The sequence below is a fragment of the Phocoena phocoena genome, chromosome 14 (assembly GCF_963924675.1).
Source record: "Phocoena phocoena chromosome 14, mPhoPho1.1, whole genome shotgun sequence".
Classification (NCBI taxonomy): domain Eukaryota; kingdom Metazoa; phylum Chordata; class Mammalia; order Artiodactyla; family Phocoenidae; genus Phocoena; species Phocoena phocoena.
Window position 1 is genome coordinate 13,430,443 of NC_089232.1, and position 122,226 is coordinate 13,552,668.

The 122,226-nt window shown below is 39.2% G+C and overlaps 2 protein-coding genes, 1 non-coding gene and 1 pseudogene across 3 annotated transcripts in view; 3 read left to right on the forward strand and 1 right to left on the reverse strand.

Moving 5' to 3' along the window:
- Positions 1–1,040, forward strand: part of RNF103 (ring finger protein 103) — a 19,622-nt gene extending 18,582 nt beyond the window's left edge. The window contains exon 4 of the mRNA XM_065891060.1: positions 1–1,040. This exon is cut by the window's left edge and continues 977 nt beyond it. Within this exon, the coding sequence (XP_065747132.1) occupies positions 1–599 (599 nt within the window). The 3' untranslated portion in view covers positions 600–1,040.
- A 25,905-nt stretch (positions 1,041–26,945) lies between these two features.
- CHMP3 (charged multivesicular body protein 3) lies at positions 26,946–109,332 on the forward strand. Its single transcript, XM_065891061.1, has 6 exons — positions 26,946–27,044; positions 51,148–51,208; positions 73,492–73,671; positions 105,044–105,165; positions 108,334–108,448; positions 108,801–109,332. The coding sequence occupies exons 1-6, from the start codon at positions 27,000–27,002 to the stop codon at positions 108,941–108,943; spliced, it is 666 nt and encodes a 221-aa protein (XP_065747133.1). The 5' UTR covers positions 26,946–26,999; the 3' UTR covers positions 108,944–109,332.
- LOC136134090 (UPF0729 protein C18orf32 homolog pseudogene) lies at positions 74,746–76,534 on the reverse strand (annotated as a pseudogene).
- On the forward strand, positions 101,091–101,197 carry LOC136134295 (U6 spliceosomal RNA). Its single transcript, XR_010656571.1, has one exon. It is a non-coding gene; the product is annotated as a U6 spliceosomal RNA (small nuclear RNA).
- Positions 109,333–122,226: the final 12,894 nt, after the last annotated feature.

Consider the following 122,226-nt stretch of genomic DNA (forward strand, 5'->3'; position numbering starts at 1 on the left):
ACTTGTTCTTGGAGCGATTAGCTTTCCCTGACCTTTGGCTTCACCCTCTGATACCAACTGATTATATTAAAAACTTGCCAGTGTGGCGATTTAAATGCCTTGGAGTCCAGTCTGAAGAGGAAATGTTGGAAGGTCCTCAAGATACTGAAAATGACTCAGACAGTGAGAGCATAGACACTTTTAGCAGCGAGAAGGAAGTATTTGAAGATAAACAAAACGTGGTTCACAATTCTCCAGGAAGAGCAAGTCACTGTGATCCTGAGGCTTGTTCATGTGCCAATAAATATTGTCAGACCAGCCCTTATGCAAGGAAGGGGCGGTCACATGGATCATATAGCACTAATGAAGACATGGAACCTGATTGGTTAACTTGGCCTACTGATATGCTGCATTGTACTGAATGTGTTGTTTGCCTAGAGAATTTTGAAAATGGATGTTTGCTAATGGGGTTGCCCTGTGGTCACGTGTTCCATCAGAATTGCATCGTGATGTGGTTGGCTGGGGGCCGACACTGTTGTCCTGTTTGCCGGTGGCCTTCTTACAAAAAAAAGCAGCCATATGCACACCACCAGCCCTTGTCAAATGATGTCCCATCTTAACACGTGCAATTTGTCCTTTATAAGCTTTGCGTATCCTACAGCTTGCCTTTTTAATGTTAGTCACCAAGTTTTTGTGGTTTGACGTTTAATTTAATGTTAGTGCAGTGACAGGAAATACACATTTTGCTAACGTTGATGACAATTATTTGGTTGCCTCGTGTGTCAATATGAATGCATACTTAAATGTAAAAATTTTTATTTACAACATTGGAAATTCGGAAGTTAATGTCTTTTTGTAAGCACAAAAGAAGTATGATAGAAATTTATCCTAGCAAGACTTTACAAGGTAGGGCCAAATTCTAACGGAATTGAGGGAGTTTCTTATCCTAAGTGTTTCCTCCCTTTTTACAATCTGTGTCCAGCACCTCTTGGTTAAATAATGTATGCTCTGAGACATGAAATTAAAACAGACCTATGAAATAAATTATTTTAAAACCAGAAGATTACAGCTTTTTTAAAATTGTTTTTGATAAGGTGGCTGAGTGCTAAAAGTGTTTTGCTGGTTTGTTAATTTCACAGGTAAGTCAAATATGATTCTTGACTCGTGGGGGTAAAAACAAGACAAATTACGTTGCTGACCCTAGCCAGAGGTGATGTTAGCTTTGGTTAGCTTTGATGGGAAGGAATTTCATGAGGGGCTTTTTTTTAAGTATTAAATCATTTACGAGTATATTCATGTACATAAAATCAACTACAGCATATTGGCCACACATAGATTACTTTATATATTTTTCCTGACTTTTTATCTTGAAAAAATTTTTCACTATAGAAAGGTGGAAACATAGTACAATGAACATTCATTTCTCTAATTCACCAGGTGTTTACATTTTGTTATATTTGCTTTATCTCCTCTATGTCTGTAATCTTTTTTTCCTTTCTCTCTCTTTTTTTCTTTTTTGCTGATCCCTTTGAAAGTAAATTTCAGTCATCATGATGCTTCTTTGCCACTAAAGTGTGTCACCATGTAGCTCCTCAGAACAAGTACATTTTTATATAACCACCACACTCAGGAAGTTTAACATTGATTTACTAATATCTAGTATACAATCTGTACTCCCCAGTTGCTCCCAAAATATTCTATATCTTTATATGTTTCTGTTTTGTTTTTATTGGGAACTCAGGCAAAGTTTATGATTGGGTTTAGTCTCCTTTGTTCCATTCTTTTCTCTAGAGCAGTTCCCCTGCCCCCCCCCCCTTTTTTTAAAGTCTTTTCTGACATTTTTGAAGAGTACAGGGCTAGTTGGCTTATGGAATGTTCCACATTTCTGGATTTGTCTGAGTGTTTCTTCATGATTAGATTTAAAGTAAACAGTATTGCCTGGATGATGCGTATTTCCCTTTTGGATGACATCAGAAGGCACGGTGATGTCAGTTCATCCCATTGTTGGTGATGCTGAATTTGGCTAAGATAGTATCTGTCTTATCTTTGCAATGTAAGGTACTTTCCACTTGATAATTAAGAAGGAACCTGTGAGGCCACATGAGTATCCTGTTCTTCAGTAAACTAACCCAATGGTTTTAACATCTGTTGATGATTATTAGCCTGAATCAGTTATTAAATAGGAGTCGTGACTTGGAGATTTTTAAATTCTATCCTTCATTCTACATTTATTAAGTGGCATTTTTTGTGTGTGAAAGAAGAGCTTTCCATTTTTTCATCTTGTGCTTTGAAATATCACTATAGACCCAGATTCTTTTTATATTCAGTGTGTTAAAATTCATTATTCTGTTTGATGCTCAAATCATCCCAAATTTGGTAAGTGGGAGCCCCTCTATGCCAGCTCTTACATCCTATTTACATCCCTTTGTGATCTTGAAACACTTCTTTGCCTTTTGACGCAAGGCATTCCAGGCTCACTTTGTATTTTTCCTGGCCCAACCCTGTAATCAGTCATTTCTTCAAAGGGTCCAGGTTTCATGGGGGACTTTAAAACCCTTTATTGACTGCCCCTCAAAATGGTAAGAAAATTAAATTGTCTCATTCTGAATTGCTGCTGGATTACTAGCAGAAACATTTTTTCCCCTTCACGATACACTGAGCCTCATTTTCACAGTAATGGGAATAGTAAGGACTAGCAGTTACTTACTTTGTATTAATATTTGAGAGCTTTTAAAAATTTTAAATGAGTACAAACACTACTCCTTGTGCTCTAATTTTCCTTTCAAAAAAAAAGTAATCATGTTATCGTAAATGTTTGTGTTTCTCAGAGTTCTGCCACTGTTCCACAGCTCTTTTCTCTCGTATTTTTGGCAGATGTCCCAAATAGACATGTCCAGGCAAAGGCCCCTCCCCAGATCTTCAGTTTCATGTACAGCTGTCTGTTGAACAGCTCCTCCGAGATGCTCTTAAGTAACTAGTCTCAAAACAGCTTTTCCTTCTCTCTTCCTAACCCCCAGTCCTCCTCTTAGGGTCCTGATTTCAATTCATACATATAATATTGTCCATTCTGAAATGTATACCAAGTATAGATATTTTAAAAGGTAATTAGGGGGCTTCCCTGGTGGCGCAGTGGTTGAGAGTCCGCCTGCCGATGCAGGGGACGCGGGTTCGTGCCCCGGTCCGGGAAGATCCCACATGCCGCGGAGCGGCTGGGCCCATGAGCCATGGCCGCTGAGCTTGTGTGTCCGGAGTCTGTGCTCCACAACGGGAGAGGCCACAACAGTGAGAGGCCCGCGTACAGCAAATAAATAAATAAATAAATGGTAATTAAAATTTCTCCTCCAGTGTCCCGGGGCACAGCGCACTTTGGAGACTACAGGTGTACCTTGGAAATATTGCAGGTTTGGTACCAGTCCACCGCAATAAAGCAAATACCGCAATGAAGCCAGTCACAGGAATAATTTGTTTTCCCAGTACACATAAAACTTATGTTTACACTGTACTGTAGTCTATTCAGTGTGCAGTAGCGTGTCTAAGAAAACCATGTACATACCTTAATTTAAATGATACTTTCTTGCTAAAAAATACGTTATCATCAGAACCTTTAGCAAGTTGTAATCTTTTTGCACTATAGTACTAGCCCCGAAGATAAACCAGGCTCCCTAACGCTGAATTACAAGGCCCCTCATAATCTGTTCCTGGCCCACCTCTTGGACCCATCGTGACACTCTGTACTGCCTGTCTCTTCAGGCCCGTGCTCTAGTTTTTCTCAGTTTGGTGCTTTGCTGTCCCATCTGCCTAGTGTTTTCACCCCTCTTCTCCGCTTTGTCTGGCTAGATCCCACTTTCTCTAGAAATTCTACACCTCCTACCCATCTTTTCTTTCTCCACCAAGCTTATAAAGAGACGCAGATATCTTTACAGTGAAAGCTTAGGTGGTAGTCACCCTACCCAAGTGATCAAACCTAGCATCACCAATAATGGAGCAACCCCGTCGCTCCTTGACCTTTCTTGATATGTGTCCTCCTTATATCCACCTTGTACAAGCCTGTCCTACATAGCTGCATTGTATTAAAACTATGCATGTGTCTTTTTCAGGTGAATTCCTTTAAGGTAGGGACTGTGCTTTATTCATTAAATATATCAACATGCATGGCATAAAACAGAGATTATACCTTTTGAATGTTAGACATGCAATAAAAATATTACAGTGAGGTCAGGGAGGAAATAATTGCTAGAGGTTCAGGTCTCCAGGGAAGCTTGACTCATCCCTTAATTGTTAAGCATAGCAAACAATGCTTTTGTCAGATTTTCCTGGAGGCAGAGAATTGAAGGAAGTATTCAAGGTTGACAGACTCTAAACTTTAACTGTGTTTAAAAAGAACCTTTGAATTCTTAGAGCCACCGAGTGAATTTAATTAACTAAAGATTCCAGGGCTTCCCTGGTGGCGCAGTGGTTGAGAATCTGCCTGCCAAGGCACGGGACACGGGTTCGAGCCCTGGTCTGGGAGGATCCCACATGCCGCGGAGCAACTAGGCCCGTGAGCCACAACTACTGAGCCTGCGCTCCGCAACAAGAGAGGCCGCGATAGTGAGAGGCCCGCGCACTGCGATGAAGAGTGGTCCCCACTTGCCACAACTAGAGAAAGCCCTCGCACAGAAATGAAGACCCAACACAGCCATAAATAAATAAAATTGAAAAATAAAAGATTCCAAGTATGTGGGCTTTCTAGTTAACTGAACTCTGGTTAACTGTAATAGTGGGACACGTAATTGTGTTCTGCTCAAGTTTTTTCTTCTGTCTTCTCTAATTATTTCTTATGTAAGTCTTTTCTTTCTTTAAGGATGATAAGCTCCCTGAGGGCAGGAGTAATTGTAAGGTCGGATCTTAACAAACGGCACCACGAAACAGAGGAAAGCTTCTAGTGAGCTTTATTAGGGAGCGCTCCCGGGCGAGGTTCACTGGTCCGAGAGAAAGGGGGCCAGAGAAGTCGCGCCTGGGCGAGGGTTGGGCAAGATTTTATAGGGGAATAAGGGAAAGGGGTGTGGCGAATCTGGGAGGGCGCAGGGTATTTCTTATTTGGTGGTCTTTTCGGGTATCCTGGGGGACCGTTGGTCCCGCCCCTCGAAAGGCGGGAAGGCTGGGCTGGGTTCAAAGTCCCCAGGTCAGTTCCTGGAACTGGGTGGTCCGGAATGTCGCCAGGGCGGTTTCTGGAACTGGGTGGTCCGGAGAATTTCGTTCTGATGCAACCTGTGAATCTGATTGTGTTCCCCTGCCTCGGGCCAGTTGGCCTTAGAGTAATGTTATAATCTACTGTTATGTCTTTAACACATTAGACCCAGAGTAGATAATCAATAATTGTTTGCTTGAATTTAAAAAATATTTTCTAATTTTACCCTTTACCAAACATTTTACTCCCCATCTAGTATAGGTGGAAAAGATAAAACAGGAGATTATATTTTTAGTACCCATTAATAGTGACGAAGATATCAATATCTATGGCCTACTCCAAGAAAAAAAATCTTAACTTTTTTCCTGCAGTAACATACTTTTTAAAATTATCTCTTCTTTAGATTATGTGGGAGCCTGGAAGATTATTCATGTAATCTTTCTCCTTGCTCCCTCATTTTTCCCCCTTGGTCATTTTATTATTCCTTAAAACTCTACCAAAGGGCCAAAAGGTACGGAGAGAAGTGTTGAGTCCTTTTTGCTATCGAATCTGATTAAAAATTTAGAGAAGAAAAAAATGGATTTAACTGTTTAAATGTTACTTTTGAATCATCTGTGTTTTGAGCGTTCTGTTCTCTTTGTTGTCAGTGATATGAGTACATTGATGGATTTAGGCAACCTCTTTGTTTAATCTTTTGTACCATCTTCTCACCAAAGGTTTTCATTGTTTCGTATACAGTAGATCACTTTACTTTCTAATACTCTCTAATATCCCTATGCAACAGGTAGAACAGAAGGAATTCCCACTTAATAAATGATCAGAGCTCAGGACAACCACCGTAGTTAAAGAGATGACTATGTCAGGGCCCATGGAAACAGACTTTGAGTAGGGAGCGGTGGGGCAGCAGTGTATATACTCCACCTAAGGGTTGGGATTTTTTTTTAAAACAATGTATCAAGCAGTCAAAGCCCGTGGTGGTGGACTCTTTGTAACCTGTGGCTAAGAGTCTATCTACCTACCTTGTTCAGGATTCTCTCTACCATATTTTCATTTGAAAATAAGCGCATTTGTAGAAAGTATAACTATAGGAAACTGACTTTTGTCAAAATTATATTCGCCTTTCCTCTGGTGCGAAATTGCTTACTTGTTTTTCACATTCTCTTGGTGGTTTATGCTCATGACGGGATAATAGGCTCTTCACATTGTATGTTAAACAAATGGTGCTTGAGTATTTATTCACAGTCTGTTTTAAAACTCATTCTTAGTATTGACACACAGGATATCTAACTGTATTTGTAGCATATTTAATAAGAAAAGAGCTTAAGAATACAGAGGCACCCAAAAAGATGGGTGCACTATGTGTTTCCTTTTTGTTTTGTTTATTTATTTTCAACTTTACTGAGAGATAATTGACGTATAACATTATGTAAGTTTAAGGCGTAGGATGTGTTGACTCGATACATTTATACATCGCCAATTACCACAGCAGCATTAGCGAACACCATCATGTCATACCATTACGTGATTTTTTTTCTTGTGGTAAGAACATTTGAGAATCTACTCTTAGCAGCTTTCAAATATGTAATACAATATTGTTAACTATAGTCACAATGCCGTGCATAAGATCCCCCAAACTTATTCATTTTCTAACTGGAAGTTTGTACCCTGACTAACGTCTCCCCATTTCTCCCACCCCCAGCCCTTGGTAACCACCATTCTATTCTCTGTTTCTGTGAGTTTGGCTTTTTTGGATTCAACATGTAAGTGACACACGTATTTCTCTATCTGACTTATTTTACTTAGCATAATGCCCTCAAGATCCATGTTTTCACAATTGGCAGGATTTCATTTTTTCTCATGGCTAAATAATGTTCCATTGTGTGTGTGTGTAGGTGCGTGTATATGTGTGTGTGTATGTATATTCAATATACACCGCATCTTAATCCATTCAACCACTGATGAATACTTAGTGTTTTCTTATAAGCATCTACTAAATGAAGGAAGAGCCATCCAGATGCTTACTCAGAGAGAATTTATTCTTTACGTTACGTAGAATTTGAATGTAGCTTCCCAGTCAATAGAATAGAGGCTACAGGTAGAGAGACTATGGAGTAGGGGTAGGGGTGGAGCCTGCTAGAGGCAGGCCTGGCAAGTCATAGTTACAGTAGTATTATAGTAAGGGGTAGAATATTTAAGAAAAAAAGAAATAAAACAACAAAGCAAAAAACAGTCACTTGTGGTACAGTGGCAGATAATTTCCTGAGAGGATATCACTATCTGGCCGACAATGACTATGTCATCGAGAAAAACATTTACCAGTACTATTTGCACAAGGAGCCAGGAAAATTCATTTTATGATATTCAAAATAGTAAACTTTAAAATGTTTCAACAAAGGGAAACGTTTCCATTTCCTGGAAAACTCATTTAGGGGGATGGGGTAGGAAAGACAGAAATCTCATTCCTTGGCTCCCTTATAAAAGGTTAATGACTAACAGCCTTAACCAGTTTTTCCATAAACCATGCAATCAGTTGTATAATAGAAAAATGACCTTCATACGCAGTGTATATATATTTAGTCAATGTTGTTACTGTTAGTAAAATTCTACAAGCTATTTTCATTTGGGAATGTACTTTGAGAACATCATCTATTTGTTGATAAAGCATCTGGTGACGTGTTTCCGTAAGGGTAACTAATTTGGAGTTTTAGGAGGTCCTTTCACAAAGACAAAGTACTGGGGTTTCAGACACGGCAAAAGGGAAGTCAGAACTCTGATATTTTCAGGGCCCCTTTTGTTTTATTGTTTAAATGCTCTCCATTTAGTTTTACTAATTTCCTGAGCCATGTGGCTAAAACAATAGGTTTCTGGAACAAAATACCTCAAGCTGACTCCCAGCTTTGTTGCCAGAGGCTTGGATAGGAGACATCACTTAAAATGCCAAACACAGCAATATCTTGGACTTTTAAGACAGTATGATTCAAGTTATTTGTTAGTATTGAACGTGGTTGGACTGTGACCAATCTTAATGTGTAATGCTTTGCTTTAATAGCACTTAGTGGGGTTTTTTTTTTGATGAGAGAGGGTTCTTATAGTTTTACTGTTTCAAATAATAGAATCTGAGTGTCAGAAGCAAATGTGAAGGCCCTTTTGTCCACTCTTCTGCCTTAATTTAGATTGTTGATGTCCCTGTTGTGAATGGACTGGCACACTCACCATTTAACAAAAGACGCGCTACATTTGCAAGAGTCTGTAAACAGTCCACCTGTCAGGATCCACAGAAGAACATGCAGTTAACTGGCAATAGAGTGACAGCAGGTGCTGAAAGCCCAGATTTGGACAGGTGGTTGGACACTTCCCATGTCACCATCTCTGGGAAGGAAAATGAATCAGGAGTTCATCTGTTGAAAAAACTAGTCCTGATATAGCCTACTTGCTCTGAAATATGTCATGCTATTTACATTTATTCATCAAAATGGCATATATTTAACCAGCGTTTTTATTCGGAGAGAAACCTGGGTAAGGTATTAAAGACCATCCTCAAGAGTTTAGCACCAAACTCGTTCCCTTCCCCCAAATATCTCCAAAACAGGGATCAGGAGACATGAGAGCAGCTTTCAGCCAAGCATATTCTCTGCTGTTATTGACTGAGGGCAGACTTACAGACTCGGCTATATTTTCATGGCCATGGAGAGGATGAGAGGTAACATAACCAAAGCAAAAGACAGTTTATGGTATGATATGCACCAGACTGGGTTATACAGAGATTGGAGAAAGGCTCCTTTACAATTCCCAAAGCTTTCTAAGGGCTAACGAAAAGACTACAATAATTCATTCAGTTACATTCCTTTAACTCTAAGGAGGAATGTATCTAATTAACCCATCTGGGACAATATATGTGTTTTATTTAGAATCTGGTAATCAGAGACCTCGAGTTTCTTCAAGCAGCTTAGAGTTTTTAGTCTAGGAATATGTGGTGTTAACTACAAGTTGCTTATTTATCTGAGAATTATTCCATAGCCTGAGTGCAGTACTAGTGTTTTCTGAAATAATATTCCTATAGGGTGAACCATAGGTGGGAATTGGGAAAGGCTTTTGATGCCTCGTAACATGTATTAATCAGCTAAAAAGGAGAGGAGTAGGACAAGAAAAGGATGGAACAAATGGACAGTACCTTCCCCATCTGTTCCTTCTTTAACCATTTTCAGCCATCTAGGGAAAATACATTCTTTTTCCCCTTTAATTAAAGTTTTTACTGAAGGGCAATATATCTCCATAAAAGTATATAAATATTAAATGTGAAGATTATTAATTTATCACAAACTCAACACACGCTTGTAACCCATCACCCAGATCAAGAAACAGAGCAATTGCCACATCCCAGAGACCTCCCCTGGTTCCTTCTTTGTCACTACTTCCACCATCCTCCCCAAATGTAATCTCTATGATAACTTCTACAATCAGAGATTAGTTTTGCTTCTTTTTGAATGTTGTATAAGTGGAACCATATAGCATGTAGTATTTTGTGTATAGTTTCTCTCATTTAAAATTATGTTCATGAGGTTCATCTCTATTGTATGGAGCAGTCATCCGTTCATATTCATTACTGCATAGTATTGTATGAACATACCACAATTTATCCATTCTATTATGGTGGACATTTAGCTTATTTCCAGTCTTTGGCAATTACAAATAGTGCTGCTATGAACATTCTTGTATATGACTTTGGGTCGCATTTCTGTTGAGGGTGAAATATCTGGGTTATTGAGTATGCCTATGTTCGGTTTTGGTAAACACTAACCATTTTCTAAAGTGGTTATACCAATTTACACCCTGCTCAGCACTATATGAGACACACGGTTGTTCCACATTCTTGCTAAAGTTCGATGGTATAATTTTTTTTTTCATTCTTGTAATTCTGCTGGGCATATAGAGATATCTCTGTGGTTTTAGTTTGCATTTCTCCAATGACAAATGAGACTGAGACCCTTGACATATGTTTATTGGCCATTTGTATTACCTCTTTTGTGAAGTCCTTTTTCAAACCTTTTGCCTATTTTTCTATTGGGTTGCTGTCTTTTCTTGTTGAGTTATAGGAGTTCTTTACATATTCTGTCTTTTCTTGTTGAATTATAGGAGTTCTTTACATATTCTGTCTTTTCTTGTTGAATTATAGGAGTTCTTTACATATTCTGTCTTTTCTTGTTGAATTATAGGAGTTCTTTACATATTCTGTCTTGTTGAATTATAGGAGTTCTTCACATATTCTGTCTTTTCTTGTTGAATTATAGGAGTTCTTTACATATTCTGTCTTTTCTTGTTGAATTATAGGAGTTCTTTACATATTGTCTTTTCTTGTTGAATTACAGGAGTTCTTTACATATTCTGTCTTTTCTTGTTGAGTTATAGGAGTTCTTTACATATTGTCTTTTCTTGTTGAATTACAGGAGTTCTTTACATATTCTTTACATAGTATGTAAGTCCTTTGTCAAATATGTATATGTTGCAGATATTTTCTCCCTGTCTGTAGCTTTCCCTTTAGGGGAAAGGAGGGATTTTTTAAAACCATTTTTTTTCCCTTGGAAAATTTTAACCATACACAAAAGTAAAGAGGTTGATATAATAAGTTCCCATATACCCAACTTCAACAATTGTCCCCTCACAACCAATCATGTTTCAACCCTATCCCTACTGAAAATCACCCTTTTCTACTGCCCTAATCTGTCCTTTTGTTTCCATTATTAATCCTCTGGGGCTTTATTACCTCATTCAACATTCATTTGTTTATTCTTCATATATTGATTAGATTAATTCCAGTTGAATTGATAATAAAATCCAATGAATGTATTTTTGTACTTATATTACCTGTGTTCTCTGCATATGGTGACTCTATTGACCACTCCCTTCTTGAAATTCCTTTCCCTTAGGCTTCTCTGAAACTACATAGTTTTCCTCCTACTTCTCCGATCCTTCCTTCGTAATTTCCTTCCTGGGATCTCCTTCTTCCCTCCCTCCTTCAGAGTTATTGTTCTCCCAGAGTTCTGTTCCAGTTCTCAAGTCATTTGGGTGATTTCATCAATATTCATGTCCTTGACTCCCACTTATATGCTGATGGCTTCTGAGTCCATTTCCAGTTGAGAACACTGTCCAGTACCAGACCTCTATATAGAGCTATCTTCTGAGCATTTCACTTGGAGGGTCCACAACATCCATGGCACACTTGCTGATTGCTGGCCGCCTCACACCCTGTCACTAACCTATTCTCTCATTCTTCCATTATACTAGAATTTTAGCTGAACAAATATCCAGCTATAGACTATATTTCTCAGCTCACATTGTGGTTAGGTGTGACCATTGTGACTAATTCTTGTCAATACAATGTAAACAAAGTGATGCGTGCCGCTTCTGGATCTTGACTTAAAACACTGGGTATGTGTATTATCACTTTCTCTTCTGCATGCAGCTTGCCAGATATGGTGATGACTAATGCAGCCTTGAAAGTTAGGTGTGACCAGTGCATAGAGCTGCCTCACCAGCCTGGGTCCCTGCATGACCTCACAGAGCAGAGCTACCTGACTATGGAGAGTACTAGACCATTCCACAAACAAATACACTTAATATTTAAATCATTGCATTTTGGGGTCTCTCTGTTATAGCAGATTAGCCTTTAACTATTACAGCATCTCAGTCATACCATATCAAAAATTTACTAATCATCCTTTCACCTAAATACCCTGTGTCTGTGGTTCCAGTATGAGTAAAGGCTCCTACGGTTACCTAGTCATTTTTCCTCCATCCCTAAATCCAATTTTCCTGAGTGCAGTTCATACTATTTCTTTTTTTTTTAAATAGTCTAATTTTTACTTATTTAGGCTGTGCTGGGTCTTAGTTGTGGCATGCTGGATCTTTGTTGTGGCATGCGGGATCTTTAGTTGCGGCATGCGGGACTCTTAGTTGTGGCGTGTGGACTCTTAGTTGTGGCATGCATGCAGGATCTAGTTCCCTGACCACGGATTTAACCCGGGCCCCCTGCATTGGGAGTACGGAGTTTTATCTACTGGACCACCGGGGAAGTCCTGATACTATTGCTTAATAATGACTCAGGACTTCTACTTCTGGCCATGTTGGAGTAACTGGTACTAGACTGGTCTTCTTGCCATAACTGTAAAACCAGACAAAAATATATGAACAGTTGCTTTCAGGCAGTGGACAGTAGGCAGCACAAGACCGAGATCCCTGAGAGAAGGGCAAGTAACAGGGTAAGCCCCACAATTACCCAGCTCACTGCATAGAGCAATTTCCTGACTGCAATGCAGAGAGCTTGATCCCAGCAAAGCACAGTGAGATTTAACCATGATGTTGCATGTATATATAGTTCATTTTTTGTATTGCTAATTAATATGCTATTGTATAAATATACCATAATTTATGTATTCATTTGCTGATGGACATTTGTTTCCAGTTTTTGCTGTTATGAATAAATCTGCTTTGAATATTATTATACATGTCTTTTGATGGACATGAACACTTACGTTGAGTATGTAACAAGGGAAGGAATCGCTATAACGTAAGGTTTATATATGTTTAGCTTTAGTAGATCCTGGTAAAGAATTTTCCAAACTAGTTGTACTCTCTAATCAGCAGTGTATAAGAATTCTCATTGCTCCATATTATTTTCCAACACTTGATATTGTCAGTGTTTTTAATATTAACCATTCTTTTTCCTTCCACTTCAACTGAGATATAATTGACATACAGGGCTATAGAAGTCTAAGTGTACAGCATAATGATTTGACATTTATACGTCATGGAATGATTACCACAATAAATTTAGTGAACATCCATCATCACATAGAGATACAAAATTAGAGAAAAATGTTTTTCCTTGTGATAAGAACTCTTAACATTTACTCTCTTAACTACTTTCATATATAACATAGAACAGTGTCAATTGTGTTTATCATGTTGTACATTACATCCCTAGTATTTATTTTTAACTGGAAGTTTGTACCTTTTGAGTACCTACATCCAATTCCCTCTTCCCCTCACATCCTGCCTTTGGATCTCTTTTTCTATGAGTTTCTTTGTTTGTTTTTGAAGTATAATTATCCTATGAGAATTCATGGTGTACAACATAGTGATTTAATTTTTCTTTTCAAATTAAAAAAAATTGAAGTATATTTGATGTACAATATTATATAAGTTACAGGTGTACAATATAATGATTCACAATTTTATACTCCATTACTAGTTATTATAAAATCCTGGCTATATTCCTTGTGTTATATAATATATCCTTGTACATTATTTTATACATAATAGTTTGTACTTCTTAATCCTCTGCCCTTATAATGCCCCTCCTGCTTCCCTCTCCACACTGGTAACCACTAGTTCTCTATATCACTGAGTCTGCTTCTTTTTTGCTATATTCACTAGTTTGTTGTATTTTTTGGATTCCACATGTAAGTGATATCATACAGTGTTTGTCTTTCTCTGTCTGACTTCACTTAGCATAATACCCTCCAAGTCCATCCATGTTGTTGCAAATGGCAAATTTTCATTCTTTTTTGTGGTTGAGTAGTATTCTGTTGTAAATATAAACCAAATCCTCTTTATCCATTCATCTTTTGATGGACTCTTAGGTTGCTTCCATATCTGGGCCATTGTAAATAATGCTATTATAAACATCGGGGTGCCTATATCTTTTTGAGTTAGTGTTTTTGTTTTTTTTGGATATATACCCAGGAGTGGAATTGCTGAATTCTATGGTAGTTCTACTTTTAGTTTTTTGAGAACCTCCATACTGTTTTCCACAGTGGCTGCACCAATTTACATTCCCACCAACAGTGTAGGGGGTTCCCTTTTCTCCACATCTTCACCAACATTTGTTATTTGTTTTCTTTTTGATGATAGCCATTCTGATAGGTGTAAGGTGATATCTCATTATGGTTCTTATTTGCATTCCCTGATGATTAGCTATATTGAGCATCTTTTCATGTGCCTGTGGCCATGTTCATTTCCTCTTTGGAAAAATGTCTGTTCAGGTCTTCTGCCAAATTTTTAATCGAGTTGATTTTTGATCTTGAGTTGTATGAGCTGTTTATATATTTTGGATATTAACCCCTTATAGGACATACCATTTGCAAATATTTTCCCCCTTCAGTAGGTTGTCTTTTCATTATGTCAATGGTTTCCTTTGCTGTGCAAAAGCTTTTAAGTTTAATCAGGTCCCATTTGTTTATTTTTGCTTTCATTTCCTTTGCTTTAGGAAATGAATCCCCCAAAAAATATTATTACCATTTATGTCAAAGAGTGTTCTGCCTATGTTTTCCTCTAGGAGTTTTATGGTATCTGCTCTTACATTTAGGTCTTTAATCCATTTTGAGTTTATTTTTGTATATGGTGTTAGGGAATGTTGTAATTTCATTCTTTTACTTGTAGCCGTCCAGTTTTCTCAGCACCGCTTATTAAAGAAGCTGCCTTTTCTCCATTGTATATTCTTGCCTCCTTTGTCATAGACTAATTGACCATAAGTGTGTGGTTCATTTCTAGGCTCCCTATTCTTTTCCATTGATCTGTGTGTCTGGTTTTGTGACAGTACCATACTGTTTTGATTACAGTAGCTTTGTGGAATAGTGTAAAATCAGGGAGCATGATTCCTCCAGCTCTGTTCTTTCTCAAGATTGTTTTGGCTATTGAAGGTCTTTTAAAAATTATTTGCTCTTGTTCTGTGAAAAATGCCATTGGTATTTTGATAGGGATTGCACTGAATCCTTAGATTGCCTTGGGTAGTATGGACATTTTAACAATATTAATTCTTCCAACCCAAGGACACAGTATATCTTTCCATCTGTTTGTATCGTCTTCAATTTCTTTCATCAGTATCTTATAGTTTTCTGAGTACAGGTCTTTTACCTCCTTCGGTAGGTTTATTCCTAGGTATTTTTTTCTGTTTGATGAGATGGTATATGGAATTGTTTCCTTAATTTCTCTTTCCAATATTTCATTGTTCGTGTATAGAAATGCAACAGATTTCTGTATATTAATTTTGTTTCCTGCAACTTTACTGAATTCATTGATGAGCTCTGGTAGTTTTCTGATGGTGTCTTTAGGATTTCCTACGTATAGTATTATATCATCTGCAAACAGTGACAGTTTTACTTCTTCCTTTCCAAACTGGATTCCTTTTATTTCCCTCTCTTGTCTGATTGCTGTGGCTAGGACCTCCAATACTATGTTGAATAAAAGTGGTGAGAGTGGGCGTCCTTGTCTTATTCATGATCTTAGAGGAAATGCTTTCAGCTGATCCATTCCTTTGTATCATTTAGTCTACTGTTGATTCCTTCTAGTATATTTGTCACTTCAGTTATTGTATTTTTCATCTCTGGTTGTTCTTTATGTTTTCTAACTCTTTGTGAAAAACTTCTAACTTCTTACTCTGTGCATCCATTCTTCTGAGTTCTTTGATCACACTTAGGATTATTACCCTGAGCTCTTTCTCAGCTGGATTGACTATCTCCACTTCACTTAGTTCTTCTTCTGGGGTTTTATCTTGTTCCTTTGTCTGGAACATATTCCTCTGCTGCCTCATTTTGCCTATGTTGTTATTTGTATTTTTATGTATCTGGTAGGTTAGTTACATTTCCCAACCTTGGAGAAGTGCCCTTCTGTAGGAGACGTCCTATGTGTCTCAGCAGCACACTCCCCTCTCATTACCCTAGCTATATGCTCTAGGGGTTCCCCCTGTGAGGCCTGCATGGGTCCTTCTGTTGTGGGGGGCTGACTATGTGGGCAGTCCGGTAGGCTTGCTTGGCCCCTAGTCTGATTGGTTGCCAGACCCTGCCTTGTGTGGAGGCTTCTGACTGCTGGCTGGGGAGGTTTAGTCATGAAATGACTGACTGTAGAACCCCAGGGGGCCCCAGGGCTAGTGCTGACTCACTGGTGGGCAGAGTCACGGCCCAGAAGACTCTGGGTGGGTCAAGACACTGGTGGGTGAAGCCAGGTCCCGGGGTTAGTGGCAGACAACCGGCAGGCAGAATCAGGTCCTGGAGTCTGGCTGCAGGGCCCAGGGACCCCAGAACTGGTGTCAGATCACTGGGGCGGTGGCGGGGGCGGTGAGGAGGAGGTTGGTTCCTGATGCTATTGGGTACAGGATCCAGGGTGTCTTGAAGCTTGTCTTGACCTAATCATGGGCAGGGCTGAGGCCCTGCTGGTCCCAGGGCAGGGTCTGGCTTGCTGTGGGCAGACTGGATCCACAGGCTGCAGGACTGTGGTTTTCTTGCGTCTGGTGTCTGCCCCCTGGTGGGTAAGGCTGGTCCAGAGGCTAAAGTAGACTTCATGGAGGGCTGGGCCGGTGCCTGCCCACTGATTGGTGGAGCCGGGACCTGGCCCTCTGGTTGGCAGGGCCGTGTTTAGGAGCAGGTCTAGAGGCAGCTGTGGGCCCAGGATGTCTTTAGGCAGCCTGTCTGCTAATGGCTGGGGCTATGTCCCTGCGCAGTTAGTTGCTTGGCCTGAGGCGTCTCAGCCCTGGCACCTACAGGCTGTTGGTTGAGGCCAGGTCTTGGCTCTAATGAGCTAGAGAGAGGATCCCACAATAATGGCCTCCAGCAGCAGTGTCCACATGGTAGAAAGCTCCCGTATGTGGCTGCCGCCAGTGTTTGTGTCCTCAGGGTGATTCACCTGCCCCCTGCTTCTCCAAGAGACTCTCCAAGATCAGCAAGTAGGTCTGGCTCAGGCACCTATCAAATTACTGCTTTTGCCCTGGGTCCCAGTACATGTGAGATTTTGTGTGTGCCCTTTAAGGGTGAAGTCTCTATTTCCCAGACTCCTCAAATTAAGCCCCAATGGGCTTCAAAGCCAAAATTTCTGGGGGCTCATCTTCCCAGTGCAGGACCCCCAGGCTGGGGAGCCTGATGTGGGGCTCAGAACTCTCACTCCTGTGGGAGAACCTCTGCACTATGATTATTCTCCAGTTTGTGGGTCACCCACCCAGGGGTATGGGGCTTGATTATATCGGACTCTGCCCCCCTACCCATCTTGTTGTGGTTTCCTCTGTATGGCTTTAGTTGTAGAGCATCTTTTCCGGTAGGTTCCGATCTTTTTCATGGGTGATTGTTCTAGAGGAGGTGAGCTCAGGGTCTTTCTACTCTGCCATCTTGGCTGACTCCTCATTGTGTTTTTGATTTTCATTTTCCTGATGGCTAATCTATGGGGTTTTTTCTTGTATGTTTGTGTGGCTTAAAACAACAACTTATTATTTTTTTTAACTGAAGTATAGTTGATGTACAATATTATATGTTACAGGTGTACAATATAGTGATTTACAATTTTTAAAGGTTATACTCCATTTATAGTTATTATTAAATATTGGCTATATTCCCTGTGTTGTACAATATATCCTTGTAGCTTATTTTATAGATAATAATTTGTACTCTTTTTTTTTTTTTTTTTTTTGTAGTACGCGGGCCTCTCACTGTTGTGGCCTCTCCCATTGCGGGGCACAGGCTCCGGACGCGCAGGCTCAGCGGCCATGGCTCACGGGCCCAGCCGCTCCGCGGCATGTGGGATCTTCCCGGACCGGGGCACGAACCCGTGTCCCCTGAATTGGAAGGCGGACTCTCAACCACTGCGCCACCAGGGAAGCCCTTGTACTCTTAATTAAATGTATTTGTAGAGTTTTTAGTGGTTGCTCTAGGTATTACCATATATATATATATATATATATAATTCATCACAGTCAACTGATGTCATCATTTTACCAATTCAAGTATAGAAGTCTTACCTTACTTTAGGTCCTTTTTCCCTCACCTATTTATAATATAATTATTTTAAGTATTACCTCTATTTAGAACCACATTAGACAGGGTTGTAATTTTTGCTTCAACGATCAAACACATTTTGGAAGACAAAAGGGGAGCAAAAGCCTACTGTATTTTTCCATATTTTTGCCTACTCAGATTCTCCTAATGTTCCTAGATTCCTTCTTTTATTGTTACTTTTTTGTTTAGAGACATCCCTTTCTTTCAGGGTAGTTTTCTGGTGACAAATTTTCCTCCTCTCCTCTTCCTCCCCCTCTCCCTCCTCCTCCTTCTTTTTAACTATGATTCGCCTCCTGGTAAATTGAAATTTTTATCATTATATAACTTCTTTATCCCAAAAAAGTTATTTTGCCATAAAATCTACTTTGTCTGATAATATTATAGCTATGACATTTATACCGTTGTCTTTTGTGACTTCTACTTTTCCTGACTTTTCTGTGTCTTCTTTCCCATCTTATTTAGATTAGTATTTTTAATTCCATTTTTTCCTTTACTATTTTGGAAGCTTGCTTTTATTTCACAGCTTATCCTTACAGGTCTAACAAATTTATTTAAAAATCTAAAATTATTGGGACTTCCCTGGCAGTCCGGTGGTTAAGACTCTGTGCTTCCACTGTAGGGGGCATTAGTTCCATCTCTGGTCGGGGAACTAAGATCCCCGCATGCTGCATGGTGTGGGCAAAAAAAGAAAACAAAAACAAAACAAAACATAAAATTATTCAATATCTTTACTCCTTCCCAAAGAATGTTAGATCAAGTATGTCTTGTTTTCAGTATCTCATTGCTAATGGGAAATAAGGGAAGGCATGTGAATCCCCTTTGATCATTTTAACTCAAATGACTTCCCATTCATTTTTCATATTACTAATATAGAAAGTTTTAGTTTTATCTTTTTAACTCTCCAATTTCAGTATTATTGTTTACTCAATAAGCTTTTACATTAACCGTATGTTCACTAAATTATTTGTCATGATTTCTTCTTGTATCTAAGGCCTTCCTTCAAAGATCATTGTTATTATTTCTAAAACACATTCTTAAAAATTGTTTAGTGTTAATTTGGGGATTTCTTTGTTGGTTGTTAGTTAGTTTTCCCCTGAAGATGTCTTTATTTTGCCTCATTTGGGGATGATAATTTAGCAAGGTATACAGTTACAAGTTAGTAGTTTTTTGCTTGTTTTCTTTTCTAAGCACTCTGCAGATGTTCTTTCACTTTCTTTCATCTTCCATTGTGGCTATTAAGAAGGGTACTGTCAGTCTGACTGTTGTCTTCTTGTGTGTAACCTATTTTTTCTCTCTGGTTATGTTTACAGTATTCTCTGTGTCTTTGATATTTTGTACTGCCACTTTAATGCATAGTTTTAAAAATTTACCTTGCCTGCAGTTTATGTACTTCTTGAGTCTTAAGACTAATATCTTTGGTAAGTTGGGGAAATTCTCAGCTATTATCCTTTCAAAATCTTTTCTCTCCAATAATTTTATTTCAGTCTTTCTGAAACTTCAATTAAACATATAACGGATATCCACTTTCTAACATCCATGTTTCATCTTCTTTCCTGTCTACTCACGTCTTAGTTTATTTCCAAAGCATTTTGGATAATTCAGATCTATCTTCCTACTCACTTATTCTTTCTTTAGTAATGTGTGATCTGTTGCTTAATTCATTCACTGAGGTTTATTCAGTGACTAAGGTTTTTATTTGTTATTTTTTTTTATATCTAGTAATTCTTTGGTTCTTTTTCATTTTTATGGTCTCTTGTTCCCTTTAAGTCCCTCTTTTATTTCTGTGAACATTTTAAGTGTAACATTTTTATTCTGCATTTGAGAATTCTAATATCTGATGTGCTTTGGACTATAATTATGATTCCTTTTAAATTTACTCTTGGCCTTAGATGTTTGTTTCCTTGTGCATTTGGTAATTCTTGTTTATCTTAATCTGTAGGAATACTACAGTGCCCGGATTTGGGGTATGTTCCTTCAAAATGAGCTTACTATGCTTCTGCCAGGTACCCGTGATGTTATCAACCAAGGAACAGTTTAAATTAATATCTAGGCTTGGGATTTCCAACAGTATGTGAGTAGTATAAATTTAAACCCACATGAGGGCAGATTTATAATTATGATCTCTTTTTACTGGCTTTTTTTCTTATTAAAAATTATTTGTTTGTTTATTTAGCTGTACCACATGGCATATGGGATCTTAGTTCCCTAGCAGGGATCAAACCCATGCCCCCTGCAGTGGAAGCACTAAGTACTAACCACTGGACTGCCAGGGAATTCCCTAATTATGATTTCTTAAAGAAGTTGTCTACTTTTTTCATCAGAGCTGTGGCCTAAAACAAACATCTTCTTCTTGGTCCCCTTTGCTAGCAGATAGACTTTTTTTCTAGCCTGTTCTTTCACCAAGGATGAGGTCTTAATGGCTCCTGTCTTCAGGGGGTCTCAATTTTGCTTCACCATTTTACCCTGCCAAAAGCCTTGCCTCCTGTTCCTCTAACCAATCATTAAAACCAAGCAGACTATTTGATTCCATTTACGTGAAGTTCAAGAAAGGCAAAATGAATCTAATAGAAATCAGAATGATGGTTATCTTTTGGGGGTATTGATTAGAAATAGGCATGATGGAGCCTTCTAAGGTTTTGGAAATGTTTTAAATATTGATCTGCATAGTGGTTTTATAGGTTTATACATATGTAGAAATGCATCAGGTCATACACTTACTTGTGCACTTTACTGTCTACAAGCTATATCATATTCTTTTTACAGTACACAAACAGGGTTCTTGGCTTCTGTTATTGGCAGATATTACTGATTTCTCTTACTTTTTTGAGAGATCAACCATGCACATAAAATAGTGCTGACTGTATGTTATCAAGACTATGTGTTTGCAGTGAGTTTTTCAGAATATCCAGTCCACCGTAATGTTGACTGTGTGAGCTGGATGCTACTCTTCCATTTCTGATACGGTGATACTGATTTTTGGAGACTTTAATAAAGTACTCCTTAAAAATTCAGCTCGATTTTTTTTTTTTTTAAGTTCAGGCTTTGTCTCTGCTGTGCTGTGGAGAAATAAGAAAAGGCATGTAACCTCCCATGAGAGGAGCTTTGGTGGTGGAAATGGTGCTCTAGATGGCAGTGTGGGATGGTTGCAGTGATTACTGTGATTTTCCGGGAAAGGTACATCCTCCAAGCTAGAGTCAGTCCTCAGATATCTACTTACCCCTCCCAAGTGGAAACTGTCCCTACTTTGGGGCCACTCATGGAGGACAGAAGTTTTTTGTTGTTGTTGTTTTTTAAAGGATTCAGCTAACCAGTCTGCCTCCACCCTCTATCACCTTCTTCTTTAAAGTGGGGGACCCATGTGTATAAAGGAGGATTGTTATAGGTTGAAATGTACCCCTTCAAAAGATATGTTGAAGTTCTAACCCCAGGTACCTCGGAACGTGATCTTATTTGGAAATAGGGTCATTGCAGATGTAATTGGTTAAGATGAGGTCATGCTGGCTTAGGATGAGCCCTCAATACAACATGACCGGTGTGCTTATAAGAAGAGACACCGAGGGGAGAACATTGCTATGGCTGAATTGTGTCCTCCCCAAATTCATTATACGTTGGAGCCTAACCCCCAATGTGATGGTACTTGGAGATGGGTCCTCTGGGAGATGATTAGGTTTAGATGAGGTCATGAGGTGGGGACCTCATGAGGGGATTAGTACTCATAAGAGGAAGCAACACTAGAGTTCTCTCTCTCTACCATGTGAGGACACAGCAAGAAGGCCAAGCCAGGAAGAGAGCTGTCACCAGGCTGGCACTTATCTTGGACTTTCAGCTGCCAGAACTGCAAGAAAATTAATTTCTGTGGTTTAAGCCACCCAGTCTATGGTATTTTGTTTTGGCACCCCAAGCTGACTAATACAAATACCACATAACAACAGGGGCAGAGACTGGACTGATGCAGTGGCAAGTCAAGGGAAGCCAGTGATTGACGGCCGTCACCAGAACCTAGGAAAGGACAAGGAGCAATTCTACCCAGTCTCAGAGGGAGCATTGCCCTGCTGACACCTTGATTTTGGATTTCTAGTCTCCAGAGCTGTGAGAGAATAAATTGTTTTAAACCATCTAATGTGTCATACTTTGTTATAGCAGCACTAGGAATCTAATACAAGAGTCATCGTAAGGTTGGTGGAAGAAGGTTACAAGTGGGGAGGAGATGACCCAAGGTCTTTCTTTGCCTTATCTCAAGTCATAAACTGTGGTTAGGAGTCCCTCACACCTGAAGGTTGGTCAGAAATTAAGAAATCCACTCCAAAATTATTATATAAGGCAAGGGAGGGGATTCAATTTCCCAAAGGTCAGTTTATATCTAACATTTTCAGAGTCCATCTGTTGTATAAAACAAGGTGTATCTTGTTTTTATTAGGTCAAAATTCCTGCCAGGAATTGGGTTGTCACTTTCTTGCCCAAAGCATTTCATTTAACAGTCTACCTGGTGAATGGGGAACAGTTGTGAGCCAGGAAGCTCACTAAGGTAGGAAATCTTCCTGAAATGAGCAAGGACAATCTGGGGAATGAAGGGAAAACAGTCCTTTCTATTTCTCATTTCAAATTTAGGGAAATACTTAAAGCATCAGGCATTGAGGCAACTTTCACGTCAAGGATATGCATCTATATGTCATATTTTTCAGGGATCTGGAGGAGAATGCATATAAAACCTTTTAAAATGTGTGTGCATAAATGTCTATGTGAACATATGGCAAGGGAGTGTGATCCTGTTAAATACTTGCTGTGTTTGGCAGGAGCAAAGAGCTAGAATGCCTGCTCACTTAGTTCTTCCCACCCACTCAGATGTGAGTCTCAGCAGGTGGGAGGATCCGGTGCATGCTTCCTGAGGTCTATGTAGGAAGGACAAATCTCAGCCGCAGCCACAGCTTTGTCCAATGCCAAGGCAGTATCAGGACACGAATAGAAAGTATATGTTGCTCTAAGTGTGGAGCCTGGAAAATGCGTGGAAGATGCATAGTGCCCTTCCAGTCGCTGAGGAGCAAATGCATTGATGTGTTTTTAAGGCTCTGTCGGTAGCTTCGGGCTCCGTATTTCTGTGAGATGCCACATACCAAATCAAACTGTCCTCCGCACTCTCTTTGTCCTCGATGACCAACTTTAGAACAAATGCACCTTTAGGAAATGAAATGCCCGTGGCCCCAAACCTCCACCCGCTAGTAACTGGGAAGGCTCTTAGGCACATGGGGTTTCTTTTGCACTGGAAACTCTTCATCCCTCTGCTAGCTCATCCTTCAGGCCTCAGCTTATACAGGCATACCTCAGAGTTATTATGGGTTCGGTTCCAGACTGCCACAATAAAGCAAATAACGCAAGAAAGCTTGTCACACGAGTTTTTTGGTTTTCCAGTGCATATAAAAGTTATGTTTACACTATACTGTAGTTTATTAAGCGTGCGATAGCATTATGTCTAAACAAATGTACATACAAAAATACTTTATTGCTAAAAAATGCTACCATCAGAGCCTTCAGCAAGTTGTATTATTTTTGCAATAGTAACATCAAAGATCACTGATCACAGATCACCATAACAAATATACTAATAATGAAGAAGTTTGAAATATTGCTAGCATAACCAAAATGTGACGCAGAAACATAAAGCGAGCAAATGTCATTGGAAAAATGGTGCCGACAGACTTGCTTGATGCAAGGTTGCCACAAACCTACAATTTGCAAAAAAAAAATGCAGTATCTGTGAAGCACAATAAAGCAAAATATGCTCAGGGAAGAGTCACTGAGCACCATGTTCTTCCTATAGTCAGAATTTTACACATTTGTGGTAATTCACTCAATTTTATTTATCACCATTGTTTAGTACCTGTCCTTCTCATCGGATTGTATGAGGTTCTTTTTTGTCCATCGTGGTTTTCTTACAGCCTATAGAATGTCTGACACATAGCAAGCATTTAATAAATATTGTTGACTAATTGGAAGTCCAGTGACCTCCCACCTGAAAAATTTCTGCCTTAGAGTTCATTCTCAAAAAAAAGAAGAGGGATATGGTGGAGGAGACTTAGAAACATTTCTACAGGTTTCTCATCTTCAGAGAGCTCCATCACACTAAAAAAAAAAAAATAAAAGGAAGGGAGGAAGGAAGAAAGGGAGACAATTCAGTGGAAAATGGGCAAAGGATACGAAGAGGCAATTCACAGAAGAAATTCAAATAGCCAACAAATATACCGAAAGATGCTCATCTAGACTAGTAATCAGAGAAATGAAAATTTAAAACAATATTTTATACCCTCGAGTTGGCGAAAATGTAAAATATTGATTAAATTCGTCGTTAGCAAGGATTTAGGGAATAGGGTGCTCTCACACACTGTCGGTAGTTCAAACTGCGCAAACTGTATGGAGGATATTGGTAGTACCTTAAAAATTTAAGCTGTGTCTATATTTATTGCTAAAGGGGAAAACTGGAAACCACTTAATGTCATACAATAAGGAAATGGTTAAATAAATGTTAGTACATTCCTGCTTTGGAATCCCTTAGCTCTAGATATTAATATCAATGAAAATCTATGTAAAAAAATTTTTAAAAGAAGATTGCAAAACAATATGTACAATATGCTCTCAAATAAGTAAAAAAATATATAAAAAATTCTCCAAAGGAAAGATCACATTCACACCAACTATTTAATATTATAAGTAGTTTGAGACCTTTTTCCTTGAGGAAGTGAGTTGGAGGTTTTACTTTTTATGGTGAACATATACTGCTATTTTTTTTTTTTTTTTTTTTTTTTGGTACGCGGGCCTCTCACTGTTGTGGCCTCTCCCGTTGCGGAGCACAGGCTCTGGACGCGCAGGCTCAGTGGCCATGGCTCACGGGCCCAGCCGCTCTGCAGCATGTGGAATCTTCCCGGGCCGGGGCATGAACCCGTGTCCTTTGCATCGGCAGGCAGACTCTCAACCACTGTGCCACCAAGGAAGCCCCTATACTGCTATTTTTTTAAAAAAGAACTTTATTGAAGTATGTTGACATAAAGTGTACATATTTAAAGTGTCCATTTTATTGAAGTATAGTTGATTTACAATGTGTTAGTTTCAGGTGTACAGCAAAGTGATTCAATTTTGTGTGTATATATATATATATATATATATATATAATCTTTTTCAGATTCTTTTCCATTACTGGTTATTACAATATATTGAATACAGTTCCCTGTGCTATACAGTAGGTCCTTGCTTATCTATTTTATATTTAGTAGTTTGTTTCTGTTAATCCCAAACTCCTAATTTATCCCTCCTCCTCCTTTCCCCTTTGGGAACCAAGAGTTTGTTTTCTATGTCTGTGCGTGTTTTTGTTTTGTAAACAATTTCATTTGATCATTTTTTAGAGTCAACATATAAATGATATCATATGTAATTTGTCTTTGTCTGACTTACTTCACTTAGTACGATAATCTCTAGGTCCATCCATGTTGCTACAAATGGCATTATTTCATTCTTTTTTTATGGCTGAGTAATATTCCATTGTGTGTATGTGTGTACACTACATCTTCTTTATCCACTCATCTGCTGATGGACATTTAGGTTGCTTCCATGTTAAAGTGTCCAATTTTTAACACTGTAGGTATCTGTGAAAACATCACCAGAAACAAGATAATATCCATCACCCCCCCAAATATTCCTTATGTCCCTTGGCAATCCCTCCTTCCTGCCTCTTTCAAAACCAAGCCCTGTGCCCTAGCAACCACTGATCTACTTTCGTTACTATAGTTTGCATCTTCTAGAATGTTATAGAAATGAAATCATACAAAATGTACTTTTTTTTTTTCTGGCTTCTTTCACTCAGCATAATTGAGATTCATCCATGTTGTTGCACGTATCAAGTCTGTTCTTTTTTATTATCTACCACAATTGGTTTATCCACTCACCTGTTGATAGACATTTGGATTATTGCCAGTTCTTGGCAATTACAAATAAGGAGGCCTGTACAAGTCTTTGTAAGAACATACTCTTCTCCTCCTCTTGGATAAATAGCTAGCAGTGGAATGGCATGAGATAGATGTACGTTTATCATTTAAAGAACTTGCCAAAGTATTTTCAGAGTGTAGTACCATTTTACATTCCCACCAGAGATGGGAGTATGGGGTTGAGGCACTAAATGACTCTTCCATCATGAGAGGAGGTAATGACAGCAGCCATCAGGTCACCGTTGTAGGTTCAATCAGAGATTGCCCAGCTAAAATGCGACTAGTCCTTTTTAGTCACAGAGTCCTCTGAGAATTTGATGAAGGTTATGGTGTATGTGGACTGCAGGAACACACACACACACACACACACACACACACACACACACACACGGCAGGTAGGAATTATTCACGCTGGAAATGGCGAAGGCCCGAACAGAAGCTGTGACACTTGGGATGAAAGAGGAGGGCTGGAGTTTAAAAAAGAAAAAGGAAAGTTACAATTGTTGGGACTTGGTAAGAGGGGCAGGAAAGATAATGTCCAGGTTTTAGTGACTAGGTCACGGTAGTGACAACAGAGGAGAGGAGTAGGTCTGCCGGGAGGAAGAGGTCATTTCTGGCTCGCTGCATGTGAGGTGCCTACGGGACAGAAGGATAAAGATGTTAGGAAAGTGGTTGTAAAAGTATTGTACCTCGTTTGGGTAGAGATACAGACTTCCGGTGCCACAACATACAGGTTTAGGTGAGCAGGCACAGCTGTAATCACCAGGTGTAGTCAATAAACTCGCACCTTTCAGAGGAACCGCCTCTACGCCTCAGAAGAACACACCTGGGCCCACAAGTCCCCTCCCAGAAAGTGCGCAATCGCCTCAATCTTTCTGACAAAACTCCGCCGACCCAAGTCTGCGCATGAGTTCGGCGCATGCGCACCAAGGCTCCCCGCGGCCGCTCCCTGCTCCTGGCGCCCCGACTCCTCGCCTCTCAGCGGCCCCGCCCAGGCGGCTGCCCGTGACCTGCCTGGGTGCAGGGAACGGAAAGCCGGGAGGGGTGAGACGAGTTCAGTTCGCCATGGGGCTGTTTGGAAAAACCCCAGAGAAGCCGCCCAAAGAGCTGGTAAGGGCTACGGCGGCGGCACCGGAGTGGGTGGGTTTGCGTGGGGCGTGATAGAGTTGGTAAACGACTGGACAGTCTCCCCCCAGCGGCTGGCCAGGTGCCGCTCGGCCCCCATTTCCGGGGCCTCCCACTCGACTGAGGGGCCGGAGGAAGTCTCTTAGGAAACGGCTGTAGCGAAAGAGAACCCTAGTATTCCACTCCACAAGGGAGCCGAGGGTCGGGTTAAGACTTCCTCGGCTTCGGCTCCGGGCGCGGAGGCAGCAGCGCCGGCCTCGCCTCTGGAACCCCTTCCGCGGCGCGCGTTGGTACGTCCCGCCCGGAACCTTTCCCTGGCGCAGGCCCCGCCCCCTCACTCCCGCCCGAGGACAACTGGCGTACCTCCCCGGGTTCCGTGGTACCCCGAGGACACCGTCCCCGCCGCAGGACGGTCCGGGCGTTCTCTACCCACTGCGCCGTATTGAGAGGGAGGCTCTGGATCTCTTTCCCCTGCCCTCCAACGTTCTGTTGACACCAGATGCACAATTATAGCAGGGACCCCACTCGGAAGAGTGGTACAGGAGATAACAACTCTGCATCTGGCTTAGACTTCAGAATCTGCCTGTCAACTGCGATCACGTCGGGATACTGTGGAGCGGTTGAGTGCCCTGTGGAGTCCGTGTGCCTAAGTTTGTAATCTGGTTCCGCACACATCAGCTTTGTCATGTAGGCAAAATTAATTTCTCTGAGCCTTAGTCTTGGGTGTCAAGTAGGAATGATAATAGTATCACTTAAGAGTTATTGAAGGTGAAAGGACGTTAAGTTTTAGCTAGTAGTGCTAGTTAGGGTAAATTTGTGTTTTTGTTTTGGGCCGCCCCAGGCTGCTCATGGGATCTCAGTTCCCGACCAGGGATCAAACTCTGGCCTTGGCAGTGAAAGTCCGGAATCCTAACCGCTAGGCTATCAGGGAACTCCCAGGGTAAATTATATATTCTACACCCTTGCTCTCATTGGCAGGCAGATTCTTAACCACTGTGCTACCAGAGAAGTCCAACCTTGCTTTCAAAATGCAGACCAACAATATCAGCATCACCTGGCACCTTGTTAGAAATCTTGAGCCCTACCTGAGACCTATTGAATCATAATTTGAATTCTGACAAGATCTCCAGTGATAAGTATGCACATTAAAGTTTGAGAAGAATTACAGCACCCAGTACAGACTTACACATAATGGGAAACAAACCTAAAATCTTTCATTTAATAAACAGTCTTACATGTTCAGCTCTAGCAGGCCTGTTTTAAAAACCAATGTCATGCATCATGATGTTGTCGGCACGTAAAGTATGTGTTGATCGTATTTGTTAAGATGGGTACCAGAACAGTAGGCACTCAATAATTATTAGTTCCCTCAGGCAACTTATGCAGTTTTACTCCCTGGTAAAATAAAAATTGTGGAGCTTAAATGAGGTAAGAGTATGTGACATCACTTTTCAAACTGTCTAACATTATATAGATGCACATTTTGTGGCATGTATATATTCTGAGGTGCTTGTTATTATAGAAGTGTATTTTTGACATTAGGAAGGATTATTACCTTCAGTGTTTGGTCTTAGGTTTGCCATTCATAAAGTGAGAAGATTATGGGAAAACAGTCTCATTACTATTTAATCTGATCTCTAGTATAGCACTGAGATCTCTTGAATAGCACTGAGATCTCTTGAATAGCACTGAGACTGCTTTTAAATGATAAATGTAATTGCTAAGAGCTCGAAGATTGTATGCTCCTCCAATAGGGTAGCCTACCTGTGAAAGTAAGTTAAAACCTGAAAATCACAGGGTTGATAAACGAGATTTTTTTTTAAATATGCCTGCCAGAGGGATATTATAAAGATGAAATAAACAGCCAAAGAATGTATCGTCTAGCAAGTAAAGATATGCATTTCAAGAACAAGTCTGGATTGGGTATCACATATATAGTTACAGGAGTTCAGAGTTTGGAGTGATCACTCCCAGACTTGTGTGATTAGAAATGATTTGGGGGACTTCCCTGGTGGCACAGTGGTTAAGAATCTGCCTGCCAATGCAGGGGACACAGGTTCGAGCCCTGGTCCTGGAAGATCCCACATGCTGTGGAGCAACTAAGCCTGTGCACCACAACTACTGAGCCTGTGCTTTAGAACTGTGAGCCACAACTACTGAACCCACGTGCCACAACTACTGAAGCCCGCGTGCCTAGAGCCTATGTTCTGCAACAAGAGAAGCCACCGCAATGAGAAGCCTGTGCACCACAACAAAGAGTAGCCCCCACTCGCCACAACCAGAGACAGCCCACGCGCAGCAACGAAGACCCAACACAGCCAAAAATAAATAAAATGAATAAATTAAAAAGAATAAAAAATAAAAAGGGGCTTCCCTGGTGGCGCAGTGGTTGAGAGTCCGCCTGCCGATGAAGGGGACACGGGTTCGTGCCCCAATCCGGGAAGATCCCACATGCCACAGAGCGGCTGGGCCCGTGAGCCATGGCCGCTGAGCCTGTGCGTCCGGAGCCTGTGCTCCGCAACGGGAGAGGCCACAACAGCGAGAGGCCCGCATACCGCAAAAAAAAATTAAAAAAATAAAAAGAATCCGCCTGCCAACTCAGGGGACACGGGTTCAATCCTGGTCCAGGAAGATCCCCTGTGCCACAGAGCAACTAAGCCCCTGCGCCACAACTACTGAGCCTGCACTCTGGAGCCTGTGAGCTACAACTACTGAGCCCACGTGCCACAACTACTGAAGCCCGCGCGCCTAGAATCCATGTTCCGCAACAAGAGAAGCCACCACAATGAGAAGCCCGTGCACTGCAGTGAAGTGTAGCCCCTGCTTGATGCAACTAGAGAAAACCTGTGCACAGCAATGAAGACCCAACGCAACCAAAAATAAATAAATAAATAAATAAATAAATAATTTTTAAAAATGTTAGAGTGAAGCTGTACATTAAAAAAAAAAAAAAAGAAATGATTTAGCCCTCCACTATCATATTTTCCACACACCTCCTGCCTGTGAATTGTTTCTTGACTCTCGTTTTTTAAAAAAATATTTAATTTATTTGGTTGCACCGGGTCCTGGCTGCAGCACGAGGGATCTTTGTTGTGGCATGCAGGATCTTTAGTAGCAGCATGTGGGATCTTTTTTAGTTGCAGCACATGGGATCTTAGTTGCAGCATGCATGTGGGATCTAGTTCCCTGGCCAAGGATCAAACCCAGGCCCCCTGCATTGGGAGCATGGAGTCTTAGCCACTGGACCACCTGGGAAGTCCACGTTCTTGACTCTTTAGTAGGAATTTTAGTGTTAGATTATTTACTTTAACTGGTACTGGAGATACCCTGCCCAAGATTTTCTTCAAGTTCCTCTTCACGGTACTCCAAGCTATCCTTTGAGTTCTAATTATACCTTGTTCTAATTTGTCAGAAGAGTGTCTCTGTTTGCTTTACATTCAGCTTCTACCAAGCTCTTTATACCTTGTGATTTATGAGGAAATTGTTTTGTCACCTGCCACAATTATTTAGCATTGAATTTGTAATTCCAGAAAGTGCCAATAGAGCAGGAAGGAGAAGTACTTTTTTCTCCATAGAGCTGTGGAAGCACAGGTAAAGTATTGAGAACCAGTATAAGAATAAGAAGACAAATAATGTCTGACATTTTAGTTTTAGTTTGGCATTTTTTTGAGAGGGAGAAGGAGAAAAATTAAAAATTCAACTTTATAAAAGAAGCTAAATAATGGAAACTTAAAAAACAAACCAAAATCCAAGATAATGTTGGCAGAGAGAGAAGAGTTAGAGGAAAAAGAGAACCGACTAAATGCTGTAGAGTCAGCTGGACAACTCTTGAATTAGGATCAATTTATAGTATGCCTTTCACTGGGGACTGGAAGATGAGGTCCCAGCACAGAATAAGCAGGGGCCAGGTGCAGCCATGCCACACCACCATCATTGTCATTTAGGCCATGGTGACAAGTCAGGTCAGGCAAGTCGGGTCACGTCACATATACATATTTATGTTATGGGTGATGACCCCAGAGCTTTGGTAAAGTATCCAGCACAGAGTAGGTGCTAAATAAATATTGAGTGATGAATGAGTACCAGAATAAGATTAAGGTTTCAAGTCAAGTAGTTTTAAGATGAGCAGTGTTTCAAGGGATATTCCAGGGAAACATTAGCTGTATAAGGGGCTTTACAGACTAAAGTCTTTGCCCCCAGCTATCTCAGATACTTTGATGGAGACATCTTAGTGGTGAAACTTGTTCTATCTTAAAGTGTCCAACTTAAGACTGGATTGGGCCTGCTGAGGATGAGCCTTGTAATCCATTTAGAAACTGAGACCGTCTTAGGATGGGAATCAAGGGGACTTGAGATTATGCTTGAAAGAGATTCTTCTCTTGGACCCGAGGTTCTGCTGGAAAATTGTGCTGTCCTCACTTAGGGACTTTGCTAATTTAGCCTTTGGGTAGAACATGTAGTCACCTTTTATGGCATCAGAATTCTGAAATCATGTAAGTAACTTATATCCATAGACAGTCATGACACATGGTTGTGGGTTGCTATCCAAAGGGGGAAGAAAATGAGAAAGGGAGATAGAGGAAAAGAGAAGGCTTCATTCACTTAGTTCATACAACAAACGTTTATTGAGATATTTTAGTGTATATTGGGTTGACATCAGGTTTGCAAAAATAAGACACTGGAGGACAACTTCAAAGGATACCAAGTTTTGGGGGAACAAATGCTTATATTTTAGGGTAAATAAGAGCAGTAATATAAGTATGTACAAGATCTATGATGTCACAGTGTGTGGGGGGAGTAACTCACTGTTCAGAGTAGGGAAGAGGACCTGGTCAGGGAGGTTATCTGGGTCTTGTCACAAGAGGCATTAGCCAGGTGGATGGATTGGTATAGAACTGGGAAAGAAGGGGCATTCCAAACAAAATAGACTGCAGATGCAAGGTGTAGAAGTGTGGAATGTAGGTTGGAGGAACCAGAAAAAAGTTTAGAATGGTTGAAGGATGAAATAAGGTTATATCTGAGTGGGATGCAATGGTAAGATGTTAAATTGGAGAGGTAGGTAGAGGGCAGATTAATGAAGGCCTATGTATCATGCCTACTAAGGATGGGGAGCATTCAGAATAGTGGTTTGGAGCAAGAATTGGAGGGAAGAGACTTCGGTATGGAGCAATTAAGTGGCCCAGATGAGAGATGATGCTGGTCTTAACTGAGAGCAAAAACGGGGATAGAAAGGATAGGAGGAGTTTTAGAAATATTTAGGATATATAGTCAGAATTTGCTTATCTGCTGGGTGTGGGATGAAAGTGCAAAGATGATTCTTAGGTTTCTGTTTAACCTCACCGCCATCAAATCCATCATCCCACTCAGTGTTGGTATCATGAACTGAAATTGAGAGAATTCTGGAAAAGAGCAGATTTTTGACAGGATGGTGATGGAGAGGAAGGAACCGCAGAGCGTGGTTTTAGACAGGATTCAGGGGATCAGGGAAGACATTAGTAAAGTGTTATCCAGGAAGAATACTTTCTTTTTTACTTCGTGTCCTCAGCAAAACTGTAAGCTTCTTAAGAGCAAGGATCGCATTTTTCTTATCATCTACTTTTCAGCATAGTGCTGAACTCCCTTAATAAGAGTAAGGTGTCTATCAAATATTTGTTTCATGAAGTAGAGATGGTGAGAGAAAATGCTTACACATTTGAAGATACCCTAATTGACCATCTTCTCTATATCCATCTGACAGTGATCAGAGTAGGCAATTTTTGACCTAAGTTCACTTATATTTGTTGTTTTTGGCTAATTTCTAGTTTTATATATGTTTTAAATCTTGAAGGATACCCAAAGTCCTTTATACAGACATCACCTTCAGGGAGAGGAGCTAGGTAGCTGAGGGTCAAAAGTGGGAGAGGAATTTACTTTTAACTAGGTATCTGTTTTAGTCCATTTGGGCCGTTATAACAAAATGCCGCAGACTGGGTAGCTTATACACAGTAGAAATTTATTTCTCACAGTACTGGAGGCTGAGAAGTCCAAGATCAAGGAGCCCTCAGATTCAGTGTCTGATGACGACCTGATTCCTAGTTCATAGGTGACCATTTTTTCACTGTGCCCTCACATGGGCAGAAAGGGGGATCAAGCTTTCTGGAGTCTCTATTATAAGGCACTAAACTCATTTCATGAGGGCTCTGCCATCATGACCTAATCACTTCCCAAAGGCCCCACCTCCAGATACCATCACATTGAGGACTGTTTCAACATCCCAATTGGGAGGATACAAACATTATGTCTATAGCAGTGTGATTTGTATATCCCACCCTGATACATGGAATCAACAATTTCTCCAAGGAGTACAAATTTCTTTTAGTGGGAATGGTATTTAGAAACCAAAATTTAGGTGCTCCTGGTGCTTATTACTACCGGAGTGTTCTTGCTTCTAGGCCTTTTAATTAGAAGAAAGAAATATAGTCTTTAAAAAATTATGAAGGTGATTAGAGACTAGGTTTTTTGAGCCAGCCCTCCTGCTGAAAATAACTAGAAGAGCTAGATTAAAAGTATAACCATTTGAAATGACTGAAAACTACCAAGGTAGTGAAGAATTGCAAAATCAAGATCCGAGAGAAGTGGGAAGCTCAATTACATGAGCCCAGTCATTTGGGACCAGTTTTTCTCCCTAAAGAGATCCTCTAATTCCTCATGCAGTGTTGAGAAACTGAGAATTTGAGGAGAGATTTTGACATCCTGTGGTTAGGGCGTTCAAAAATTGGAGTTCAGGGAACACAAAGGATGAGGGACTCATTTAAGTCCCCAAGGCTTTTGATTAGAACTCTAAAAGGATACACCTTAGTGGTAATAGTGAGCTGGAAGTAAATCGGCCTTTACAAAGACTGCTGTCCAGTGTCAAATCATCCCTATCCCTGATTGGATTTATTAAGCTTAATTAATAACCAGTTGTCAGTGTTCTTAGGCTAGATGTTTGCCTGAAGCAAATTAGCTCTTCTCTGGAAGAAGATAACATCATGCAGAGACACGTTCATCCTGTGGGTTTTCACATACAAAGTTCAGAATTCAAAAAAAAAAGACATTGATTCATAGGAAATCTTTATGTATCCTGGATACAGGTCTTTATATATTCTGGATACCAAGGCTTTATAAATGCTTTTGTTCCCATTTATGTGGTTACAAATAGCTTCTCCAATTTTCTGAACTTTTTCCTTCCTTTAAATGGTATCTTATGATGAGTAAAAATTCTTAATTTCAGTATAGATAAGAATATCAGTCTGTTCCTTTATGCTTATTGATTTTTGTGTCTTTTTAAAGAAATCCTTTCCTAAAAAAAAAAAAGGAAGAAATCCTTTCCTAATCTGAAATCATAAAGGTATTCTCCTATACTGTCTTCTTAAAGTACCATAGTTTTACATTCTGTATTTAAGTCTTCAATCTACTTAATTAATTTCAATGAAGGTTGAGAACAGGGATTCAATCATCTTGTTTTCCATTTGGCTTACCATTTGTTTCCACACTGTTTATAGAAAACACACTTTTATTTGTTTTAGTTTCCTGTGCCTAGTTGGCTTGACATGTAGTAGACTCTATGAATGAATTTGAATAAAGTATATATCTTGATAGTGTGAAATTCTCTAGAATTCTTATGGTTTTCACAGCATACTGTCTGATTTACAATTTGATTTTTCTTTATACTGTACTCCTTGCTTATGTTCTACTTAACCTATCAATTATAAATGCTTTTTGTTTATTGCTAAAACCCTACTGGTATTAAATAAAGGTTTGCTATTTTCCATTTTATCAGTTTTCATTTTCTTGTTTATTGTAGTGATCTTTCCAGTTGTGAGACTTGTTTGAGACAGTTTCTTGAGCTTTTTGTACTGGACTGTATTTTACCCTAACAGAACATTAGATTCACCTGAAGAAATTTTAAGTACTACCTATCATTTGGGCTCTATTACTAGCCCAATTAAATTGGTATTGTTTAAATGTCCCAGGTAACTTCTGTGTGGAGTGAGGTTGAGAACTACTGATCTGGGTCATGGCTGGATAATTTTGGTTATTCCCATTTCTCTTAGGAATTTTTTCTTTCACAAAATCCCTTTCGATTTTGTAAGTTAAAGAAAAAATTTTGACCAGTTTTATGAACCTTTTTCTCTTTGACATTTAAAAACATAGATCTTTGGTGTTTCTGATGACTGAAATTTTATGCCTCTTCTTCACAACACATATTTTATGCAGTTAAATTCAACAGATAATTATTGAGCATTTGTTTTGTGCCAGGGGCACAAGGGGTTAGTGGATAAGAAAAGGTCTTTGACCTGCTGGAGCCATACAGTCTATAATGTGTATACACATTAATATCAGTATATTAGTTATATATAATTATGTTAGTTTAATATAATTAATGTAATGTTTACAAAAGAGAGGAGGTATAGGGTTCTGCCTAATTATACTGCAAGTGGGTTTAACTTATCCCAGGGGTCACAGAAGGCCTCCCAAAGTAACATTTAAGCTGAGACATGAAGACCAAGTTCAGAAAATATGTTCTTTATTTTTCTGACTATTGCTAACATTTGGGGAAAGCAAGATTTTCTGGTGGTCATGTGAAATTTTTCTATCAGCTAGTTGCCACCTTTTATGTAGTTATTAAATTGCTCCAATTCATGCCTCAGGGTTCCAATCGTAGATATAGTTCACCAAGTATAAACAGAAAGTAGAATTTAGCATTTTGGACATTAATAAAATGGAGATTGAGCTTAATCAACATTATTGGGAAGATTTGAATTTAGGGCATTTAAAAACTAGTTTCCTTCAATTGTGAGAAAAAATATCTATTTGTTATATCATCCGTTGGGCATATTTGTGTGGGTCTAATTATTCTGGTCTGTTGATCTATGTGTCTATTCTTTGGCCAACTACTCTGTCTTGAATACTGTAGCTTTATATTAAGTCTTAAAGTTGGGTAATGGGGAATCCTCCAGCATTGTTTTTCTTCACGGTTGTCTTGGTTACTCCAGGGCATTTTTGCCTTTCCATATAAACTTTAAAATCAGTTTGTTGATGTCTGCAGAATAGATTCTGGTGATTTTGATTGTGATTGCATTGAATCTACAGATGAAGTTGGGAAGAACTGATATATTAGTTTTTAGTCTTCCAATCCATGAACATGGAATATCTCTCCATTTATTTATATGTCTGTGATTTCTTTCATTAACGTTTTGTAGTTTTCTACATGTACATCCTATACGTATTGTTAGATTTTTACCCAAGTGTTTTATTGTTTTGTTTGGTGCTATGGTAAATGTTTTTAAAATTTCGGATTCCAATTGTTTATTACTGGTATACTGGAAAGCAGTTAACTTTTGTATATTAATCTTCTGTCCTATGACCTTGCTATATTTGCTTGTTAATTCTTGGAGTTCTTGGAGATTTTTTATATCCATTCCAAAGAATCAACAACAAATATATATAAATATAAATATAAATAAATAAATAAATATATATATACACACACACACACACACACACACACACACACACACACACATCAGTTTAATTGTTTTGTCCCAAATTTGTGTACCTCTTCTTTTCTTATTGTATTAGCTAGGACTTCATTACAGTGTTGAATAGGAGTAGAGAGAGATGATATCCTTGCCTTGTTCCTTATCTTAGGGGGAAAGCTTCTAATTTCTTGCCATTAATTATGATGTTAGCTATAGTTTGGGGTGAGGGTGGGGTTGCAGTTTTTTTTTTAAATTAAATTGAGGAATTTTTCTTTTATTCAGGTTTGTGGAAAGTTTTTATTGTGAGTATAGGAGAATGGTTTTCCTGTGTCAATTCATATGATTTTTCTTATTTAGCCTATTGATGTGTGGTGGATTACGGTGACTGATTTTTGAATGTGGAACCAGCTTTGCATACCTGGAATAAATCACACTTGGTTGTGGTTTATAATTCTTTTTATGTAATTTTACATTCAATTTGCTAACGTTTTGTTGAGGATTTTTGCATTCACGAGAGATACTGGTCTGTAGTTTTCCTTTCTTGTAATGTCTTTATCTGGTTTTGATATTAGGATAATGCTGGCCTCATAGAATGAGTTAAGAAATATTCACTCTTATATTTCCTTGAAGATTTTGTAGAGAATTGTTATCATTACTTCCTTAAATCTTTGGTAGAATTCACCAGTGAAACCATCTGGGCCTGATACTTTCTTTGTTGGGAAGTTATTAACTACCAATTCAATTGCTTTAATAATAATAGGCCTATTCAGATAATCTACTTCTCCTTGTGTGAGTTTTAGTAGGCTTTCAAGTAATCGGTCCCTTTCATCTAATTTACCAAGTTTGTGAGCATAGAATTTTTCATAATAGTCCTTTATTGTCTTTTTATTCTCCATGGAATCAATAGTGATGACCCCTTTTGCATTTCTGATATTGGTAAACTTGTCTTCTCTCTTTTTTTCTCTGTTCACCTGGCTAAAGGCTTATCTATTTTATTGATCTGTTTAAAGAGCCAGATTTTGGTTTCATTGATTTTCTATTATTATACTTTCCTCCTTTCAATTTCATTGATTCTGTAATTTTTATTGTTTCTTTTCTTTTGCTTGCTTGATGCCTAAATTGCTCTTCTTTCTTTAGTTTCCTGAGGTGGAATCCTAGATTATTGATGTTTAGCTCTCTCCTAATATATGCAGTTAATGCTGTAAATTAACTTCCCAATGCTTTTGCTGTACCCTACACATTTTCATAAGTTGTATTTATTTCCACTTTAATTTAATTCAAAATAATTTTAAATTTATCTTGAGACTTTTTCTTTGACCCATGTGTTACTTAGATGTGTGTTGTTTAATCTCCAAAATTTGGGGATTTTCCAGCTACTTTTCTGTTACTGATTTCTGACTTCATTCCATTGTGATCTCACAACACACTTTGTATGATTTCTATTTTTTAAAAATTTGTTAGAGTGTGTGTGTTATGGCCCAGAAAGTGGTCTGTCTTGAGGAGTGTTTCCACGTGAGCTTGAGAAGTCTGTGTGTTCTGTTGCTGGACAGAGTATTCTATAACTGTTAATTAGATCAAGTTGACGGATAGTTCCGTTCAGGTCAGCTCTATCCTTACTGATTTTCTCTCTGTTCCGTTTGTTGATTATCTCAAGGGAGGTTTTGAATTCTCCAGCTATAACGTGGATTTGTCCATTTCCCCTTTCAGGTCTATGAATTTTTGCCTCATATATTTTGATGCTCTGTTTTTTAGGTGCATGCACACTAAGGATTGTTTTGTTTTCTTATTGAATCCTTAGTTAATGCCTCTGTTGCTGTGATAAGTTTTTTTGTACTGAAGTCTGCTTTGTCTTAATACAGCTATCCTCCTTTTCTTCCTTCCTTTCTTTCTCCCACACTCCCTCTCTTTTTTCTTTCTTTACTTCATTTTCATTGATATGAAATTTACATAACATAAAATGAACCATTTTACCCTGAACAATTCAGTGGCATTTGGTACATTCATAACATGCAACCACCACCTCTATCTATTTCCAAAACATTTTCATCACTCTAAAATAAAGCCCCGTACCCTCTAAGCAGTTACTGCCTATTCTAATCTCCCTCCAGCATCTGGTGACTACCAATCTGTTTTCTATTCTAATTTCTTATAAGTGGAATCATACAATATATGGGCCTTTTATGTCTGGCTTCTTTCATTTACTACAGTGTTTTCAAGGTTCATCCATGATGTAGCTAGTACTTACTTCCTTTTTATGGCTGAATGATATTTCATTGCATACATATCTCACAACTCATGCATTCATCCAGTGATAGACATTTGAGTTGTTTCAACCTTTTGACTGTTGTGAATAGTGCTGTTATGAACATTCTCATATGAATATTTTTTGAGTACCTATTTTCAATTCTTTTGGGTATATACCTAGGAGTAGAATTTATTTACCTTTTTGAGGAACTCCGTAACTGTTTTTCACAGTGGCTTCACCATTTTACCTTCCCACCAGCAATGTACAAGTGTTCCTATTTCTCTCCTTGCTAACACTTATATTTTTGATTATAGCCAATTCTGTTATTATAGTCAGTATGCTCTATGTGAAGTGGTATCTTGTGGTTTTTATTTACATTCCCTTAATGACAAATGAGGTTGAATATCTTTTCATGTGCTTTTTGGCCATTTGTATATCTCCTTCAGAGAAATGTCTGTTTATGCCCTTTGCCTGTTTTTTAATTGGGTTGTCTTTTTGTTATTGAGTTGTATGAATTCTTTATATATTTTGTTAGAAGACCCTTATCAGGTATATAATTTGCAAATATTTTCTCCCATTCTATAGGTGATCTTATTATTTTTCTGATAATATTCTTTGATGCACAGTTTTTAATTTTGATGAAGTTCAATATACATTTTTTTTTGCCGTACATGGGCCTCTCACTGTTGTGGCCTCTCCCGTTGTGGAGCACAGGCTCCAGATGCACAGGCCCAGCAGCCATGGCTCACGGGCCCAGCCGGTCCGCGGCATGTGGGATCTTCCCAGACCGGGATACGAACCCATGTCCCCTGCATCGGCAGGTGGACTCAACCACTGCGCCACCAGGCAAGCCCTCTTTTTTTTTTTTTTTTTTTTTTTTTGCTCATGCTTTTGGGATGTTTCTAATACAAATCTAAAGTTATGATGATTTATCCCTGTATTTTCTTCTGAGTTTTATAGTTTTAGCTCCTATATCTAGGTCTTTGACTAATGTAGAGTTAATTTCTATATACTGTGTGAGATAGGAGAGAGCTTGCTTTTGATTAGTGTTTGCTCCTTCCTTTTACTTTTAATGTTAGTCTTTATATTTACTTTTAACCTTAGTCTTGTAGGCAATGTATAGTTGACTCTTTCTTTCTTTCTCTCTTTCTCTCTCTCTCACTTTCTTGCTTTCCCCTGTCCGGTTTTCACTGAACCTTTCATGTGATTTATTTAATCTCATCTATTAACGTATCAATTATGTGTTTTTAAAAAGTTTTTAGTGATTGTCCCAGATTTTGAAATATACCTTTGTAATTACATTAACTTCAAATGCCATTATACTGTTTCACATGTAATGCAGATACCTTTTAACAGTGTATTCTGTCCATTATGATATTGCTCTCATTCATTTCAGTTATCCATATTCTATCTTCACCCAATATACTGTCACTATTATTACTTTAAGAATAGGAAATTCCCTGGCGGTCCAGTGGTTAGGACTCAGTGCTTTCACTTCTGGGGCATGGGTTCAATCCCTGGTTGGGGAACTAATAACTGCAAGCCATGCCACACCGCCCCCCCCCAAAAAAGTTAAGAATAAGAAAAAAGATTTTTTCTTCATTTATTCTTTCCCTAATATTCTTTCTTTATATATGTCCCAGTTTCTGACCTGTATAATTTTGCTTCTCCCTGAAGAACTTTTAAAAAACATTTCTGGTAATCTAGATCTGCTGTGATGAATTCCTTCAATTTTTGTTTGTCTGATAAAATCTTTACTTCTCCTCTTTTGAAAGATAATTTTGCTGGATGTAGAATTCTAAGTTGGTGATTTTTTCTCCAACACTTTATCTCACTCCACTCTCTTCTTGCTTCCATAGTTTCTAACAAGGAGTCTTTTGTAATTCTTATCTTTGTTCCCCTGTAGGTGAGGTATGTTTTTTCTCTGTCTTTCAAAATTTTCTCTTTGCTCTCATGTTCCTCATTTTGAAATGAGATAACTAGTTGTCATTTTTTGGATTCTTATCCTACTTTGTCTTCTCTTTGCTTCCTTTATCCATGGTTTGGAGTCTGTCATTAATTTTGGAAAGTTCTCAGCCATTATTATTTCATATTTTTTCTGTACTGTTTTCTCTTTTTTTCTCCTTCTGGTATTCAATTATGTGTATGTTACATCTTTTGAAATTGTCCACTGTTCTTAGATATCCTCTTCTGTTTGTTTTCATTCTTTTTCCTATTGCATTTCAGTTTTGCAAGTTTCTATTCACTGGTTCAGATTCACTGATCTATTCTTTGTCTATGTCTTATGTACTGATGAACTCGTCAAATGCAGTCTTCATTTCTGTTATAATATTAACTTATTTTATAGTTCTAGCATTTCCTTTTGATCCTTAATGGTTCCATCTTTGTGCTTACATTACCTGTCTCTTCTTGGGTAATGTTTACTTTTCCCACAAGAGCCAGAAAATGTCAATATCTATGTCATAATTAAGTCTGGTTCTGATGCTTACTTTGTCTCTTCAGACTATGGTTTTTCTTGTCTTTTAGAATGCTTTGTAATTTTTTGTTGAAAACGACATGATGTGTGGGGTAATAGGAAATGAGGTAGATAGGTCTTCATTATGAGGTTTTATGGTGATCAGGCTAGGGGTTTGGCTATGTTAATGTTTGCTGTGGCTATAGGTGCCAGAGGCTTAAAGTTCCTCTACTGTCCTTGTTTTTATTTCTCTTGTTATCTTGGGCATCCACAAAAACTCCTCTTTAGATAGGGCATGCATCTTGCGTCTCTTTTATCTCTAATGCATTGTTATACTGGAGCCCTATTGGTGTGGTGGTAAGGTGTGGGGGACTGGGAGCATTCTGTAATCTTATTAAAACTCAGTGTTTTAGTGACCTGTGTCCCTGGATGTGGCGTTCACAAGTGTTTCTTAGCTTCCTGCCCACTCCCAGTGACATAGGAAGACTAGGAGAAAGCAGACAATGTCAGATAAATGCCCTTCTCCAGGGTGAGATAAGGCTCTAGTAAGGTTTGTTTTACTGGAGAATAGGCCTTTTTTTTATGAAGAACAACACTGTGTGAATATTTCAGAATGGTTACTTTTCTTTTCTCCCTGCCAGAGAAACAGGGGTATCTTTCTTGCTTTTTCACCATGAGAAACTTCTGTGGTTCTTGGAGGTAAAGCCCTTGAAAGTTTTGGGGGCCCTAGGAGTTTCATTCTCATGGTAGTCTACACTCATCTACCAGCAGTTAGTCGAAATTACCATTTAAATGTTCCTTCCAGTGGTCCAGTTAAGCATATCTCAACTGTCACTCTCTGTATTCACCTCTCTCTCCACATTGCCGGATGGCAGTTTGCCCTATAACCTTGGTTTTCTGTTGAATCAAAGAAAAGTTGTTGGTTTTTTCCCTTGTTTTATGGATGGGAGTGATGGCTTCCAATCTGTATATATCAGAGCTGAATCTGGAAGTTGTCTTCACTTTGAATGATATTTTCACCAATATAGAATTTTGGATTGAGAGGATTTTTAAAATTCTCTCAGCACTTTAAAGATGTCTCTCCGTTATCTCCTGATCATAGTTTCTTTTGAGAAGTCTGATGTACTTCTTATCTTCGTTCCTTTGTCATTAATGCATACTTTTTTCCTCTCTAGCTGGGTTTAAGATTTTATCTCTGATTTTCAGCATCTTGAATATAATGTGTTTAGGTGTGTTGTGTGGTGTTACATTGTATTTTTTGTTTGTTTTTGATATTTACCTTGTTTGGGATTCTCTGAGCTTTCTGCATCTGTGGTTTGATATTTTTCATTATTTTTGGAAAATTTTCAGCCATTGTTTCCTCAAATACTTATGCTCTCTTCTCTCATTTCCTGCTGGGTTACCAATTACACATGTGTTAGACCATTTGTTATTATCTCATAGCTCTTGGATACTTTGCTTTATTTTATTCTTTTTTTTAGTTTGGGTAACTTCTATTGACTTTTCTTCAAGTTCGTTGATTCTTTCTTCAGCTGTGTCAAGTTTTGTGAGCCAATGAAGGCATTCTTTGTGTACGTTTCAGCATTTTTATGCCATTTCCATTTGCAGAACCTGAAAGTTGATGTGAACTCCTGTTGTACTTGTGGCTCCTGAGGTTCTTTGCTGTCCACTAACCCACACTTGGACTTTATCAGTTTTTATTTAGAAATTTAACTGAATTTTCTTCAGTTGCTTTTAAGGTGCCTGCCGTCCAGGCTATGCCACAGATGATTCAGTGCTGGTGTTCCCTCTTTTCTTAGAAGTGCCTTTCTTTAGATTTCATGCTGCACTGTTGCCTTGTGACCTGAACTTTTCAACAGGTTCAGGAAAAGTTATTATGTAGTTCATTCAGCTTTGTCTTACCGTCTTGAGGGTCTTCTCAGCTTTCTATATCTAGGCAGAGATGGAACTCTCCAAATCTTTTTGAAATTATCCCCCCTTAGATTAAACCTTTCTTTAATGTCTTTGTTTGAATCTTTATTTTCTCACTAAGTGCGTATTATATTCTTCTCTGTGTTGTATCATTTGCACATTTCTCTTTCTTGCTCTCATTTTCTTGAGCTGCTACCCCATATATGATATACAGTGATCCTTCACAATGAAGTGTATTACTTGTAACATTGAAGTCTTTTTGCAGAGCTGAAAATACATTTTGCACTAAATCAGAAAACTTGTTATTCTGGTTTGGAAATAAAAGTAGGTAAATTAATTACTATTTTCCCATATAATGAAGACAGGTTGACTTTAGTCTTCAATTATCATCATTTGTCATACATTTTACTTTTTAAAACTTTTTAATTTTAGAAACTGCTGGTTTTCACTTATGAAAGTGAAGCAAAATTTGGGTTCACATTGAACTATTTTAAAGTTTTGGGTAGTTGTCTAACAGAGAAGACTGTGTGGCATCTAAAACAATTTTTTTTAAATAGCCTTAATGAATATTCTAATATTACAAGGTAGAATTTTAAAGTATTTATTCCAAACAGGGATGATTTAAAGCAGCTTCTGAGGGGCTTCCCTGGTGGCGCAGTGGTTGAGAGTCCGCCTGCCGATGCAGGGGACATGGGTTCGTGCCCCGGTCCGGGAGGATCCCACATGCCGTGGAGCAGCGCTGGGCCCGTGAGCCATGGCCGCTGAGCCTGCGCGTCCGGAGCCTGTGCTCTGCAACGGGAGAGGCCGCAACAGTGAGAGGCCCGCATACCGCAAAAAAAATAAATAAATAAATAAAGCAGCTTCTGAACCTGGACTTTTTTCATAATTCTTTTTTATGTTATTTTTTTAAGAAGTATTTCTTGAAATAGGTTATATTTGCACATATTATAAAATTCAAAAGGCAGCAAAGTGTATCCTAAATTACAGGAAAAAGTCAATCTCCCTTTCACTCCTGTTCACAAATTAATTCAGTTTCTATCTTTGAAGGCAGCCTAATTTCCTGTGGATTTTTCTGTCGATATTCCGTAATATATGAATGTATAGAGACATATTTTTATATCTCTCTCCCTTTTTTTCACCTCCCTCTCTTCCTCCCCTTTCCTGCTCCTTCCTTCTCTCCTTCAGCCTCTCCCTCTCTTTCCTCTTTCTCTCCCTTTAACATATGTAATGTTATACTGTACACATTCTTTACCTTGCTATTTTCATTTATATTTTGAGAATTAATTCCATGGGTAGTCCTCACTGAATTGCCTTTCTCTCTTTAATTAGAATATAATGTTCACTTATGGAAATTCTCTAATGTGTTTAACTAGTCTCCTGTTGATATACATTTAGGTAATTTCTAGACTTTCGCTACTGCAAGCAATGCAGCAGTGTGTTTTTACAAAAGTCATTTCACTGTTGCCATTTATTGTCTTAAATTGAATGTTCACCCCTTAATGAACATGAGCAGTTATATAATGTAACGATAAATTTTGAAACAACCATTTTTAAATGACTTTGCTTTCAGTCTTCTAGATTCGTTTAAACAATGGGCAGCCTTAAATTAAAAGGCAAATTGTTAAGTAACTGTAATGGTAAACAGATGTAATAAAATAGTTTCTTAATCTCTTTGAATTAGAATTTTTCAATACTAGACATGTAAAACAATACAGAAGACACTGGATGCTGAAGTTGGTATAACATCATAACTAATTTAGAGTTTTATCTTTCATCGGGACAGAGTATTCTCATTTATTTGCTTTATATTAGTAAAAGTTTTGAACCTGAACTTACGTGATAAATGTACATTATCATAATCTTTTTTGTATCTGTGGAGTTCCATGTTACATTTATTTGAAGGATTCTGCTACTAAAACCAAGCTTAAAAACCACTGCAGTTGTTCATTCTGCCTAATTTTCAGGTTTAAATTTGCATTGTGAAATTTATACTAGGCATTGTTCCTGGAATTCCAGTAACTGCTGGAAAAAAAAAATTAAACAGATTTAGTGTATCATATACAGGATTAGGAGTAGTTCACGAAGCCTTATATGATTATTTATTTGTAATAGATGATAAATATTTTTTCTATAAACCTGAAATGAAATAGTTTTATTAAAGTTGCTAGTTCAAACAAAAATTATTTAATCAGGGACTTCCCTGGTAGCTCAGGGGTTAAGAATCCACCTGTCAATGCAGGGGACATGGGTTCGAGCCTTGGTCCAGGAAGATTCCACATGCTGCGGAGTAACTAAGCCCGTGTACCACAACTACTGAGCCTGTGCTCTAGAGCCCACATGCCACAACTACTGAAGCCCGCACACCTAGAGCCCATGCTCCACAACAAGAGAAGCTACCACAATGAGAAACCTGCGTACTGCAACGAAGAGTAGCCTCTGCTCACCTCAACTAGAGAAAGCCTGTGCGCAGCAGCGAAGACTCAGTGCAGCCAAAGATAAATAAATAAATTAATTTTAAAAATTATTTAATCAAACCTGGTCTTGTTCCCCCATTCCTTAGTGTGTATTGAAGGACACTCTTTTGCCTAGGTCTCTTAGTGCCTTTTGTTCTTACACAGAGTAAAATGCCATAGCCCCTCCCCCTATCTGGATAGTGGATAGTCACATGGTTCCCTTGCAGGTGTCTTCAGGTCTGCTCAAAAGTCAACTCAGCCATTGAAATTTCTTTCATCTTCACGTATAAAGCAATCCTTTTCCAACTCCCCTTGTCCTACTTCCTTGCTTTATTTTTCTCCCTAGCACTAATTTTCTGACCTAGTATACATTTACATGTTTATTTGCTTATTGTCTGTCCTCATTAGAATGTAGGTTCATAAGTCTTTATATTGTCTCCTGGCATATCACTAGCACATTGAGTGGTGCCTGGCACATTGGACAGGTTGTAGTGGGTGCTCAGTAAATATTTGACTGTTTGAGTGTTGAATTTTCTTTCCTGCTCTTTCTGAAAGTTCTGGTTAGATTATAACAGTGTCTTCATATTTCTGGATGTATCACCTACAGTAATTTTGAGTACCTGTGTTCCCCTTGGACATTTGTAAATCAGTATTTTATATTTTTATCATGAGTTTTAACAGTTGCAAATGGTATGATTTTTTGTATATAGTAAATGTTGTTGTGTTTGAATAGAATTGTTAGGACACTTCTAAAAGTATCACAGTGATTCGATACCTATCAATGTTCATTTAAAACATACATGCACAAGTTCTTATTTATAGTCAGACAGTTTTCATTATTTTTTTCTCTTTGAACGAGAATCTCTATTTTTTTCTATTCCACTTTCTCCTATAGATTTCTCGTAATGTAATACTTTTATGCTTGAAATAATTATACTTGGAACAAAAATATGTAAATACTTTTTATGATAAAAACACTCAGTGAACTAAGAATAGAAGGGAGCCTCCCTAACATGATAAAGGGCATTTATGAAAATTGACAGCTAACCTTATACTTCATTATACATTATTAATTGTGAAAGACTGAAAGCTTTTCCCTAAGAGCAGGAACAAGACAAAGACACCAGATGTTTTGCTACTAATCAACATTGCATTAGAAGTCCTAGCCAGAGCAGTTGAGCAAGAGGAAGGAATAAAAAGCACCCACACTGATAAGAAGTAAACCTATTAATTTGCAGATAACATGATTCCGCAGATAGACTATGCTAAAGATTCCTCACGCACCAGAAAATTAGTTATAAGTGAATTCAACAGAGTTGCAGGTTTCAAGGTAAATATTTTTAAAACTCAGTTGTGTTTTTTATACTAGCAATGAAAAATCTAAAAGGGAAATTTTAAAATTTCATTTACAGTAGCATCCAAAATGATAAAATACTGAGGGATAAATTTAACCAAAGAAACAGTACATTTGTACACTGAAAACTGCAAAAAATTACAGGAAGAAATTCCAAGTTTATGGATTGCAAGACAATGTTGTTAAGATGGCCGTACCACCAAAGTGATCTGCAGATTCAGTGCAGTGCCTGTCAAAACTCCAAATGCCTTTCTTGCAGAAATGGAAAAGTTGAGCCACAAATTCACATGGAATACTACAACAGGTTCCAAATAGCCAAAACCATACTGAGAAAGAAAAACAAATTTGGAGGACCCGCAGTTCAAGATTCCAAAACTTATCATAAAGCTATAGTAACTAAAACTGTGGTAATAGCATAAGGATAGATGTATAGATCAGTCAATAGAATAGATTGAGATCCCAGAAGTAAACCCATACATCTGTGGCCAGTTGACTTTCTATAAGGGTGCCAAGATCATTCAGTGAGAGAAAGATAGTCTCTTCAACAAGGTCTGTGACAAGTGGATATCCACATGCAAAGAAACGAAGCTGGGCCCCTGCCTCGCTCCATATACAGAAATTAACTTGGATCAAAGACCGAAATTAAAGTCTTTGACCTAAAACTATAAAACTCAGAAAACACATAAAGGTAAGTCTTCATGACCTCATGGAAATGGATTCTTTTGCCATAACACCAAAAGCACAAGCAACAGAAGAAAAAAATAGACAAATTGGAATTAATTAAAAGCTTTTGTGTATCAAAGTACATTATCAAACAAGTAAAAAGATAAACTATGGAATGGGAGAAAATATTTGCAAATTATGTATCTGATAAGGGTTTACTATCAGAATATATAAAGTACTCATATAACTTAACAATAAAAAGACAGCTGAATGGATAGAAGACATCAATAGACATTTCTCCAAAGGAGATATACAAATGGCCAACAAACACATGAAAAGATATTCAACTTTATTGATCATTAAGGAAATGCAAATCAAAATCATGAGATACTCTTTCAACAGGTCCAACAGATTGGCTATGATCAAAAAATTGGAAGATAACAAGTGTTGATAAGGATGTGGAGAAATAGGAACCCTTGTACATTGCTTGTGGGAATGTAAAATGGTGAAGCCCCTTTGAAAAAAAGTTGTGGAGTTCCTCAAAAATATAAAATAGATCTATCATACGACCCAGCAATTTTACTCCTAGGTTTATACCCAAAAGAATTGAAAATAGGTACTCAGACAAATACTTGTATACAGATGTTCATATTCACAGTAACCAAAACATGGAAGCAACCCAAATGTCCGTCACTGGGTGAATGGATAAACAATTTGTGTTGTATGTACACTCAAGGTAATATTATTTAGCCATAAAAAATGTTGATAGGGACTTCCCTGGCAGTCCAGTGGTTAAGACTTCACCTTCCAGTGCAGGGGGTGAGGGTTTGATCCCTGGTCAGGGAGCTAAGATCCCACATGCCTCGCAGCCAAAAAACTAAACCATAAAACAGAAGCAATATTGTAACAAATTCAATAAAGGCTTTAAAAATGGTCCACATCAAAAAAAAAAACAACTAAAAATGTTGATACATGGTACAACATAGATGAACCTCAAAACCACTATACCTAATGGAAAAAGCCAGACACAAAAGACCACGTATTATGATTTCTTTTATATTAAATATCAAAATAAGCATATCAAAAGACATAAAAGCAAATTCGTTTTTGCCAGGGAATGGGAGGGAGGATGGCCATAGGGGAAGATTATTTATAGGTTATAGTGTGTTCTTCTGATATATTGAAAAATTTCTGAGACTATGGGGAGTTGTTGATTGCACAGCATTGTAAAGGCACTAAATGCCCTTGAATTGTACATTTTAAAATGGCTAAGTAGGGCTTCCCTGATGGCGCGGTGGTTAAGAATCCGCTTGCCAATGCAGGGAACACGGATTCAAGCCCTGGTCCAGGAAGACCCCACATGCTGCGGAGCAACTAAGCCCATGTGCCACAACTACTGAGCCTGCGTGCCACAGCTACTGAAGCCCATGTGCCTAGAGCCCATGCAGTGCAACAAGAGAAGCCACCACAATGAGAAGCCCGCACACCGCAACAAAGAGTAACCCCCGCTCGCCACAACTAAAGAAAGCCTGTGCACAGCAACGAAGACCGAAAGCAGCCAAACTTTTAAAAATAAATAAATAAATAAAATTTATTTAAAAAATGGCTAAGTATAGTTACGTGAATTTCACTTAAAAGTATATATATATTTAAAGCTAACATTAACTTTTAAAATTGTATAACCAGTTTTAAGTGCTTTAATATTTCATCTGGGTGGAGTTATTAGAGTTGATGAATAATAAATATTTTACAGATTTTGTTAAATAATTTTAAAGTCATTAAAAAGTGAAATTTATTGGAAATACATCTTAAGGATATGAATTTTTTTTTTTTGCTGTACACGGGCCTCTCACTGTTGTGGCCTCTTCTGGTGCGGAGCACAGGCTCCGAATGCGCAGGCTCAGTGGCCATGGCTCACGGGCTCAGCCTTTCTGCGGCATGTGGGATCTTCCTAGACTGGGACACGAACCCGTGTCCCCTGCATCAGCAGGCGGACTCTCAATCACTGCGCCACCAGGGAAGCCCAGGATATTAATTTTTTAATGCCATTTAGTTCATGCATTCATGGATGAATGCTAAAGGGTTAGCATCAATTCCATTCCTGTTTTATTATTTTTTACCTTAAATCCCACAACCATTGCTTATTATAAAGGTGAACCCTGATCCTCATGATGGGCTTATTGGTAGGATTTCTGGTAGTAATTGCAGACACCAGGGTCTCCAAATGTTTGAATCTGCAGCTACTAGCGATGCCCAGTCATACAGGATGAGGATGTCTTTTATCTTTTTGAAAGCCTATCCACATATTTCTGATAGTAAGATCACCAGGGCTTTGGAGGTGGACTGGTGGATTGCAAAAGCTGGGCTGTGTGACCACCACCCTTCACACAGACACCGAGGTCCATGCCAGCAAATTGCTCCTTGTCCAGAAGCAGAACCAGTCCCAGTAACTTGTAGCTGTATTGTAGCTGTGCGTGGTTGGATCATCTCTGGGGGTAACCCGTTCACCTAAGGAGCCAGTGTGCCATGGCTGTGGTCATCTTCTTGTGTCTGAAGGGCTGCGCCAACTGCAGGGGGTCCTTGGATGGCATGGCTGTGATGCAGAGAAGACAGCCTCACCGTGAGGAGTCTCAACTAGAAGAAAGCCCTATATTATGTTTTATTAGACTCAAAATGATGAGAAACATTGTTAATATAAATAAGTAGATGGTAGTGGAAAGGATTTTTCTGTGTCAGTGTCACTTAGTTTTTTGAACTTTTGTGTCATATGCCAAAAAGCAATAATTGATTAAATGTAAAATTTAGTTTTAATGATTTATCAGCTGATAACTCAGATTTTCCTTCATTTTTGAAACTGAAGAATTAGAAGGAAATGCATAAGAATTTGGTAATAATTAGAGTCATTCACTACTTTTTCAACACCTATAGCAGTATTTCTAGTTGGCCCTATGTTTAGTGCTTCAGAGGTTTTTGCCTCTCAGGGAAACCTATCATGGTAAGAAGAGACACATAGGTTAGAGGAATATATTTCTTTTGTAAAATGAAAAAGTGTAATTGTGAAAGGGGAGAAGGAAAAGGTGAATTCTTATCACATAGGCAGAGAAGTTTTTTTTTTAATAATTATGTATAGAAATTGAAAATCTTCTGATGCCCATAAAACCTTTCTATGCCCATGGCACCTCATGAAAAATGTTTATATACCTGCAGGGTACTGAACTTTCTTGGGGAGCTTGTATAAAGTGCTTCATACTGCCTTCAGATAGGAATCTTTGAATAGTTTGAGACTTCTATGTACTGTGAATAAAAAGATGGAAAAAAAACACAGAATTTGGTCAGAGAAGAAAAAAAAAGAATTTGGCCCTAAGGCTGTTTCTTTCAAAATAGATTTATATTATTTCTAGCTTGTGTCAGAAATAAATGTAGAATTAATATAAAATTCTTTAAAATGTGGTGAATTGGGGATATTGACTTCTCTTATAATTCCTTTTGTAAAATTTTTCCCAGGTGAATGAATGGTCATTGAAGATAAGAAAGGAAATGAGAGTCGTTGACAGGCAAATAAGAGGTAAATTATTATTTTACATCTCCTATTCTTTATCTTGGTGTATTTTGCATTAGTTCATAAAAGTAAACTGTATCTACATCTATAAAACATAGTTTATATTAATTATTTATGGCTGCCCTAATTTTTTGCTTTCTAATTATAGTAAGAAAAACAAGATATAATCAACTCAAAGGTCTTTACATTTGATAAGAACTAAAATCTTTCCTCCAGCCTGGCATTGAGCTATTCAAGGGGGAGAAGCCATGTTCATTCATCTGTGATTTCCTAGAGTCCAGGTTACTGTTGGAAACAAAGCAGGCGCTCACATTCTGTGGTAGACAGAATAATGGCCTCCCAAAGATGTCCACGTCCTAATCCCCAGAACCTGTGAATATGTTCCCTTACATAGCAAAAGGGAACTTGCAGATTTGATTAAATTAAGGATCTTGAGGTGGGGAGATTAATCCTGGGCTATCCAGGTGGGCTCATAAGAGTCCTTGTAAGAGGGAGGCAGTATGTTGAGAAAAAGTGAGAGAAAAGGAGATGTGACCACAGAACCAGATGTTAGAGTGCTATGCTTTGAAGATGGAGGAAGAAGACACAAGCTAAGGAATGCAGTTGACCTCTAGAAACTAGAAAAGACAAAGAAATGGATTCTTCCCTGAAGCTTCCAGAAGAAACACAGCCCTTCCAACACCTGGATTTTAGACTTCTTTTTTGTTTTTGTTTTTTAATATTTATTGGGCTGTGCTGGGTCTTAGTTGCGGCACACAGGATCTTCATTGTCGCATGCAGGATCTTTTAGTTGCGGCATGCAGGCTCTTAGTTTGCGGCATATGGGATCTAGTTCCCCGACCAGGGATCGAATCCAGGCCCCCTGCTTTGGGAGCATGGGGTCCCAACTGCTGGACCACCAGGGAAGTCCCAATTTTAGACTTCTGATCACTACAATTAAAGAATAAATTTTTGTTGTTTTAAGCCATTTGGAAAAAAGAAGTAAATAAACCTCTTCCTACTTACAAAGAAATGGTTTTATGGAATTCAAATTAAATAAATTGTATGTAAGGAATGCAGTTCCATTTTTGCTACAGTTTATCTTAGCGTGGCTGTAAATTGAGCAAAATATGTTTCTAAATAAAGTTGATTATTGTTGAGTACTACTTAAAACTAAGGTGACTTGCAAAGAGTAACATTTAAAACTTTTATGATTTTTAACACCTTCATGATTGGAGAAAAATTAATAACAGAGGTATCACCATATCACTCTTTTTAAAAAAGAATTAGAATAGCAATATAGGGGTAGGGAAGTAAAACGTATGAACTATTAGGTATAAAATAAGCTACAAGGAAGAAAAAATAAGCTACAAGGATATATTATACAACATGGGGAATATAGCCAATATTTTATAACTGTAAATGGAGTAAAGCCTTTACAAATTGTGAATCACTATCTGTACATCTGTACAGATAGTAACTTGTACATCTGTAACTTATATAATATTGTACAGCAATTATACTTCAATTAAAAAAATAAAAATGAAAAAAATACTTGTAAATAAGATATTCCAAAAGTAAATAAATAAAAAATAATTACAGAGGGGAATTACATTCATAGCCATGATGGAGTAATGGTTATGGATTTGAGCTTGCACTCCATTGTAAATAAAGAAAAAACTGGACAAAAGCTGTGAAACGTCTGTTTTCAAACATTGGATAACTGTCAGTGCAGGATTTTGATCAGTGAGAAGAGGGATGCAAAAGGAGAGAGCCCTAATATGGTCCTCATTTTCTGCCTCGGGAGACTTTCAGGGTCATAGCTGTGGAAGGAGATTCCAAGCAGAGTGTGGTGTTCTCACTGAATTGAGGAGGAAGAGACTAGGGTTCAGGGAGGCTGCAGTGGCTGGAACTTGTGGGGCAGAGTATCAGAACAAGAGCAATATCCAAAGAAAAAGCTGTAAATATCCGCAGAGGGTCCCATTGAGTCTTTAGCTGACTACTAAGCTGTGCATACTTAGAATGAGATTTTAGGAGGCTAGGCAAAGAACAGTTACCGGGGACAGAACAACTACCAGGAGGGGGCTATAAGCTAGACAGTTCCCAGAGTTAACAGAGGATTGAGAGATGGTAGAGTTCTGACCAGACACAGTAAAGAGACTTTGTTGAATATCTGGGGCATTCAGTAGAGACTGCAGAAGGGTCATGCCTTAATATTAAGGTGAAAGTAGCCCTAGCTTAAAGGCTACCATATGCCCACATCAACGAAGCTTAAAAGCAGATCTGTTACTGTATAGCACAGGAACTCTACTCAGTGCTCTGTGGTGACCTAAATGGGAAGGAAATCCAAAAAAGAGGGGATATATATATATATATATATATATATATAGAGAGAGAGAGAGAGAGAGAGAGAGAGAGAGTGAGCTGATTCACTTTGTTGTACAGTAGAAACTAACAACATTGTAAAGCAACTATACTACAATAAAAATTAATTTAAAAAATAAAATAAAAATAAATAAAAATGAAAAGAAGTCTTGAAAGCTGAACTACCAAAATAAAGCTGAACATTCTTTAAAGCTCTTTAAGGCTGAACTACCAAAATTGCAGATACCCCAAAATGAAACATTTAGAGTGTTCAACATCCAATGAAAAGTTATTAGGAAAGTGTGACCCAAAATCAAGAGAAAAATCAGGAAATATAAATAGACCCAGAAAAAAAATAGATGATCAAATGAATAAGCAGACAGGGATTTTAAACAGCTATTATAATATGTTGAGGGATTTAGAGGAAAACATAATGAACATATGTTTCAAAGGAAAACATGAACATAATGAAGAGGTAAATAGAAGATATTGAAAAGAACAAAGTAGAACTCAGATGAAAGATCTAGAATAAAGTGAAGTAAAATGAAAGCTTCACTGAATGGGTTGAACAAGCAGATTATACACTACAGAAAACAAGATCAGTGAAATCAAAGATAGTAATAGAAACTATCCAAACTGCAGTACTGAGAGAAAAAAGTAAAAAAAAAAAAAAAATCAAATGATCCAACATGTAATTTGAGTCTCAGAAGGAAAAGAGTCCAGATAGGATCACATGATATAATAGCTGATGAAAACTGTAAACCCACAGATCCAAGGAACTCCAATTTCAAACGGGATAAACACAAAGAAAACCTTGCCAGGACGTATCATAAGCAAATTACTGAAACGTAACAATAAAGAGATAAAACAGTCTGAGGAAAGGGTAATGATTAAAATTTTATTATCAGAAACAATACGAACCAAAACATCTTTGATACAATAAAAGAAAAATACCCACATTATCCTAGAATTCTGAGTCCAATGAAAACAGCATTCAAAGGTGAAGTAAAGATACTTGTATACAAAAGCCAAGAGAATTTGTTGCTAGTAGGTCTACAGTACAAGAAACGTTAAAGGAAGTTGTAAGCTGAAGGAAAATCATACCAGATACAAATTTGGATTTACCCAGAGGAATGAAGCATGCTGGAAATTATAAGTATGTAAGTAAATATAATGTTTTTCTCTTTTAAGAGTTTCTTTTTAATGATTATTGACTGTTTAAAGTAAAAGTAATAATATGGGGCATAAAACTATGTAGAACTATGACAATGTATGACAATAATAGCACAATTGATTCATGTCATCTTTAGAAACCACATAAATTCAGTTAGTGTCTCACAAACCTTGTTTATTCCTGTTTTGTGCTTTGCTTATTGTATACCTTCTCACATCCATAGCTCATTTATCTGGTTAAATGATCTTCAAGCTCTGTCTTTCTCCTCATGGTTCCTGTTATTTCTCATTCATAGCAATTTATTAGTTAACTAACTAACATGATATCAGAAAAATAATAGTGGGTTTTGGAGTCCTTACACTACCAGATTTAAACCATCACTGCTATCAATTAGCCACCTGTCCCTATTAAAATTCTTTGACTCTCACAGAACTGTACTGACAATTAAATCTGTGAATGTATGTAAAATGTTTAGGACAGTACTTGGCATATAGTAGACATTTTACTACATTTATGGTGCTACCAAAAAAGGAGGGTGGGGGTTACTTTAGACAAAGTATAACTTTGAAATAATGTGATTGCTTTAAATGTTACTTGCATATGAAGGTTTACCACTAAAACACTTTCAAAGTCTTTGATTTGTTTTTTTGTGTGTTTTTGTTCTTTTTAGATTACATAGCTTTATTTAGTCTTTGATTTGAATTTTATTTCTTTATTTTTGTACAGCAGGTTCTTATTAGTGATCTATTTTACACATATTAGTGTATATGTCAATCCCAATCTCCCAATTCATCCCACCACCACCCCACCCCCTGCTTTCCCCCCTTGGTGTCCATACATTTGTTCTCTACATCTGTGTCTCTATTTCTGCCCTGCAAACTGGTTCATCTGTACCATTTTTCTAGATTCCACATATATGTGTTAATATACAATATTTGTTTTTCTCTCTCTTACTTACTTCACTCTATGACAGTCTCTAGGTCCATCCACATCTCTACAAATGACCCAGTTTCATTCCTTGTTATGGCTGAGTAATACTCCATTGTATACATGTACCACATCTTCTTTATCCATTCATCTGTCAATGGACATTTAGGTTGCTTCCATGACCTGGCTATTGTAAATAGGGCTGCAGTGAACATTGGGGTGCATGTGTCTTTTTGAATTACAGTTTTCTGTGTGTATATGCCCAGTAGTGGGATTGTTGGGTCATATGGTAATTCTATTTTTAGCTTTTTAAGGAACCTCCATACTGTTCTCCATAGTGGCTGTATCAATTTACATTCCCACCAACAGTGCAAGAGGGTGCCCTTTTCTCCACACCCTCTCCAGCATTTGTTGTTTGTAGATTTTCTGATGATGCCCATTCTAACCGATGTGAGGTGATACCTCATTGTAGTTTTGATTTGCATTTCTCTAATAATTAGTGATGTTGAGCAGCTTTTCATGTGCCTCTTGGCCATCTGTATGTCTTCTTTGGAGAGATGTCTATTTAGGTCTTCTGCCCATTTTAGAATTGGGTTGTTTGTTTTTCTCATATTGAGCTGCATGAGCTGTTGATATATTTTGGAGATTGATCCTTTGTCTGTTGATTCATTTGCAAATATTTTCTCCCATTCTGAGGGTTGTCTTTTCGTCTTTTTTATGGTTTCCTTTGCTGTGCAAAAGATTTTAAGTTTCATTAGGTCCCACTTGTTTATTTTTGTTTTTATTTCCATTACTCTGGGAGGTGGGTCCAAAAAGACCTTGCTGTGATTTATGTCAAAGAGTGTTCTTCCTTTGTTTTCCGCTAAGCGTTTTATACTGTCTGGTTTTACATTTAGGTCTTTAATCTATTTTGAGTTTATTTTTCTGTGTGGTGTTAGGGAGTGTTCTAATTTCATTCTTTTACATGTAGCTGTCCAATTTTCACAGCCCCACTTATTGAAGAGACTGTCTTTTCTCCATTGTATATCCTTGCCTCCTTTGTCATAGACGAATTGACCATAAGCGTGTGGTTCATTTCTGGGCTGCCTATTCGTTTCCATTGATCTGTGTGTCTGGTTTTGTGACAGTACCATACTATTTTGATTACAGTAGCTTTGTGGAATAGTGTGAAGTCAGGGAGTCTGATTCCTCCAAGTCTGTTTTTTTCCCTCAAGATTGCTTTGGCTATTGGGGGTCTTTTGTGTCTCCATACAAATTTTAAGATTTTTTGTTCAAATTCTGTAAAAAATGCCATTGCTAATTTGATAGGGATTGCATTGAATCTGTAGATTGCTTTGGGTAGTATAGTCATTTTCACAGTGTTGATTCTTCCAATCCAAGAACATGGTATATCTCTCCATCTGTTTGTATCATTTTTAATTTCTTTCATCAGTGTCTTTATAGTTTTCTACATACAGGTGTTTTGTCTCCCTAGGTAGGTTTTTTCCTAGGTATTTTATTCTTTTTGTTGCAGTGGTAAATAGGAGTGTTTCCTTAATTTCTCTTTCTGATCTTTCGTTGCTAGTGTATAGGAAGGCAAGAGATTTCTGTGCATTAATTTTATATCCTGCAACTTTACCAAATTCATTGATTAGCTCTAGTAGTTTTCTGGTGGCATCTTTAGGATGCTCTATGTATAGTGTCATGTCCTCTGCAGGCAGTGACAGTTTTACTTCTTCTTTTTCAATTTGTATTCCTTTTATTTCTTTTTCTTCTCTGATTGCCGTGGCTAGGACTTCCAAAGCTATGTTGAATAATAGTGATGAGAGTGGACATCCTTGTCTTGTTCCTGATTTTAGAGGAAATACTTTTAGTTTTTCACCATTGAGAATGATGTTTGCTGTGGGTTTGTCATATATGGCCTTTATTATGTTGAGGTAGGTTCCCTCTATGCCCACCTTCTGGAGAGTTTTTTTCATAAATGGGGGTTGAATTTTGTCAAAAGCTTTTTCTGCATCTCTTGAGATGACCGTATGGTTTTTATTCTTCAATTTGTTAATATAGTGTATCACATTGATGGATTTGCATATATTGAAGAATCCTTGCATCCCTGGGATAAATCCCACTTGATCATGGTGTATGATCCTTTTAATGTGTTGTTGGATTCTGTTTGCTAGTATTTTGTTGAGGATTTTTGCGTCTATATTCATCAGTGATATTGGTCTGTAATTTCCTCTTTTTGTCGTGTCTTTGTCTGGTTTTGGTATTAGGGTGATGGTGGCCTTGTAGAATGAGTTTGGGAGTGTTTCTTCTTCTGCAGTTTTTTTAGAAGAGCTTGAGAAGGATGGGTGTTAGCTCTTCTCTAAATGTTTGATAGCATTTACCTGGGAAGAAATCTGGTCCTGGAATTTTCTTTGTTGCAAGATTTTATATCACAGTTTCAATTTCATTACTTGTGATTAGTCAGTTTATATTTTCTGTTTCTTCCTGATTCAGTCTTGGAAGGTTATACATTTCTAAGAATTTGTCCATTTCTTCCAGGTTGTCCACTTTATTGGCAAGAGGTGCTTGTAGTAGTCTCTTATGCTTTGTATTTCTGCAGTGTCTGTTGTAACTTCTCCTTTTTCATTTCTAATTTTATTGATTTGAGTCCTCTCCCTCTTTTTCTTGATGAGTGTGGCTAAAGGTTTATCAATTTTGTTTATCTTCTCAAAGAACCAGCTTTTAGTTGTATTGATCTTTGCTATTGTTTTCTTTGTTTGTATTCCATTTATTTCTTCTCTGATCTCGATTTCTTTCCTTCTACTAACTTTGGGGAGTTTTTGTTCTTCTTTCTCTAGTTCCTTTAGGTGTAAGGTTAGATTGTTTATTTGAGATTTTTCTTGTTTCTAGAGGTAGGATTGTATTGCTATAAACTTTTCTCTTAGAACTGCTTTTGCTGCATCGTTTGGATCATCGTGTTTTCGTCATTTGTCTCTAGGTATTTTTTGATTTCCTCTTTGATTTCTTCAGTGATCTCTTGGTTACTTAGTAATGTGTTGCTTAGCCTCCATGTGTTTGTGTTTTTTATGTTTTTTTCCCTGAAATTTATTTCTAATCTCATAGCGTTGTGGTCAGAAAAATGCTTGGTAGGATTTCAGTTTTCTTACATTTACCGAGGCTTGATCTGTGAGCCAAGATGTGATCTATCCTGGACAGTGTTCCGTGTTCAGTTGAAACGAAAGTGTAATCTGCTGTTTTCGGATGGAATGTCCTATAAATATGAATTAAATCAATTTGGTCTGTTGTGTCATTTAAAGCTTTTGTTTCCTTATTCTTCTGTCTGGATGATCTGTCCATTGGTGTAAGTGAGGTGTTAAAGTCCCCCACTATTATTGTGTTACTGTCGATTCCCTCTTATAGCTGTTAGCATTTGCCTTGTGTATTGAGGTGCTCCTGTGTTGGTTGCATATATATTTATGATTGTCATATCTTCTTCTTGGATTGATCCTTTGATCATTATGTAGTGTCCTTCCTTGTCTCTTGTAACATTCTTTATTTTAAATTCTGTTTTATCTGATATGAGTATTGCTATTCCAGCTTTCTTTTGATTTCCATTTGCATGGAATATCTTTTTCCATCACTTTCAGTCTGTATGTTCCCCTAGTTCTGAAGTGGGTCTCTTGTAGACAGCATATATACGGATCTTGTTTTTGTATCCATTCAGCGAGCCTGTGTCTTTTGGATGGAGCATTTAATCCATTCACATTTAAGGTAATTATCGATATGTATATTCCTGTTACCATATTCTTAATTGTTTTGGGTTTGTTTCTGTAGGTCCTTTTCTTCTCTCGTGTTTCCTACTTAGAGAAGTTTCTTTGGCATTTGTTGTAGAGCTGGTTTGGTCGTGCTCAAGCTTTTGATTTCTCCATCAAATCTGAATGAGATCCTTGCTGGGTAGAGTAATCTTGGTTGTAGATTCTTCCCTTTCATTACTTTAAGTATATCATGCCACTCCCTTCTGGCTTGTAGAGTTTCTGCTGAGAAATCAGCTGTTAACCTTATGGGAGTTCCCTTGTATGTTATTTGTCATTTTTCCCTTGTTGCTTTTAATAATTTTTCTTTGTATGTAATTTTTGTCAGTTTGACTACTATGTGTCTTGGTGTGTTTCTCCTTGGGTTTATCCTGCCTGGGATTCTCTGCACTTCCTGGAGTTGGGTGGCTATTTCCTTTCCCATGTTAGGGAAGTTTTCGACTATAATCTCTTCAAATATTTTCTCGGGTGCTTTCTCTCTCTCTTCTCCTTCTGGGACCCCTATAATGCGAATGTTCATGCATTTGATGTTTCACCAGAGGTCTCTTAGGCTGTCTTCACTTCTTTTCATTCTTTTTTCTTTATTCTTTTCTGTGGCAGTGATTTCCACCATTCTGTCTTCCAGTTCATTTATCCATTCTTCTGCCTCAGTTATTCTGCTATTGATTCCTTCTAGTGTATTTTTCATTTCAGTTATTGTATTGTTCACCTCTGTGTGTTTGTTCTTTAATTCTTCTAGTTCTTTGTTAAACGTTTCTTGCATCTTCTCGATCTTCACCTCCATTCTCTTTCTGAGGTCCTGGATCATCTTCACTATCATTATTCTGAATTCTTTTTCTGGGAGGTTGCCTATCTCCACTCATTTAGTCATTTTTCTGGGGTTTTATCTTGTTCCTTCACCTGGTACATAGTCCTCTGCCTTTGCATATTGTCTTTCGTTCTGTGAATGTGGTTTTTCTTCCACAGGCTGCAGGATTGTAGTTCTTCTTGCTTCTGCCGTCTGCCCTCTGGTGGATGAGGCTATCTAAGAGGCTTATGCAAGCTTCCTGATGGGAGGGACTGGTGGTGGGTAGAGCTGGGTGTTGCTCTGGTGGGCAGAGCTCAGTAAAACTTTAATCTGCTTGTCTACTGTTGGGTGGGGCTGAGTTTATGTGGCTTTATGGTTATGTGTGTGATATATGTATGTATGTATGATATACTTCAGTAAAACATTTAAAGAAAAATAATAGTAACTTAAAGCAAAGTATAAATACAAGTAGTTCTTGTCTTCTTATGGAGGACTCAGGGTAGTCCACATTTTTAGCTTTCAGCCGAATGTAACACATTTAGAGCACTCATAATAGGCAATACTGGAGTGAATTTAGAACATTCATTTGCCCCTCTCCTCAAATGCACATAGTTAGCTTGCGTTTTTACCCCCATGACTATAAAGGTAATAATACACACACTGATGCAGAAAAGTATAAATAAGCAAGTTAAAATCACTCTGAAATCCTACCACCCAGAGATAACAGCCACAAGCATTTTGGTGATCATCGTTTCAGATACATTTCTGTCTGTATTTGTACTTACATATAAATACTTGTTTATAAATGAATCATAGTATTCTTGCTGACATTTTATTTATTACATTAAAATATACATAACAGAAGTTGACCATTTAAAAAAATTTTATTGAAGTATAGTTGATTTACAATCTGTTAATTTCTGCTGTACAGCAAAGTGATTCAGTTATGTAGATATTCTTTTTCATATTCCTTTTCATTATGGTTTATCACAGGATATTGAATATAGTTTTCTGTGCTATACAGTAGAACCTTGTTTATCCATTCTATATATAATGGTTTGCATCTGCTAATCCCAAACTCCCAATCCTTCCCTCCCCCCACCCTCCTGGCAACCACAGGTGTGTTCTCTATGTCTGTGAGTCTGTTTCTGTTTCGTAGATATGTTCATTTGTGTCATATTTCACATTCTACATATAAGTGATGTCACATGTTCATAAATTGATCATTTAAACCATTTTGAAAAACACAGTTCATTGACATTAAGTACATTTACATTGCTGTGCAGCCATCACCACTGTCCATCTCCTGAATTTTTCCTTCATCTCATATTGAAACTCTGTAGCCATTAAACAGTAACTCTCCATTTTTCCTTCTCCACATGCCCTGGTAACCACCATTCTGCTTTCTGTCTCTATGTATAATTAGACTGTTCCAGGTACCTCATATAAGTGTAATCACAGAGTATTTGTCCCATTGTGTCTGTCTTATTTTACTTACCATAATGTTTTCATGACTCATTCATGTTATAGCATGTATCAGAATTTCCTTCTTTTTATAAGACTGAATAACGTTCCACTGTATGTAAATATCTCATTTTGTTTATCTGTTCATCTATCATTAGAAATTTGGGTTATTTCTACCTTTTGCTATTGTGAATAATGCTGTTATGAACATGAGTGTACAAATATCTGTTCAAGCCCCTCCTTTTAGTCCTTCTGTGTATATACCCAAAAGTGGAATTGCTAGGTCAAGTGATGATTCTTTATTTAATTTTTGAGGAGCCACCATAGTGTTTGCCACAGCACTGCACCGTTTTACATTCCTAACATCAAGGGCTAAGACATTCAAAAGCAACCACACTTACAGGGGAATATAGGTGGTCACTGTGCATGCCCAGGGAAATACACAGGCTCTGAAAAGGCTAACTTTACACCTCAGGATGATCTCCAGTACAGAGACACCATACAGTAATAAAACAAAACAACCATATCAAACCCTGAGGAAGTGGGAGAATCTGGTTTCCAAAGTTATCATCTTAAAAAGTTTAAATGTCCAGTTTTCAACAGTAACAACAACAAGATCACAAGGCATACAAAGAAACAGGAAAGTATGGCCCATTGAAAGGAAAAGAAATGAATAGAAAATGTCCCTGAAAAAGACCAGGTGACAGATTACTAAATAAAAACTTTAAAACAGTGATCTTAAAAATATGCAGGGCTTCCCTGGTGGCACAGTGGTTGAGAATCTGCCTGCTAATGCAGGGGACACGGGTTTGAGCCCTGGTCTGGGAGGATCCCACATGCCGCGGAGCAACTAGGCCCGTGAGCCACAGCTACTGAGCCTGTGCGTCTGGAGCCTGTGCTCCTCAAGAAGAGAGGCCCAATAGTGAGAGGCCCACGCACCATGATGAAGAGTGGCCCCTGCTTGCCACAACTAGAGAAAGCCCTCACACAGAAACAAAGACCCAACACAGGAAAAATAAATTAATTAATTAATAAACTCCTACCCCCAACATCTTCTTAAAGAAAGATGTGGACAAAGTCAAGAAAATGATATATAAACAAAGTGGAAGTATCAGTAAAGAGATAGAAAACATGAAAAGAAGCCAAAAATAAATTCTGCAGCTGAAAAGTATAACTGAAAATTTAAAAATTGCTAGAGTTATTCAGAAGCTGATTTCAGCAGGGAGAAGAATTAGTGAACTTGAAAATAATACAGTTGAAATGTTCAAGTCTGAGGAACAGAAGGAAAAGAATTTGAAGGAAACAGAGCCTAAGGGACCTGTTGGACAGCATCAATTGGATCAACATACACGTTGTGGGAGTCCCAGAAGGAAAGGAAAGAGAGAAGGGGGAAGAGAGATTATTTGAAGAAATAAAGACAGAAACTTAACAAATTTCCTGAAAAACATGAATATAATCATTCAAGAAAGTCCACACACTGTAACGTAGAATAAACTCAGAGACCCATGCCAAGGCACATTATAATTGAACTATAGAAAGACAAAGAGAGAATGTTTAAAGCAGCAAGAAATGACCTGTCACATACAATCAATCCTGAATAAGATTTTCAGCAGATTTCTCATCAGAAATGTTGAGGGCCAGAAGACAGTGGGTTGATATATTCAAATGCTGAAAGAAGATACCTATACACCGAGAATCCCATACCCAGCAAAACAAAGGAGAAATTTTGACATTCCCACTTAAACAAAAGCTATGGGAGTTTGTTACCACTAGACCTGCCTGGGAAGAAATGCTAAAGGGTGTCTGTACTTCAGGTTGAAATGAAAGGACTGTAGACAGTAACTGGAAACCATATGAAAAAATAAATACCTCCATTAAAGGTAAATACATGGCGGGCTTCCCTGGTGGCGCAGTGGTTGAGAGTCCACCTGCCGATGCAGGGGACACGGGTTCGTGCCCCGGTCTGGGAAGATCCCACATGCCGCGGAGTGGCTGGGCCTGTGAGCCATGGCCACTGAGCCTGCGCGTCCAGAGCCTATGCTCTGCAATGGGAGAGGCCACAAAAGTGAGAGGCCCGTGTACCAAAAAAAAAAAAAAAAAAAAAACAGGTAAATACATGGGCAATTATAAAAGGTAGTATTCTTGTAACTTCATTTTTTGCTTTCACATGATTTAGGAGCCATGTGCATTTTTAAAAAAGTAGGCTATATTTTTGAACACAGTGCAGAAAAATGTGCTTTTGTGACATCAGTAGCTGTATGGGGATGGGGACAGAGCTGTATAGAAGTAAAGTTTTTGCATACTATTAAAGTTAAGCTAATATAAATTCAAATTAGTGTTATAACTTTAGGATATTAAGTGCATTCACCAGGGTAATCACAAAGAAGGTAGATATAAATTATACACTAAAGCAAATGAAAAGGGACTTGAAGTTTCACCATAAGAAAAGAAACAGATAAATACAAAAGAAGACATTAATGCAGGAAATGAAGGATGAAAAAGCTGTAAGACCTACAGAAAAAATTGCAACATGGCAGAATTAAGCCCCTCCTCATCAGTAATTACTTTAAATGTAAATGAATTAAACTCTCCAATTAAAAGGCAGAGTTTGGCAGAATGGGGGCAAAATGACCCTAGTGTACACTAAGATACAAATAGGTTGAAAGTGAAAGGAAGGAAAAAGATATTCCGTGGAAATAGTAACCAAAAGAGTGGAGATTGCTGTGCTGATATAACACAAAATAAACTTTAAATTAGAAAAGATTACAAGAGTCAAAGAAGGACATTATATGTTAATAAAAGTTTTAATACAGTAAGATGTAATCTATGCACCTAATAATAGATGATCAAAATATATGAAGGGAAGTAGATCTACAACAATAGTTGAAGATTTTAATAACCCATTCCCCAAATTGGATATAACCAGACAGAAGATAAATAAAGATAAAAGAGGACTCGAGGGCTTCCCTGGTGGCGCAGTGGTTGAGAGTCCGCCTGCCGATGCAGGGGACACGGGTTCGTGCCCCGGTCTGGGAGGATCCCACGTGCCGCGGAGCGGCTGGGCCCGTGAGCCATGGCCGCTGGGCCTGCGCGTCCGGAGCCTGTCCTCCGCAACGGGAGAGGCCACGACAGTGAGAGGCCCGCGTAACGCATAAAAAAAAAAAAAAAAAAAAAAAAAAAAAAAAGAGGACTCGAACAACACTATAATGAACTAACAGACACATACAGAATACTAATAGACATATACAGAATAGACAGGTGCAGAATACTCAATGCAACAACAACAGAATACACATTCTTAAGTGCACATGGTACATTCTCCAGGATAGACCATGTGTTGGGCCAAAAACCAAGTCTCAATCAGTTTAAAAAAAATAAGAAGGAAAATTAGAAAATACCTAGAGATGAGTGAAAACCACAGCACTATATATCAAAACTTTTGGGATGCAGCAAAAGCTCAGAGGGAAATTATAGCTATAAAGATGCTTTACATTAAAAAAGAAGAAAGATATCAATCAACAACCTAACTTACAGAAAAAGAAGAAAAAACTCAACCTAAAGCTAACAAAAAGAAGGGAATAAGAAAGATTAGATCAGAGAAAAAGAAATAAAGACTAGAAAAGCAGGAGAGAAAAATCAAAGAAACTTAAAGTGAGTTCTTCAAAAGAGCACCAAAACTGATAAACCTTTAGCTAGCTTGATGGTGGTGGGGAGGGAAGAAGGGAGGAGAAGGGAGAGGGAGAGGGAATCAGATTCCTAAGATCAGAAATGACAGTTGGAGCACTACTATGATTCTACAGAAATAAAAAATGTAAGAGAGTACTATGAACAATTGTACGCTAAAAAAATTGGATAATTTAGATGAAATGGACAAATTCATAGAATTATAAAATCTACCAATACTGAAACACCAATAGAAAATCTGAATAGACTTATAACTCTTGAGATTAAATCAGTAATCAAAAATCTCTCCCAACAAAGAAAAGTCCTAGACCTGATGTATTCACTGGTGATATCTACTAAACATCTAAAGAACTAACACCAATCTTTCTCATACTTCTTCAGAAACTTGAAGAAAAGGGAACACTATCTAACTTGTTCTCTAAGGACAGCATTTCCCATAGCAAAGCCAGACAAAGACACTACGGGAAGAGAAAACTACAGACCAATACTCCTTATGAACACTGATGCAAAAGTCCTCAACAAAATACAAGCAAACAGGATTCAAAAGGATTATACACCATGACCAACCGGGATTTATTCCTGGAATGCAAGGATGGTTCACCTATGAAAATCAGTCAATGTAATACACCACATCAACAAAATTAAAAAAAAAAAAACTATTCCAAAAATTTGAATAGGAAGGAATGCTTCCATACTCATTCTATGAGGCCATCATCACCCTGATATCAAAACCAGACAAAGATATCACACACAAAATAGAAAAGTACAGGCCAATATCACTGATGAACATAGATGCAAAAATTCTCAACAAAATATTAGCAAACAAATTGAACAGTACATTTAAAAGGATCATACTCCATGATCAAGTGGCATTTATCCAAGGATGGAAGGATGGTTCACTTTATGCAAATTAGACATTGTGATATACCACATTAATAAACTGAAGAATAAAAATCATACAGTCATCTCAATAGATACAGAAAAAGCTTCTGACAAAATTCAACATCTGTTTATTATAAAACCTCTCAACAAAGTGAGAAAAGAGGGAGCATCACTCAACATGATAAAGGCCATCTATGACAAACCCATAGCCAACATCATACTCAAGGTTGAAAAGCTGAAAACATTTCGTCTAAGATCAGGAACAAGACAAAGATACCCACTCTTGCCCTGTTTATTTAACATAGCATTGGAAGTCCTAGCCATGCAGTCAGACCAGAAAAAGAAATAAAAGGAATCCAAATTAGAAACGAAGAAATAAAACTGTTACTATTTGAAGATGACATGATACTATGTGTAGAAAATCCTGAAGGTGCCACCAAATAACTATTAGAAATAATAAATGAATTCAGTAAAGTTGTAGGATACAAAATTAATACAGAGAAATCTGTTGTGTTTCTTACACTAACAACAAACTGTCAGAAAGAGAAATTAAGAAAACAATTCCATTTACAATTGCATCAGAAAGAATAAAATACCTAGGAGTAAATCTAACCAAGGAGGTAAAAAACTTGTACTCAGAAAACTGTAAGACACTGATGAAATAAACTGAAGATGACAGAAACAAATGGAAAGATATACCATGCTCGTGGATTTGAAGAATTAATGTTATTAAAATAGCCATACTACTCAAAGCCATGTATAGATTCATTTCAGTACGTATCAGAATTCCAGTGGCATTTTTCACTGAACAAATAATTCTAAAATTTATATATGGAAGCACAAAAGACCTCAAATAGGCAATAAAACTGATTTAAAAATGGGCAGAGAACCCGAATAGGCACTTTTCCAAAGAAGACATACAGATGGCCAACAGACACAAGAAAAGATGCTCAGCATCACTAATCATCAGGGAAATGCAAATCAAAGCCAGAGTGAGATACCATCTCACACCTGTGAGAATGGCTACTATTAAAAAGACAACAAACAAGTGTGGATTAAGATGTGGAGGATAGGGAGCCCTTGTGCAGTATTGATGGGAATGTAAATTGTGGCAACAACTACAGAAAACAGCATGGAGGTTCTTCAAAAAATTAGAACTACCATATGATCCAGCAATTTTACTTCTAGGTATTTTTCCAAAGAAAACAAAAACACTAATTTGAAAAGATATATTCACTCCTATGATTATTGCAGCCTTACTCACAGTAGCCAAGATATGGAAGCAACCTAAGTGCCCCTGATAGATGAATGGATAAAGATGTGGTGTGTGTATAGACATATATAAGCTAGAATACTACTTAACCATAAAAAGGACTGAAATCTTGTTGTTTGTGACAACCTGGATGGACCTAGAGGGTAATATGCTAAGTGAAATTAAAACAGAAAGAAAATACCATATGATTTCACTTGTGCTTGGAATCTAAAAAACAAAACAAATGAACAAACGTAGCAAAACAGAAACCGTTATTGATACAGAGAACAAACGGATGGTTGCCAGAGGGGAGGGGCGCAGGTAAATGAGTGAAATGGGTGAGGGGGATTAAAGGTACAGACTTCCAGTTACAAAATAAATGAGTCACAGGGGTGAAATGTACAGAGTGGGGAATATAGTCAATAATAATGTAGTATCATTGTATGATGACAGATGGTAACTAGACTTATTGTGGTGATCATTTTGTAATGTACAGAAATACCAAATCACTATGCTGTACACCAGGAACTATTGTAGTGTTGTAGGTCTATTATAGTTCAAAAAACCACAAACAAACAAGCTCATAGAAAAAGAGATCAGATTTGTGGTCACCAGAGTTGGGGTTTGGGGGGAGTGAGAATTGGATGAAAGTGGTCAAAAGGTACAAACTTGCAGTATAAGATAAATAAGTACTAGGGATGTAATGTATGACAGGATGAATATAATGAACACTGCTGTAGGTCATATATGAAAGCTGTTAAGAGAGTAAATCCTGAGTTCTCATCACAAGGAAGAAATATTTTTTCTGTGTTTTATTTTCTGTCTATATGATGATAGATGTTAACTTACTGTGATCATCATTTCATGATCTCTGTCAGTAAGTCATCATGCTGTGTACCTTAAACTTATACAGTGCTGTATGTCAGTTATATATCAATAAAACTGTAAGGAAAAAAACTTTCTACAAAACTGTCTAAATAAAACCAGTATGCTACTGGCATGAAGACAGTCATAAAGACCAGTGAGATAGAATAGAGAGCCCAGAAATCAACCCTTTATATGGTCAAATATATGTGAGGACCATTCAGTGAGGAAAAGACAGCCTTCTCAACTAATGGTGCTGTGTAAACTGGATTTCCACATGCAAAAGAATGAGTTTGGACCCTTACCTAAAACTGTATATGGAAATTAATTAAAAATGGATCAGAGACCTAAATGTAAAAGCTAAAACTAGAAAACTCCTAGAAGAAAACAGGGCCATAGCTTCACAACATTGGGTTTGGCAGTGATTTCTTGGATATGACCTGAAAGCCACAGGTAACAAAAAAATATAACAGACCACATAGACTTCATGAAAATTAAAAAGTTTGTGAATCAAGAGACACAGTAAAAAGAGAAAACACTAAAAGGGCAACCCATAGATTGGGAGAAAATATTTGCAGAATATACGTAGAACTGACCTCGTAAAACTCAACTTTAAAAAGCCCTCTTCAGGCACTTTCCTGGTGGTCCAGTGGTTAAGATTGCACACTCCCAATAATGGGGGCCCGGGTTCAGTCCCTGGTCAGGGAACTAGATCCCACATGCCGCAACTAAAAGATCCTGCATGCCACAACTAAAAGATGCCACACGCTGCAACTAAAGACCCCACGTGCTGCAACTAAAGATCCTGCACACTACAACGAAGATCCTGTGTGTCACAACTAAGACCTGGCGCATCCAAATAAATATTCAAAAATGGACAAAGGACTTGAATAGACTTTCAAGTCTATAGAATAGTTTTTGAAGAAAACATACCAGTGGTCAGTAAGCACATGAAAAGATGCTCAACATCACTAATCATTAGGGAAATATAAATCAAAATCAGGATGTGCTACCGCCTTATACCCATTAGGATGGCTGCTATCAGTCAAAACGAAACATAAAGTAACAAATGTTGGCAAAGGATGTGGAGAAGTTAGAACCATTGATCACCATTGGCAGGAATGTAAAATGGTGCAGCAGCTGTGGAAAACAGAGCTGTTCCCCAAAAGGTTAAAAATAGAATTACCATGTGATCCAGAAATTCCAGTTTCGAGTATTGCTGTGGGCTGAAGGTTTGTGTCCTTCCCAAATTCATGTGTTGAAGCCCTAATCTCCAATGTGATAGCATTTGGTTGAGGGCGGGGGTGAGGGGGGTGCTTTTAGCAAGTAATTAGTCCATGAAGGTGGAGCCCTCATGAACGAGATTAGTGCTGTTATCAGAAGAGACACAAGACAAATAATATCTGTCCTCCATGTGAGAGGACACAGCAAGAAGGCATCCATCTGCAAACCAGAAAAAGGGGGCTTCCATCAGGAACTGAATTTGCCAGCACCTTGATCTTGGACTTCCCAGCTTCCAGAACTGTTTGAAATAAATTTCTGTTGTTTAAGCCACCTAATCTATGGTATTTTTATTATAGCAGCCTGACTAATCTCACTAATACAGATATTGGTACCAAGAAGCTGTAACAAACACATAAAATGTGGAAGCAGCTTTGGGACTAGGTTAATGGGTAGAGGCTAGAAGAATTTCAAGTTGCGTGCTACCAAAACCCTAGTTCGCCAGGAGTGGACCTTTAAAGATGATTCTGGTGAGGGCTTAAGGGAAAAAAACAGAGCTGGAGAGAAAACCTCCATCTTCTTAGAGAACACATAAATAACCATGTACATAATGTTAGTAGAAGTGTGGATGGTAAAGGCCGTCCTGATGAGATCTCAAAACGGAAATGAGAAACATGTTATTGGACGGTGGCGAAAAGGCAATTCTTGATAAAGTGGCAAAGAACTTGGCTGAAGTGTGTTCAGGGTCTACTGTTTTGTGGAAATTAGAACTTGCAAGCAACGAAATTGTGTGTTTAGCTGAGGAGATTTCTAAGCAAAATATAGGAGGAGTGGCATGGTTCTTCCTGACTACTTATAGTAAGATGCGAGGAGAGAGAAATGAAGAAGGAATTGTTAAGCAAAGTGGAACCAGAACTTATAGATTTGGAATAATCTCTGTTTGTCCATATTGCAAAACTGAGAAAGCTGGTTCAGAAGACACCAAGTGTATGGCTGACCTATGTGACTGACCACTTGATAAGATTAGTATGGGTGTGACCCATGGATTTTATCAGCTACTCCAGAGAGATCACTGCCAGTCTGAACTGATGGGGACGGATCCAGGTCAGAATAAAGGAAGGCTGTCTGACTTCTTAGATTTTACAGGACAAGACAGCAAAACTTAGGCTTTTAACTTGCACTTTTCTTCGGGGAAAGGAAAGAATGTCCCCAAATCTGATTCAGACATCATCAGGGCCACTACCTCAGTTCCTATATATGCTAGGCTGCCTCCAACCAAAGACCCCTTGCCTGGCAGAGCCTCAGCTTGGGTGGGGCCCCCACAGAAAGCTGCAGCATGGTGGTACCCCACCAGCCATCGTGGTGACATTGCCACCCTTGTGGGTCTGAAAGTCAGAATATCAAACCAAAGAGGTTTATTCTTATTTTTCTTGTTTGTTTGCTTGTTTTTTATTGGAGTATAGTTGATTTACAGTGTTGTGTTAGTTTTTGCTGTACAGCAAAGTGAATCAGTTATACATATGCATAAGTACACTCTTTTATAGATTGTTTTCCCATATAGTCCATTACAGAGTATTGAGTAGAGTTACCTGTACTATACAGCAGGTTCTTATTAGTTATCTATTTTATATATAGTAGTGTGTATATGTCCATTCCAATCTCCCAATTTATTCTCCCTCCCCCACCCCACCCCCAAACAAAATAAGTTTGTTTTCTACCTCTGTGGCTCTACTCAGAGGATTATTCTTGAGTCTTAAGAGCTCATGGAGTTTGCCTTGCTAGGTTTTGGACTTGCTTGGGACCTGTCACCCCTTCCTTCTTTCCTGTTTTTTGCTTTTGGAGTAAGAATGATTATTCTATGCCTGTCACAAATTCGTAGCTGGAGAAGAATTTTGCCTCAGGTTGAATCATACTTCAGGTCCCACCCATATCTGATTTAGAGAATATTTAGATGAGACTTTGGACTTAAACATTAAAGTTGATGCTGGAATGAGTTAAGACTTTTGAGGCTGTTGGGTTGGAATGAATGCATTTTGCATATGAGAAGGACATAAATTGGGGGGGGTACGCAGAGGCAGAATGCTATAGACTGAAGGTTTGTGTGCCCCTAAATTTCATACATCGAAACCCTAATCCCAATGTGATGGTATTTGGAGGTGGGGCCTTTGGGAGGTAATTAGGTCATGAGGGTGTAGCCCTTATGAATGGTATTAGTGCCCTTATAAGAGGAGAGACAAGAGGTGAACTCTCTGCCCTGTGAAGATACAGCAAGAAGGCATTCACCTACAAATCAGGAAGTAGGTTTTTACTAGGAACCCTGATCTTGGACTTCCCAGCTTCCAGAACTGTGAGAAATAAATTCATGATTTTTAAGCCATGAAGTCTATGGTAATATAAGTATATACACAAATGATTTGAAAGCAGGGTCTCAAAAAGATACAGTGTACACTCATGTTCATAGCAGCATTATTCACAATAGCTAAAGGTTGTGAAAGCAACCCAAGTGTCTGTCGATAGCTGAATGGATAAACAAAATTTGGTATATATATGCAATGTAATATTTGGCCTTTAAAAAGCAGGGTGTCTGATACATGCTCCAACATGGCTGAACGTTGAAGACTTTATGCTAAGTTAAATAAGCCAGTCACACACACACACACACAAAATACTGTAGGATTCCTCTTACATGAGGTACCTAGAGTAGTCAAATTCATAAAGACAGGAAGTGGAATGGTATTTGCCAGGGGCTGGTGGGAGGAGGGAATAGGGAGTTATTATTTAAAGCCTTTGAGTTTCAGTGTTGAAAACTGTAAAGAGTTCTGGAGACGGATGGTGGTGATGGTTCACAACAATATGAATGTACTTAATACCACTGAACTGTGTACTTAAAAATGGTTAGGATGGTAAATTTGATGTTATGTATATTTTACCACAATTGGAAAAAATCTCTACTAATCATAAAGCACGTAACATAGACATATCTTACCTCTGGTTGATACTGATGTGATACTTTTTGTATGTTCAGGCTTTCCTTTAGTTGTAGGTTTTTATAAATCATTAATAAATGTACTGAGGTTGTACTCCTGTAATTGTGGGAATACTACTTATTGATTATGAGAGCAAGCTCTGGAATTCATTTACAGTATTCTTTTTCTTTTTGGCCACGCCATGCGGCTTGCAGGATCTGAGTTCCCCAACCAGGGATTGAACCCAGGGCCATGGCAGTGAAGGGCTGAGTCCAACCACTGGACCACCAGGGAACTCCCTGCATTTACAGTATTTTTAAAGTTCCTTAGTACCAGTACCAACAGATGTTAGAATAGGCTTGCAAAGTCAGTTTTGAAATTTTGTGTAGTGTATTAGGATTTACTTTTCTGTTTGCTCTTTTTTTTTTTTTTTTTTAAGGGCTTCAAATGCTTGGCTTTTTATTTGTTTATTTATTTATTTATTTATGGCTGTGTTGGGTCTTCATTTCTGTGCAAGGGCTTTCTCTAGTTGTGGCAAGCGGGGGCCACTCTTCATCGCGGTGCGCGGGCCTCTCACTATCACGGCCTCTCTTGTTGTGGAGCACAGGCTCCAGATGCGCAGGCTTGGTAGTTGTGGCTCACGGGCCTAGTTGCTCCGTGGCATGTGGGATCTTCCCAGACCAGGGCTCGAACCCGTGTCCCCTGCATTAGCAGGCAGATTCTCAACCACTGCACCACCAGGGAAGCCCTCTGTTTACTCTTATATTACTTTAATGTTTCCAGAAATAATGAATACCAACCACATTAATTATTTTTATTTAGTTTATATCCTCCTATCTGTTTTCCTGTTTAATAGATACATTTAGATCACAGTAAGAACAGATTTCAGTGCCAATAACTCTCCTGGTTTACCCTTAATTTTTTGATGTTCTGTCTTATGTTCTAAATTTAGATATCCAAAGAGAAGAAGAAAAAGTGAAACGATCTGTGAAAGATGCTGCCAAGAAGGGTCAGAAGGATGTCTGTGTGGTTCTGGCCAAGGAGATGATCAGGTCAAGGAAGGCCGTGAGCAAGCTCTATGCATCCAAAGCACACATGAACTCCGTGCTCATGGGGATGAAGAATCAGCTGGGTAAGACAGCGGTACCTTACAGTCACATCATTAGCTGATGCTCTTGCCGTTATTATGACACTGGTTTCCTTGAATAGGAAGGTCTTTTTTTTTTTTGACATCTTTATTGGAGTATAATTGCTTTACAATGGTGTGTTAGTTTCTGCTTCAGAACAAAATGAATCAGTTATATATATACATATGTTCCCATATCTCTTCCCGCTTGCGTCTCCCTCCCTCCTACCCTCCCTATCCCACCCCTCCAGGCGGTCACAAAGCACCGACCTGTGCTATGCGGCTGCTTCCCATTAGCTGTCTACCTTAACGTTTGTTAGTGTATATATGAGGAAGGACAGTCTTAGCTCTGGTTTTTATTCCTTACATTGTCTTAATTGGAGTGTTATACAAAAGCAAAATATACTTATTACTCTCATTTTTATTTTATTGTTATTCATTTTCTTTTGCCAGTGTTGTTGAAATAATGGGAAAATCTCCATCTAAATGTACTTTGTTTAGAATTCAGACTGTATTTCCTCATGTGAACAGTGTTGTAAAGTGACCTGAGGGTTGAGTCATAGGCATAAGCAGTGCGCCCACACCTTAGAGGGAGGATGAAGGAAAGAGTTTCTTCGGCCCTAGGCCCAGAGTTGCCCCAGGCAGGATTTTAAATAGTCTAAGTTTGTCTTTGGCTTTCACTCACCTCCTTTTCTGCCTCATCTCTGACTTTCAACCTAATGCTTTCTTACATCTTAGGAACCTGCAGGCCCTGTATTGGGTATTCAGCATATATGTGTACTATCAGTGTAATTTTTTTTTTTAATGATATATTTTAAGGAAGTTGCTAGGGCTTCCTTGGTGGCGCAGTGGTTGAGAGTCTGCCTGCTGATGCAGGGGACGCGGGTTCGTGCCCCGGTCCGGGAAGATCCCACATGCCGTGGAGCGGCTGGGCCCGTGAGCCATGGCCGCTGAGCCTGCGCGTCCGGAGCCTGTGCTCTGCAACGGGAGAGGCCACAACAGTGAGAGGCCCGTGTACCACAAAAAAAAAAAAAAAAAAGAAAGTTGCTAGAAGGCTATACAAAAAGCTAATAGTGGTTGTTACATCTGTGGAGCTAGAACAAAGAAATGAGAGTAGAGAAAGAACATTAACTTTTCATTTAACCTGCCCTTGCATTGTTCTACTATGAACATCTGCTATTTTCATAATACAGTTTTTAACACCTTAAAAAACAAACTAAATTAATCAACTGGATTTAGTTGCTAATGAGAATTTATCTTATCCCTCAAGTAGGGTAGGGCAGAAAAGTTGAAACACATTTATATCAAAGGAAGTCCAAGGTGGATCAATGACTTGACCAGACACAGCTTCACAGAGCCTCAGTTAGGACTCAGGACTTCACTGGGGACCCAAGGCAGGGAGTCCTTTCTAACTTCTCCTTGCTTCAGAGAAAATAAATATTCTATAAAGATACATCTCATCGTCTTTGAATATTTATAGATCCTTACACTAAAATGAAGAGGCCCGGGATGAAAGATCATGTGGAGAGGCCCAGACCAGCAAATAACTGTGCAGTCACGTCACTGTTGCTGAAAACCACGAATTTTAGTGTCTTATTATGGAACAAAATGACTGATACAATCTAAACTTTAAAAAAGAAGAAGAAAAAAAATATTGCTTCTCCATAACTATCCTGATGCCATCACACTATTACAATCCTGATTTCTGATGTGGTTAAAAAATCTTACTTTTAAATATTTATATTTTAAAAGAAAAAGAACAACAAGCTAAACTGAATAGTTAATACATTCGTAGGAATAGAAGGAATACGACAAGGATTAGAATTTTATAATATACATTAGCCATTTATGTTAAAGATGTTCTATTTTTCAGAGAGGTTACCCCATTTCCCTGTCTTTTCTGTCTTCCTCAGAGCAATAAACAGTAATTACTACTCTCATAGATAAGCTGCTCCATTGAGTTAGACAGTAATTCCATCTTTATGTTTCAAGTCATTATCATCTCCAAAAACTACCTTTCATTTCACCGCACAGTCTCACTGCACTGTTTCACAGTCAGATTATACTCCTCAAATTTGAAGAGCCTGCATAAAAACTAGAGGCCCAAGGATTTTTAGGGACTGATTCAGTAACAGTGTCTACTGGTATGAACCTTTTATTTATTCATATTTTTAAAACTGCAATAAAAGAAATGAAAGCTACTTTAATGAAAAAGGAACTCAGGAATGAGGTCATTAAATATAACTAGCTACATTTTAAATACAAATACCAGGTATTTCCTGATTAGTATCAGGTAAATATGTAAACTATCTAGCCCAAATTCTGGTCTCAGGAAAAAAGATCAGAGACAAGTACAAAGAAGGTGCTTCATACTATCAGATCCATTTTATGTTTTGTTTTTTTTTTTTTTTTTTTGCGGTACGCGGGCCTCTCACTGTTGCGGCCTCTCCCGTTGCGGAGCGCAGGCTCAGCGGCCATGGCTCACGGGCCCAGCCGCTCCGCGGCATGTGGGATCTTCCCGGACTGGGGCACGAACCCATGTCCCCTGCATCGGCAGGCGGACTCTCAACCATTGTGCCACCAGGGAAGCCCTATCAGACCCATTTTTAAAACAATGAGATCCTTTGTGACAGTCACTTAAGTCTTTCTTTTTATCAGAGATTTCTGTTGGTCCTCTTGTTGGTAATCCATTTATGTCTGCACCCTTACAGTCTATTTTGCCTTTGTTTTTATCATTGGATTCTCTTATAGCTTTCCTAGGCCACATACAACTAACAAAGGGGGAAATCAGAGGGTATATATATGGTTCCAGGAACTTTTTGTAGACCCAGAGCACAACTAGAATGACGATGCAGGGAATGCACACCATTGTCCCAGGCTTGAGATCCTGACCTGCGACCACCAAGCCCCAGTGGCAGTGTCCACGCTTCCAGAGGGGAAGTCACAGGGGGACAGGCCACAGCCAACCCAGTGGGCACCGCCCAATTTAATTTTCAAAAACTCATTATAATATTTAAAAATAAACATAATTTAGTTACCTTTCAGTGTCCAGTATAATACCGTTGTGATCTTCTGCAGGCATCTGTCTCCAGATCACTGACAGCTTGAGGCATAGGTTAAATTTTACATCCAGTTGGTTTCTTTTCTTACTTATTTTCGGTTAAATGAAGAAATCCTAACTCAGAATTAGAGTTCTTTGAGAATAGCAGCAAATAACTGTCAGATAATTAGACTGAGTACAGATTCAGAAATTACAGGGTAATTTTTCACTAAAGAATATCTTCAGGGAATGCCCTGGTGGTCCAGTGGTTAGGACTCTGCGCTTTCACTGCCGTGACCCAGGTTCAAGCCCTGGTCGGGGAACTAAGATCCCGCAAGCCGCACAGTGCAGCCAAAAAAAGAATATCTTCAACTCTGTCAGTTACTACATTGATGAGTACATCACACTCAAAAGTTAGAAGACTTGAATGTTTCAGTGTAAACGCTGGTGCCAAATGAGTACTTAATTCATTGTTTGGTCGTACTTGGCTCTGAAGGTATTTCTCTATGTTCATTTTAACATTTGAATGTGGTTTTTTTAATGTGTCTAATAGTGAATATATGAGTTTCTTTCTCCAGATACTGAAGAAAACAATCCATGGATTAAGAAAGAGTAAAAAAAATAACACAACTGTTTGTACCATATCTTCTTAACTTTTAACAACTGTGTTATTTCAGCCCTAAAGTGATGTATCTAGGCTCTTTAAATATTGGATATATAACCTAGATATATGCCTTTTGGACAAGCCAGGTATTCAGTACTGTGGAGAAACAGTCTAATCTTATCTGTTATTTTGAAAGCTTAACTAAATATACTTGACTTTTACAGCCATCATTGAAAGCTCCATATTTACTCCCTATTTTTTCTGCAACATGCTGAAAAGATACATGTTCAGTTGACCATGATAAGCTTATTTTTAAATTTTTCAGCATTTCTTTTACTGAATCAACATCAAAAAACATATAGCTTATTTTGCCCTTTTTCCCCCTATGAATAAAGCATTGTATTCACAGACCCTTCTTCTCCCCAGGTGCAAAGATAGCAGTACACAGGCTAAGATAGCGCGTGCTTATGTACCTAACACCCAGAACCAGCACAATTTGACATTTTGTTATATTTGCCTCAGTTTTTTTAAAATTAATTTTTATTAGAGTATAGTTGCTTTACAATGTTGTGTTAGTTTCTTGCTGTACAGCAAAGTGAATCAGTCATACCTACACATATATCCACTGTTTTTTAGATTTCCTTCCCATTTAGGTCACCACACCACAGCATTGAGTAGAGTCCCCTGTGCCACACAGTAGGTTCACATTAGTTATCTATTTTATACATAGTAGTGTATATATGTCAGTCCGAATCTCCCAATTCATCCCACCCCCACTTCTCCCCGCCTTAGTTTTTATATTGTAAAAGAAAGCAGTATTACTAAAGTTGAAGCTTCTTTAATACACCTTTGCAGTTCCATTCCCTTCTCTTTCAGCCTCCTCAGAGGTAACCACTATCATGAATATTAAAATTTGTATAAATGGTATTATACTGTGTGTACCATTCTGCATCTTTTTTTTCCCATTTATCATTGTCCTGTTGAAATATACCCATAAATATAATGATAAATATATTTTGATATGATGATAAATATATTTTGATAAATATATTGATATAATGATTATATAGTTTGATATGATAAATAAATATGTTTTTAACTACTGGGTGGTATTCCATCCTGTAAATGTTTCACATTTTATTTTTCTCTTCCCTGTTGATGGACATTTAGGCTGTTTTCAGTTTTTGCTATTACTAAACAGTGCTGGTGTGAATGTCTTTTCACTTTTACACATGTGTTTCTTTAGGACAGTTATATACTCAGAAGTAGAATTGCTGGGTTAAAAACAGCTGGGTTTAAATTTTGCTAGAATTGCAAAATTGTTCTCCAAGGAGACAAATTTGTATTCCCATCAGCGCGGATAAGGGTTCTTTTTTCCATACCTTTCCACCAACCTTTGTCAGACTTCTTAATTTTTGAGAAATGTTATAACATTTCCCTGGGAACTAGTGAGCTTGACCAGTCTCTTCTGTTCTCCTTTTCTTCCTGTGTACTGATTCCAAACTATCTTTGCAATGAGTTATAGCTCACAAATATTCATTAATCTACATGAAAAATATCTCTTCTCCTGTAGCATGTACTTTCAGTAATGAACGTAACTGTAAACATAACGTATATCAAGAGCCTGTTTATCCCTTAAGTATACATCCATAATAATATATTATGTTGTTTCAAATATGTATTATATTGTGGCTTTATCACACCTGAAAAGTAAAATATCTGCTGTTTGGTACTTGTACGTTAAAATACTCTAGGGCTCTGTTCTAGATCCTCTGCTCTTTTCCATCTTGCCTCTCTCCCCATAGGGGATCTCATCTAACCTCATGCCTTTAAATGCCATTGATTTCCAAATCTTTATCTTCAGGCCTGACTTTATCAGTGTATAGTTGGCATCTCCACTCATATCTTAATGGATACGTCAAAATTAATAGGCCCATCCAAGAATCTTGGCTGGTCTTCATCTGTATCCCCGCCTCTCCCTATATTTTCCCCTGGGAATCCAAGACATCATATAATTTCATCTGCAGATATTTCGACATGGGTTTCTAAAAAGCAAGGGTTCTATCCCTTCTGTTTCTTTGTCCTTCAGTTCTTGGGTATGTCGATGTCTTCATTTCATTTCCACTATATTTTCTATTTCTTTCTGAAAGGAAAAGATTTTAGTCAGTTGTTAGGAAAGATTTTAGTCAGTTGTTAGATTTCCCAGACTGATCCATTAATTTTTTTATCTTTCCTGTTCTCACTTTGGAAATAATCATAGTACCTTCCTCATAGAAGTTGTGAGACTTAATTCAGTGCCTGGAACATGGTAACTGCTGTATATGTAGGTTCTAAATGTTATTGTCATTATCGTCATCAATTTGTCTTTGTGTTCTACTTTCTGAGAAATTTGCTCAACTTTATTTTCTATTCCTTCTCGAATTCTTTATTTTAGCTGTCTTAATTTTAATTTTCAGGAAAGAGTTCTCTGATCTTTTTTTAAAAAAATCATCTTGTTCTTATTTCATGAATGTAATTTGTTCTTTATTATTGATAGTCTTTTTTTAATATATATATATTTTTATATTCCTTTCCATTATGGTTTCTCTCAGGATGTTGAATATAGTTCCCTGTGCTCTACAGCAGGACCTTGCTGTCCATCCATTCTGTATGTAGTAGTTTGCATCTAATAACCCGAAACTCCCAGTCCATCTCTCCCCCATCCCCTTGATAATCTTTTTTTTTTTTCCTTTGCTATTTTATTTATTTATTTATTTATTGACATCTTTATTGGAGTATAATTGCTTTACAATGGTGTGTTAGTTTCTGCTTTATAACAAAGTGAATCAGTTATACATATGTCCCCATGTCTCTTCCCTCTTGCATCTCCCTCCCTATCCCACCCTCCCTATCCCACCCCTCTAGGTGGTCACAAAGCACCAAGCTGATCTCCCTGTGCTATGCAGCTGCTTCCCACTAGCTACCTATTTTATGTTTGGTAGTGTATGTATGTCCATGCCACTCTCTCACTTTGTCCCAGCTTACCCTTCTCCCTCCCCGTATCCTCAAGTCCATTCTCTAGTAGGTCTGCATCTTTATTCCCATCTTGCCCCTAGGTTCTTCATGACCACTTTTTTTTTTTTTAGATTCCATATATATGTGTTAGCATATGGTATTTGTTTTTCTCTTGCTGACTTAACTTCACTCTGTATGAGAGTCTCTAGGTCCATCCACCTCACTACAAATAACTCAGTTTCATTCCTTTTTATGGCTGAGTAATATTCCATTGTATATATGTGCCACATCTTCTTTCTCCATTCATCTGTTGATGGACACTTCAGTTGCTTCCATGTCCTGGCTATTGTAACTAGAGCTGCAATGAACATTTTGGTACATGACTCTTTTTGAATTATGGTTTTCTCAGGGTATATGCCCAGGAGTGGGAATGCCGGGTCATATGGTAGTTCTATTTTTAGTTTTTTAAAAACTAAATAGTGGCTGTATCAATTTACATTCCCACCAACAGTGCAAGAGGGTTCCCTTTTCTTCACACCCTCTCCAGCATTTATTGTTTGTAGATTTTTTGATGATGGCCATTCTGACTGGTGTGAGATGATATCTCATTGTAGTTTTGATTTGCATTTCTCTAATGATTAATGATGTTGATCATTCTTTCATGTGTCTGTTGGCAATCTGTATATCTTCTTTGGAGAAATGTCTATTTAGGTCTTCTGCCCATTTTTGCATTGGGTTGTTGGTTTTTCTAATGTTGAGCTGCATGAGCTGCTTGTAAATTTTGGAGATTAATCCTTTGTCAGTTTCTTCATTTGCAAATATTTTCTCCTATTCTGAGGGTTGTCTTTTCGTCTTGTTTATGGTTTCCTTTGCTGTGCAAAAGCTTTTAAGCTTCATTAGGTCCCATTTGTTTATTTTTGTTTTTATTTCCATTACTCTAGGAGGTGGGTCAAAAAGGATCTTGCTGTGATTTATGTCATAGAGTGTTCTGCCTATGTTTTCCTCTAAGAGTTTGATGGTGTCTGGCCTTATATTTAGGTCTTTAATCCATTTTGAGTTTATTTTTGTGTATGGTGTTAGGGAGTGTTCTAATTTCATTCTTTTACATGTAGCTGTCCAGTTTTCCCAGCACCACTTATCGAAAAGGCTGTCTTTTCTCCACTGTATATTCTTGCCTCCTTTAACAAAGATAAGGTGACTATATGTGCGTGGGTTTATCTCTGAGCTTTCTGTCCTTTTCCATTGATCTATATTTCTGTTTCTGTGCCAGTACCATACTGTCTTGATTACTGTAGCTTTGTAGTATAGTCTGAAGTCAGGGAGCCTGATTCCTCCAGCTCCATTTTTCTTTCTCAAGATTGCTTTGGCTCTTCGGGGTCTTTTGTGTTTCCATACAAATTGTGAAATTTTTTGTTCTAGTTCTGTGAAAAATGCCAGTGATAGTTTGATAGGGATTACATTGAATCTGTAGATTAATTTGGGTAGTAGAGTCATTTTCACAATGTTGATTCTTCCAATCCAAGAACATGGTATATCTCTCCATCTATTTGTATCATCTTTAATTTCTTTCATCAGTGTCTTATGATTTTCTGCATACAGGTCTTTTGTCTCCTTAGGTAGGTTTATTCCTAAATATTTTATTCTTTTTGTTGCAGTGGTAAATGGGAGTGTTTTCTTAATTTCACTTTCAGATTTTTCATCATTAGTGTATAGGAATGCCAGAGATTTCTGTGCATTAATTTTGTATCCTGCTACTTTACCAGATTCATTGATTAGCTCTAGTAGTCTTCTGGTAGCATCTTTAGGATTCTCTATGTATAGTGTCATGTCATCTGCAAACAGTGACAGCTTTACTTCTTCTTTTCCGATTTGGATTCCTTTTTCTTCTGTGATTGCTGTGGCTAAAACTTCCACAACTATATTGAATAATAGTGGTGAGAGGGGGCAGCCTTGTCTTGTTCCTGATCTTAGTGGAAATGGTTTCAGTTTTTCACCATTGAGAATGATGTTGGCTGTGGATTTGTCATATATGGCCTTTATTATGTTGAGGAAAGTTCCCTCTATGCCTACTCTCTGGGGGATTTTTATCATAAATGGGTGTTGAATTTTGTTGAAAACTTTCTCTGCATCTATTGAGATGATCATATCGTTTTTCTCCTTCAGTTTGTTAATATGGTGTATCACGTTCATTGATTTGCATGTATTGACGAATCCTTGCATTCCTGGGATAAACCCCACTTCATCATAGTGTATGATCCTTTTAATGTGCTGTTGGATTCTGTTTGCTAGTATTTTGTTGAGGATTTTAGCATCTATGTTCATCAGTGATATTGGCCTGTAGTTTTCTTTCTTTGTGACATCTTTGTCTGGTTTTGCTATCAGAGTGATGGTGGCCTCATAGAATGAGTTTGGGAGTGTTCCTCCCTCTGCTATATTTTGGAAGAGTTTGAGAAGGATAGGTGTTAGCTCTTCTCTAAATGTTTGATAGAATTCGCCTGTGAAGCCGTCTGGTCCTGGACTATTGTTTGTTGCAAGATTTTTAATCACAGTTTCAATTTCAGTGCTTGTGGTTGCCCTGTTCATATTTTATGTTTCTTCCTGGTTCAGTCTCGGAAGGTTGTGCATTTCTAAGAATTTGTCGATTTCTTCCACATTGTACATTTTATTGGCATACAGTTGCTTGTCATTATCTCTCCTGATCCTTGGTATTTCTGCAGTGTCAGTTACTTCTCCTTTTTCATTTCTAATTCTATTGATTTTAGTCTTCTCCCTTTTTTTCTTGATAAGTCTGGCTAATGGTTTATCAATTTTGTTAATCTTCTCAAAGAACCAGCTTTTAGTTTTATTGATCTTTGCTACTGTTTCCTTCATTTCTTTTTCATTTATTTCTGATCTCATCTTTATGATTTCTTTCCTTCTGCTAACTTTGGGGGTTTTTTGTTCTTCTTGTCTAATTGCTTTAGGTGTAAGGTTAGGTTGTTTATTTGAGTTGTTTCTTAAGGTAGGATTGTATTGCTATAAACTTCCCTCTTAGAACTGCTTTTGCTGCATCCCATAGGTTTTGGGTTGTGTTTTCATTGTCATTTGTTTCTAGGTATTTTTTGATTTCCTCTTTGATTTCTTCAGTGATCTCTTGGTTATTAAGTAGTGTGTTGTTTAGCCTCCACGTGTTTGTATTTCTTACAGATATTTTCCTGTAATTGAAATCTAGTCTCATAGCATTGTGGTCGGAAAAGATACTTGATACGATTTCAATTTTCTTAAATTTACCAAGGCTTGATTTGTGACACAAGATATGATCTATCCTGGAGAATGTTCCATGAGCACTTGAGGATAATGTGTATTCTGTTGTTTTTGAATGGAATGTCCTATAAGTATCAATTAAGTCCATGTTGTTTAATGTATCATTTAAAGCTTGTGTTTCCTTATTTATTTTCATTTTGGATGATCTGTCCATTGGTGAAAGTGGGGTGCTAAAGTCTCCTACTATTACTGTGCTACTGTCGATTTCCCCTTTTATGGCTGTTAGCATTTGCCTTGTGTATTGAGGTGCTCCTATGTTGGGTGCATAAATATTTACAATTGTTATATCTTCTTGTATTGATCCCTTGATCATTATGTAGTGTCCTTCTTTGTCTCTTGTACTAGTCTTTGTTTTAATGTCTGTTTTGTCTGATATGAGAATTGCTACTCCAGCTTTCTTTTGATTTCCATTTGCATGGAATATGTCTTTCCATCCCCTCACTCTCAGTCTGTATGTGTCCCTAGGTCTGAAGTGGGTCTCTTGTAGACAGCATATATACGGGTCTTTTTTTTGTATCCATTCAGCCAATCTGTGTCTTTTGGTTGGAGCATTTAATCCATTTACATTTAAAGTAATTATCGATATGTATGTTCCTATTACCATTTTCTTAATTGTTTTGGGTTTATTATTGTAGGTCTTTTCCTCTTCTTGTGTTTCCTGCCTAGAGAAGTTCCTTTAGCATTTGTTGTAAAGCTGGTTTGGTGGTGCTGAATTCTCTTAGCTTTTGCTTGTCTGTAAAGGTTTTAATTTCTCTGTCAAATCTAAATGAGATCCTTGCTGGGTAGAGTAATCTTGGTTGTAGGTTTTTCCTGTTCATCACTTTAAATATGTCCTGCCACTCCCTTCTGACTTGCAGTTTCTGCTGAAAGATCAGCTGCTAACCTTATGGGGATTCCCTTATGTGTTATTTGTTGTTTTTCCCTTGCTGCTTTTAATATTTGTTCTTTGTGTTTAATTTTTGATAGTTTCATTAATATGTGTCTTGGTGTGTTTCTCCTTGCGTTTATCCTGTATGGGACTCTCTGTGCTTCCTGGACTTGATTAACTATTTCCTTTCCCATATTAAGGAAGTTTTCAACTATAATCTCTTCAAATATTTTCTCAGTCCCTTTCTTTTTCTCTTCTTCTTCTGGGACCCCTATAATTCGAATGTTGACGCAATTAATGTTGTCCCCGAGGTCTCTGAGACTGTCCTCAGTTCTTTTCATTCTTTTTTCTTTATCCTGCTCTGCAGTAGTTATTTCCACTATTTTATCTTCCAGGTCACTTATCTGTTCTTCTGCCTCAGTTATCCTGCTATTGATCCCTTCTAGAGAATTTTTAATTTCATTTATTGTGTTGTTCATCACTTTTTGTTTGCTCTTTAGTTCTTCTAGTTCCTTGTTAAACATTTCTTATATTTTCTCCATTCTATTTCCAAGATTTTGGATCATCTTTACTATCATTATTCTGAATTCTTTTTCAAGTAGACTGCCTATTTCCTCTGCATTTGTTAGGTCTGGTGGGTTTTTGCCTTGCTCCTTCATCTGCTGTGTGTTTCTCTGTCTTCTTATTTTGCTTAATGTACTGTGTTTTGGGTCTCCTTTTCGCAGGCCACAGGTTCATAGTTCCCACTGTTTTTGGTGTCTGTCCCCAGTGGCTAAGGTTGGTTCATTGGGTTGTGTAGGCTTCCTGGTGGAGGGGACTAGTGCCTGTACCCTTGATAATCTTTAAAAATGTTTTTTCTTATGTTCCTTGCATTGTTTCTCAGAGCTCCTTCTCCCCATCTCTTTTTTAAGAAAGAGCAAAAGGGAGGTAAGTGAGTGGGGAGGCTGGATTAAGTGTAGGTTTCATGAGGACCTTCCCCAGTCTTCTCAGGCAGGTAGCCTAAGCTACAAAGAGAAAAATGATAATTCATGTAATAAATCCATTTCTTTTAGCCCCTATTATGTGCCAGATATATTGCTGGGGAGCAGGGATAAAATAGTGAACATTGTAGGCAGTCATTGGCCTTAACTATGGAATAAAAAGCAAAAAATAGATAAATTTAATTAAAATAAACAATAAATTAAATAAATAAATGGATATTTATAAATGCAGACTGTGATGGGCACTAGGAGAGTGTAAAAGGGAAATGCACTCAAGGGTGGCTCCTTTCATGCCGTGATGATATCTGAAGGAGGATGAGTAATTAAGCGTTGGGGCAGGGGGGAACCTGGTTCCAAGCAGAGTGTTAGCCGGCATGTGTGAAGGCCCTGGGGCCGCAAAGAACTGTGTCCTCAGACACTGAAGGAGGTTCTGGGAGGCTGGGGTACCTGGGAGCCAGGGGGAGGGATGGTCGGAGAGGATGAGCAGGCAGCTGAGGAAGACGGTTGTGACAGCTGTTAGGAGAGCAGCGCTTTTCAGAGACAAGTTCAGATTGAGACGTGCTGTGGAGGTGCTGCAGATAAAGCTGTAGTGGGAGTTCAGAGGGAGAGCCATGCGGGAGAACCAGAGGGGTGTCTGGGTAGAGGGATTGGGGGCACAGAGGCACAGGTAAGGTAGTTCATGCTGTGTTCAGCAAACAGCCCTCCATCCAGTCCGACAAGAGTGCATGACAGGGGGCAGTGGGAGGTGAGGCTAGAAAGGTAATTTGGAGTCAGAGTTTGGAGAGTTCGGCTGAGGAGCGGTGACTTCATTTCCTAGGCAGTGCGGAGCCCCGCACACTGTAAGCACAGGTTGCAGATGCAGCCAGGCGGGAGGTGGGAGGACCCGAGAGGGGATGGGCAGGGCCGGGTGGGTTAGTCTGGTGGGATGAGTGGGAGAGAGCACACTGGAGAACTGTTCTGGGTGCAGAGTTAAGTGGACACGGTGAAGGCAGAAATAAGCCTGAGGTGCTCCAAACCCTTGACCCTGGAAAGACTGAAGGGCATTAAAAGACACTGGAAGCCCAGAGGGAGGAACAGGCCTAAGAGAGACAGGAGACTCCATCTGGGGCTGTCCAGACTGGCTCCATGAGGGTCACCCTGCTTCCCCAGCTCCTGAGCACGGTGCCTGGCAGGAGGAATCCCCAGGGAGGGCGTTGTTGAGAGGGTTTATAGTTGGATGTTGTCTGTTGGCAAGTTAAATACAACAGAGAAGGTAACTGATGATAGAACCCAGAACAGAGCAGGAGGGAGGAGTCTACATTTTGGGGGATGAGAAAAGAGAACACTAGAAATACTGTGACACGAGTTCCTGAGAGGTCTTTGTCTGTTTTGACCTCCAGTGTCCCCCGTCCCACCCCAAGCCTCTTGTTGTTTGAAAAGCCAATTTGATGAAGTCATTCCTTCTCCTTAAGATGTTCCTTTATTTGGGACTTGCTTGGTGGTCCAGTGGTTAAGAATCTGCCTTCCAATGCAGGGGACACGGGTTTGAGCCCTGGTCTGGGAACTAAGCCTGTGCGCTGCAACTGCTGAGCATGTGGTCCACAACTAGTGAGAAGCCCGTCAGCCACAACAAGGAGCCCGCACGCTGCAACTAAGACCCTACACAGCCAAAAATAAATAAATAAGTATTTAATTTTTAAGCTGTTCCTCTATTCAAGTGCAAATGTCCCTGGGAGGGGTAATATGTTAAGCCTTTTCAGCTCTTAATATGTTTGTCACGATTAGATGTTTTCCAAGTGATAGCATTCTGACAGCAGTTTCTTGCAGAACAAGACAGATGATGAGTATGTTTTGGTTGGGGGAGAAAGTTAAGAGACAGGTAAAAAGGTGGGGCAGGAAATAGAAATGTCAAATGACCCAGAAATTCCACTTCTGGGTAAGTAAGAATTGGAAGCAGGGACTCAGATATTTGTACATCCCTGTTCATAACAGTAAAGGCAACCCAAGTGTATTGAAGGATGAATGGATAAACAAAACATGGTGTATAATACACACAAGGAATATTATTCAGCCTTAAAGAGGAAGGAAGGGACTTCACTGGTGGTCCAGTGGTTAAGAATCCTCCTTCTAGTGCAGGGGACATGGGTTCGATCCCTGGTCGGGGAACTAAGATCCCACATGCTGTGGGGCAACTAAGCCCATGTGCTCTAGAAGAAGCCCATATGCCAGAATGAAAGATCCTGCGTGCCACAACTAAGACCCAATGCAGTCAAATAAATAATTTTTTTTAAAAGGAAGTTCTGACATGTTACAACATGGATGAACATTGAAGGCATTATGCTAAGTGAAATATACCTGTCACAAAAGTGATTCTGCTTCTTTGAGGTATATAGAATCGTCAAAATCATAGAGCCAGAAAGTAGTATGGTGGTTGCCAGGAGCTGGAGGGAGGGGGGATGGGGAGTTAGGAGTTTAATGAGGACAGAATTTCAATTTGGGAAGATGAAAAAGTTTTGGAAATGGATAATGGTGGTGGTTGCACAGCAATACAAATGTACTTAATGCCACTGAACTGTACACTTAAAAGTGGTTAAAACAGTGAATTTTATGTTTATTTTGCCACCCCCAAAATTTTAAAAAAAGTGAGGCAGGCCCAGGTGTTGGGGCCATGATGAGGTCCTGGCAGCAGAGACCGAAGGGGAGCTCTAAGGTCTCGGGTGCTGGGGGCAGAGTGACTAGAGGGGCGAGGGAAGTAGTGAAGACGGAGAGCCAGGCCAGGGAGGCTCCTCTCCCTCTGTACCTGCTGCTATTTCCTTCTTCGTTGTGTTTCTTTGCTTTGTTTCCTAGCTTTGATTAGCACACTTCAAGGCGAGTTTGCAAAGTATGGATCTTTCAGGTAAAACATAATGCTTTGAAATTTAAACCGATGTTGAATCAAAACTCGTTTTTCATAATTCTTTAGTATTTGTAATTTAAGTTATGCAGGCTTACTGTTTTTAAAAAATGCTACAGAAATATATAAAATAAAAAGTAAATGTTCACCATTTCCCTTGTCTGGGTCTCTGCCCTCTTGTCCAACAGTAACTTGTATTAGAGTACCACCTAAATATATATATTTAGTCTAACAGTATGTCATTTTATACACACACACACATTTATTTATTACCCAGGTCTACAAGTCCAAGCCCTTAAATAAACAAATAGGAACAGATTTCCCCCTTTACTTGGCATTTAATGGTTAACAGTGATATAACATATGTAAGATTAAATTCAGTTTCTTTAAGGCCTCCTGAACAATAGTAGTCTTCTAAAATAAATACACATCTGTGTTACTGTTGTCCATACTGATGTTTAACAATGGTTTTAAATGTTTTCCCTCAAAATTTTTTACAAATTCAAATTCTATAGAGCAAATTGTCTTTTTCAAATGAAATATATTTCCTTTGCACAAACAAAATACAATATTAAGAGAAAATTTTTAAAGGGTGAAAAAAATCTATCTGCCTAACAGATTGATTGTTTCCATTTGTTTTATATTTTAGTCATTATTCATATAAATACTTTGCTCAGCTGTAAATGTAGTGTAAGAGCCCGTGATTGGCATTAGGTGAGAGTGACTGGAGACAGCCGTCTCTGTAGAATTTAAAGCCCTTTTTATCCCTGCAGCAAGCGGGATCATCAGAAAGCCACAATTCCAGCCCTCTGTTTTGCTTCCTATAGAAATACCTTTGCCAGGCTGTGCTTTCATAGTATTCTTTTGCTTTTTTTTTTTTAATGGATAAGAAACAGCCATAGGACGAATATTTCTATAAATTTGATAGTTACTGGTACAGTCAGTAAAGATCGTGGTACAAAATTTATCTCGGAACCTAGTGCTGGAAAAAATGATCTTTCCTAGTAAGATAGTATGCTTCTGCAGGCGAGTGTCCTAAACCCGCTACTAACCTTCATGCCTTAGCTGTTGAAATGCTCAAAGCTAAGTTTATTCTCAGTTGCAGGAGCTTTACTAGCCCAGGTCAGTGATTCCCAACAGGGAGCAATTTTGCCCTTCCGAGGACATTTGGCAGTGTAGCATTTTGGTTGTCACAACTAGGCAAGGTAGGGTGTTGCTACCGGCATCTAGTCAGTAGAAGCCAGGGATGCTGCTAATGTCCTAGAAAGCATAAAACAGCCTCCTACAGCAAAGAATTGTCCAGCCCCACCATTATTCACACCATTGCTGACCTACGTTTATGGAGTCAACTCACTCTTTCGAGTCTTTGTATTTATTTTATCATACCTGCTATACATGACTTTTTAATAAACTGCTTCAAATTAGTTTTTCATATGGTAGCCTATAAATTATAAATAAACTTCACTTTACATTTTGAGAGTTTGGAACTTCCCTGGTGGCTTAGTGGTTAAGAATCCACCTGCCAATGCAGGGGACATGGGTTCGAGCCCTAGTCCGGGAAGATCCCACATGGAACGGAGCAACTAAGCCTGTGCGCCACAACTACTGAGCCTGCGCTCTAGAATCCGTGTGCCACAACTACTGAAGCCCACGCGCCTAGAGCCCGTGCTCGGCAACAAGAGAAGCCACTGCAATGAGAAGCCCGCATACCACAAGGAAGAGTATCCCCTGCTTGCTGCAACTAGAGAAAGCCCACTCGCAGCAATGAAAACCCATCGCAGCCAGAAATAAATTTATTTAAAAGAATTTTTTTGAAAGTTTCCCAAATGTGCATAGCTCCAAAAATTTTTTTATGACTGTAATTCCCTTTTATGGCCTTTGGTTTGGGTTCCCCATATTATGGAATGTTTGTACTGTCTTCTTTTCCTTTTAATTTTTATCTTTCCCTTCTTTATTTCTTAATATAACTGTTTTTCTTAACTTTGTTATAAGGAAGAAGTGTCTTATTCAAAGATACTTTCGAGGCTTGACTGTTTGGTTTTTTAAAAAATATTTATTTATTTATTTGGCTGCACTGGGTCTTAGTTGCGGCACTCAGGATCTTCATTGCTGCGTGTGGGAGGGATCTTTAGTTGTGGCACGCAGGATCTTTAGTTGCGGCATGCATGTGGAATCTTAGTTCCCTGACCAGGGATCCAACCCAGGCCCCCTGCATTGGGAGCACGGAGTCTTAACTGCTGGACCACCAGGGAAATCCCGAGGCTTGAATGTTTTTAATATCACTTCTCTGAGCTTTCACTTGTCACTTCTGTGAAATGTGATTGTTAAGATTCCATATTTTCTTATAATTGTATTCATTCTGCTTATAATTGCCATATTTAAGATGGCTTTTAAAAACCAGTCAGTCTAGTTTGTGAATGTTTGCTCTCCTGGGCCCTTGCTATCAGGGAGCTGCATTTTGCTGTTGATGCCATTTTTAATATTTAATTTCTTTTTCTGATTTTTTAATTTAACTGTAATTGCCACAGGAACCCGTGATAAGTAGAAAGAGCTTTGTGGTTTTGTTGCTTTCATTATTGGCATCAGGTTTGTTTTTTTTTAAGGTCTTATTTTTTAATAAATTTAATTTTACTTTTTGGCTGCATTGGGTCTTCGTTGCTGCGCACAGGCTCTAGTTGCGGCGAGTAGGGGCTACTCTTGGTTGCGGAATGCAGACTTCTCATTGTGGTGACTTCTTTTGTTGTGGAGCACGGGCTCTGGGCACACAGGCTTCAGTAGTTGTGGCACACGGGCTCAGTAGTTGTGGCTTGTGGGCTCTAGAGCACAGGCTCAGTAGTTTTGGTGCATGGGCTTAGTGGCTCTGTGGCATGTGGGATCTTCCTGGACCAGGGCTTGAACCTGTGTCCCCTGTATTGGCGGGCGGATTCTTAACCACTGCGCCACCAGGGAAGCCCTGGCGTCAGTTTCTTTTCAGAGTATGTCTATTGGTCTTTGAATCTACTGATTATGAAGTGAAGTCTGTATTTAGATACTTTGTTTCCATATTTGGTTATTGTTATTATAATATTCATAGCAGAACTTGTATTTTTTTCTCAGAGATCTCCTCTTTTTAAAATTTTTTTATTGGAGTATAGATGATTTACAACGTTGTGTTAGTTTCAGGTGTACAGCAAAGTGAATCAGTTATACATATATTCACTCTTTTTTTCTTTTTCTAATTAGCTACAAAATCATATTAAAATACTTCAAAATAACAGAAACATACATGGCAAACAATAAAAACAACATTCTTCTTCAGAACTCTAACATAATTATGATATACCAAATAATTGTAATATAATACAAAGATAAGACTATAGATACACTTAATCATATGAGTCTGAACCACATGAAACTGCCATTTTCTACCTATAAAAATGACTTTTTCGGGCTTCCCTGGGGACGCAGTGGTTGAGAGTCCGCCTGCCAATGCAGGGGACATGGGTTCGTGCCCTGGTCCAGGAGGATCCCACATGCTGCGGAGTGGCTGGGCACATGGGCCATGGCTGCTGGGCCTGTGCGTCCGGAGCCTGTGCTCCGCAGGGGGAGAGGCCACGGCACGGAGAGGCCCGCGTACCGTGAAAAAAAAAATTTTTTTTTCATTATCCATTCTTTTTTAGATTCTTTTCCCGTGTAGGCCATTACAGAGTATTGAGTAGAGTTCCCTATGCTATAGAGTAGGTCCTTATTACTTATCTGTTTCATGTTTATGTCAATCCCATTCTCCCAATTTATCCCTCCCCCACCCCTTTCCCCCCTGGTAACCACAAGTTTGTTTTCTACATCTGTGATTTATTTCTGTTTGTAATAAATAAGTTCATTTGTATCATTTTTTTAGATTCTACATATAAGTGATATGTTTGTCTTTATGTGACTTACTTCACTCAGTATGACAATCTCTAGGTCCATCCATGTTGCTGCAAATCGCATTATTTTGTTATTTTATGGCTGAGTAATATTCCACTGTATATATGTACCACATCTTCTTTGTCCATTCCTCTGTCGATGGACATTTAGGTTGCTTCTATGTCCTCGCTATTGTCCATAGCGCTGCAATGAACAATGGGGTGCATGTTTCTTTTCTTTTCTTTTGCAATTTGTTTTCGGTTCTTTTTTTTTTTTTAAATATCTTTATTGGAGTATAATTGCTTTACAACGTTGTGTTAGTTTCTGTTGTACAACAAAGTGAATCAGCTATATGTGTACATATATCCCCATATCCGCTCCCTCTTGAACCTCCCTCCCATCCTTCCTATCCCACCCCTCTAGGTCATCACAAAGCACCGAGCTGATCTGCCTGTGCTATGCGGCTGCTTCCCACTAGCCATCCATTTTACATTTGGTAGTGTATATATGTCAGTGTTGCTCTCTCACTTTGTCCCAGCTTACCCTTCCCCTACTGTGTCCTCAAGTCCATTCTCTACATCTGCATCTTTATTCTTGCCCTGCCACTAGGCTCCAGTACTGTTTTTTTAGATTCCATATATGTGCGTTAGCATACGGTATTTATTTTTCCCTTTCTGACTTACTTCACTTTGTATGAAAGACTCGAGGTCCATCTACCTCATTGCAAATAACAATTTCGTTCCTTTTTATGGCTGAGTAATATTCCATTGTATATATGTGCCACATCTTTATCCATTCATCTGTTGATGGACATGTAGGTTGTTACCATGTCTTGGCTATTGTGAATAGTGCTGCTAGGAACATAGGGGTGCATGTATCTTTTCATATTATGATTTTCTCCAGACATACGCCCAGGAGTGGGATTGCTGGATTATATGGTAGCTCTGTTTTTAGTTTTCTTATGGAACCTCCATACTGTTCTCCATAGTGGCTGTACCAATTTACATTCCCACCAATGGTGTAGGAGGGTTCCCCTTTCTCCACACCCTCTCCAGCATTTATTGTTTGTAGATTTTTTTGATGATGGCCATTCTGACTGGTGTGAGGGGTGATACCTCATTGTAGTTTTGATTTGCATTTCTCTAATAATTAGTGATGTTGAGCATCTTTTCATGTGCTTTTTGGCTGTCTGAATGTCTTCTTTGGAGAAATGTCTGTTTAGATCTTCCACCCATTTTTTGTTTGGGCTGTTTGTTTTAGAACTTGTATTTTTAATGTGTATTTTCTTTTCATTTGTGTCTCTAGCAGGCATGGAAACATAATGTTGTTTGTTTTTATATACTCTTCTCAGGGTTTTTTTAAATTAAGTTTTTAGAGAGTTAATAGATTCACATACATGCAGTTGTAAGAATTAATAGAAAGATTCTGTGTATACCCTTTACCCATTTTCCCCAGTGGTAACATCTTGCAGAGTTAAAGTAGGTATCACAACCAGGCAGTCAGCACTGATACAGTCAAGCTTTAGAATGCTTCCAGTTTCCATCACTACAGGGATCTCTCATGCTGCGCTTCTGTAACCAAACCCACTTCCCTCCCATCCCCACCCCCTCCTTATATCTGGCAATCACTAATTTGTTCTTCATTTTATAATTTTATCATTTCAAGAATGTTATGTAGGAATCAGACTGGATGTAATCTCTTGGGATTGGCTTTTTTTCCTCTTTTTCTTCTTTTTTTTTAATTGAAGTATAATTGGCATGTAATATTACAATAGTTTCAGATGTACAGCATAGTAATTTGACATTTATATACTTTACAACTTGATCACCTCAATAAATCTAGTAACTGTCTGTCACCCTACAAAGTTATTGCAATATTTTTGACTATAATTCCCTGTGCTGTACATGACATCCCCATGACTTATTTATTTTATAACTGGAAGTTTGTACCTCTTAATCACCTTCACCTATTTTGCCCAACACCCCCTTAGATTGACTTTTTTTCACTCAGTGTAATTCTCTGGCAGTTAACCCAGGTTTTTGCATGTATCAGTAGTTCATTGCTTTTTTATCTTGCTGAGTAGTATTCCATGGTACGGATGTACCACAGTTTGATTAACCATTCACCTGAAGGATATTTGGGTTGTTTCCAGTTATCAGCTACTATGAATAAAGCTGCTATAAATGTGTGTAGATTTTTGCTTGAACATAAGTCTTCACTTCTCTGGAATAACTGGCCAGTAGAACAATTGCTGGGTTTTATGGTTGCATATCAGAAACTGTCAAGCTGTTGTCCAGAGTGGTGGTACCATTTAAAATTCCCACCTGCCAGTGTATGAGTGATCCAGTTTTTCTGCATCCTCAAAATTGGGTGGGCTGAGGTGGGCTGGAGCCGGGCGAGGAGAGAAGTGAGCCTGCTGCGCCCAAGACTTGGACCCCAGGCTGGTCTCCCATCTCCCAGGGAGCGGTGGGAACTGCCAGACTGTTTTCTACAGCAGCTGTACCATTTTGCATTCCCATCACCTGTGCACCAGGTTCCAGTTTCAGCAGATTGGAGCCGTGTGGCACACAGGGTCTTGGTGCTCCGGTGGGTGTCAGGCCTGAGCCTCTGAGGTGGGAGACCAAGTTCAGGACATTGGACCAACAGAGACCTCCTGAAACCATGTAATAGCAATCAATGAGAGCTCTCCCAGACATCTCCCACTCAACACTAAGACCCAGCTCCATTCAACGACCAGCAAGCTTGAGTGCTGGACACCCCATGCCAAACAACAAGCAAGACAGAAACACAGCTCCACCTATTAGCAGGGACGCTGCCTAAAATCATAACTTCACAGACACCCCAAAACACACCACCAGACTCAGTCCTGCCCAACAGAAAGACAAGATCCAGCCTCATCCACCAGAACACAGGCACCAGTCTCCTCCACCAGGAAGCCTACAGAACCCACTGAGCAAACCTTAGCCACTGGGGCAGACACCAAACACAACAGGAACTGCAAACCTGCAGCCTGCAAAAAGGAGACCCCAAACACAGTAAGATAAGCAAAACGATAAGACAGAGAAATAGGCAGCAGATGAAGGAGAAGAGTAAAAACCCACCAGACCAAACAAATGAAGAGGAAATAGGCATTCTACCTGAAAAAGAACTCAGAGTAATGATAGTGAACATGATCTAAAATCTTGGAAATAGAATGGAGAAAATACAAGAAACGTTTAACAAGGACCTAGAAGAATTAAAGAGCAAGCAAACAAACAACACAATAGATGAAATTTTAAAATCTCTAAAAGGAATCAATAGAAGAATAGCTGAGGCTGAAGAGCGGATAAGTGACCTGGAAGATAAAATAGTGGAAATAACTACCACAGAGCAGAATAAAGAAAAAAGAATGAAAAGAATTGAGGACAGTCTCAGAGACCTCTGGGACAGCATTAACTGTGTCAACATTCGAATTATAGGGGTCCCAGAAGAAGAAGTGAAAAAGAAAGGGACTGAGAAAATATTTGAAGAGATTATAGTTGAAAACTTCCCTAACATGGAATAGGAAATAGTCAAGTCCAGGAAGCACAGAGAGTCCCATACAGGATAAATCCAAGGAGAAACACACCAAGACACATATTAACCAAACTATCAAAAACTAAATACAGAGAAAAAATATTAAAAGCATTAAGGGAAAAGCAACATACAAGGGAATCCCCATAAGGTTAACAGCTGATCTTTCAGCAGAAACTCTGCAAGCCAGAAGGGAGTGGCAGGACATATTTAAAGTGATGAACAGGAAAAACCTACAACCAAGATTACTCTACCCAGCAAGGATCTCATTCAGATTTGATGGAGAAATTAAAACCTTTACAGACAAGCAAAAGCTAAGAGAATTCAGCACCACCAAACCAGCTTTACAGCAAATGCTAAAGGAACTTCTCTAGGCAGGAAACACAAGAGAAAGAAAAGACCTATAAAAACAAACTCAAAACAATTAAGAAAATGGTAATAGGAACATACATAACGATAATTGCCTTAAATGTAAATGGATTAAATGCTCCAACCAAAAGACAGACTGGCTGAATGGATACAAAAACAAGACCCGTATATATGCTGTCTACAAAGACTCACTTCAGACCTAGAGACACATACAGACTGAAAATGAGGGGATGGAAAAAGGTATTTCATGCAAATGGAAATCAGAAGAAAGCTGGAGTAGCAATTCTCATATCAGACAAAATAGACTTTAAAATAAAGACTTTTACAAGAAAAAAAGGACACTACATAATGATCAAGGGATCAATCCAAGAAGAAGATATAACAACTGTGAATATTTATGCACCCAGCATAGGAGCACCTCAATACATAAGGCAAATGCTAACAGCCATAAAAGGGGAAATCGACAGTAACACAGTAATAGTAGGAGATTTTAACACCCCACTTTCACCAATGGACAGATCATCCAAAATGAAAATAAATAAGGAGACACAAGCTTTAAATTACACATAAAACAAGATGGACTTAATTGATATTTATAGGACATTCTATCCAAAAACAACAGAATACACTTTCTTCTCAAGTGCTCATGGAACATTCTCCAGGATAAATCATATCTTGGGTCACAAATCAAGCCTTGGTAAATTTAAGAAAATTGAAATTGTATCAAGTATATTTTCCGATCACAGCGCTCTAAGACTAGATATCAGTTAGATGAAAAAAACTGTAAAAAATACAAACACATGGAGGCTAAACAATACGCTACTAAATAACCAAGAGATCACTAAAGAAATGAAAAAATACCTAGAAACAAATGACAATGAAAATAGTATGACCCAAAACCTATGGATGTAGCAAAAGCAGTTCTAAGAGGGAAGTTTATAGCAGTACAATCCTACCTCAAGAAACAAGTAAAATCTCAAATAAACAACCTAAAAACCTACAGCAGTTAGAGAAAGAAGAACAAAAAAAACCCCGAAGTTAGCAGAAGGAAAGAAATCATAAATATCAGATCAGAACTATATGAAAAAGAAATGAAGGAAACAATAGCAAAGATTAATAAAACTAAAACCTGGTTCTTCGAGAGATAAACAAAATTGATAAACCATTGCTAGACTCATCAAGAAAAAGAGGAAGAAGACAAATCAGTAAAATTAGAAATGAAAAAGAAGTAACAACTGACACTGCAGAAATACAAAGGATCATGAGAGATTACTACAAGCAACTGTATGCCAATAAAATGGACAACGTGGAAGAAATGGACAAATTCTTAGAAAAGCACAACCTTCTGAGACTGAACCAGGAAGAAATGGAAAATATAAACAGACCAATCACAAGAACTGAAATTGAAACTGTGATTAATAATCTTCCAACAAACAAATGCCCAGGATCGGATGGCTATTTCTATTAAACATTTAGAGAAGCGCTAACACCTATCCTTCTCAAACTTGTCCAAAATATAGCAGAGGGAGGAACACTCCCAAACTCATTCTACGAGGCCACCATTACGCTGATACCAAAACCAGACAAAGATACTATAAAAAAAAGAAAATTAAAGACCAATATCTCTGATAAACATAGATGCAAAAATCCTCAACAAAATACTAGCAAACAGAATCCAAGAGCACATTAAAAGGATCATACACTGTGATCAAGTGGGTTTTATCCCAGGAATGCAAAGATTCTTCAATATACGCAAATCAATCCATGTGATATACTATATTAACAAATTGAAGGATAAAAATGATATGACGATCTCAATAGATGCAAAAAAAGCTTTCAACAAAATTCAACACCAATTTATGATAAAAAACCCTCCAGAAAGTAAGCATAAAGGGAACTTACCTCAACATAATAAAGACCATATATGACAAACCCACAGCCAACATCGTTCTCAATGGTGAAAAGCTGAAACCATTTCCACTAAGATCAGGAACAAGACAAGTTTGCCCACTCTCACCACTATTATTCAACATAGTTTTGGAAGTTTTCACCATAGCAATCAGAGAAGAAAAATAAATAAAAGGAATCCACATCGGAAAAGAAGAAGTAAAACTGTCACTGTTTGGAGATGACATGATAGTGTACATAGAGAATCCTAAAGATGCTACCAGAAAACTACTAGAGCTAATCAATGAATTTGGTAAAGTAGCAGGATACAAAATTAATGCACAGGCATCTCTTTCATTCCTATACACTAAAGATGAAAAATCTGAAAGAGAAATTAAGGAAACACTCACATTTACCACTGCAACAAAAAGGATAAAATATCTAGGAATAAACCTACCTAAGGAGACAAAAGACCTGTACTCAGAAAACTATAAGACACTGATGAAAGAAATCAAAGATGACACAAACAGATGGAGAGATATACTGTGTTCTTGGATTGGAAGAACCAACATTGGGAAAATGACTATACCACCCAAAGCAATCTACAGATTCAATGCAATCCCTATCAAACTACCAATAGTATTTTTCACATAACTAGAACAAAAAATTTCACAATTTGTATGGAAACACAAAAGACCCCGAATAGCCAAAGCAATCTTGAGAAAGAAAAATGGAGCTGGAGAAATCAGGCTCGCTGACTTCAGACTGTACTACAAAGCTACAGTAATCAAGACAGTATGGTACTGGCTCAAAAACAGAAGTATAGATTGATGGAACAGGCTAGAAAGCCCAGAGATAAACCCCCGCACATATGGTCACCTTATATTTGATAAAGGAGGCAAGAATATACAATGGAGAAAAGACAGCCTCTTCAATAAGTGGTGCTGGGAAAACTGGACAGCTACATGTAAAAGAATGAAATTAGAACACTCCCTAACACCATACGCAAAAATAAACTCAAAATGGCCTAAGTGTAAGGCCAGACACCATCAAACTCTTAGAGGAAAACAGGCAGAACACTCTATGACATAAATCACAGCAAGATCATTTTTGACCCATCTCCTAGAAAAATGGAAATAAAAACAAAAATAAACAAATGGGACCTAATGAAGCTTAGAAGCTTTTGCACAGCAAAGGAAACCATAAACAAGACGAAAAGAGAACCCTCAGAATGGGAGAAAATATTTGCAAATGAAGAAACTGACAAAGGACTAATCTCCAAAATTTATAAGCAGCTCAATATCAAAAAAACAAACAGTACAACCAGAAATGAGCAAAAGACCTAAATAGACATTTCTCCAAAGAAGACATACAGATTGCCAACAGACACATGAAAGGATGGTCAACGTCAGTGATCATTAGAGAAATGCAAATCAAAACTGCAATGAGGTATCAGCTCACACTGGTCAGAATGGCCATCATCAAAAAATCTACAAACAGTAAATGCTGTAGAGGGTGTGGAGAAAAGGAAACCCTTTTGCACTGTTGATGGGAATGTAAATTGATACAGCAACTATGGAGAACAGTATGGAGATTCCTTAAAAAACTAAAAATAGAACTACCATACGACCCAGCAATCCTACTACTGGACATATACCCTGAGAAAACCATAATTCAAAAAGAGTCATGTACCACAATGTTCAATACAGCGCCATTTACAATAGACAGGGCATGGAAGCAACCTAAGTGTCCATCGACCGATGAATGGATAAAGAAGATGTGGCACATGTATGCAGTGGAATACTACTCAGCCATAAAAAGAAATGAAACTGAGTTATTTGTAGTGAGGTGGATGGACCTAGAGTCTGTCATACAGTGTGAAGTAAGTCAGAAAAAGAAAAACAAATACCATATGCTAACACATATATGTGGAATCTAAAAAAACAAATGGTTCTGATGAACCTTGGGGCAGGACAGGAATAAAGACTCAGATGTAGAGAATGGACTTGAGGACACGGGGAGGGGGAAGGGTAAGCTGGGACGAAGTGGAGAGTGGCATGGACACGTATACACTACCAAATGTAAAATAGATAGCTGGTGGAAAGCAGCTGCATAGCACAGGGAGATCAGCTTGGTGCTTTGTGACCACCTAGAGGGGTGGGCTAGGGAGGGTGAGAGGGAGATGCAAGAAGGAGGGGATAGGCAGATATATGTATACATATAGCTGATTCACTTTGTTATACAGCAGAAACTAACACACCATTGTAAAGCAATTATACTCCAATAAAGATGTTTAAAAAAAAATAAAAGTCAGGGGCACCATGCCTAATAGACTAAATCTCTGGCAATAAAAATTTGAAAACAAAGCAAACAAAAAAATTGGGTGGTGTCACTATTTTTTCTTTTAGCCATTCTGATGGGTGTGTAGAGCTATCTGATTGTTGTTTTAATTTGTATTTCCCTAATGGTTGATGATTAGGAACATTTTTTCATATGCTTATTTGCCATCATGTCTCTTTTGGTGAAATGACACTTGCCTACTTTGTGTATGTTTGAAATTCTTCACAATGAAATGCTAAAACATTAATCTCTTTAAATCCGTTTATGTTGGTTTTAGTTTCTTTTACTACATCTACTGATCTGTTTTTGTCACAAGTATGCAGTCATACTGTGTCTGTAATTGAAAACTTGAGGAGAGCTAGTTTCTGTTGAGATCTCTCACCCTCCTTTTGCCATCTGAAATTGGTTACTGTTTTACTTATTTCTGTAAAGAAATGTTCTGGAATTTTTGTGGTCAGTACAAAAAAGGAAAAACCTATTTCGGACCTAATACTAAATATTTCATTTTATGTAGGACCACTTGAGTCTTTATAAAACCACCTCAGTGCTGTTTACTATTAAGACACTAATATGTTTAATTTCTTTACCCAGTTTGAATATCATAGTTCTCTGTTGTTTTCAACCATTCATTGGTTTATTCAACAAATATTTGAGTGTCAGCTATGTGAGGGCACAGTGCTAGGCACTGGGAATAAAATCGTGAGTCCACCTCCAAATAAAAAACAAACCTAGTGCTGTCTTGGGCAGCACAGGTACCAAAATGGGAACCTTACTGAGAAGGTCAACATGGCCTCTGAACAAGGATGATGTGCAAATTCATGAAGGGTACCGTATTTGAAGAACAAACAAAAAGGAAATCCGCCCACCAAGTCCCCACTCTCTAGAGATGTCAGGGGGCCCTGGCACTGTGCAGAGGGAGGCCCTGAAGGTGGAGGGAGCCTGGGACACTGGAGGGCCTGCAGGAGGCCTGAGCGGGGCTGCTGGGAAGGAGCTGAGCACAAAGAGCTGTAGCCATGAAGCGCTACTCATTGTGTTTCACAACCCCCTCTGTGTGACTTTGGTCTTTCTAAGTTTAAATGTCAGCTAGTTTTTATAATGCTAACTTATTAATGTTTTCTGTAGAATTTTAACCTTTTTATTTTGGAGATTCTTATTTTATTGTGAAATATATACAGCTAAAATTTTTCTGTGATCTGCCTATTCATCCCTCCCACCCTTAACCCCTGGCAACCTTTTTACTGTCTCCATAATTTTCCCTGTTCCAGAATGTCATATCGTTGCAATCATGCAGTATGTTGCCTTTTAGATTGACTTCTTTCACTTAGTAATATGCATGTAAGGTTTCTCCAGGTCTTTTCATGGCTTGATAGCTCATTTCTTCTTAGTGCTGAATAATATTCATTGTGTGGATGTACCACACTTCATTTATCCATTATTATTGTTCACTTACAAGCAATATCTTAGTTGCTTCCGAGTTTTGGCAATTACGAATAAAGCTGCCATAAACGTCCATGTCCAAGTTTTTGTGTGGACATAAGTTTTTAACTCCTTTGAATAAATACCAAGGAGGGATATTGCTGGATCATATGGTAAGAGTATGTAGCCAGGACATGGAAGCAACCTAAGCATCCATTGACAGATGAATGGATGAAGAAGATGTGGCACATATATACAATGGAATATTACTCAGCCATAAAAAGAAATGAAATTGAGTTATTTGTAGTGAGGTGGTTGGACCTAGAGACTGTCATACAGAGTGAACTCAGAGAAAAACAAATACTATATGCTAACATATATTTATGGAATCTAAAAAAAAAAAAGTTCTGAAGAACCTAGGGGCAGGACAGGAATAAAGACGCAGACATAGAGAATGGACTTGAGGACACGGGGAGGGGGAAGGGTAAGCTGGGACGAAGTGACAGAGTGGCATGGACATATATACACTACCAAATGTAAAACAGATAGCTAGTGGGAAGCAGCTGCATATAGCACAGGGAGATCAGCTTGGTGCTTTGTGTCCACCTAGAGGGTTGGGCTAGGGAGGGAGGGAGATGCAAGAAGGAGGAGATATGGGGATATATGTATACATATAGCTGATTCACTTTGTTATACAGCAGAAACTAACACACCATTGTAAAGCAATTATACTCCAATAAAGATGTTAAAAAAAAATAGAGTATGTTTAGTTTTGTAAGGAACTGACAAACTCTCTTCCAAAGTGGCTGTACCATTTTTCATTCCCATCAGCAATGATTGAGCGTTCCTATTGCTCCACATCCTCACCAGCATTTGGTGTTGTCAGTGTTTTGGATTTTGACCATTCTAATAGGTGTATGCAGGTATCTTATTGTTGTTTTAATTTGCATTTCCCTAATGACATAGGATGTTGAACATCTTTTTATGTGCTTTTTTGCCATCTGTATATCTTCTTTGGTGAGTTGTCTGTTTAGGTCTTCTGCCCGTTTTTGATTGAGTTGTTCATTTTCTTATTGATGAGCTTTAAGAGTTCTTTGTATATGTTAGATAACAGTCATTTATCAGAAATGTCTAATGAAAATATTTTCTTCCAACTTTTGGCTTGTCTTCTCATTCCCTTGTGGGGGTCACTATTTTTATTTATAAAATAGTTTTATCTGCCATGTGTGCTTTTTCCTTGTGGAATATAGAAAATACATTTTGGTCCAGTATTTTACTTTTCTCACGTATCAATATATATCTTCTTGGTTTTGGTCTTTTTATTTTTACTAATTCAAAAAAGTTTATTGAACACATGTCATATTCAGCCCCTCTCTCTGGGATACAGACTCAGGATGCAAATTAGGATAAAACATATGCCTGTGTAGACATCAAACTTGTATCATTCAAACAGAACTATATGGAGTTCACTTTATTTTTTTTAATTTTTTAATTTTAATTTTAATTTTTTTTGTGGTACACGGGCCTCACTGTTGTGGCCTCTCCTGTTGCAGAGCACAGGCTCCAGACACGCAGGCTCAGCGGCCATGGCTCACGGGCCCAGCTGCTCTGTGGCATGTGGGATCTTCCCGGACCGGGGCACGAACCCGTGTCCCCTGCATCGGCAGGCGGACTCTCAACCACTGCGCCACCAGTGAAGCCCGGAATTTGCTTTATTTTTACCCTTTTTCTCTTCCTCCCATCACTTACCTTTTTACAATAATAATAGTAACTTTAACATTGTAGAATTTCTATCTTTCTTATATCATTATAATGGCATATATAATTTATTGCTTATTTCAGCCATACAGATTCTTAATACTTCTTCTCTATAATTAGACTGATCTTAATAAATAGATGAATATTTTACTTTCCCTTTTCAGTGTCAAGGGAAAAGAAGTATTCTCTGCAACTGGCAAACTTCCTTACTCCTTTAGAAAAATCACAAAATGCTATGTATGTCAGACAGGCATTTCTCTGGTTCCTCTTGTTTCCTTGCCCCTTGTTTTTTTTTTTTTTTTTTGCGGTACACGGGCCTCTCACTGCCGTGGCCTCTCCCGTTGCGGAGCACGGGCTCCGGACGCGCAGGGTCAGCGTCCATGGCTCACGGGCCCAGTCACAACGCGGCACATGGGATCTTCCCGGACCGGGGCACAAACCCGTGTCCCCTGCATCGGCAGGCGGACTCTCAACCACTGCGCCACCAGGGAAGCCCCTTGCCGCTTGTTTTCCTTAGCTTCCTGGAGTCTGGATTTATACAGAGGTGGATTGGTGGTGATTCCTGGGGTAGCTGGGGAGCCCTGTGCACCGGTTTTGGTGAACAGCTGGAAGTGAGGCATTTCTCAGAACTTTTAAGTCTCATGAAATTTCAAAACAGATTTGAAGGGTTGCCAGCTTTTATTTTGACATGTTAAAAACTTTAGGGGGGAGAAATGATCATTTGTTACTACCACGATTTCTTATAAAGAATATAGTATGTGTATGATCTCAGACACCAGAACATTTTTTGTAACGAGGAGCTGTAGCTGTCTCACACGGACACATACTCACTCAGCAGGCCCCTCCCGGGCAGCCACCCTCCGTAGGCTGGTGTGTGGGGAGCAGCGCTTGGGTTGCTTAAAGCCTCTTTTCCAGTGTGGCCCCAGCAAGGCCTGCCTAGAGCCATTCCTCCTGTGTGTGACTTGTCCTGGGGGTGACGTCATTCCTAGCTGGCTTCCTTCCCTAAAGGTCAGATGCAGGCTTTCAGCCCATTCTCCAGATCAACTGGTTGGTGTGGGTGCTCGGAGAGTTTGTACCTATTGTAGCCAAAGTAGCACACAATTTAGGAAAGTCAGTCTTGGTCCAAGGATAGCAATGTAGTCTACAGGTACATAAATAGCTTTGGGAGTCCGCCCACTATTGCTGACTTTTATTAGAATAGCTTTTGATTTGACTGTCTTTCTTTTTTTTTTTTTTTTTTTTTTTGTGGTACGCGGGCCTCTCACTGCTGCGGCCTCTCCCGTTGCGGAGCACAGGCTCCAGACGCGCAGGCTCAGCGGCCATGGCTCACGGGCCCAGCCGCTCTGCGGCATGTGGGATCTTCCCGGACCGGGGCACAAACCCGTGTCCCCTGCATCGGCAGGCAGACTCCCAACCACTGCACCACCAGAGGAGCCCTTGACTGTCTTTCTTTATTCCATCCTGCGTCACATTCTGTTGAGCAATCCTGACTGTCATCTTTCCCTTTCAGCGGTTTTGCGAGTGGCTGGTTCCCTGCAGAGGAGCACAGAAGTGATGAAAGCCATGCAGAGTCTGGTGAAGATCCCAGAAATCCAGGCCACCATGCGGGAGCTGTCCAAAGAGATGATGAAGGTGCCCTGGGGCCACCCTATGTCCTGTTCCAAAGCGCTAAGAGTCAGTAAGCGGCAGGGGCTATAGGGCTGGGGCTGGGCAGGAGTAGACAGGCCACTGTTGCCAGACAGAAATGATTTTGAGGACAGAGGAGCAGCTGTTAGCATTGGTTGAAACTGTCTGAGCTGAGCATGGCAGAGGCTGGGTCAGATTGCCAGGGTGTTCCTTAGAAGAAGCGATAGTATACCCAGAGCTCTAGGGGAGGTGGGAGACCCGGGAAGCAACTGCGTGGGATTCGGCGACCTAGGATTTATGAGTTCTGACATGAACAAGGAAACAGAAAGAAACCCGGGTTCCTCTGTTTGTCCCAGGGGAGTGTTGGCAAAACTGGCAATCGAGGTGTCAAGACCAGGGACGGGCAAACTTTTTTTGTAAAGGGCTGGATAGTAAATGTAGTTTCTACTTTGTGGGCCATACGTCTCTGTTGTAACTACTCAGCTCTACTTGTAGCATGAAAGCAGCCGTAGATCATGTGTAAACAAATGGTCGTGACTGTGTTCTTATAAAACTTTATTTATGAAAGTAGACAGTGGATTGGGTTTGGCCTGCAGGCTGTCGTTGGCTGACCCCTGTCTTAGACTAGAAAAGGAAACTGAGAACCAAATAGAAAGCAGTAAACACCTAGTGCCCCGGGATCAGGGCCGGGCAGGGACCTGTCCTGGTGGCCTTCAGATGGGGGACAGGGCGTAGTTACTGAGCCCCCACCTGCCAGTGGTGCAGTACACATGCTCTCCTAGAAAGTCCTCCCAGCCACCTTGGGAGGTAGGGATTTTTTCCCCCATTTTATACAGGAGTAGGAAACTGAGTCTTCAAGTTGCCAGGTAACTTATCTGAGTGACCATGGTAGGAGGTGACAGATCGGGGGTTGGAGCACAGATGCCTGAGCTGCCTCAGAGGACATGGTGATAAGACGTGCCTGGTCAGGTGCTGTTTCACACTTGGAACCCGTGGCCTGAGAGCCCAGACGGTACACCTCAAATTCTTGTTTGCAGCTTGTGCAGAGAAGCTGCCTCCCTTCCTCCTAGGGAAGTTTATGTATGAACTTGAGTTCTAAACAGGGCTCTAGGGCATGGGAGAGGGGAACTGGAGAAGAAAATTGATAGAAAAGAAAGGCAACATAAAAAGCCCAGAGCCCAGGTCTTTGGAATGAGAAATCCTTGGGCAGTCATCAGGAGGGCACCAGGTCGGCGGGGTCTGTCCTTTACAAGTGGCGTGTGGATGTCTCATCGCCCAGGTTGTGATGCCTGTCCCTCTAGAACTGGGCAACAAGGTAATTCTGAAATGACTTCAGGCCTGCTCACTCTGGCTTACGTAGCCACCAGGATCTGAGGGGCGGAGTCTTTTTTTAGAATCTGGGATCTTTTCCACAAAAGTTTCTGAATACTGAGCATAGTATAGATTTGGAGGAGGGCCTGCATGTAGTAGATAGTAAATATTTCCTGAATTCATCCAAGGGTGCATCTCCAGGTGCAAACTGAAGCCTCTGGCGGGGTCCCAGCATGTCGAGGGCAACGACATGATCTCAGTCATTCCATTTGTCCCCAGACCCTGGCTTGGCGTGTGGCACAGAGCATACGTTTGACAAATGTTTGCTGGTTGGATGAATGTGTAAGTGAATGGCCACTTGTCCCTCCAGGATGTGGAGGGCTGTTAGTCAGTCTGCCCTAGGCTCTTTTAACTGGGATGGTGAGTATGTATTGAGCCTCTTTTACACTAGCCTCCAGCACTAAGATCCATTCACCCAGGCCACAGGGCTCCACTTGTATCCTTGAATGTGAACTTGCTCCTTTTGGTTGGGAGCGAAAGGTCTGAGCGTGGGCAGAATGTGGAACTAGCTAGGTTCATGCCATTAAGAGTCACTTGAGTGGTCTGATAGCAGGACAGGCCGGAGAGAGGGCTTGCTTTAAATCTGATGCCATCAGCATGGTCGGTGAGAGTCATGCCCTGGCTGAGTGCAGGAGAGCCAGGGCTGGAGCTGCCAGACGTGACCTTGCGCTCGCATGACACTGCTCATTCGGGAAGACCGCAGGGTCTGCTTGTGTTGGCTGGTGTTGGAGAGCAGTTTTCTCGTGCCCAGAGTGGCGCTGTGCTCTTGAGAACGAAGGAGGCTGACTGGCTGGCTTCAGGCTACCAGGCACAGGGCTTCCAGTAGGGAATGTGGAAGGCACTGCCTTGTTGGGCCCCGAAACACTGTCTTATCAGTTCTCTCAGGCTTCGGTGAATTGATTGATCCTTGCCAGGACCCTGAAGACCCTGGGCCAGCAGCTATAACTTGGATGTGCTGAAGTACAGGCCTTTTCGGGGTTCCGTGGAGCCCCACCTCACTCTTGGTATTTGTTATCATAGCGTCTACTGTGACTCCAGCCAGTTTTCATACTGTATTTCAACTCCTGCACGCATAGGTTTGCAACGTCAGGGCAAATGCTCCCCGAGACAGCACCCTCTCATCTCAGCAAGTTGTTCCCCACGTGCTGCGTTACCATCTGAGTTACTTTGTGAAGCTTTGCTGATAGAGGCACCCCGCTCCAACCTTGGTACTAAATTTGGAGAGCAATTTCCCTTTGGCTTTTTGCTTCCTCCAGAGAGGGCAGACAGCATGCGGTGTTGCCTGCAGCCAGCTGTCTGTGGCTTAGCCCTTGAAAGCGTGGACAGGACTTGGAGACACCAGAGCTCGGTTGATGCTGGGCCCATAGGGGCACCTGCTGGGAATGGATTTAACAGTTGTGGGGGCTTCCCTGGTGGCACAGTGGTTAAGAATCCGCCTGCCAATGCAGGGGACATGGGTTCGAGCCCTGGTCTGGGAAGATCCCACATGCCGCAGAGCAACTAAGCCCGTGCACCACAACTACTGAGCCTGCGCTCTAGAGCCCGCAAGCCACAACTACTGAGCCCGTGTGCCACAACTCCTGAGCCTGTGTGCCTAGAGCCCGTGCTCCACAACGAGAAGCCACCGCCATGAGAAGCCCACGCACCACAACGAAGAGTAGCCCCCGCTCGCTGCAACTAGAGAAAGCCCGCGTGCAGCAATGAAGACCCAACGCAGCCAAAAATAAATAAACAAACAATAAATAAATTTATAAAAAAGAATAAAACAGTTGTGGGAAGTGACATGGTTTATTCTGTGTTTAGGCTGGGATCATAGAAGAGATGTTAGAGGACACTTTTGAAAGCATGGATGATCAAGAAGAAATGGAGGAAGCAGCAGAAATGGAAATTGACAAAATTCTGTTTGAAATCACCGCAGGTATGACCCAAGATCCTTCCTCTCTCCCCTCTCCTCTTATGGCTGTTCTTCTTGCATCCGCAAGATTAACTAGTAGCTTTTTCTTTAGATTATAACTCCCTTCTACATTTGTTATTTTAGAGTAGAACCAAAGTTCTAACAATCAAAATCCTTAGTTACTATGACTTTGATATCATTAGAAGTTGGTGTTGGCACACATTTGTGGTAGTGAGCAAAACCCCACCAAAACGGCTGTTTTATTGCCCCTTTTCTGTTTCTTGTCAAACAAGAAACAAGGTATGGAGGACAGAGAAAATGAGGGACCACTTGCTTAAGCTGATGTTTTGTTGATCTGCCTGCTGTCTCTTTACAGGGGCCTTAGGCAAAGCACCTAGTAAGGTGACCGACGCCCTCCCAGAGCCTGAACTTGCAGGAGCGATGGCTGCATCAGAAGATGAGGAGGAGGAAGAGGCCCTGGAGGCCATGCAGTCCCGTCTGGCCACGCTCCGCAGCTAGGGCCGCCCAGCCAGGCCCGCAGGCTCTCCTCCGGCCCTGTCACCGGGCGCGCACTCCTTGAAGCCTCCGCCGTTTTCTGTATCTCTTGCACTACACCTCTGGGTGAGGCACTGCGTTCTGGAGAACGTTCTCTGCTAATCTCTCTTCACTCTCTGCAGAGGTTTGGGGATCTCAATGGAATTGTTTTGAGAGGCAATGTAATAAATGCATCATTTTCAGGGGAATAAACAGAAGTATCTTTTGGGGGATGAGGGCAAAGAAGTGTGTCTTCTCACGAAGCACTTCTGAGAATAGAGTTGATTGCCTGAATGTTGAGGACTCTGTATATTTTTTTTTTTTTGTCTGTAAAACACTATATAAATGGATTTTAATAAATTTCTGCTTTAACATTTGGTCTCATTGTAGATTGTTGGGTGCAATGAACTTTCAAGGTGTTTGCTGTCCCAAATTATTTTATATGTTGGCCTTGGAAAGAGGAGGTGCTATAGCAGGGCACATGGGATTCGGAAGCTCAGCTGAAAGGGCTTCTGCTCTGTGGACCCTGTGCTCCCCAGCCTTCACAGATGTGCTGTGCGAGCTACTCTTCTGCTTTTTGTCATCTGTGTAAGCAAAAGTACGCTTGGGAATTGTGACCCCTTGTCTTGTTGGCTGGGGAACTATATCATGTGTGTCCTGAGGGGTGTGTGTGTGTCTGTAGCTTTCCTCCCTTTCCTTCCCATTGCAAGTTGCAGACAGCTGTGAGATTAGGACTCTTTCACCCTCTGATTGCCTTTCCTGCGTTAAGCCGATTGTCTTGGATGCATGGGATATGGGCGTACATATCAGTGCTTTCTCAAAGCCAGGAGCTGACCGGTGAAAGAGGCATGGTGTGGTCATGCATTGTAAACGACTCACACACTTCTAAGTTATATTTTGAAATCATTCAGCAGTAGCAATTTATATTTGTGTGGGCCTGACAGTTTACAAAGCTGTTTAACATATGTAATCATTCAGTCTTTACAAATTAGGAAAACAGCTCAGCTTGCGGAAGTGACGTATCCTAAATCACAGTCACGAAGTGGCAGAACTGGGGTTCAACCCAGGTCCCTCTGGTCCAAGTCTTGTGTGCCCTAAACAGGTAGGAAAAAAACCCCAACCACTCTCTCCCAGGTTGGTTTTGTAGATTGTATGGAGAAACCCAAGTGTATCTGATGTGCTGCAGCGAGGGCCTTCTAGTCTCATCCTGCAAAATGGGAATCTTCAATCCAGGGGACCGTCCTATTGCTCTGGATTTCATCTTTAGGATATAGTTTGTTATTTAAGTAAACATTATTTTTCAGAGAAGTTTTAGGTTCAGAGCACAATTGAGCAGAAAATAGAGTTCCCATGTACACCTCTGGCCCTGACACAGGCACCGTCTCCCACTTGTATGTACTGACATCTCACACCCCGCAAGTACATTTACTCCTGGAATCATACAGTACATAGCCCTTTCACATTGGCTTCTCACACTTAGTAATATGCATGTAAGTTTCCTCCATGTCTTTTCGTGGCTTGACAGGCCACTTCTTTTTAGTGCTAAATAATGTTCCATTGTCCACATGTACCACACGATCCACTCACCTACGGAAGGACGTCTCGGTTGCTTCAAAGTTTTGGCAATTATGAATAAAGCCATAAATGTCTGTGTGCAGGTCTTTGTGTAGACATGCATTTCAACTATTTAGGTGAATACCAAGGAGCACAGTTGCTGGATCTTATGGTAAGAGTATGTCTAGTTTTGCAAAAAACTGACAGTCTTGCTGAGTGGCTGTACCGTTTTGCATTCCCGCCAGCAGTGATGAGCGTTCCGGTTGCTCCACACCCTCACGAGTATTTGGTGGTTGTTTTGGATTTTGACTATATCCTAATAAGTGTGTAACGGTATCTCGTTTTAATTTGCATTTCCCTGATGATATATGATGTTTGACATCTCTTTATGTGCTTTTCTGCCATATGTATATATTCTTTGGTGAGGTATCTGTTTAGAACTTTTGCCCATTTTTAATTGGGTTGTTTCTTATTGCTGAGTTTTAAGACTTCTTTGTATACTGTGGATAATAGTGCTTTATCAGAAATACATTTTGCAAACATTTCCTCCCAATCTGTGGTTTGTTTTCTTATTCTCTTCACATTGTTTTTCACAGAGCAGTTTTTAATATTAATGAAGTCCACCTTAGCAATTATTTATTTCATGATAGTGCCTTTGATATTGGATCTTAAAAGTCATTGCCATACACAAGGTCACCTGGAGTTTCTGTGTTATTTTGTTAGTAGTCTTATAGTTTTGCATTTTACATTTAGGTCTGTGATCTGTATTAATTCTTGTAAAGCATGTAACGTCTGTGTCTAGATTGATTTCTTTGCATGTGGATGTCCAGTTATTCCAGCACCATTTGTTGAAAAGACTATCTTTGCTACAGTATACTGCCCTCACTGCTTCATTAGAGATCAGTTGACTATATTTATGTGGGCCTATTTTGGGGCTCTCTATTCTGTTCCATTGATGTATTTGCTTATTTTTTTGCCAGTACCAAATTGTCTTGATTACTGTAGCTTAATAGTAATTCTTGAAGTCAGGTAGCATCAGTCCTCCAACTTTGTTCTTCTCCAACAGTGTTGTCTATTCTGGGTCTCTTGCCTCTCTGTATAAACTTCAGAATTCATCTGTCAATATCCACAAAACTTGCTGGGATTCTGACTGGGACTGCTTTGAATCTGTAAGTCAAGTTGAGAGGAACTGACATATTGACAGGATATAGTTTTATGATCGCATTTATCTGGCTAATTTATTCACAGAATGATTTTGGAATTAAGGAATGCTCATAACCCCTGAGCATTTTTGTCCTTATGTGGATAATCAGTGTTTATCCAGGTGCATGGCTGGGCAGAATAATGACAAGCACTCTTTCCACCATTCAGATAAAATCATCTCAATGTAGGGTTGGTGTGTTTGAATTGTTTAAGAGGTCCTGAGTTTTCCATTCCTGTTTTCAGGCTGAGGAAAGAGCATTATTGGCTCGTTATCAGGCCGCATCTTCCATTTCCCCTCAGTACTCTGTTGGGTATCAATGGAAACAAGCTGAGTCAGATACTCTTCTGGCCCTGGAAAGGTCTGCAATCCGGAAAGGGAAACCATGGTATCAACGCCTGCAATAAAAGTTTTCCTCTAAACCTCAGGCCCTTGATTTAGGTCCAGCACAGCACCAGCTCCCACTCTCCCCACCCCATCCCCAGATGAATCTGCTTGGTGCCCAAAAAAACCCAATTTAAAGGGTTGCATTCCAGAATAGCATTCCACACTGCCAACTCATTTGTGTTGCCTTCAAACACAGCTTACTCTTTAAAAATCACTGTCAGCTTATGGTGATCACCCAGCAGTTCGTTCTAGGCAGATGATAACTTTCCTTTCTCTGTCCCTCCCCACTCTCCCCATGTTGTCTGTCAAAGACACCTTCCTGAGCCCCTGCCGGTTGTACAGCTCACCTGGCCTTAGGCCCTTTGTCGTGTCATATACTTAAAGGTGTGTCTCAGAGCTCCTGGAGAGAAGGGGTTATGACTCATATTTGCTCCAGAATAGTACTAGTCATGCCTGCCTCTGCACCTCCCTAAAATCCAACCCCATAGCTGTATTTATGGGAACAACTGTGAAAACTCAAAGCTCGGAAAAACTGGACAGTTTTCCTTGTCCTACCCTAGTGACAGATGCTCTTCAAATGCTATTCTGTATTACCAATAAGAAAGGCTCATAAGTGAAAATAAACTTGCGAAATGTTTGGTTGAAATAAACATAAAGCAGGTTTTTTTTTTTTTAACTTTTCACAGCCTTTCCATATGCTTTTACCAATTTATTTAACCAAGCAGTTTCCTTTTGAGATACCAGAATGAACATTCCCTAGCCACTGAACCATTTCAGAAATCCAAGTCTAAACCCCAGTAGGGAAATACTTTTTCTTAAGGAAGTTCTCATTTACATATAATTAATTATAGTTTTATAATATATTTATAGAGTTGTCAGCAAAATGGAGGAGTAGACAGGTCCAAACACCCATCCTTCCAAAGAAACATTGAAAAAAGTACCAGCAACTGTCAGAACCAACTTTTTCAGAACTCTGGAAAACAAAGGTTTATAGCAACCAAGAAGATGCTGTATTAAGAAAAAAACCTTCAAAACAGAAAGAAAGCTTTGTGGCATTTTCACTTGCCCTGGACAAACCTCTCTCCCGGCTTGGCAGCAGTCTTGAAGACGGCAGCCCACATTCTCAAATGTGAGACCCTGGTCCCTCTAGTCCCAGGGAAAGAGAGAAGACCTTATTCCTAAATTGTCATGTTTGCCCCAATCTAAGGGCCATCCTGAAAGACTAAAGGTGCTCATCTCTGGTTTGCCTATCTTGGAATTTATTCAGGGTGGAAAAGCAGCAAGTTTTGCTGGAAAACATGTTAAGGATTTTTTTTTTTTTTTTTTTTTTTAATGTGCAGAGCCACCTGGGGCAAAAGATTATAAGAGACTGCTCAAAACCTGGGAGGAAAAGCCAGGGAGAGGATTTCTTTGGGATATTAGTGCATTCAAAAGCAATTGTGTATACTGGGGAATTTAGAAAAGCAGGACAGGAATTATGCTCAGAAAAGACCTGAAAAGAACCCAGTTTTCATCACTGCTTGACCTATAGGCTTGGTGCATTCAGAAAGTGAAGGCTGAGGCAGAATCATAAATGGTCTGGCTAAGTGTTAAGACTGTCCCAGCACAGAGCCAATCCATAGGAGATTGGAAGAGGTGTTTTTGTTTGTTTTTTAAGGTTCTGAAATTCAAGGAAATCTCTGTCAAAACATTGGCTGAACACAGCTAAGCCTTCAATAATTCAGAACAGAAAAATCCCTGGGAAGGGGGGGATTCTGATTTCCAGAATTATTCTGGAATATTGGAATGTCCAGTTTTCAACAACAACAAAATCACAAAGCATACAAAGAAAACGGAAAGTACAGCCCATTCAAAGGAAAAAAATTAAATTTACAGAAACCATCCCTGAAGAAGCCCAGATACCACACTTGCTAGACAAAGACTTTAAGCCAGCTGTCTGAGATATGCTTAAGTAAAGAAAACCAGGAAAATAATATACAAACAAAATGAGAATATCAATAAAGAGAAATAATAAAAAGGAACCACATAGAAATTCTGCAGCTGGAAGGTACAAAAACCGAAATGAAAAAAAAAATACACTAAAGGGGTTCAACAGCATATTTGAGGAGGAAGAAGAAAACATAGGTAAACTTGAAGACAGAACAACTGAAATGATCCAGTCTGAGAAGCAGAAAGGAAAATGAACACCGCCCAAGGGACTTGTGGGAGACCATCAAGCTCACCAACACGTGCATTATGGGAGGACCAGAAGGATAAGAGAGCGAGAAAAAGGAGCAAAAGGAATATTTGAAGAAATAATGACTGAAAACCTCCCATATCTGAAAGATACTAACCTATACATGCAGATAGCTCAACAAATTCCAAGCAAGATAAAATCAAAGGGATCCACGCTAAGACACATTATCATCCAACTGTTGAAAAGAGACAGAGAATCTTGAAAGCAACAAAAGAGAAGCAACTCCTCATGTTCAAGGGATCCTCAATAAGATTTACAGCTAACTTCTCATCGGAAACCATGGAAACCAGAGGCAGTGGGGTGACGTATTTAAGGTGCTGAAAGAAAAAACTTTCAATGAAGAATTCTACATCCAGCAAAACTATCCTTCAATAATGAAGGAGAGGGACTTCCCTGGTGGTGCAGTGGTTAAGAATCCACCTGCCAATGCAGGGGACACGGGTTCGATCCCTGGTCTGGGAGGATCCCACATGCCACGGAGCAACTGAGCCCGTGCGCCACAACTACTGAGCCTGCGCTCTAGAGCCCGTGAACCGCAACTACTGAAGCCCACATGCCTAGAGCCTGTGCTCTACAACAAGAGAAGCCACCGCAATGAGAAGCACGAGTACCACAACGAAGAGTAGCCCCTGCTCGCCGCAACTAGAGAAAACGTAGCAGAACACTGACATAAATCGCAGCAAGATCTTTTTTGACTCACTTCCTAGAGTAATGAAAAAAAAAAACACAAAAATAAACAAATGGGACCTAATTAAACTTAAAAGCTTTTACACAGCCAAGGAAACCATAAACAAGACGAAAAGACAACCCTCAGAATGGGAGAAAATATTTGCAAATGAAGCAACTGACAAAGGATTAATCTCCAAAATTTACAAACAGCTCATGCAGCTCAAAATCCAAAAAAAAAAAAAACCCAATCAAAAAATGGACAGGGCTTCCCTGGTGGTGCAGTGGTTGAGTCTGCCTGCCGATGCAGGGGACACGGGTTCGTGCCCTGGTCTGGGAAGATCCCACATGCCGCAGAGCGGCTGGGCCCGTGAGCCATGGCCGCTGAGCCTGCGCGTCCGGAGCCTGTGCTCCGCAACGGGACAAACACATGAAAGGATGCTCAACATCACTAATCATTAGAGAAATGCAAATCAGAACTACAGTGAGGTATCACCTCACACCAGTCAGAAAGGCCATCATCAAAAATCTACAGACAATAAATGCTGGAGAGGATGTGGAGAAAAGGGAACCCTCTTGCACTGTTGGTGGGAATGTAAACTGATACAGCCACTGTGGAGAACAGTATAGAGGTTTCTTTGAAAACTAAAACTAGAACTACCATACAACCCAGCAATCCCACTACTGGGCATATACCCTGAGAAAACCGTCATTCAAAAAAGAGTCATGTACCACAGTGTTCATTGCAGCTCTATTTACAATAGCCAGGACATGGAAGCAAACTAAGTGTCCATTGACAGATGAATGGATAAGGAAGATATGGTACATATATACAATGGAATATTACTCAGCCATAAAAAGAAACGAAATTGAGTTATTTGTAGTGAGGTGGATGGACCTAGACTCTGTCATACAGAGTGAAGTAAGTCAGAGAAAAACAAATACCATATGGTAACATATATGTGGAATCTAAAGAAAAAAAATGGTTCTGAAGAACCTAGGGGCAGGACAGGAATAAAGATGCAGATGTAGAGAATGGATTTGAGGACACAGGGATGGGGAAGGGTAAGCTGGGACGAAGTGAGAGAGTGGCATGGACATATATACACTACCAAACGTAAAATCGATAGCTAGTGGGAAGCAGCCACACAGCACAGGGAGATCAGCTCGGTGCCTTGTGACCACCTAGAGGGGTGGGATAGGGAGGGAGGGAGATGCAAGAGGGAGGAGATATGGGGACATATGTATATGTACAGCTGACTCACTCCGTTATAAAACAGAAACCAACACACCATTGTAAAGCAATTATACCCCAATAAAGATGTTAAAAAATTTTTTTATTTAATACGCTTAACCTACTAGGTTAGCCTAGCCTACCTTAAATGTGCTCACAACACTTACATTAGCCCATAGTTGGGCAAAATCATCTAACACAAGCCTATTTTATAATAAAGTGTCGAATATCTCATGTAATTTATTGAATACTGTACTTGAAAGTGAAAAACAGAATGGCTGTATGGGTACTCACCAGTAATGTACCCAGCTGAAAGCACACTGGATCTGAAGAATTTTGAAGGATTGAACTACAGTTAACTGCTGGATGATGGGGATGCTACAGCCACAGGGTCATCAGTCTCTCTTCTGATGAGGCTTGAGAATAGCCGGTAGAAAGACCTGGGGCATTGACACTTGGTTTAGCAGGCATACTGTTTGTTCTTCAAGAAGATAACCAGTTTTGACTGCATAGTTTTTCTTCTCTATGGTAAGCAAGAGCTTCCCGTATCTGCCTGCCAGGTCTTGCCAATCTCTTGTAATTAACATCCATTTCTTCTAACTTCCGTACACCACTGGTGATAGCAGCAAACGCCTCTGCCAGTTTCTTTGCTGTGAACTTTCTTGGTGCCTCGGGTATAACTTCTTCCTCTGCCTCAACTTCTTTCTTCCTCCAGTTCAATCAGCTCTTCATTGGAAGGCTCTTCAGCCTCGATGCCGAGAAGCTCGTGAATATCCTCTTTATCAACGTCCAATTCTAGCTGCTTCCCAAGCAGTAGCATCTGGTTACTTTACTGTTTCGGCAACAGTAGAATCTTCGTTAAAAGCCTTTCAGCGCGTCCATGTAGGTCTTCAGAACCTCCTTCCAAATGCCATTCACGCACTGCTGTGTGACTTCTTCCCCTGCTGCAGTGATGGTTCACATTTAGAGCGTGGTTGTGTTTGGGAGCGAATACACAACCTTTACATCAGGATGCATGTCACAGACATGCTGTGGATGCCCTGGAGCTCTGTCCAAGATCAGCTGGAAGGGGATGTTGTTTTGCCTACAATATTCTCTTGCCTGTGACAAACAGTTAAAAAAAAGTCTCCAAACAATGCTACTGTTTCCAGGCTTTCTTATTATGGTAATAACAAATGGGAAGTTGCTCACATTCTTGAATGCTCTAGGATTCTCTAATGGGTACATTAGGAAAGGCTTTAATTTGAACCCTGCAACATTTCCACCCCAAAGCAGTGTTAAATGGTCTCTGAATGCCTGACATTGTCTTGGACTCTTCATGAATGTATGTGTGTTCTGGCATACAGTCCTAGGACAAGCTTGTTTCATTAACTTTTTGTTCCAGCAAATACTTCTCACCCACAGTCGTCCTGTATAGCTCTTCCTTAAGAGCTTCAACACCTTTAACATTGGCACTTGCTGCCTCACTGCTGACTTTCACATTATGAAAATTATGATGCTTTTGAAGCACTGAAACCTCCCGTGACTTGCTGTAAACACTTGTGTATAAAGAGTGAATCGAAAAGACTGCTTGCCTTAGCCTGGGTCATCAGTCAGCTAAGTGGTGCACGTTTCTGTATCTGGTCTATCACATGACAAGTCATTTTTCAATATCATCAATTAGCCCAGCTCTTTTCTTCGTGATCGTGGTGTATTTAACTGATGCTGTTTCACTGCATCGTTGATTCACTTCTTATCCTTTAAGATCTTTATCATCAATGGAAAATTCCTAACTCACGTGCGATGATCATTACTGGCTTGCCACCTTCGTGCTGGGCAATTACCTTGAGTTTTATCTCAAGAGTAATCGCCTTCCTCTTCTTCCTACTAGAAGCAGCAGATGCAGACGGGCGTTTTGCAGACATTACAGGATGTGAAAACACAAACCACAGTCTGTAAAAAATGCAAGCCATACAGTACACTGAAGAGTATTGGTTGTTTACCCTCAGGATCATGTGGCTGACGGGGAGCTATCAACATCCATTTCCAATAAAAACTCTCAACAAAGTGAACAGAGAGGGAACACACCTGAATATATATGGCGTCATATATGACAAGGCCATAGCTAACATAAAACATACAGTAAAAAATAAAAAAGGAAAATCTGAGTAGTCTTAGATCTGTTGAAAAAACTGAATCCTCTGTTAAAAATCCTACTGCACGTTTTCATTGATGAAGGGCTTCTACTGAACGTTTTAGAAAGAAACATTACTTCACATACATTTTAAAAAATTATTTATTTATTTATTTGGCTGTGCCAGGTCTTAGTCGTGGCCCGGCAGGATCTTTGTTGCGGTGTGCAGGATCTTTGGTTGCAGCGTGTGGGATCGAGTTCCCTGACGAGGGATGGAACCCAGGCCCCCTGCATTGGGAGCACAGAGTCTTAGCCACTGGACCACCAGGGAAGCCCCGTACACATACATTTAAAGCTATACATTCCCATCTAAGCACTGCTGTAAACTGAATTCCACCACTTTTGAATGGTTGTATTTTTATTATTCCGTTCCAAGTATCTCATTTCCATTCTGATTTTTTCTTGATCAGTGGGTTACTTAGAAGTATGTTGCTTAATTTCTCGACATCTGAGAATTTCGTAGTTACCTTTGTTTTGGGGCAGTGTATGGTTGTTCTTGAATAAGCAACGTGCGCTTGAAATGAATGTGTATTTTGCAGCCACTGGCTTTAGTGTTCTAATAAGTGTCCATTTGTTTGATAGGTTCAAATATTTTATATTTGTTTTATATGTTTATTGTATCAATTACAGAAAGGTGGGTGGGAATCTTCAGCTGTAATTGTGAACTTGTTTTCTCCTTTAATTTTGTCCAGTTTTGCTTCATCTTACTTTTAAGTTCTGTTATTAGGTTCATACTCAGGATTATTGTATCTTCCTGCTGAATGAATCCTTTCATGATTGTGAAAACAACTTCCCTCTGGTAAAACCCTATCTTAAAATCACTTTGGTATTAATAGAGCCATGTGTGCTTTCATAGTTAGTGTTTGCACGATATAACTTCTTCCGTGCTTTTACTTCTAACCTACAAACTGTATCTTTTGTAAGTAGTATATAGTCAAGTCTTTTACTTAATCTAGTCAGACCATCTTCATCTTGCAACTGGAGCGCAAGTATCGTCCACTTGTTGAAAGTTCGCTTCACTTTTACGAAATACCTACATTAGTACCTGTTTTTGCTAACTGAAAGAAATCTGAAGAGGATTTCTGCTTTTACCAAAAAAACAGGCAAAATGCGAAAGCAGCATTCAGCGTTTGTTTTGCAGAGAGGTGTTACAGAGGCAGCATGCATCCTGAACAGTGAGAGCGGCACTGCCAAGCTCCTTCCCAGGAAACTACACTCAACGTCAAGGCGCCATAGCTTTGAACTGTGTCTGTGAGCCTCTGTGCTTTATGTCTATTTATTTTGTGCATCCATTAGCAAGATGTGTCCTGAGGTACCTGCTCCTACGCTCACGAAAGGTTTCAGAGGAAACCTCTACTTTCAATACTTCTGAATAGTGGGGAGACTTGCATTTAGAGAAGTCCCACTTCTTCCTTCTTTCCTACCTTTTTAATCAATTAAAACAATAAGGATGTCATTTTCTCATTCAACTCCGCAAGCTTTTCCTACTTGGAGTTAATTTTTATTTTGGTTAAAATACACGTAACACAAAATTGACCATTTTAATCATTTTTAAGTGTACAGTTCAGTGGCAGTCAGGACATCTACAATGTTGTACAACATCATCCCAAACAGAAAGTCTGGAACCGTCAAACAGTAACTGCCGGTCCCCCTTGCTCTCAGCCCCAGTAACCATCATTCTACTTCCTGTCTCTACTCTAGGAACATGACTGTCCCGCATATAAGTGGAATCATACAATATCTGTCCTTTTGTGTGTCTGCCATATTTCACTTAGTGTATTTTCAAGACTCATCCATGTTGTAGCCTGTGTCAGAATTTCTTTCCTTTTTAAGAGACTGAGAAATGTTCCACTGTATAGATATGCCACATTGTTTATCTGTTCATCTATTGGGTTGTTTCCGCTTCTTGGTTCTTGTGAATAATGCTGCTATGAACATGAGTCTACCAGTACCTGCTTGAATCCTTGCTTTCAATTCTTTTGAGTATAAACATAGCAGTGGAATTGCTGGATCATGCGTTAATTCTATGTTTAACTTTCAGAGGAACTTTATCCGGACTTCTGAAAACATTGTTCCACTGTTGCTTAAGATTACCCATGAATTCACAGTTTCCGTTGCACACCGTTTTTTCTTGCATCATGATGTGGGTTACTTTTTTTCCTAAGGATATTCTTTTTTTCTTTTTCTTATTCTTTTTTTTAACCCTGAGGATATTCTGAAAAGTTCCTTCAGCAAGGGCCTGAAGAGAAACTCTGGCTTTTATCTGAAAATGTCAGTAAGAACAGGGAAAATCATTTTGCTGTGTCTAGACTTATTTTCAGGCACGTTCTCTGGCACAGTAAGAGTGGCATCGACTTTCTTGACTCCCCCTGTTGTTGTTAAGAAGTCAGCTGTTAAGTCTGTCACCTCTTTGAAGGTTTACAATGTTTTTCCCCATTCTGGGTACTTTTTTTTTTTTTTTTTTTTTTTTGCCGTACGCGGGCCTCTCACTGTTGTGGTCTCTCCCGCTGTGGAGCGCAGGCTCTGGACGCGCAGGCGCAGCGGCCATGGCCCACGGGCCCAGCCGCTCCGCGGCATGTGGGATCTTCCCGGACCGGGGCACGAACCCGTGTCCCCTGCATCGGCAGGCGGACTCTCAACCACTGCGCCACCAGGGAGGCCCTCTGGGTACTTTTAAGAACCTATTTGTTTTGGGCACAGGTGTGGCTATTTTATTCATCTTGATTGATTTAGTTAGGCTTCTTCAATCTGACGTGTCAGTACTGGAAAAATTTCAGTCTCAGAATGTCACCCTCCCTCACCAGTCTCTTAATTCTCTGTCACTGATGGTCAAACCTATACTTTTCCGTGTCCGCCTCATAAGTTAACACTTCTTTACAGTTTCCTGTTACTCAGTGCTGTCTTGTGTTATTTTTACCAATCTTTCAGTTTGTAAAAGAACTTTTTTCTGCCACTTAACTCATGTGCTGAATTTCTAATTTTAACCATCATGTCTCATTTCTGTTAAGTTCTATTCAGCTTCTTTCCAAATCTGGTCATTTCTGGCAATCTCATTCTTTCCTCATGTCCCTCTACTCTCATTTCTTCAAGCATACTAAACACTTCAGAATATAAAGCAAGTGCTGGGTCATTCCAGAACCTACAGACTCGGCACGTTTAATACGGCAGCTTCAGGGTTGCACTGACTCTCGCTCGTGGCAGCTTCAGTTTTCCTATTTGTGGATACGGTGCATTTGACTGTGCATAACGGCCCTTGGAACTATCTGTGGGACTCCTTTGAGGCCTGGCTTGAAGGTGATTTTCTCTATAGAGAATGCAAGTTTTCCTCTTCTTTTGCCTATTGGAGATTTCTAATCAACAGTGCCAACTCTGGATCCAAAACTGTATAAAGAAGCTTCTGGTAAGAAAGTCCCAGGGAAGACGTTTCCCACTAAGATAGGTAGATATTTCTACTTATTCCTTTCAGAAAACGTTGTTTTTGAAAGTTCATCCATGAAAGGTTTTGGTTTGAAGTGGGCTGACGTTAGGCGGGGATCTTCGCTCTCCTACCCTGAGCTCACAGGTAAAAATCCAGGCTCTAGGCCTTTGTCTACACGACTTGATTTCAATTTAATTCCTTTTAGTACAGCTACAGCTGTCTAGGAGAATCAATGAGCTATAGGAAAGTGGCTTCTTTATTGTCTTCCTTCATAGAGATGATTATTTTAGATACTACTGTTCTAAAACTTCTAATAATTTCATTTTCCTTTGTAAACTCTTAAACTATAATGGGTCAGAAGAGAGACAAAGACTTTTGATCTCTTACCTTTTCAGAACC

Bases quoted from the DNA above. Each gene is read 5' to 3' on its own strand.
- CHMP3 (XM_065891061.1), top strand. From the start codon at position 27,000: ATGGGGCTGTTTGGAAAAACCCCAGAGAAGCCGCCCAAAGAGCTG. The intron at 27,045-51,147 runs GTAAGGGCTACG...AATTTTTCCCAG, and splicing joins AGAAGCCGCCCAAAGAGCTG to GTGAATGAATGGTCATTGAA. The intron at 108,449-108,800 runs GTATGACCCAAG...GTCTCTTTACAG, and splicing joins TCTGTTTGAAATCACCGCAG to GGGCCTTAGGCAAAGCACCT.